The 120198-nt window shown below is 40.1% G+C and overlaps 5 protein-coding genes and 2 long non-coding RNA genes across 19 annotated transcripts; 4 read left to right on the top strand and 3 right to left on the bottom strand.

The window, feature by feature from the left end:
* Positions 1-2161: 2161 nt before the first annotated feature.
* On the top strand, positions 2162-54634 carry rbm20 (RNA binding motif protein 20). Of its 10 annotated transcripts, none has more exons than XM_037109113.1 (18): positions 2177-2287; positions 3054-3094; positions 4317-4469; positions 4885-4950; positions 25081-25202; positions 36505-37552; positions 38046-38110; positions 38450-38559; positions 39463-39563; positions 45265-45411; positions 46696-46827; positions 46907-46986; positions 47710-48424; positions 48508-48594; positions 48740-49337; positions 49953-50018; positions 51484-51605; positions 53598-54634. In XM_037109113.1, the coding sequence occupies exons 5-18, from the start codon at positions 25186-25188 to the stop codon at positions 53664-53666; spliced, it is 3357 nt and encodes a 1118-aa protein (XP_036965008.1). In that variant the 5' UTR covers positions 2177-2287; positions 3054-3094; positions 4317-4469; positions 4885-4950; positions 25081-25185; the 3' UTR covers positions 53667-54634. The 10 variants fall into 10 exon arrangements, 9 of the variants coding, with proteins under 9 accessions (XP_036964999.1, XP_036965031.1, XP_036965040.1 ...); XM_037109128.1 differs by lacking the exon at positions 3054-3094 and adding an exon at positions 2731-2836 and having other exon boundaries at positions 2191-2287; XM_037109104.1 differs by lacking the exon at positions 3054-3094 and having other exon boundaries at positions 2162-2287.
* On the bottom strand, positions 49130-51462 carry LOC119025534. Its single transcript, XR_005076842.1, has 3 exons — positions 50415-51462; positions 49702-49744; positions 49130-49267 (listed from the first exon to the last, which is right to left on the bottom strand). It is a non-coding gene; the product is annotated as an uncharacterized LOC119025534 (long non-coding RNA).
* A 1243-nt stretch (positions 54635-55877) lies between the features above and the next one.
* Positions 55878-64551, top strand: pdcd4b (programmed cell death 4b). Its single transcript, XM_037092881.1, has 12 exons — positions 55878-56000; positions 56458-56557; positions 56918-57235; positions 59609-59703; positions 59855-59968; positions 60082-60303; positions 62137-62234; positions 62752-62866; positions 63080-63187; positions 63326-63436; positions 63554-63693; positions 63812-64551. Exons 2-12 carry the CDS (start codon positions 56515-56517, stop codon positions 63870-63872), a joined length of 1425 nt encoding a protein of 474 aa, XP_036948776.1. The 5' UTR covers positions 55878-56000; positions 56458-56514; the 3' UTR covers positions 63873-64551.
* Positions 64454-66557, bottom strand: bbip1 (BBSome interacting protein 1). Its single transcript, XM_037092897.1, has 3 exons — positions 66013-66557; positions 65853-65917; positions 64454-65180 (listed from the first exon to the last, which is right to left on the bottom strand). The coding sequence occupies exons 1-3, from the start codon at positions 66066-66068 to the stop codon at positions 65023-65025; spliced, it is 279 nt and encodes a 92-aa protein (XP_036948792.1). The 5' UTR covers positions 66069-66557; the 3' UTR covers positions 64454-65022.
* Positions 66558-68588: 2031 nt separating this feature from the next.
* On the top strand, positions 68589-81831 carry shoc2 (SHOC2 leucine rich repeat scaffold protein). Of its 3 annotated transcripts, none has more exons than XM_037092850.1 (9): positions 68589-68702; positions 73374-74448; positions 74888-75025; positions 75187-75317; positions 75596-75784; positions 76560-76682; positions 77176-77313; positions 78105-78222; positions 79653-81831. In XM_037092850.1, the coding sequence occupies exons 2-9, from the start codon at positions 73746-73748 to the stop codon at positions 79859-79861; spliced, it is 1749 nt and encodes a 582-aa protein (XP_036948745.1). In that variant the 5' UTR covers positions 68589-68702; positions 73374-73745; the 3' UTR covers positions 79862-81831. The 3 variants fall into 3 exon arrangements, with proteins under 3 accessions (XP_036948745.1, XP_036948762.1, XP_036948753.1); XM_037092867.1 differs by lacking the exon at positions 68589-68702 and adding an exon at positions 68723-68836; XM_037092858.1 differs by lacking the exon at positions 68589-68702 and adding an exon at positions 69045-69183.
* Positions 81832-83194: 1363 nt separating this feature from the next.
* On the bottom strand, positions 83195-86422 carry LOC119016721. The gene is made up of 3 exons (XR_005074245.1): positions 86184-86422; positions 85348-86082; positions 83195-84954 (listed from the first exon to the last, which is right to left on the bottom strand). It is a non-coding gene; the product is annotated as an uncharacterized LOC119016721 (long non-coding RNA).
* Positions 86423-91109: 4687 nt separating this feature from the next.
* On the top strand, positions 91110-94080 carry adra2a (adrenoceptor alpha 2A). Of its 2 annotated transcripts, XM_037114795.1 has the most exons (3): positions 91110-91128; positions 91446-91868; positions 92038-94080. In XM_037114795.1, exon 3 carries the CDS (start codon positions 92195-92197, stop codon positions 93461-93463), a length of 1269 nt encoding a protein of 422 aa, XP_036970690.1. In that variant the 5' UTR covers positions 91110-91128; positions 91446-91868; positions 92038-92194; the 3' UTR covers positions 93464-94080. The 2 variants fall into 2 exon arrangements, with proteins under 2 accessions (XP_036970690.1, XP_036970683.1); XM_037114788.1 differs by lacking the exon at positions 91110-91128 and having other exon boundaries at positions 91346-91868.
* The last annotated feature ends 26118 nt before the right edge of the window (positions 94081-120198 follow it).

Genomic DNA, 120198 nt, shown 5'->3' with positions numbered 1-120198 from the left:
AGAGATTTTTAGATATAAGCTATGGACAGAAAAGTTACTGACTGATTCTATTTTTTATGATGAGATCTATACATACAGTGGAGTTGTGGTTATATCAGAGGTGTGTTGGGAATGTAATGATCTGAAGCCTTTTTAGACGTTTGAATTAATTAGAGTGAGTATTAGTGTTCACTTTTTTCACCCACCCAGAAAAACCTCAAAAACTACCAACATAAAGACTCGATGTGTGATAATGCTCCACATTATATAGAGTATATATCTCCGTACAACAGTAAGTGACATTTGACTTCATTTGTCTGTTTGCACCTTACATGTGTTCCTATGCCCTGCACATCATACCCGTATCATCTGCAGCTGATGTTTTTCTAACCTAGCAGCCATCTGGCCAAAAACAATGCCAGTGACCCTGGTGCGACACTGACAGCTCACCTCATCCCTCACCTCATCCCGCGGCTGCCAACAGGGAGCAGATTCGTTGCTCTGGCTTCCAGATATTAACAATCCTGCACGCTATATTTCACCAAGCCGGCTGACAGATGATGAGGATCAAGGGGAGCCACGCTTCACATCGCCACTGCCATAGTCTCCAAACTCTCTGCGTAACAATGTCCCTGATCCATTTAGGTCAAACTGCCTCCTCTCCTTTCTCCTGAATGTTAAATGCTTACATAATGTGAAGACATGTTTAGTGGAACACAGCACCAGTTGAGTACAAATTTCCAAAAGTCTGGTGGATGCTGTTTTTTAAAAGGAGGAATGCATTTTCCTCTAAATCTGTAGTGTAATTATGAATTATAATTTGCACCATCTGTAATATATCCCAAAATTCGTCAACCAATGCTTGAAATCTGTCAATTTAAGTTCAGTTCAACCTTTGTTTTTTTCTTCTCTTCTCTTCTTTTCTTTTCTCTTCTCTTCTCTTCTCTTCTCTTCTCTTCTCTTCTCTTCTCTTCTCTTCTCTTCTCTTCTCTTCTCTTCTATGTAGTATTTCCACTACCACCTAATCCAGCCCCCCACCCCCCTCCCTTGGCATCCCCTCGTCCCTCCACGCTCTGACAATAAACACCATATCTTTTTAACTGACCGCCTGCCTCTCTGCCCTCTGGTTTCAGAATATGGACTACAGTAATGAACAGATAAGACCAGCTCTCATAATCAAGCTCCTTATCATAAAAAAAGGCATAAAGCTGTCCTGGTTTTTACAGTCAACAAGTTAATTTGTTGTCTAACAGGTGCTTATTAACTGCGGTGAAGAGTGGGAGGAGGAGGAGGAGGAGGAGGAGGAGGAGGGTGTCCTGTGAACAGACTAGCTCTGTCCTTGCACTTCAGGGTGGTCCATTTGCCGTGCAGGCCTGACTCAGTATCTCTCTGCGTTGCTCCAAAGGCATCCCCATATCTGTCTGTTGTTATCTGCCTGTCAAATGATCAGCCTGTCTGTCGCCTGTCTTCTTGTCCCACTGCCTAACACAGCATCACAGACACGTGATTCTGTTCTGTGTAAAAGTTCCCCATGTAAACAGGGTACCGACCCAAAGCCTGAGCTGAAGCCTGGATGTGGCGGTGAGGGATGAGTTGCAGGCTGCACAGCGGAGGATCACTAATGAGTGTTTTGGTTTTATGGGTATTTTTTTTTTGCTCTGGGGAAAAATAATCTCATTCATTAAGTTAATTCTCAGTGAGCACGGCCGAACACCCACAGTTTCTCTGACTGATGGAGTTAAACTCTGGGCTGCCGTAGCAGTATGTGTGTGTATGTTCAGCCGATGGGGATTAGAGACCACTGTGTGTGTCATACACTGTGGAGGCCGAGTGTGAATGCGCTATGACTGTTGAACTCCCTGCTTTGATCTCTCTCACACACTTTAATAGACTCTGATAGAATTGTGGGTTTACACAAATCCAGTGAATAGTCTTATCATCCAGATAATTAGAAATGAGTTAAATGAGAAGCACTTATAACTTGACAATATATTTGAGTAATTAATGGTGAGTTGCCATTATAATTTAATACACGTTTGTGGATAAGAGAAACCAAAACATAAAACCTTGTAAATGTCCTCCATGCTTTTAGCTTGTATCATGTAATGTGTTAAAAAATGAAATAAAGCAGGGACAACTAAAAACCTGCTGTCACGGAAGTATCCCCCATTTCCGAGTTCCTGTGAACGCATCATGCGTCGGTGGCACAGAGTGCTTCACTGTCAAAGGTTAAACTCCAGTTATCAAAATTACTTAAGTGACAGTCTGGTAGAGTGACCCCTTCATTGTGGTCCCCTACATGATTTAAGTGAGTTTATTTTGTTTTATTTAATTTATTTTATCAGCACTTTTACCAGTAGTTAGTTAGCTAGGTTAAAGTTAACTGGCAATATAAAGCTGCCTACCATGGTAACGCTCAGACAGTAGCTAGCTAACATTAGCTCAGTTCCCATCAAACAGCTTGCATGATATTATTTACGTTATTTACTTAACATTTACGTTTCATGTAACTAACTAGCTAGTTAGCTACTCAGTAAAGTCTGAAATCTAAAATCCTAAAAGTGAGTTAACATGAGAAGCTCCTTTTATTGCATCAGACAATCAAATGTAAAGCATCATGAAAAGCAACTGCTGTCATCCCAAGGAAAAGACAGAGACCAAGAAATAAATTCAATGTTAAGAAATTAAGTTCTCATTCTTAGATACACATTTAAATGATTTGACCTTAGTGCTTCACTCATGCATTGTTAGGCATGTTGCTCTGTATCCTGTGGTCCACACCTGCCACAGAACATTGGTCCCCAGCCAGGAGGAGACCATTAAGAGACGAAATAACTCATGCCAGGAAGAAGTACAGGTGCTACCAATAACTTTAATGGTGTCTGTTTTATGAGAGTGTCTCAGCCATGACAGCCAGCCAGCATGCACCATTTCCACTGCTGTGAAACCAAAGCAGGGAAATCTAATTCAGCCATTATTCAGTTAATTACTTACACCTGTGTGTTTTTACTATTATAAATCAAATAACCTCCACTGGAAAATGCCTACCACTATTGCAACCAACTTGTTTACAGGAGTAAAGAGGAAAAACAGCTTGACAGCTTCTTCTGAGGAGGTAGGGGAGATAAAACGCCTAATGTGTATTTTAATAGCCAAACAGTAAACCTTTATACCACTTCGGTTGTGTTAGACTAAACGGTGTGGAGTTTGACGGTAGAACAGGTCTTTGTTGTTTGTATTTAACGTGTGCTTTTATCTGTGCGGTTCGTTAGCTAGTTAGCCTAGTAGCCTGTAACTGTCTACGTAAATACTAGCTAAATAAAGGATTAGTGCTAGCCTAGTGTAAAATCCCTGTGATGTAATAGAAAAAATAACCATCATGTTGCGCTGAAGCAAACTTGACGGTAATAAATTAAAGCTGCTGTAAATGTTTTTTTGTTTTTTTGTTTTTTTTTTAGAGTAAGTCTTCCTTGTCCCCCTGCTAATGCAGTAAAAGAGAAGAGAGTAAGTTAGCTTAAACACAGCAGCTTTAAGTGAAAAGCAGGGGCCTTTTCTCATAAATGGACATACAATTGGATTTATTTTTGCAGCGAGTGATGTAGCCCCCTGCTGGCCATTAGAAAAAAAAATGCAGGTCAAAGGCACATCTGCATTGGCTTCATTTATTAGATTACGAGGCTCCGTCCTTATTCATACAGTGAAAATGTAATTTGTAAAATATTGGCAGAATTTGAGGGTAGCTCCAAAAACACAAGGGCAGCAAATCATGTCATGACGTGGCCCAGCTCAAGTGGGTTTGGCTGCCTAGCATTTCTTTTTCTTTAAGGAAAACAGAAGGAAGAGTGTTTAATATCTTGACATTTTGCTTCTTTAATGGTACTAGCTGACCTTCAAGATTTTGCTGGCTGGTAAGGGACCTAGTTAGCCAGATAAGTCATAGATAGTTAGCTATTTATCAAGACTAAGCATATAAGCCCATACAACCTGCACCAGGCATTTACATCTGCAGCTTCTGACAGATTCTCCACTTTTTTGAGTTTAATATAACTTACTGGGTAAGTTTGTAGCTTGTCTTAATAACCTTTTAAGGTTATGCTAGCTACTCAGTTAGCAAGTTACTTATTAAGCCATATGTAACTATAGCTGATTAAAAAAAGTATTTAGGTAAACTTTTTAGCGTCCAAGATGAATGTGATTTCTCAGCATTTTATCAGCAATTAGCTTCAGTTACATTTTATGAATATTCCTGTAACGAATGTTGATTTAACGATAAAGAGTAGATTTCTAATTGAAAAACAATATTAGTGTTGACTCCAGGGGTCTTCATGTTTTTTTAGCTGACACCAATCTACATGACAGGCAGACAGGCTTTAACCCCTGTTGGCCTGCTGTTGAGCTGCAGGAGGCCCTGGCTTAGACAACATGGAACCAAAGGTCACTGGCCGATCTGACCCCTTATTTCACTACATGACCCAAGCTGATGGCCTGAGGTAAATAGTGATATGCTTGAGGCAGATCAGTATTGTCTTTGGATTTTTCAACTTGCTGAAAATTACCGTGATTTGCTGTAAAATGTTATGAATAACAGGACAGTTTTGAAGTGGTAATCTTTAAGATTCAGTATGCTGTTTCTATTATTCTGTAGTTCTAAGCTGTTGTGGTGACTTAGCTGACTCTGTGGCTCCTTGTTCTTACTGAGGCTTGAGTCCCAGCCTGGGGCCCTTTGCTGCATGTCACCCACCCATCCTGTTTCCTGTCATATCATAGCTGTACTATCAATAAAAGCCATACGAAGGCCAAAAGAAAAAAAAAAAACTAAAAAAAATAGCTTGAGTAATGTTTAAGTCAAGTAATCGTACCTTTGTTTTCAGAATAAGGTTTTGAAACTCTTTTCATCCTTGACAGGAACCTTGACTGAAAAAGCTCCTGGCTCGCTTCTGTCTATCAAAGGATTTTGATGGCAGTTTTAAGGTATGTGTGAAGTTGTAAATTCACAGTTTGAGTTATATTACCCAGTAGGAGTTGGACTACCAATATAAGAGCAAGAATCTACACAATCTTATTTACAAGACTTGACACTTAGTTGTTTGCAAGTTAGTGTAGGGCCTTTTCAAGTCTGTAAAATGTGCATGTGTTAACAAACTCTCGTCAGTCTGAGCTGTTTAAAGCTTCTCAGGTTTGGGACTCAACCCGTTTAAACAGGATCTGATGCAGGTTCCACAGCTGCTGTTAGTGTTGTTCAGGACTATAAAACTTTAACTGTTTATACACCATGTTCTTTTTTCTCTTTGTCCTCCATAAAGCCAGTAACATTATTGGGAAATGGTGATTCTGTATGCAATGGCAAGGCTGCGTCACTGTGTAATTTTAGTACAACAATTAAAAAATGCAACTGCTGTCATGAACAGTGGAATTTACAAGCTGTTGTCGTCAGTGATTGCTGGTGCCTCATGCCTTTTTTAAGCTCGTTTTATGAGGTCATATGTTCTCTAGATCCTTGGCCAAATGCTGATAGCGGGTCATAACTTCTTCTGAAGTCTGGGTTAGCCACGAGGGCACCAATGTTAGTCCTGCAAATGACAATTGCCAAAGTGTTTTTATGTTGTGATTGAGATTAAAATTGGAATATAGGTCTGTCTCTGTCTCTGTGGCTGTGGTTGGACAGTTCTTTAAGTCGATTAAATAGCCCACATATGATATAAGAGAGGTGAAGCTGTGTAAGTCGAGCCGCTTCAGGACTTGCAGTGACTATACATGCCTTTACTTTAACAAGATAGCAAGAATCCAAAGAATTTTCTTGGTATGGGCATTGATGGCAAGTTTTAGTTTTATGTGAGTGTGTAAGTTCTCTGTCAAAGACTATCCCATCCTGCAAAGTATACAATTCTGTAAGAATTTGTAAATTACATTAAAATGAAATAAAGGACAGTGTATTCTTATTGGAATAAAAATGTTCATTTGAAAAGATATAATTCATAAATAGCTTCAACCCAAAATAAGATACACACTGTGTATTGTGTATGTGTGCAGTAGTGCTCTCCAGCGTGCCCATTCATGTGTGCACACAATAAAAGGGGCCTACTGAAATGGATACCGTCTTCTCATGCAATAGCCATAACCACATTTGACCTTCAGTGTGTATGTGTGTATGTATGTCACATGTGTTCATGAATGAATTTGTGAGTCTCGGCTTGTCACATACTGTAGCCTGCTCAGTTCTGAACATAGAGGTCTCACTCTAATGAGGCTAAAGGTAGAATATTAGAATGGCTTTAATTAACAAACTAAGCCTGCTTAATGGCTTCACACATGTCAGCTTAAACCCTCTACAAAATAAACATTCCCATCTTCATGGGAATGCTCAGCTCCAAAGTGGCATTCTCAGCTGCACTTCTGGAAAACTGATCGCATGGAAAGGGAGTTGCCTCTTACTTAGCACAGTCTTACTTTGGCATTTGGCAAACGGTGTGGATTGTTATGGTTGTCGCTGTTTCACTGAATTATTGTGTCACAGAATATAATGGTGTCACTGATACAGAGAAATTGTGGTATCATTACATTTTTTCATCCAACAAGATTAGCGCGAGGGATAAACCATCTCGCTGTTCCCTTTGTCACTGTAATACTAGAGAGACTCTAAATGCCTCTTAATTTCCTAATGATGACTTTATGCATCTCAAGATTTTCTATATTCCTTTAAATCCACACATACCAGTTTGGACAATCTGTGGGATAAAGCACAAACACACACGCTACATCTGGCCTGATATCTTAAAACCCTGCTATGATAGTTTTGCCAAAATATTTTCTATCACACATAACTTTACAATATATTAGAAGGCGTGAAAAACATCATATACACGTATTCTGTAGCACTTCAAGAATAGTACTGGTAATTCTTCAAAAATAAAACTTCCATCCCATAAACTCCCATCGCATATAGAGTTAACGATTTCAACTGTAAAAAACACAATCCAACTCAAGACTAAACCATTTTCTCAATGTACACACTAATTAGACTGAAATAAGTTAAACACATTTACACACATTGTTGTAACTGATACCTTTACTGATGAATAAAGAACAGGAGTAGTAAGAGGCAGCCACTTGTTTGATTCAGGCAAATCCTTTTGGCACTGAGAGCTGTACCTTTAAGACCTGACATTCTCTAAATGCTAAAGTTGTGTAGTAGTTCTTTGCAAGGTTTCTTGCTGTCTGTCTTTATCATCAAAAAGGACTTTTTCTCACTCATCTTTTCTACCACAGCTGGCTATACTGACTATGGCAGATCACTTCTCAGCATGTACTCAGTTCACATGACTGTGCTAATGTTAGCTGGTGAGGCTGCAGTGGTGAATTAGGGAAATGTGATTTGATGGCACAGTTTAAGAGTAGTGAGAGGGCTTTACAGATTTTCAGATAGACTACAAATACCATCATGAAAAGAACTAGACAGCAAGTTTACATAGACTGCACACAGATGGACACACACACACACACATACATAGATTCATGCAGATGTAGGACTGTAAAGTTCTGTCATGTGGGTGTCACTGTGGTATTTTTCTAGGATTAGAGTAGCACCAATGATGTTTGATTTGTGCATGTAGGTTTAGTTTTCCAAAACTTATTTTCCATTCCCTAAAAAGTTGGTGCGGCAGTGTAGTGGCTCATACTCATACTCAAAAGGATGATCTACCATATATGACAACATATGACTGCATTAAACACTTTCACTATAAGTCCCTTCCATTGTTTAGTCGTACCCCAACATCCTATTTAAACTGGATTTATATCTGACTAAAACAGGAAAATACAACCTGCTGTTACCTTTTCATGTCCGTCTCCTGATTGTTGTTGCGTTTTCTGGTAAGGCCCTTTTGTAAAGCCTTTCCTGAATAAGGTAAATTAAAGTGAAGTGAACTGTTATACTATAAGAAACATCCTTTCAGAACATCTGTGGATGCAACTGTTATGTTGTGGATGTGGAGTTTGATGGTTTTGGAAGATCGCAGGAGATCCACTGTACAAACAGTTTAATTGTAATACACCTCTGTTACTGCCAGGCTCAACCCTGAGTCATTCAGGCATGCACCATTATAGAAACCACTTCATGCTACAGTGGTATCTGCTTTCTCACAGGGCCAAAAATAAGTGCAGGGATTGTTATGTAGAGTGGTCACATGAATATATGTTCTTGCTTGCACACACACAATGCATAGCAAGAGTTTTCTGGTGGTTGTCAACAAGGAATCTTTGAATTTTGTCATTCATAATGTAAGCAGAAAATGTGACAATTACCATGATTTATAATTCACATCCTTGTACACAGATGGAAAGGAGGCAGTATGCTTTTGCCTACATCAGTTGAGTCTTCGACTAATACATATTATCGTTCTAAAGAAGACAGTAACTCTGAAATATACGACACACATTTGAGAAAGACCATAAACGTGTCTTCAGACAGAATGTACAGCAATTTTTTGCCTTGCCATATTTGCTTGAAGTTGTCCATTGGACTGTTTTTTGCAGTCTGTTTTTTTTTCTTTAGATAGCAAAAGTATCAGCAAATGCTGTAAGCTGTAAGCTAGTTTGCAATGTACACACACCAAACAGTGTGTGTCTGTGTGTGTGTGTGTTTATGTGGCAGTGCAGACTGTTACTGAACTCAGATTCTTTGGATTTTCCTCAAGTCTATCTTTTTTTCCCTCTCGTCTCTGTACATTTGTGAAGTTAACTTATAAAGCCCCAAGATAAGTCCAGATGTCTGATTACACCTTAATAATGCTTGAGATATTTGATCCAAGGCTAGCTGTTGCATTTTGGAAATCTTAAAGTCAACAATTCTTTTTAAGGAAATATCTAGTTTCAAATTATTATGTTTATACATGGAGACTAGGTTTACGTTTAAGGAAATTTGAACTCAGATTTCCAGATTGATCCTTACAAAATATTCCAGTTTGCGAGTCATAACATAGATTCCCCTGCCGAATGACAGTTACCCAACCTAAACAATTAAATGAATAGATATGTCATTTAAAATCCAACCAGGCAACACTTGAAGCCAGACCCTGTTTCTTATTTTTGAGGTGTGGCGTTGTCAAGGATTGCTGATGTGCTCTCACTCAGTACTATTCTCCCCCTAATCATGATTTATTACTAAACATGCCCTACCTTTTGGCTCACAGATGTGAAACTTCAGACTGCCAGGCCATTACAAAATGTGAATAATCTGACACCGTGTTCCAGGGCTGGAGACTGGATCCCTCCAATGATTCAGCAGCTAAATTGATCCCGACACCTACTGAGTGACTGATGGCATTCCCAGAACCCCAGTGCATCCCTTCATTGGCCAGACTATGCGATGGTGTGTGTGTGTCTGTGGGTGTGTGTTTGTGTGGGACTGCAGAGGTGATAATCAGCAGTGGCAGGAGGGACTTTCTTGTCCCTGTTGTTGTGCCGCGTGGAGCTGTCCCGGTCAGGGACTCCCAGTTGGTCCCTGCAACTCACCCCCCTTCTGCTATCCCCTGAGCCCACCTCGTCTGTTATTCCCTCTTAAACTTCACTCAGTCAACCTCCTGTTTCTCTCTGAAGAGGCTCTGCTCTACTTTTCCCATCTTTTGACACTGGCAAGAAGACAAGAATTGAAGGAAAGTCTTGCAAGGGCATAGAGCGTGGTTTATAGGGAAAAAGACTTAGAGAGAAAAGGCTAAAGGGAGCTTAGTTGCCTTTGCCGTTGTCGATCAGGAGTGGCTGAGTTGAAGAGCCCCTGTTGAAGTGCTTAGTTGCCATCTTTTGCCGCCTGCTGGCCTTTCTGTCAACTGTCTATGCAGTTAGGGGAGAGAACAACAGAGCAGGCTAAAGAAAGTTGACTCATCACGGTTCGCTGTCTTCGGAGTGTGGCAGTTATTTTTGAGGAGGGTGTTAAGGGAGGTTAGGGGTGTTAAGACTGCAGGTGGTGCTAGGGAGTTTGTTTTGCCATTTATCAAGCTTGGGATCGGACAAGTAGCACTGAGAGTGTCAAGAAAGGCAACACAAAAATGCTGGGAAAAGGACAAAGTGGTGGATATCCTCCCGAGACAACGAATGAACTCTTGCAGAGGTAAGAGGAAATAATGCCCACCACAAAATCAGAAGGTGTATAAGATACAGACACGTGTGCTCACGTGGCAGCATGAAAAATTCGATTGAACCACGGGGATCTGAGTGAAGGCATTCATGAATACACTGTAATTTCCAAAAGAAGCTCTGTTGGTCAGAAGTATCTCTGGAAGATTAATTATATTTGTGAATGTCCACCTTCATGAAATCTCCCACAGTGTGTCTGGTAAAAAATGTTGTTAATATAACTAGTATCTGCAGTCTGTCTCAAAACTAAGTATTTCCTAATTCTTATGAAGCATATATTATAGATACAATAGAATACCTTCTTGAAATGAAACTGTAAATATAAAGGACAGTATGAACAAGTAGTGTTAAACTTAGATGATTAGATAGACATAATAAATTCTCCCTATCTACCTGTCCATTCTGTGACCTAATATTCAGTAGTTTGTCTTATTGAAGTAGCCTTATATTTCTTTTTTAAAAAGAAAAAAACACATAAATGTCAAATTATATGTAACACAAAGATGTGTGTGTCTAAGTAAAAACTGACCTGAGTACATCTATATAAAGGTGAGAGTAGATCGAGATCATTTGATTTGAATCTTTTACAATTAATTTTCCTTGTTACCTAAAAAATGCGAATAGGTTGTAAATAAAGAGAATGTAAACTGGCTGTAAACTATTATTTAAAACACCTCATGTAGGGTTAGGGTAAGAATTGGAAAAGATGTGTTGAATCTATACTTAATTAACTATTATATGCATTGTTTACATCAAGGAGAATACAGCATCGTTTTTAACACTTAACATATAAGGGTTTAAAAATGTTTAATGGTCATATATTCAATATAATTAACTGCACTGTCATTTACTGCTGTGTTGTCTTTATCTTTATTCTTTATTTCTTTATATAACTACCAAATTCCCGTTGAACATAGCATACCTCATCTTTAAGACTTAACACGACACTTGAAAACATGCTTATTTGGAATTGGGAAATTATGACGTATTATAAATTAAAACAAAAATGCATCTGGGGAAGGCATTAAGTCAGACCACTTGCTGTGAAAACATGCCGAGGGACTACATTTAGTCCATTGGCATATACGCTATATAGCACTGAGGTTATAAGAGACAGCTAAACCAAAGTCCGTTGCTTTGGAGCATTACATTTTAAGTTAGGAGTGAATGGTCCTTTTTAAAAACTTTAAGTGATTAGTATTTTTGTCCACATTTGCAAACAGTGGTGGTGACAACCATGTTGTTTGTATTAAGGATTATATATCAGATTGTTACATTTATAAAGTGTTGTCCACAGCAGCCTTAGTGTGCACTGGATGCTACTGGAAACTGGCTTTAATGGTCAAAGAGTTTTCATGGACCCAGTCATGATAATGAAAAGGAGCATGGAATGAAATTGTGTGTATTTTGTGTAAATGTGTTGGTTGCAACATTAAGTACAAGTCCAACACTCCATACATGGATTTTAGGTCTGCAGTTTATTTTAGATCATCAGCGAATTAAGGATGTGCTGCCCCACATGATATCCTGCTGGGTTGTGTAAGATTATGTGTTAGCAAATAAGAATACTTCTGAGAAATATTTTTGTATAATGGTCTGGTAACAGAAAACTTCTTAAAACCATAAACACTCTGGGTTGCATATTTATAACATTATAATTGCAGATACTGTATGTTACCATTGTATTTGATGGAATGATACCATAGTGTATATTGCAATAATTTATAGTTACACTCAAATTGATAGATGTGGCCTACAATATAGTTAACATATATTTTTTTTACACTACTTGTTTACAGCTTTCCCAGTACTTGTTGGTTACAAAATGGTTAAGTATTGGAAAACCTCATGTTTCAAAATTGATAAATGCAGCTGAGCCTCATGCAACATTGCACAAAATTGAAATATTAAAACGTTCTTTGAAAATTGAGGATGCTTTAAGTATTGTAGGTAGGCAAAAAAGTAAATCACAAAATAATAAATGACAACAAATTGACCAGAAAGTTGTAACATTATGAAGACAAATTAAGATATAATAAAACCAATGCGAGTCAAATTAAACATGCCCATACAGAGTAGGAATAGTGCACATAAACATAAAGACCAATAGCAGTTCTTCATATGGACCAGGTTCAAGGGGGATAAGATATGCGATGTGAGATAGTTATGGAATAAGTGAATGGGGGCAACTTGCTGACCAGCTGTCTCCATCTTAATGTTTTTTTTAACACTAACACACTTTTTTTAACAACTTCTTATGGTTTTCTTTAATCCCCTCTAAATGTCCACTTTGAAGAAAAATTACAAACAACCTCATAAACATATAGTTGATAGGAGTGAATAACATGGACCTTGTTTGGTTTGAGTTCTGATTATAATGCAGTAATAGTCATCAATATACTCCTGACAGCAACTACAACTACAACTCTTCCTTAGAGAAGGTAGGATGCTTTTGTCATTGCTTTAGCAAGTCCCTGAGTACAGCTGAAGGACCCAGGTGGCCAGAGTCATGGTTGAGGATACACTCGCTTCTCTTTGGTTGATGATGAGTACTCTGCGATGGATTGTGCCTCAAGAGAATTGTTAAGAGAACAGAGATTAGTTAAGCATGGTTAACATGTTTTTCCCTATCTTTTTCACATTATCATTCATCCTTTCCCTGTTTTCCCAATTTCACTTTCCTCATCTAACCGCTCCTTCCCACCTGCTGGCTCTATATCACTCTGACAGCATGTGACAGAAGGGAAAGTTGTCTAAGCAAATTTTACCTTGTGCCACAGTCCATGTTGCTCCTCTCAGTACACTGACGTGTGAAAATGCCACAGGAAAGGTAAATATCACTGGGTTGTGTTTTTTTGTCATTCATTCTGCTTTATTGGGTGTCATGGTTTATGCGTTTATCAGTTAGATTTTTTTTCTTGTACTGTGGTGCCAGCAAAATGCATTTCACGGCCTGACCTGCCGGCACCAGATGGTTTTTATATTGCTTTCCTGACACTCAGTGGTGTAAAGGGTACCTTTTGCTGTAAAGCAGTATAAAATAAATCCTTCAGATGTTATGTTGCCCTTTCTCTTTGTAGTTAGTTATAAAACCCGCTAGTTAGTTGACATGGGTCCTGTGTTTGTAATTTTAACACATTTAGAACAGAGTAACAAGTAATGATGGCGTAATGGACACACACATATATATATATTTTCAAATTCTTTTAAAAATATTTGTTTTTCATTTAAATTTGGCTTAATACCGTTGGTATTGTCACTGATTTAATGGAAAACATGCATTTATTTTTTCTGCAATTATCGTATTGTACATTAATGCCATTAATGTTTATTAGTTGAAACCTGCACTTTGCTTTGTTGTAATGAAAGAAGATTTTTCTGTCTAGAACAGGAGTTTTGATTTTACGTTGTTTTTACTAGTTCCATAACTGATCTATAATTAGCCCATCTATCTCCGTCTGACTGATATGTGGTTGAATCTTTAGAATGTTACAAAAACAACAAGTAACCTTACTGGTGAAGGGAGAGTTTTAGTCCTGTCCCACTGAGCATGATTAACAAGAACTAATCTGGCGGGCTTTCCTCCACCTCATGTAACTTGTCTCAACGCTTGTCTGGACTTAGATGTGACGATTGATTAGGGAGCTGGCTTTACTGCTCTGTGACATAGGGGAAATCTGTGGCATTTGTTTGAACAAGGCTAAGCAAAATCTGATGGACACAAATGATTTTTCTTTAAATCCTGCAACTCAGATGTGGTTCACAGTTCAACCATACAGGTTAGGTGGTGATAGGAAGAGGAAAGGAAGTGTTTATACAGTGGCCAGTGTTGCCTCCGTCAAACTGTTTTTTGAAATGCTAAATAGGTTATACTCTTTATGGTTGTTATTATTAACATAAAAGCCTCACTGGCCCAGGGTTAGATGTTATCTGTTCTTTAGCAACAGTTCCTATCAATAGGCTACATCTTATATGGATTCAGTAGGTGTTTCTCTTCCTTTGCTTACAGGAATTATAAATTTATTGCTCCACCTTCTGTAGTCTTACTACCATCTCCCTTCCCACCACCACCTTAAGCATGTGTTCATTGCTGTGTTGACACGTGGCAACAACTGTGGCTAATCTTGATGTTAAATGGCTGACAGTTGCATGGCACCAGGCAGGGGCCTCCTAACCCTCATAGTTACTATTGCCATTATAAAAAAAAACACATCCAAGATATCAGCCTAAATCACAAGGAAGAAGAATGCCCAGTTCCCTCCAACTTAAAGATAGTAAACCTTTATTTATCCAAAAGTAATTCTAATGGCAGTATCAAAAATGTCACAAGAGAAGGGGAACATTAAAAGTCACAAAGCAACATAATCTTGCCACACAGCTCTCAAACATACTTTTAACTTTTTACTTGGGTTGGTTTGCAGTCTGTAAAATATGTTCACATGTTCACAAAACACATGTATACAAATTATACCCAGTATTTATGGAAACGCTTCAGTGCAAAAGTGTGTATTCATTTATAAATTGCTAATTTTGGCTACTTCAGCTTTAAAGGTTCTGTAACTCTTCTGCTTAGATTGTTGTATTGGTTTGAGTTAGTTTGTGGCATTATTGCACACATCAAAAAATTGTGTTAAGTCAAATTTTTATTTGTCATTTGGCTGTCTTTTACTGTTATACCAGAGTTTGTGCAAGCTGCTGATGTCTGATTTCATCAATAAAATTGTCACCAAATATCCACCAGTACTGTAGAGTTGATACAGTCTGTGGTTCTCATGCTGAAGCCTACAGTATTATGCCCTGGTGGGAAAGGGTTTACAGGCGATGAGTTGGTAGACTTAGCAGGGCTAACTATCTGGAACAAAGGGAGTGGGCAGAGTTAAAGAGGCTTAAATGTCTTTATAAACTGTACGGACATTAAAAGATAGCAATGAGAAAAGATAGTTGTCAAATATTTCCATCTGTATATATTTACCAATGAGATTTGCACATAACTTGGACAGGCTTGAGTGGGATACGCCAGTTAATCCTGAAATCATCACAGTTTCAGAGTTTGGGTCTGGTGCCGGTATAAATGTATCTGTAATGTGACTAGTGGTTTCAAGTGATTGTCTTTTTACGTGATACAGAAAAATGTCAATCAGTTAATGAAATGAGAGGCTGGCATATCATTTCTGGTTTCATGCTTAATTAAATTTGTCTGGAGTCATCAGTAGCAGAAGCAAACTGACATACAATAAAACATAAGACTGGTCCAATACTATAATGGTAGTGAACTAGAACTTCAACTAGTGTACAGAATTGTCATATTCTATCAACTTCTCATTGCTATGTAACCTACACACTTTGCTCTTCAAACTGCATTAATTGTAATATAGTTCTGTTGTGTGACTGGCTACCACAGAACAAACCAGAATGTTACAGTTTTGTCAGTACAGGGTTCCAAATAGTCAATATTTTATGATAAAATCTTAATATAACAATGGTGAATTATACTTACATTACATTGCACTGAATTGATTTTTCGGTACAGATGTGACATTTGAATAAAACACATGACTGTAATAGTTTATATCTACTTTCACACCAAAAAGTTACAATCATGCAGACAAAGCGTTAACTTTGAGAGACATTTACTCTCTGGATTATTAAGCAGGAGTTGACATTAGCTCTAACTACAGGAGACAATGAATCAATCAGACCTTTGGGATTAACTCTTCATCACTACTCTCCCAGTCCCTAATGCTTAAATATATGACCTGGCAGAGTTTAAAGGTCTCAGTGTGAACACAGTCTAAATTTAAAAGGTTGTTCATATGAAACTAATGAAGTGCACAGCCCCCCAGGAAATATAAGGTGCAGGCTGCAAGTGTCATATTAACATGAGACAAATATGAAAGTGTTTATTGTTAGATTAGATTGAAGATCTGAAACTTGTGTATCTGTCTTTATGTGTATGTATAGGGACTGTTAGTTTTTTTCATTTCATGTGTTTGGGTTTTAAATGTGCTTAAATGAACATATCTATACATTTTACACATTAATTTTATTCAATCGAAATTTACAGAACAGCACAATTACTAGGGATGTTTTTACCAATTATAGGGTATAATGTTTTTTAGTAACTTACTGTACAGTAAACATTCTCTATGTCTAGAAATAATATGACATTGTAACTCACATTTCTTTGCTTTTGTATTGCAAAGACATCCCCTTGGATGCTTAACAGTATTATGTTCAGAAAGAAAATGCTGGAAATGGCAGACAGAAATGACAACAATTTTCTCCACATCCAAACCATATGGCAGAGGCATTCCTCATGCCGCATACACATTATTTTGTATCATTGTATTAATATTAACCAGAAGCCAGTCATTCGACTAAAGGATGACTGACAGATCATATTGAACAAGTTCCCCCTTGTGACAATCAAATCTTGAATATATTCCAATATCTTGAAAATTCTGTGCTGAAACTGGACCGTCAGTGCAAATGCAAGATTTACTCCACTGTGCTGCTGTGAGGATTGCATGAACAAAATAGCCAAAATAGCAGTTGTACATTATCAAATTGTTGGAATGTATTACTGTATATAAATGAAAATGTATAATTTGCCTGAGATCATAATCTGAATTAAAGGTTTGTACATACGGATTTTTTGTTCTGTGAGTCGAGAGCAGTTATCCCATTCTTCTGTACCACCTCCTTTTCTTGTTTCTTATATTTATTCATTTGTAAAAATCTGGCAAATGATTTAGTGAGACCTAAAAATTGTATGTCCACAAATTTAAGCAAAGAATGTTTTTTTGGAAGGGAAGTTTAGGAGGGGTGGATGTTGTCCACCAAGACAAGACAATTTGGGAAAGACTGTAATATAATGAATAATTGACCACTATTTAGTGTATTATATCTTGTGTCTTCCAGTATAAATCATAAATCAATCATTCATCAAATCTGAAATACAGCAACCATTAGCCAAGGTCACACATCATACACAGAGTTCACTGAACCGCCTCAGCTACAAATTTTGAGAATGTACTGAAAGCATGTTGCCCTGCAGTTTTACCAGGAGATTAGGGGTGTCTAAGTGACACATACACCCACCTCCTGTTTTAAGTCCCACGCAGCCGCTCTACTCTGCTCTGCTGTGTTAGGCCGGCACCAACAGCTGAGACCAGGGGAGATTGTAGCACGTGCGCTCACCCCAAAGGCATTTTGCTTTCGTCCACATGAAGTGAGGGCCAGAGAACAGGAAATCAAATTTACTGTACCTCCGCCACACACAGGTGCAGCACACAGACAGACACACACACACAGACACAAACACACAGACATGTTTACGCGCACGCGTGCAACCACACACACGAACACACGCACTTAGTTGATTAACTTCTCTCAGTGATTCAAAGGAACTGTATTATATTGAAAGACTCTGTCTCACATAGTCATTCTCTATTGTGTGTGCATAACACATTCAAGTATTTCTATACCGACTTGTTTGTTGTTTCGGTAGTAAAGAAACATGTGTAGGTTTTAAAACAAGCATCCAGAGATCCAGATTTATGAGTCTGGAGTCAGCAGTGTCTAACAAGGTCACAGATGTTACTTTGTAATAAAGGAAGATCATTACAATCAGTAGTTTTTTACAATCAAATTACCTTTTTATTTGTTGTCGCCAAATTATTACACTATCTGTATGAGACTCTAAAAAACAAGTCAGAGAGGCGACATAAGCACTGTTCACACTTCTATATGCTTTTAATCATATGTGGCATTGAGTGGCAGCTCGAAGGGCCTGGTGATTTGTGGTTGTATTATGATACAGTTGGTCATGTAATAGGGTTGGCTCATGTTGCTTTTTGACCCGTTCCTATTTGTTTTCTCTCATCTGAGGCAAGAGTGAAAAGCTGAGGCAATGGACTATAGCGGCTGTTCTCAGTCTGGCACATTCAGAACATATGCTATCTGGAGGGTACCAGGTGGGCAGTGTATAAATTATCAGACTTGCCATTCCTATCCAGCCAAACCTCCATCCCTCCCCATCTTCTTTTACCAGCAGGTGTATTTGGAATACTGGGTATTCAGATTTGTCTTCAGAGTTGGAAGTTAATATAAAGCTGTGCAACTCAACAATTGTTATTTTCAAATAGGATCTACAGCATTGCTAATAGATAGAAATGTCTGATATTCACTGTGGAATATTGGGACTCGATTGTTATACCAGCCCCTGCCAACTGAGGAAGCAGGTGAACAGGACCACTGATATTATGTTGAGTTGTTGACAGTTGAGAATGCCTTGTTGCCTTGCGACTGGTGTCAAAATAAATGAAGGCTATTGATACTAATGTGCTATGGTAGATAAAAATGTCAGAATATGTTTTTTTTTCCTTTACAGTTAAGCAAAATAATCATCAGCAACACACAAATACAGTGAGGCGGCTGTGGAGTAATTTAGGACAAAAAGCCCGTGTCTTTGTCTTTGGATCTTACACTTTCTGCCAGCGTTAGCCCTTTAACCTTATGTTAACTGACACTGACTCTATTGTGCTGGATTACAAAGTCGACATGGGATCAAATGTGTCAATGCTCTCCCATTTTCCAACTCCACTGTCTGCATTATAGCGAGTCATAAGCAAATCCATCTCATTCATCTTCTTTACTTCCACTTAAAACAAACTTTATTTTGTCTTTGCTTAGATGCATTTAAATGGGGACAGGTTTTTTTTTACATGAATGTTCAACTGTTAATTCTTGACCTTTGAGACAACTGCTGGCTGAGATGATCAAAAGACTTTATTTGATTGCTTGTTATATCTGTCAGATGTTACAAAGGCCCTACCAATGATTTATTTTCGGTTTATGTATCCATCATTTTGCAGTCTAAGTTAAATGAATAGAACCATTACTGCCATTATTTTAATATACATTCCCCTTGCATGCTTTAAACCGAAGGTATTAATATACAACTATAACCCCTTTCATTCAAAAAAATCCAGCAAAACCCAAAACATCTGGATTTTGTATTAAATGTGGGCGCAGTTGTCATCAACTCCCACGTCAAATGACTCAGCAGTAGTCACAGGTGATTGTCGGCTCCATCTGAGCAGCTGTCATGGAGACACTACACTGAGGTTGGTGGCCACCATAACTTTTGCCACTTGTCAGTCACAATGACCTGTATAAAAGTTAAGGACACTGGCTTGTTAGAAAGAGAGATATTTTCATAGTAAAAACAGTACCATAGTCGGTGGGTTCTGTGTAACTATCCAAACCTTTTCAGCGGTCTGATCAGTAGTCAGATCTGCGCATATGCAACTCTCAACAGAGATGAAAATGAAGCAAGGTGCCTCAGTCCTTAGCTCCAGCCCTCATCAGCTCCAGAAAATAATATTTGTCTAATTCAGAATGCTATTGATTTTTTTTTCCTTTTAAGTTTAATGTCTTCCGGATGAAGTCTGATGAGGCATATGATCTGATGCCTTCTACTGTTCTGTTGTTCCAGAGTCTTTGTGATGATGAACGTGATACACACACAAAAAAGGAAAACGAAAAGAAAGAAAAAACAGAAATGCGAACTCATCTACTGTTAATGGAAAAGATGTAAATCGCCTGTTTTTCATATTAAGTTTTACGCATGTTAAAAAAACATACATTTTGGTGTAAAAGGTTGAATTTTTGAGCTTACCTTTTAAATTGTGTGATGATAGTGGCTTTTAGCTAGATATACAAAGTACACATTTGACTTGTGTAGTAGTGTTTCTGTGGAAAATTATTGATGATGCTGTCCACACTGTCTTTCAGTTGCTTTGGTGAGTGCATAGTTTTATATTGCAATTTGTGTCTCATGGGTACTGTAAAGAGTACTACTTGTGCAATAAAGGAACTCTGTTTTGCAGAAACACTGTAGCTATAGTTACACATTAACTTAACCACTCTTTCCTATTTAGCACTTTAGCTGCAGATTTTACACCAGTGGGATCCACAAAACTTTGGAACAGAGTTACATTTAGGGATTAGATTTAAATGGGCTAAGCATGGTGGCAATAAGAAGAGTGACTCTCATGAGACTTCATCGCCACCAGTGAGAACCACTCAATCTGTCATCAATCCCACTTTGTATTATCTTTCCTGTAATCAAAAACCATGGCACTTTGCCAAACTCTCTGCACCATAATAGTAAATGAATTTAGGGTAGTCGTTTATGAATATGTTCCAAAGTCAATAACTGAGTTAATTTCACAGAGAATGTCTGCAAGGTTGATTAGCATCTATATCACATGTTTTAGCAACTACATCAAAAAAAGATTCCAGGTTTTCAGAAGAAATTGGGAAGCAGGATATTAGAGAATGTGTTAATGTGTTGTGCAATAACGTGGTGAACAGGCATTTGCATGCAGTTGGTCAGCAATCAGAGGTGCCCCATTAACATAACTGAATGGCATATTTAAAGAGCATTAAAAGCAATGCTCTATAAATTCCCTGTAGTGATATATGACTCTGCAACTTGAAGAGTTTTATTTTTCTCTTTTTGGTCAGAGCAGTTAGGCTGACGACTTAGCTCAGTGATAGGAATGGCTCTGTAGTGGGAGAGTGCAGAGTATTTTTATACTGTGTCGGGGTTTTACAAATAGCTTACTTGTCTCTCCTGGCTTTTCTCATATAGGGAAATTCACTTATTAGATTTACTCATTTGAAGAGTAAAGAGTTGCACTGATGGAGCCTGCAGAAATCCAGCTGAAATGTTTTAACCGTATCAGTCCTAGTGAAGCGCATTCCTATCCACCATTAAAATGAGGTTTATAAGGAGGTGAATGTTGATTCCAGCAACATTACCTGGGAGGCTATGTGCCTTTGCACTCTGATGCAGGAGCATAAATCTGCCTTTTTCTACAATCACCCCTTGATTTCAAGCGTCTGATCTGTGATGAAGCTCAACCTCTTAAATTTAAGTGCCATTGTGTGTCAATGTGTGGAGCAGCAAAAGTTCAAAATGTAGTATATTTTGGGTGTAGTGGTGAGTCATGTAAAGATTTATGGGTTTGGAGTGAGTCACAGCAAAAACCTTACATGACACCAAAATAGTTACTTTGGAAACTAGGTCAGGCCATGCATCATCATTGCGTGGATGTAACATGTTTGAAGCGCAGAGAAATATGGTGGGTGTTGGGATTATTATTTAAAAAAGCTCTAAGCGCTTTAGCTTTAATAACTCTGTTATAATTGTTCATTAATCTTGCAGGTTAATGGCAAATGAGTGAATGAAAGCCAAATAATCCTCTCCATTCTATCATTACACTTGACTCGTCACTGTTTTGTAACTCATTACAGTTCCTTTATTCTTTGACACGTTCTTTTTTCCACCAATTTAGACTTTTTCTCTTTTAAATGTTTGTGCCTCAACCTGGAATTAGAGTTTACATTTGAATTCTTAAACTCCACATTTCCAACATTAGCTCATATTGCTGGCTCGAAGGTAGAATAAATCTTAAGTCAACCTCCACTTTCCTGGCTTTTGTTATTAGTCTCACCGCTGCTGCAGTCAGGATCAGGTATGGATGAAGAGTTGTGTGTGTGTTTGCATGACTAAAGAGAGTAAGAAAATAGGATGTAAGAGAGGCTGAAACAGAACAAATTTAAATAGGCAGAGAGACGCTAAGAGAGCGAGTTGTAGATGCATACACAGAAAGAGAAAATGATAGAGCAGTGTTGTAATGCCTGGCAGTGGGGGATAGATTAGAAATCAGGCATGCTAATTGGCCACCTAAAATACCCTGTGTGACGAGGGAGGAGGCCTAGAGGGTCTCTGTTTGTCAGCACAAGGTCAAAAACCATACCAAGAGCTTCCTGTTGATTAACCTCCCAGGTAAACAATTGCCCCTCAGGGAGGTGGGAGGGCACATGTGGCAGCTTATGAGCTGCCTTTTGAGATTGTTGTTATTAAGTAATTTTGCTATAATTGCACTGCTGATGTAAATCTGTTCTTCCTTTTTTTATCGGACTAACATGTACTGTCATAGCTGAAACTTGTAGAGTGAGAGTGTGCTGTGCAAATTAAATAAATAAAATTGCTTACATGTTTGCGTGTGTGGGTCTCAGATGCAGCTGTCAGTGACCCATCATTTGAAGGTAGCTCAGCAGTAACCTTTCTGCCTCATTGGAGTGTGGATATTTCCCCTTGGAGACAGTAAAGTGAAGATAAAAACTTCTCCATCTCAGATTGGCTATGTTAAAAGGTATTATCTTGCACAGGCGTTAATAATACCTCCTCATATGATTCCCTTGCATTTTCTGAACAAATAAGTCAATCCTACCATGTCATTTATTCTTCAGTTGTGACACGCTTGGACTGGCAGGTTTCCCCCAGTGTCAGATACTGTGTTGAAAAAAACATAATTTAAGTTTAGTTTCAAGTTATACACGAATGAAACTCAAGCAAGATCTTGATATTGTATATTTGTGACCATTGAAATATAAAACACAAAATGAAAAGTGGGTTAGGGCTTATTTTGTTGTTTCTATTTTATGAGAGTGTATTATTTCAGTGACCAGGCTGCGTAGAGAAATCCCTCGATGGTCATTACTTCAGGGCATAGCCAACCCATTCTGTCCACTGGCTTTTAGAGGGATTTCTCACTTACACTGGGGTTTTGCTGGGCAACTTTCTCTTTTTCTTTTTCCCTCTTTTGTTCATGTGTCAGTTTGGGGATTCTGCAGAGCAGCTGTTTGAAAAGTTGCTGAGTTCAGTCACTTTCATTGTTTGCGTAATTTGTACTAATGGCTATTTGAGCAGCCTGTGATGCCAGCAGCTTCCTGGGATGAGACATGTTGAGCCATATGGCAGCACTGCCCTTCCTGTCACTGTCAGACCTGTATTGTGTCCACCACGTGTCTGCGTGTGTGTGATTGGCTGTTTTCCCCTAAATGTTTGATCCATCTGTTCTCTTCACTTTAAGCAAGATTGCCTTGTGGTGTGTCTGTTGATTTATTTCTAAAATGTGATGGCATGATACTGTGATTCAACATTTCAGGAGCCTCGAGACAACCATATGAATCCATTTTCATTTAATTTCAACTCAAGATGGCTGAACTATACTCATTATTTGTGTGGAATCCATCTTAGTTAAACAGTGGTCAGTGCTGTAATTTCAGCAGAAATGAACAGATTATCAAGTACAAGCATCAGCATTCTATTATTTACTCCAGTCCTCATAACCTTTTGACCATGTCAGTTCTTAAATGTGGCTTAAATGTGACAAATATTGAACTTGGTTATGGGAGTCAACGATAGGCCATACCATTATTTATAATGTCCTTATCTGTCTCTGTCTTAGTTTAGACATTCTGCATGCGACTGCTACTAACCAAGGAAGAAACATGAACATAGCGGAGAAAGTCCAGCCTGTATGTCATTTCTAAAGCAGAAGCTCAGTGCCAATCATATACAAATTAAACAAAATATACTAGAGGTATACTACAGTAAATTGTTTAACTTTTGTGAAACTTTGAAAACTGATTTAACACATGTAGCTTAAAAAAATCTGATAGTTTCACAATTTGAAATATTAATCCTACTTGCGCACTTTTCTTCATCCCCTTGCAATTTTCTTTGAAAATACCCACAGAATTGTCATTATGTTTGAATATGGCTTTTGTCCTCCTAACTGTGCTTTCAATCAAGTTCCTCTCCCTCTGAACATAATTAAAATAAGATATTAGATGATTTGTTCCACCCAGGAAGTCATTCCAGAGGTGAACATACTAAAATGCAATTTCCTGCATCAGGTAGTGAGAGTATGAGTACGTTATATTTTAATTATTATACATTACATATTATACATTTTATGATTGCTCTTAAAAGGGAGGATATTACACTGAATGAACAGTATTATTTGTCATCTTTTGTTTCCTGAACAGTAGTTTTGACCCACAGGGCTTCCCTTGGCAAGCATGTTCAACCACCTGTCGCAGTCATGCTGGGCTTGGACCGCTTGTTTCCTCTCAATAATTTTTTTATTTTTTATTATCACTAATCCTATATTTGATTTATCTTTAAACCTTAATGCTAGCTGTTCAAAAGGAATGAAGTAGTTTTGAGTGATGGGAGGTGAGAAGGGTACTGTTATGCCATTGGCTAGGAGGTCAGCTAGTGGGATGACGTAACTGGGTTTCATTGGTATTTGTAAGCATGACAGCAGTGACAGATGGTAAAATGCAATACTTGCTTTGGACAGAAATGGATCAGAGTGGGAGTGAGGTAAGAACTTGGGAGAGAGGGTGATATGAAATGAAAGAAGGAGGGAGCGAGGGATTGAAGGAGGGGTTTTGGGAATCATTGCTACGTCACCTTGTACACCAATATAGCTCTGATGTTGCTGACCACTGTCAGGGAAGACTCTAGTTAGGTGTTTGTGACTGTAACCTGTAGCTACTCATCAGAAGAACAAATAATGCCTGTGAAAAATGTAACGTGAGATTTCATGTTTATAACGGGAACTGCAGAATTTCATAAATGAAAATTGAACAACACAGCAGCAGCCAGTGAAAAAGAAATGTACTGTCTACACCCGGGCAGCAGCTATAAATAACTATTTCAGAGCAGCAGGAAAAATGGCTGGCCAGGCTCAGTTATCAGAGCCAACACAATCTTCCTCTCACCTCATGTTACTTCACCTCAGAGTTTTGTGATTGTTTCTGTGGTTGAATCCCTACCTGGGAAATATTTCTCTAATAGACACGACCTTAAATTCTGCATTTTTTCTTTTTTTAATCTAATATGGGCTTCCAATTTCCATATTTCCAATTTCTGTAATTCTGCCCTGTGCTCACTTAATTCTCCTTCATTTGTTTGACTGACCTGAGGATTAAGAAACAAGGACTATTTTTTGTCACCCTTCAGGCTACTGTATCAGGATCTATAGCTGCTGTAAGGTTAGACTGTCCCTTCAGCCTGTGCTCCATACTTCTTTTTGTCGGCAGCAACTTTTACAAGCCAGCAAGATCTCTGATGTCACTCTGTCCAAGCAAGCTGTTCGGAGACTTAGTCACCTGGCCCACAGCTCTCAGCACCCAGTTTGACACTCAATGTCAGTGGATCCCAGGTAACTGAAGGGCTTTTCTTAGCACTTGTCAGCACTCTCACATCAAAACTGACCACAAAACATCTGATTGGCCAGAAATAAGGGGCAAGTGTTGATAATCTGTCAGAAAAGTGGTGTTGTTGGAATTTATGGTTTACTTTGGAAAAGTGCACTGTGAACATATTTTTTTAAAATACATAAATTGTGTTTTACGACATTGTTAAACATTCTTCAGGTTTGTTTTTGTTTTTTAGAAGTTTGTCATCAAGCTTCAAGTGATACTTTATTGCATGGTAAATGCCCTTAACAGATGTTATCCTGAAGTTCTCATATGAACATTATATCAAACAAGGACTAAAGGCTAATTGCAGTTTTCCTGCTGCGGGACTTTTTATTGGAATGCTCTTAAAGTTCCACACTTGGAAAGCAGCTGTCAAGTCAGAAGGTTCCTTTTGACCTGTATGTTTCTCTTTGACCCCAGTATCCTGTGTTACACTTCCCTAATGGTTGAAACGCAATCACCTACAGCTACCACGTGTATATGAGAGACAAGTGGAGAAGAATGTTTCTCCAGCGTAACCCTCTTAGAGTTTCGTTGCGTGTATTTGGGTTTGTGCGTGACTAAGTCAGCAACGTAATGTCAAGCCTGTGACCCTATGGGCTTATTTGATAGCGTTTAGGCCACATGCAATTCTAGTTACCTCACAAAGTTTTGTTTCCTTTTGATATCACATCATAAAACCATTTAACTGATCCCCAACATAAATCTAACCATTTTACAAGCATCATCTGAGAAACTTGGTATGAATCAAAGTGATGCTTCACTGTGGACGCGCTGGCCTTGTGGTGGTCGTGAGGGGCCAGACCCGATGTCTCTGTGGCCAAGATATCTCAACCATTGCTAGGGTGCCATAAATCAGGAACCACCCCCCTTTACAACTGTGCCAAATGTGGAGCACAGCAAGTTGACCCTGCATCCTCACTCATACCTCGCCCCATGAAACCGTCTCTCATGGCATGATGGTGGCTATATGTTGACTATGCAGGCTGTGGATACGTGTCTGATTTGTTGAAAAGTTAAATTAAGGCTCTGGCATGTCAGTAACTGTCTGCCATATTGGGAAGAGTAAGGTTGCATGTTACCCTCTTGATCAGCATCTTGAGTCACATATTCTGAAGTTCATGTGTCTGCGCATTTGTTGTGAGCCTGTGTATATGGCTGTGAAACAGTCTTTTAGCCAACTGTGTATAAGGCGTTGGAAAAAGATTATTGTAAGCACTTAAATCTTATTCCAAAGCTGACCTTACCAAAGTGGCATTGTGTTTTAAGTCACAGTTTGTAAGTAACTGCCTGCAAATGTAAACATTGTGACTCTCATTCTTGCCTGCTGAAAAGGAACTGTTGATGAAATTGATTACAGTGCCCTCCTATGGCAGGCTGACGCACCCCTGCCAGACCTCCAGGGGCCAGTTATGGCAATATGTGGCACCACCTAGTGGGCCATGGGAAGAGTGGTTTTTGAGCCCGATGTGTGTAGGTTTGTGCCTTTTTTTCCCATGACAGGCCTTTCCATGATCATATACTCCTTCCTGTTCTACTCCACAGTGGCAGGAAAAAACATATTTGCTAAACAACAATTACAAATAAACAAAGTGGAATTTAAAATATGATACAATTTCTTAAGCATCATAGAATGTAATCAGCAAGGAGTTGAAGGTTTTAGTTAAATACAAGTGACTAAGGTGTGATACTGATTTTAATTTCAGAAAAGTTCTGAAAATATATCCTGGCATGTATAGTTATACATTAATCATTATCATACATTGGTCATACAAAGTTATACGTGTGTACTAGTATAAAATAGACTGTGTTATTGACAGAGATGGTATGGGTCGGATTAATGTAACCCTACCATTGCAATAGTGATATAAATAGTAATAGTGATAAGAATGTACTGTATTGTTTGATATTATCATATAGCATTTATGGTATTGGCACTGGATGAAAAGTGGCTTGTTCTCTCTTTGCTCTCTGGGTGTGATGCTAACAGATGGAGTGACTGTAAATCTGTCAGGGTGTTACCTCCCTGGGAGTTGAATACTTGTCCGCTTAGGTAAAGTGCTCATTTACAGCTGTTAAAAATCTGCAGATGGAGTTCTATAGAAGAAGGCAGATAGGAAAAGTAACTGCTACAGTAGATGAAATAAGAGGCCTACATGAAGCATTGTGCTGGAAAATGTATTTTTAATTTGACACCAGTCAATTTTACAGTGCACATTTATCAGACTATACCAAATGTTATACATAATTCTGAATAAGGTTGTTCGTCAAAATAAATACTGTACCATGCCAAAGTAACACAGTCAGCCAACATAGGAATACAATGAAAAAAGTGTCCAGCACTCTCATATTATTGCTTCCTTTAATTGAGTGATTAAGTGAAAATAAACAGCTATAAACAACACCCAAAGTAAATGGAATATCGAAAACAATTATGTTTGTATGTTATGTTGCAATTGTATCATAATTAATTAGAAATAATTGGTATTCACCAAGAAAGTACATTATTTCTTCTTTCAACACCTTTCATTCATTTATTTTCTACAAATATAAAGAAGATATCCTTTCAATTGAAAAAGATCATTCAATTTCCTCTCATTCACACAATGAAGGCACAATGAGTAGAATTCACTCTGCAGGCTGCAGTGTGTTGAAGCTTGCCACACCTTTAAGGAGAAAACAGAAATTAGGGATGGATCATTCACAATTAGTTATTTTAATCAAGTCATAAATCTCTGCATATATCATTATATCAAAATAGCGTATATATCATTGTGTGTTATTAGAAATGTGGTTGTGCTTATAACATGTGATATTCAAGATGATCCTCTGACCTTAATGACCATTTTTTAATTTTACTCAACATTCTTATGAAAATGAGTCATACTTTGTTTAATAACTCATATGAAGAGAACCTTTTTTATTGACTTCCTTATGATTGACCAATAAAACATATCTTATAATTAAACTTAAAATTATACAAAAATGTGGTTTGGGTTTATTTGCTTTGCTAGTTAACAGGTAAACCTTAAATATTTTGTTTCATTTGTAAAATGTCCCCAAAACATCTCATAAGTTAAGTCAAGCTTCTTGATACTTGATACTAAAAGCAGAGCAAAAGTCTAAAATGCAGATAAAACCTTGCCCAGTAAAATAGAATTAAACAATAAACTAATTATTTCAGATTCAGTTTTTACTGTAGTTGCTCAAAAAGAGTAATGCCAGTATGTCTAAATCTGTATCAGCCATCAAGGAACTCTTTGTCTTTACGGTTTTAATTTTAAAATTGAGAGAGAGTTTTTTTCAAAGCGCAGAGAAGCCACTCGTACACTATAAACACTTCCACAGTTCTATAAAAATCCATTGGTTGAGGTCTTGTCACTGTCTAGTTGGGTGTTACATAAATTAATGTGAAGATTGCTTTTTTGCTCTGTGTCTGCCGATCACTCAGGAAAAAATGTAAATCTCTGCCAAGAAGGCATCCATGAAAACCGCTTTGCCTCACAAATTGGGCTGTATCTGTGAGTGGCATATCATTTGGTGTTTTTAAAAAAGTGTGTGTATTTCACACCACTTTGAGAGAAGGGACAGAATATTTCATTTGATACATTACATGCAGTATGTGGCGAGATCTGATGGATGTGGTTGTAGGTCAGCAGTAATCAGACATTTTGCTGTTTTCTACTTTGAGCCTGACTGCCAGCTGTCCATTAAGCTTTGGATTGGACGAACTGCTGCTTCTGTGGATGCAGCAGCTTCAATGCATGACTGCACGACACTACCCCAAGGCCTCCTCTGTAAATACTTTCCTCCCTGTTGGTCTACTCCCGTCCCCACACACATGCTAACCACTTGTGACTTTTAATCACATGTGTCTCCTCTGCCTGTCCAGTGTTCAGTAACACAACGAAACAGCGTCTCTCACACAGGGTGAAGACCACTGGCAGTGATGTTATGCTAATGTACATGTGCTAGCATTAGTCGTCATGTTAGAGGGTAGAGACATACGTCAGTCTCAGCTGCTGAGCAGAGGTCAGGCTATAGACAAGCAGTGCAGAGTTTAGTATCAGAGGTGCAACTTGGACCTCCGCTGCCTGTCTTTTTAAGGTTAGTATGTTTCTTTAATATCTCCAGGTGAACATCTTAGCGTAAGCCTGTTGTGGTGTCGTGAAAGTGGTGGTAATTTCGTCAGCTATACTGTCTACTGTGTTGGGGAGCCATGTTGAGGCAGGATTTATAGCTGTCTGTGGTGCAGCTGCAGTGTGTTTGGACGTTGTAGGATATTCTGCTGGACGTCTCATTGGAGTCAGTGGAGGGCTATTCTGTAGTGGGACTGCACTTGAATCCTTCCTGTAATTTGTTACTTCCTCCGTGAATCTGTGGACTGATTGGGCCCATGTGGCATTTTGTTATGACTATTTAGCTGTCTTTGATCTTTTGAAAGTGTGTGTGGTTTTGTTGGGGTTTTTTTTGGTCACAGAGACAATAGTAAAATTGCTATCAAAACTTGATAAAAGTCTGCTGTGCATACATTTGTTGAAATTTGTAAAGAGTATTTTTAAGCTTTCAGATCAGCTGAAATGTTTCACAATATTAGTGCATATTTAATATTAAAATTAAAAGCTTTAGATATATTATAGGAAACTATTTTCATTTAGTATCTTTACATGTCAGCTTCTTATCATTGGAATTTTTAAACTGTATTAAATCTTAGATGATTTTTTTTGCAAACTAATCAAAGATTTAGTTATTGTCATTTGATGCCAGTAAATGTTTATGTTCAAATGGTACATTCAGTCTTTTGTTCATTGTATAATTTAAACATTTTTTTAGGAGTTGTGTTACTCATTGTGAACATACTTAGAGCCTTTAATATAATTTAAGTTAGTACCTACTATGTATTCTTAATTAGAGTTGTTTTTATCATTTCATAATATGCAAACAAAGATAAACATCATGATGTGATGTTATGCTTGTAAGATATGTGTTATGCAGGAAAAGAAGGGATACAACGACTATCACATTTTCTTCCTAGTCTGTGTACCTGGGTCTTGGCACTGAGCAACAGAATCAGTAAGAGGTGATTTAAATATCACAGCCATTTTTGATGTATAATCAATTTGCATAACAAATTCCCAAATTTAAATTGTATGTTTTCACAACTTGGTCACTAGACAGTTCCAATGCACAAGCTTACACATTCTCACTTAGCAGCAGCAAATATTTTCAGTTTCCCATGCTCTTTTAGTAGATACTTTTGAAGAAAAAGTAAGAAACTATTTTTCTGGACTGGCACAATTAGTGAAAGAAAAGTCACATTACTGAGCCAAAATGGGTGACTCTAATGTGAAAAGTCAATAACAATACAATTTCACTAATGTCCTAGCGTTTAGTTTTTAGATTAAAGTCATAATACAGTAAAGTGGACACATGCACATTATTGTTTATGACAGCTCTATAATTTCACCAAACATTTTATGGTTTAAGCTTTGTTTTTATTAAATATGCTCTATGGCTGATATGACTTGACCTGTATATCTTTCTATCTAAGCTATTTGAGCTGTAGGTTAAAGCATTGTGAAGCGGGAATAGGGTTGCAGTGGTATACTGGTATCAAGTTATACCACAGGAAATTGATGGTTATTAAACGATGGCCATTTGTGTGCCTACAGTATTGAATTATGCAATTGTAATGTTATTTTAAAAATGTATGTTTTTGTCACATTTTATGTCTGTCAGAACATAATAGTTACATAAATGATAATAATAATAATAATAATAATAATAATAATAATAATAATAATAATAATAATAATAATAATAATATAATGCATGCATAATACCATGAAATTGTGATAATTCTTGGCTCTTTAAATATTGTGCTGTTGCAAACCTTGCTGTGAAAATCAGTGCTTAGAACACAAATCAAACGCAATTGACTTGCAGTTGTCACAAATTGTACTTTACTTTGTTGTCATACATTCTCTAGAAATGTTATTTTTTTCTGTCATCAAACCTGATTTATATGATTTGTGTGCTTTTTTGATTTTTAATTGTGAAACAGAAACAGAAATACTTTGAGTCACATAAATTTGCAGATTTGTTATAAAGACTTAAATACTGTGTTGGCAAAGAAGCATTGCTATGACATGGCTTTGACTTTGAGAGGCTATGTTTCAGCTATGAAAGGTTAACAGTAACAAATGCAATGCAAATATGGAATGCCATGCAGTCTGGCATATTTGAAAAAGCTCTTTGTGATGTAAATATATAAATGAATGTAGTGGGATTGAAATAATGGGAACATACACCCTCCAAGGTCTCTAGTACAAGTTAGAGATCTGTTGAATTGGATATTTGGTATATTGTTATATGTGATGAGTTTATACAGACATTTAAGTCTTTGTGTGCCCTCTTTCTTCTGTATGGAAGTAAAAGTATGTATTTTATGTGCTCTGATTTACACCAAGGGGGATGTGTGGGAGTAGTGTGGCTCTGTGAGTCTTTCAAAACAAGATGATAAAATCATGGTGAGACATTTTGAGACTTTTCTTCATAATTCAATTAGCGAGCCTTTGTGTCTTGTCATCTTTATCTATAATCCACTGTCTTACTTCCCTTCCACACCTGGTTGCAGTTTATTTGACGTTTACTTTCCCTCTTTTCATCACAAGATTGGTCTGAAGTGTCTAGCACACTGTGCCAGCTGCCCCGGAGTCCATATTAGTCTATTAAGGACACTGTGTGTCGGGACGGCAGAGGCAGCTCTAGTATTTATAGCTTTGAGTCATAAGCTGGAATGGTGTAAGTGTATATCTACATCAGCATGCCTGTTCACCTTAGTGTGTGTATAGTCGGCAGTGAAACTAGGGATTGTTAATTGTCTAAAGTTAGTCACTTATCATAATTTAATTTGGGAACTCCTTAGACCATGGTACATGACATAAACAGTTTGTGCATGTTTTTGATACTGCATGAACCAGAAATATTCCAAACCTAATCCATGAAAAAAAAAAACCATTGATACCACTGTTTGGTATAAACCTTTTATTAACAAAATTACAAAGTGCTTTACTTGGAAAAATGCAGGCAAAATGATCAGATTTTAAGTCTAACATGTTTATTAGGTGTGTCAGACTTCTGCTGAGAACAAGAACTTAAAGTCTGAACTGGTGAGCAGTCTGAATCCCTGTCTCTTTCAAAGTTGAATAAATATTATGGTAATGCCCATAATACAGTGTATGACTGGTAAATAGAACAAGTATGCTGAAAGTAAAGGTATATCAAGCGATATAGACTTGTGAGCAGGTAATCCATTATCAGATGACTTTTTATTAATTTTGGATTATGAGTGTTATTATTTTCCAGCCATTACACCACATTGTGAAGTTTTACATTACCTGCATTAAAAAAATCTTTAAAAATTTAACATAAATTCTGAAGTCTGCTAAGTCAGGAACTTATATTGTCCTTTGAGTTTTCTATTTCTGTTTCAGGGCTGTGATCTTAGGACCATATGTCCACAGCAGGTTAGCTTACTCTCAGCAGGACAATGAATTATGGTTGTGATATGATAAGTTTATGATGTGGCAATGTAATTGCAAGACCACATCACATCTACAGAAGCCAGTACGAGGACAGTCCTAGAGGTGATAATCCTCCACAAGATTCAGTTGCATAGATTCATATTTGAAAATGTGTCTAAACTTTTTTTATATTCAAGGACAGCCACTACCTATTTTATAACCCATCTCTCAACATGTGCTCAACTGTTTAAGAACAGTCTTGGTAAACATGATCACAAGTAACTATAATTCCATCCCACTGGTGTTTCTGCATGCAAAACTTCACGGCTGATATATCTTTGTCTTGAACAAATTGTGATTTCGTCACGTCTAATCCAATTGGTCTGTCACCTGTCTGGGGGCTTGGGAGCAGTGGCTAGATAGGCCAGTGTCAAGTGCTTAACATAGATGATGTGATGAATAGCTGAGTAGACTAAGTTTAGACAGCATGTGAGAGCATTCATCAGAAATTGAAAGGAACAGACCAGTCAAACAGGGTCATAGCACCAATGGGAGGTTCTGAGTGGTTAAATTATAGCACTTTGTGTTTAAGGAAGCTGTTGTACAGTCAGTATTGTATAGAAGTAAAAAAATGTGCACTTAGACTACCAACCTCTTGATATTTTATCCATGCTCTATACAGCTGTCCCTCTTTTATTTCAACTACTATCTCTTTATTCAAAAATGTTACATTATGTTACACGACCTGGTCCGTAATAGAGGGACTGTTACCTCCCTGTGGAAGACGAAATCCACAATCTTCCATGTGTTGGTGAGAACTAATTGAAATCATTTTTGAACTACAAAAGACTGCTGAGCTTCAAAAATTATTCTTTTTATATCATGTCACAGTGTTGTGAGTAAACAGCTATCTCGCTGGCTGAATGAAGGTAGCCTCTTTGATGATATATTAATCATAGTGATCAAATTACACGCTTAAAGTAGTAAGAACATAGATTGTATGACATGAAAGTTATTACCCACTAATTTGCTTTGCATTGCCTTGTAATACACTATATTACCAAAAGTATTCGCTCACCTGCCTTTACTCATTCTATGAACTGAAGTGCCATCCCATTCCTAACTCATAGAATTCAATATGATGTCGGTCCACCTTTTGCAGCTATTACAGCTTCAACTCTTCTGGGAAGACTGTCCACAAGGTTGAGGAGAGTGTTTATAGGAATTTTTGACCATTCTTCCAAAAGCGCATTGGTGAGGTCACACACTGATGTTGGTCGAGAAGGCCTGGCTCTCAGTCTCCGCTCTAATTCATCCCAAAGGTGTTCTATCGGGTTCAGGTCAGGACTCTGTGCAGGCCAGTCAAGTTCATCCACACCAGACTCTGTCATCCACGTCTTTATGGACCTTGCTTTGTGCACTGGTGCACAGTCATGTTGGAAGAGGAAGGGGCCCGCTCCAAACTGTTCCCACAAGGTTGGGAGCATGGAATTGTCCAAAATGTTTTGGTATCCTGAAGCATTCAATGTTCCTTTCACTGGAACTAAGGGGCCAAGCCCAGCTCCTGAAAAACAACCCCATACCATAATTCCTCCTCCACCAAATTTCACAGTTGGCACAATGCAATCTGAAATGTACCGTTCTCCTGGCAACCTCCAAACCCAGACTCGTCCATCAGATTGCCAGATGGAAAAGCGTGATTCATCACTCCAGAGAACGCGTCTCCACTGCTCTAGAGGCCAGTGACGGCGTGCTTTACACCATTGCATCCGACGCCTTGCATTGCACTTGGTGATGTGTGGCTTGGCTGCAGCTGCTCGGCCATGGAAACCCATTCCATGAAGCTCTCTGCGTACTGTACTTGGGCTAATCTGAAGGTCACATGAAGTTTGTAGCTCTCTAGCAATTGACTGTGCAGAAAGTCGGCGACCTCTTTGCACTATGCGCTTCAGCATCCGCTGACCCCTCTCCGTCACTTTACGTGGCCTACCACTTCGTGGCTTAGTTGCTGTTGTTCCCAAACGCTTCCATTTTGTTATAATAGAGCTGACAGTTGACTGTGGAATATTTAGGAGCGAGGAAATTTCACGACTGGATTTGTTGCACAAGTGGCATCCTATGACAGTTCCACGCTGGAATTCACTGAGCTCCTGAGAGCGGCCCATTCTTTCACAAATGTCTTGTTTCACAGTCTGCATGCCTGAGTGCTTGAATTTATACACCTGGGGCCAGGCCAAGTGATTAGAACACCTGATTCTGATCATTTGAATGGGTGAGCGAATACTTTTGGTAATATAGTGTATGTTAGCCCTGGTTTGAACAGATTATATATCAGCAATATTGGTAGCGAGAGGAATGAGACTGAATAGTGGAGCAGAGACAGCCAGCCATGTTAAACGTGCCACTCTAGTGATACAAGGTAGTTGTTCTAGGGAGGCTGCCCATTTACATCGATTGTCTGAGAGGAGAATTTAAGAATGAGTTGTCTCTCCAGATGTTCACTGACTTAATAGGTGAGTTTTTTTGCCAGTAAAGTGGACTAACATATTGTAGCTAATGGGAAATGTAGTAACATCTGTGCACACTGCAAGTTGCATCAATTAACACTGGCTCCATTTATAAGCTGACAAAATCATCTTTCCAAACTCCTGTCATCAGGCATACAAGCAAAGGAAAATGCATTTTCTGAAAATAAAGAAAGTCATTGTTAGGTTAGAGAACAACTTCATCAGTAGTGAACTGCTGTGTAATACCTCTTGGCAGGGATTATTTCCTTTGGTTTATCCTAAACCCAGCAGCTCTGACAGACAGTTGATGGCTGTGCCCAACTGCCGGCCATCTGCTGGTCGATCACTTGTAAGACTCGCCTTGTTTGCTGATGCTAGCTGTGAGGAACACAATTGTGTGAATATGGAGAGCAGGAGAAAAGCACTGTACTGAGTACTGGGTAAATGTCTTTGTGTTACCCAGTAATTAGTTTTTTTGTCTTCGTAGTTTCTTAGTTAATGAAAGTAGTGAATGTAACATTGCTGCTGGTGGTTACTAGTTAGGCTCATGTGAATGTTCATTAACTCTATTGAACTGAATAAAAGTGATCATTGGTAGGTAGTTTGTAATAGTATATAATTTGCATTGTCTATACTGTATTTGCATAAAACATAAATACTTGTTCTAGGCAGTCAACCAACGTAACTAGAGCGTAAATAGAACAGAGTGAACAAAATCGCATAGGGGCATTTATTGTTTTAAGTGATTCCATATCCTGTTAACCAGTAGTTAATTTTGAAAGACAAATGTCTTTGCTGTTACTTGCTGATTCTCAAAAGAGACATGCATGGCTTGCATTGTAGTGTTGGCACCACTTCACTTCCACCTCAGTTCCACTGGTTCCTACTGGCATTATCTCTACATTAATCCAGTTTAGCTTGGCTGGATTCTTGCAAATGTGGCTGTATATTAAACTTGAGTGATAATGGTTTCTGGGCTGGTAACTCAGAACGTCTGAGTTGCAGACTAGATCTGCATTACCATTTGTAATGAGGATTAAAGAGAAGCCACATAATTTAAAACAATCAGTTCAAGACAGCTAGTCTGAGCCCCACTTTAGGAGCATGCATGTGATCAGAGACAGAAACATTAGTGGCCAATTTCTCAGCTATTGTGTTACATCTTATAAAGTCAGTCTGTTTGTCCTTCGAGATTTATACGAAATGTGATGTCTTCTTTCTCTTTATAGCATCAGTGCGGTGCCTGTCGACAGCAGTGATAAGAAGGGCCTACAGGTGGGGGGCCAGCTGCAAGGTGTTGTGCAGGCGGGGCCTCACCAGCAGAACCAGCAGCTCCTCCTGACTCCAGCAAGCCTCCAGCTCGCACAGCTCCAGGCCCAGCTTACCCTCCATCGCCTCAAGCTGGCTCAAGGGGGCAATACAGCCACTGCCGCCACTGTTCTCAATCAGGTTCTTTCCAATGTCGCGATGTCCCAACCCCTGTTCAATCAGCTGAGGACTTCGACTATGGTTGGGAACCCCCAGAGTACATTCCCCACAGGAGTGCTAGGGTTTCCCTCTGCTAATTCAGCCTTGGGGGCCTTGGTGGGTGGGGGATTCAACCAAAACCCAGGGAATGTGAGACTGAACCATCCTGGTGGAGGTGGAACACTGGGCCAACAGGGTGCAGAGTATGGTAAAAAGTCAGGGTCAGTGTACCCCTCCGATACTGACAGGCGTCTTCAGTACAACTTAGTTGGGGGTACATCTCCAGCATCAGGAACTGCTGGTGATGGTCAGTACTCAGCGATTAACTCTCAGGTAAAAAACATGAACAATGTTGGTTTTCAGAGAGATTTCTATGGGCATGATATGTTGGGGCAACAAACTGGGTTTAGTGTCAATGAGCAGAACATGAATGTTTATAACTCCACTGGGCATAAGGAGCAATGGAAAGACCCCGCTAACCCGAGTCATACTGGACAGATGGATATGGTTTCTAATGCTGCCAGTGTGTGGACAGCAGCTGGGAAGCCAATTCGGTCCAGAACAGAGCTGTATAACCCAGAGGAGCCCACCCCTGACCCCAAATTCAATCCCAGTAGTGGGATTTCCTCTTTTGGTTCAAGTGGCACGCAGGGGTTTGGGGGTTACCAGGCCCTGCGTGGAAGTGAAGAAGCTCTATCTTCAGGTACCAGGACACTTCAGCCTTACCAAGTCAGTGATTACCACGCTGTCACACCCACTCAACTGCCACACCAATGTAGCATCTGTGACAAGAAAGTCTACAACCTTAAGGTCAGTGAACTCATAAATCCTAAGCATAGATTGCATGTATGTTGATGTGTGAGGAGTTACTTGTAATTGTCACTGTGGCTGTAGAAGACCTGAACATTAAGAAAATTGTTCACCTGCATATGTAACATTTGTCTGTCCACACTTTAATTAATGGATGGTGGGAAGTTTAACAAGCCATCCAATTCTCAAGTATTTTGTCTTTAAATAAAACAGGGGTGAGTGATGCTTAAAATATATCCCAGACCCTAGAATTTGGGTTTTGGCTTTGGATGAGATAATGGGTATTTCAGATGTATTTAAAATGTTTTGAGTTGATGGGCAACTGCAAACTAACTTGTTTCTTTACTGCTCTCAGTCATTATCTTATACAAGGCGTATGATGGGAGAGCAAGCAGTGAGCTTCTGATATGAACAAGCCATTTGATTCTATGTTTGGATGGTGTATGTGTGTCTGTGTGTGTGTGTGTGTGTGTTTATATGTGTTTGTTTTTAGGACTGGGACCAGCATGTGAAGGGAAAACTACATCTGCAGAACCGAATGTTGTACACAAATGAAAGGTGGGTTATTTGGGACTTAAATTGACTTGACAGAGTTTAAAGTAGGTTGTAATTGTCGTTTTACTACTGAAGTACAGTTACAAGTCTCATGCTCAAAGCTCATGACTTCTCATGGTTAAGTCTGTTTTTTGTTGATTTTCAAATAATTTTAGGTCAAAATGTTTGTTTGTATTGGCCAGTTCAGAGAAAATATCTCTCTTTTAGAAACATTTTGTTTTCCTTTTCCTCACTCTATATACAGCTGTCTTAATGTTTCTATGAATATGAGCTCTGTCACAAGATATGCGTGAGCCAGGCAGGGGAGAGGCAGCTATAATCAGCCTTCAATGATTGTTGCAGCTCCACAGCGGTATCAGCTGGAGCTGTTCACTACGGTGTCGGCAGGCCTTCTGATGGAGGTCTGAACACAGGAGGGACGAACTCCATGGTGTACTCTGCTCAGAGTCAAGGTAGGATAACCCATTAGCCACCACAGGTGTCCTTGTTTGCTAGCATTATAATGAGTGATGTTTTTCTCGTTGTTTGAATATGTGAAGCAGAGTGATAGATGGAGGTCAGGGACTATTTTTAGTTACATGAGGGTATGAGGCAGCGTGTTTTTATAACTTGACAGTGTACTTAGATGCATTGATGTATGCTGTTTGAATAAAGTGACTTGAAATCCAAAATATGGTGGACGAGAGCACTAATCCAAATCTTAGTTTACTTGTTGGGGGTTTAAGACTCTTTGTGCGCATATTGTAAGAGTAAACCCACAAAGTTGATACACAACAAATTGAGCACCTGTTCTCTCGGTGCATGTCATTTGTCGCACCAAGAAAGCGAGGAATATATTAAACTTGCCATGATCCAGCACTACTTCACAACATCATCAAACTATGTTTTCATTGTTTTTATTGAGTGACCCTCGGCAGCAGATATGACACAGATTTTTGGGGGTTGCACTTAATAGCTATACATGATACAGAAAAATGATGTCATCTTTTCAGCTACTAAATAGACAGCTGTTGTAGAAAGCCAGCACCTTGGGCCATTGTAAAGAAATCCTGAAGCCAAATCATTATAATTACAGCACATTCAGCATATTCTATGTTCAGGAAATCTTTGCTGGAACAAACAGTAGAGTATGACCACTCTTGGTGTAAGTTTTAAGCACTGATGCATGTTTGTGCTGCATCTATAATTCCAACATTGTGTTTTCAAATGCATAATTATACAACAGATAAACTACAAAAAGTGAAAAACCCAGTAATGATTTTGAATGATACAGATTTTAGGTAACATTTAGAACATTTAACCATTAAGTAATGCGTGAATACATTTTAAATCCAAATTTCAAATTGTTTCCACAGATGCATCCTCAGGAGCCAATGCACCATACTTACCAGCTCCAGCCATGAAGACTTATCCCATATCAGACACAGGATTTGCCCCACACCAGCCAGAGTCAAAGGTCAGACAAATGTATGGATGTTTTCTCAGGATTTACCATTAGCATATCTAGTAATGAAGCGGTCCATCCTGGACTGATGATATTACATAACAGGAATCTGGCTATACCTTGATTAGTATTGTAGTATTTGACTATTATCAGTAACTGACAATAATAGACTTAGATGGTGCTGGCCAGTTTCATTGGTGTTCTTAAGTGCAGACTATGTTTTTCAGGCTGATGATATGGTATTATACTTGTCTAATTACACTTGCATGTCTTCATATTTTCCTATAAGTTCTTGGACAAAAGAAAAGACGTGAGATGTAGCAAGAGAAATGGCAAATCAGTGTCCAACATTTGATTTAGAAATGAATACCAAAATGCAATGAACTATAAAAACAAAAACAAAAATAGTTGAATACTAAATTGATAATGATTAAGATTAAATTATTAAAATTAAAAAATGAATGAGTTGCTCTGCTTTTCTCAAGGGTTCTCCAATTATCATATTTATGTTTTCTTTTCGTTATTTACGTGTAAATGTCCAGCTCAAATACACAGTTCTCATCTTCACAGATTTTGTTGCTTAGCAGCAGGAGAAAGTGTACAAGGTGCGTAATGAGTTGGCCCTTAATGCATTACGTATTGTGAATGGACCCATATCCCCTTGTTGACAGCTGCTGGAGCCTGACAGTGGGCTTTGTCTGGACTCGACTACTCGTTTCCACTCAACTGTATAGCCTGGCAATTACAATGCTGGCTAGAAACTATGTGTTTTTTTATGATCTTATTTTCTTAATGATTGCCCAACTTCTTGAAACTGTTGCATTTATGAAATGCAGATATTTAACCAAATAGCTTCTCTGTTGAGGAAGACTTTTGTTTAGCATGTCTCATATTATCCAACACATGTCCATATTCACAAGTTCCTCCTACTATAAAAATGTCTTTAAACAGACTCAACTCAGCCCTGCCATTAATTGTGTGCCTTTCAGAACAGAAACTGTTTCATGTTAACTGCAGCAGCTGTCTACACAAGCTCTGCAGAGCCCCATGCTCCAACTATATTGCACACACGTCCTGTAACTGCAGAGCTAACTGAAAGTGTTTATTGAGCAGCAGAAATCTTTTTTACTTGGATTTGAATAGGCTGCTAACAGGGTAAAACGAAATCGATGGTAATAGTAGGACAACAACAACATTTATTGGGACAATAGAAATTACAAGCATCATCTAGACAGGAGCATATTTGTCAATGATTAAACAATTATTTGTTAAGTTCTGTTAATTGTATTAAAACAGGCAATAATAAAAGCTACATTTATTTTGCTGTGTTCCTTGAAACACATCTGTAACTACTTGTTGCTATAGTCAGTGTGCCTGTTCAATAGTGCTGGACATTGACTGGTTGACTAGGGTTGAAAAACAGCAGCTGTTGATGGTTGTCCATCGTGAAAGTAGGTCTCTTGAAAATCACATTGCGGATGATGAGCGAGGTGAAAATTTGCTCCGGCAAACCACGGGAAACTCTAATCTGTTGGCCAGCGAGCAGCTTTCAACAGTTAGCGGGCATCAGTATGCATTCAATGCTGGAACAGATACCTGTACGTGAACACACACTGTACACACTGTACAGTCTTGTACAGTGTGTATATATTACGGTGCTGCAGTTTTCTTAACTTCTTGAATCAAACCTTACCATGCATTTTAAAGGTGTCCCATGAATACATTAAATGCTTGTACCAGCTTTTTAATGAAGGCACAGTATATCACACTCAAAATAATTGCAAGATTATGTTAATTGAAAAACGTAATCTTTCATCTGTCAACTTATAGACAATTGTCCTGTAATTCAGCCAGATCTATTTTGGCATGTTTGGACATTTTAGGAGCAGAAATAGAAAATAGTGTGCACTTTATATAGTGTAACTAGACTAGACTAGACAGAATGTATACAGATAAACAATAATGAAAGCTCAAAGGATAGTGAAAAATACATTATTTAGTGAAGAGCAAGATTAAAAAATAATTTACAGGACAAGTTAGCCTCCTTAAAGAAATGATTCAGATTCTCAGACCATGTTGTTTAAACTACGTCCCTTTCACTATAAAACTTTATTGTGTCCGCCATTTGCTCTTTTTTTTTCATTGACAGGGGACCCTATCTAACAGGAGCCAGGACTCTGTGATCTGAAAGTCATATGTGTCACTGGTTGGTTATTGACAACATGATTTATTGTATCAGCGGGAAAATATTTACAGGCTGTGCTACATGAGCTAATGTTAGTTGTCATAAACACACACCTGTCTAAGCAGAACAGGTGGGGTTTTACTGTTCTTAAGTCCCTGTTTTGAACAGAGAGCCACACAAATCTACTATACTGCCACATGGGATGATAATTTGTGATCTAGAAATCAAACTCTGAGAAAACCCTCTTTGTGAAGTGAAATCCAAGATACATTTCTCTTAGCTAAATTTTTTGTTCAAAATGAAGTAAAGCAATCGTTACAATCTATTTGATAAGCCGCGCACCCACATTTGCGTAACCACGCAGATACAAGCACACATGCATGCTTGCACATACATAGCCCTCCTGTTGTCCAGAAGCCCAGCTTGAAGTAACACAGTAGCTTCATGTGATAACATAACTCAAATGGAGATAAACACAGGATTACAGCTAACTGCTGTTAGGAGCACAGACCTTAAGACCCCCGGGTCACACCCCCAGGCGATGGTATAAAGTTTCAGACTGTTGAGAGACTGTTAAAACGATCTGAGGGATCAGCGTGCGAGCACTCTGCATCGGAACGTGGAGAGAAACTGTGAAACCTGACTGACCATCTCCCTGGATCTTCCAACATGGGTCCTGCTTTGCACAAATAAACAGACATGTCCTTAAGAGAGATTCCAGCCTGTGTCAGTCAGCATGCTGTCAGTGAGAAACAGCAAATCGACGTGTGAAATGGTTGTTATCTTTTACACCATTCTGCTCCTAACTAGGTCATAGCATTGAGAGTGTGAAGTTTTGAGCTACAGAAAGTAACGCTGAACACACCGTGGCAGATGAAACCAGTACCTCTGTTGACTGTTGGAAAGGGTGCAAAATGTTTGAGTAGTCGATTTATGAATGAATATGGGAAGAAACATTTTATTTTAGGATTAACTTCAATAAATTCACAGGGGTTTAGTTATACAATAATATTCTCCATCATAGCTAATTACCAGCTCAATAAAAAAGAAAAAAATACACATTTTTGGCTCAGTCCAAGGAAAAGTAGCTTCAGAATGACAAAGTATTTCCTGTAATGTATTTCTGTACGTAGTTGTGTTTTTTAAATTAATTATTAGAATAAAGCTGTAGTGAATGTGAGTGCCAAATCTTTTGTGCGACTGACAAAACTGTGGCATTGTTAAGCTGAGATACAGTTGTAACTGAAGATGTAACTTTTTATCAAAGTTTGTTGTCTGTTTTTGTTGAAAAAAAAAAAATAGTTGAAAGTCTTATGTGCCAAACTTAAGGAGGCCCTGGCAGTGTGTGCAGGGCCTCCTTGTGAGTATGCAATAACATGACAACACTCTGCGCCTCTGGTTTGCGGTCAGCAGAAATTGCTACTGTTTAAATCCTCAGCCAACCTTGACAGTGATATCAATGCTGTGGTCAAACTGTCTGGGCAGTCAGACACAGACAACATTTTACAGGTCAGACATTAGTGAGTGCAGTGAACAAGACTCTTGTTCTCTCTAATATTCCAAGGACATAAACTCCACTCTATTCCTGGATGTGTTTATTGAGGCAACCTGCATTGACCTTTATGTATTCTGATGAACGCTGTGGCTGTGGCACTGGCACTGAATGGAGCTGTTAATAGACTCTTATATCTGAAGCTGTTGATGTCAACTTGCCGGCCAGAAATCATTAAGTTGTGTCATAGAAATTCAGTTATTAATCATCCAGATCATCTTTTAATTGTGGTTGTATGAACAGTTATGCGGCCTTTCCGCGACTTGTGAATAGATAAAGTCTGACATTTAAAAAAGTTGTATGATGCTCCAAAATTGCTGTTTTAAAGGAAAGTACGAGTCTTCAGTTGATGAACTACTTTATCTTTATTGTTATCAGTCAGGTTTTTGTGAGATATAACCATTTGTTATTTATGGAATATTTCGGATTGGTACTTCATGTATGTTATGATTACTGATACACTTGCCTCTGATTGTGTTTCACCATGCATAGTTAAGTGACTTTGAGACTGTAAAAGTTTCCTCGTGCCTTTATTCATGCTACACACGATGGCTATTGGACCCGATGTGAAGTATATGTTAGGGTAGAGTTTTCCCTGAACAAATTCCCTGTAAAAACAGAGACCCTGGCTGCTGGTCCGAGTTGGAATTAGGACTCCAGTCTATCCCACACATGGAACTGTCTGTCATGTCTATCAGCCAGAGAAGCAGGAAGAGGAGGAGGGGCACTGTAAAAACTGCAGCTGCAGCACAATAGTTGCAGAAATAAGACTCCCTGATATGACAAGCTGAATTTACTACTGTGCCACAGTGATATTAAAAGAGGTGTCAAACGGTATGTCCAGTGGCTGGTTTGATGATGAATATAGATAAACACATTAAACTTGAAAGGGGTTCTTGCCTTTGTGTTTTTAAAGGTGTCATATGCAGGAGGTAAACTGTTCAGTAGCACAATTAACCTAAACAACAACATGCAGAGCCCCTTCTCTGGGGAAGTTATGCAGTTCTTAAGATGATCACATAGATAGAGCTTGAAAGAGAAAGAATGGATTAGTAATAAGACATCTGACAGAGAAACAAAAGGAGAAAAAAGTCCTCATCTGCCTTGCAAATAAAGCTATAAAAGTTAACATTGATAATCATAATAAAGCAGTAGATTCAGAAATAGTAATAATACAATATGTAGAACCAAAACAGATTGAATTACGAACACCTTCACTGTGTTGTCTCTATGCAGCCCACTGTGTGTGTCCATGAAGAAAAGTATAATAAACCGGTCATCTACCAGCTTTACTTAAGATGAAAAGGGGGATAGACAAAGAGATATGCCTGGCAGCCTAGAGGGATTTGTGGCAAATGTGGCAAATGTCTGGGGACAGTCAGCTGACAAGTCTGTAAATCCAAACAAGAAAACTTTCATTATCACCACTGCACTACTGCCAAGGAACTATTAATAGATGCAATGAGGTGGGCTGTATCAAGGAGGGAAAATGACATGACATCCTGTGTGATAGTGTTACACTGATGTTAGACAGACTAGCCTCACATATTGTTAAAAGATCACACACACACTTTATCTAGTGTGTCACCCATTTACAAATAGACAAGGAGACAGTCTGGTTTGAGAAGTTAGCTTACGAACTGCAACTAGAGTCCCTGACCAATGACAGCTGGGTTAAAATGTCCTGTCTTCATTATAAGATTGGCAGGTTTTGCCGCTACAGTTAATAATAATGTAAAACTGGATGACTTGTCCAGTAAACACTGGTCATGTTGTCAATGTCATTTTACTCTGAAGGAGGACAAAGTTTCTTGATTTAGTGGAAATTGAAAGTTTAAATATTGATAGAGTGGTATGAAGGGTGGTACAAAATTCGAAACAGATACTCAGTAGATTTTTGACACTGATCCATGCAATATTACAACACTTTACAACCCTCACAGTTGCTCAGAGTTTGTAGTTTTTGTTATCTGCAGACATTTCCACCGAGAAAGGCAACAGCAGGGCGAGTCGTTCACATCTGCAACCTCCCTGAAGGCAGCTGCACAGAGAATGATGTCATCAACCTGGGACTACCATTTGGCAAAGTTACCAACTACATCCTCATGCGCTCAACCCATCAGGTAACATAACATTATTATTTATCAATTATTATGACTCAAGTTTATTGATAAATATTTTAATTTTCTAATGTGTATCTTGGATATTGTGTCACCAAATGTTAAAAGTAAAAGTAAAATATTGTGTTAAAATACTTATACTAAAATAATTATTTGGCAATAAATCAGTATAAGTATATATATATATATATATATATATATATATATATATATATATATATATATATATATATATATATATATATATATATATATATATATATAAAATCAAAAGTACAAGTAAACATAGATCATACATATATTTACATGTGTAGTTTTCTGTCAGTTGCCTTATTTTTGGGTGAGATAATTTGCATTTTTCAGATAAGTAGAAGCAGTGTTTTCTCATACGATTACTGATAATATAAATTAATAAGGTCCTACTTTGGCACTGATGCACCATGTAATCTGCAAATTAACTTGCAACTAAAGTCATGTAGTCATGTAGTAAAGTAAAAGCATAAACATTTATTTATCTATTCCACACCCCTCAAAATTGTACCTAAGTAAAGTTCTTAAGTAAATGTTCTTATTTGCATTCTTTCACTGTGTATATTGAGTACATTAGTCAGAGTTAGACAAATTAAAAAAAAAAAAACAAACACTGTAAGTGTCCAGGGTAACATTGATCTTCTTTATTTTGGCAAAGCACAGCTGCTTGTCAGACCTACAGTAGGTCTATGGCCTTTAACTGCATACTGCCTTGGTTCAAACTCAAAATAATCTAAGAAGTATTGCTGTGTGTGTGTTTACAGAGATCTCTGTTCTAATGAGCTCCTGATGATCATGTGAATATTTGGCTTGAAAGAAATTGGCCAAGAAGCAAATCACCAAATCATCTGTGTGCATTTCTGTGATTATCAACAGATTTTCTGTGCTGCAGCTGTTATGTGATATTATGTACGTTGTCATAACTTACTGGCTGTTTAACTACTAGTACATGACAGCTCACTCAGGCTCCCAGGTTTCAGTTATCAAACTCAACTGCAACATTAAAATCACCCCTATCAAATTTAAAGCATTCACACCAGAATCATGGTATTGGTTACAGGGACTAAAGCAACGGTTCTTGTGATTTATTATGGTCATGAAATGTGAGCACTTGTGATGATGATTTTCAAAGATTTGCCTGCATCCCAGTCTGACATATGACATGTGAAATATGTTTTTGCAGATGTCCTGAAAGAAACACCATATAACTGTCAGAAGGGGACTATTGTTTACCGCAACTCTGTGTTCTCCCATTAGGCATTTCTGGAGATGGCATATGTTGAAGCAGCTCAGGCCATGGTTCAATACTACCAACTCACTCCAGCTATGATTACCAATCAGAAGCTTCTTATACGAATGTCTAAGAGGTACAAGGAGCTTCAACTCAAGGTACGACTGCAGATCAAAGTAAACAGCAATTAAAGGCTGTAATTACCAGTTACCAAACTTGAATTTCTTTTCTGTGTAGAAACCAGGTAAAGATGTTCAGTCCATCATCCAGGATATCAGCTGTCAGCGGGAGCGGGATGAGATGCAAGAACATGAACAGTAAAGAAGCTCTTCATTCTCCTTTTAGTCTCAAATCCGTCTTCTTGTGTGGTCAGGTTCTATGGGTCAAAAGGAACTGAGGAAAGCAAAAAGGAAATTCAGTGAGGAGTAAATATTACTAATGATAATGCCTAAAGCTTTCCCAAGGGAACTGTTATTTTTTGTTGATTCTGGCATCTCCTGTGGATGAAACAGTTCAAGCACTGTCACCTCCTACGGTAAAGATCTTGATCTGGCCTGCATATGCATTTGCTTTGAAAGAAAGAGGAAATGCATTTTTAATACCGTATTTATTTTTTAATTACAGGTGATGTGTTAATTTATCTATTTGTGACAATGTAAAATTAACTGTAATATAACGATGGTGCAACAATTACAACTTAACTTAATGCCATGCTGTACCACCAGACCAAAGACCCCTCAATTCATCCTCAGCAATCTGCCATAAAAGAGTCTTAATTTTATGACTTATCTAACCTTGATAAGTCGGACTCCGACCCAATGACAGCCAGTAACAATAACTATAATAATTACACAAAAAGAACCAATCTTCTCATTGATTGTCCAATTTGCCTTTAAAGGTCATAGCGAGATATCAGTATTAAATAGAGACTGTTTCATGACTAGTTAAAATTTTCTTGTAGTACACAAATCAGTGTTAGATTTCAGAAGTTTTTGCTTTAGAAAATGTTTCCATCTAAACTAGCTATCATATCCCTCCAGCTACATGCCAGAGAGAGCACGCTCCCGCAGCCCTATCAGCCGCTCTCTAAGTCCTCATTCCCACAGCCCCAGTTTTACATCATGCAGCTCTGCCCACAGCCCCCAGGGGGCATCATGTAGAGGTCCAGAGAGAGGCAACAATGGCATGGGCCCCCGCAGGGGCTCTTGGGATTGGTCATCACATTTACGGAGAAGTGAAGACGAAAGGGAGAGGGATGACCCATGGAGAAACGGGGGCAGCGTGGATGACGATCGGCCTAATGGACGGGCAGCTGACCGTCGGAAGGGTTACCAGAAACCCTTGGATCATATTAGCTCAAGATCTGCAGATGAACGAGGAGGAGGAGGTGGAGGTGGAGGTGGTGAAGGGATAAGAGCCAACAGAGACTGGCACCCACGAGGCAGCCCTCAAGGCATGTCCTTCAACTCTTACAGGAACATGGAGGATGACTTCTACATGAAGGAACAGATGTACAAGTCTGACAAGCCGCCCAGACCTCCATACCAAAGGCATGATGCAAAGTCAAAGAGAAGGGATGGTGGTGACTACCACAGCAGATCAAGGCATTCAGAGTTTGAGATGACTGAGGAGCCACTTCGCAGAACCCTGGAAGACAAGAGACAGATGTCACCAGACAGGGGCAGGAGCAAGAAGACAAACCGGAGGCACACCACTGCAGAAAAACATGACAGGGAAAATGCTGCTGACAACTCTGTGAGTAACTCATGTAAATGTGCATTATTCCTCTATACCTGCTTTACGTATCCATCTAGTTGCTAAGTAATTTCTTTTCCCAGGATCGCCAGTCAAAAGAAAAGTCTGTGTCACCTCATCGAAGCAGCAAGCCAAAAGAGGCAACCAAATGTAGTCAAGATAGAGACACTGTAAGTAAGCATTTTGATTGTTATTATACATTTAAACCCCTTCAGGTCCTTATTTAAGTCCACAGGTTCACTGTTGAAGTGGCAGGGTACTGCTAATGTACTTCGAAAATAGTATTTATAACTTTTTTCTTGAACCATTTTGTAGGTGAAGGAGTGGGAAAGTGGAGACGACACTGATGAAGAGTGTTGGTATCCTAAGAACATGGAGGAACTGGTCACTGTTGATGAAGTGGGCGGAGAGGATGATTCCATTATTGAGCCAGATCTTCCTGAGCTGGAAAAGTTTGTGTCTTGCCCCAAAGAGTCTTCAGAAGAAGAAGTTGTTGAGGAGCATAAAGTACCAGCTTCTTCCTCCTCCTCGGAGCTGCAAGAGACATCTAACGAGAAGTCTAAACAGGAAAAGTTCTGTGAGGATGTTGGACACCAAGCAGAAACATCTGTAACTGTGAAACCAGAGACTGTTTTGACTACAATGAATCCTGAAGACCAGAAACTCCAATCACCTCAGTGTCCAGTGGCTCCTGCGCTACCATTACCTAACCTTAGTGATTTCCCAAATGAGGAGTTCAAGGCTGCACTGGAGGAGACATGTTTAGAGGACAATGCAACCAAAAGCGGGTCATCAGAGGAGTCAATGGAAAATACCATTTGTGCATCGAAGGACAGCAAAACCCTGGAAGTGGGACAGGTCACAGAAACAATCAGTAATGGGGTGCGGCACAAGGATGACAGTCTTAAAAAAGGTGCAAATGTTTCCAATTCTTTATATCATATATATGTGTGTGTGTGTGTGTGTGTGTGTGTGTGTGTGTATATATATATATATATATATATATATATATGTATCCCCGCGACCCTGCAGAGGATTAAGCGGCGTACATATAATGTACAGATAATGGATGGATGGATATATATATATATATATATATATATATATATATAGCATCCTAATGGTCTATTCCAATACGATATATTAGACTATTAACCAATTAGTCGTTTGTAAAAACATGTGTAGCTATTTTGATAATCTGTTAATTCTATTATTTATGTTTCTACCAAAAAGACATTCTAAAGTTCAAAGAGGAAGTTGATATATTTCATATTTACAGTCGTTATAGTACCAGATATCATCTGTGTTTCCCTTGTTGAGCTATGTTGGAGGATAGTAAGAAAACAAAGGGTGAATTTTGAACACAAACAGAGTGGAAGATTAACTAACTCTGACTTATTCAGACTACTGAAGCCTCATTTAAGTTTCAGCTGAATTAGATAGATCTTGTGAGAATGAAAGCAATGAAGGCATATGTAGTAAGTTTTTGCTTATCCTGCCTTTCTCATAATTTCTGCATCTTTTTCAGAGATTGAGGCCCCCTCGCCATCTCATGAGCAAGACAAAGCTGTCGGTGAACACAGCATTCCTTTGGGTAAGCGTCTAAATTATAATTTTCACTATGACTAACTTGAAATGTTTTACAATGCACTGAGAATAAATCAAGATTTAGGATCTCAGATATAGTTCATATAATTCTCATTTTGACAGCAAATTTCAGGTTGATATTTCAGGTAAATATTCAACTGCAACAATAATGATTAAAACTAATGATGAAACTATCAGATTTCTCTGGCTGGATAATAACCTGTCCATGAGCCCTTGAACTGGTCTATATTTAATCGTCGCCACAGATACAGGTTCATGGAGTCTTGAGCCTGCGATCTTAGTCCTAAAGATAAAGTGTTGTCATGCACACCATTAATAAGTGCACTGACAACCTGTTGCATTAGCACTCTAATTGACTGGAATTGCTTTGCCACTTGCTGACCTATTTCGATGAGCAGGTTGTGAAATGTTCCCCTGGGAGATGAGTATTTATATTGTCATTAGGGCTAGAATGACACGGCTGAGCACATGGCTGGTGTTGGACCTGCTGCATGGAGACTGACATAAGCTGTGGTGCACTATAACAACATTAGACCACGGTGCAGACACGAGAGTGTGGCTATTTCTGTTGTATGATGCCTGCAAAATGTGTGTGTGTGTGTGTGTGTGTGTGTGTGTGTGTGTGTGTGTGTGTGTGTGTTTGTCTGTGTCCAGAAGGCTCTGTATCCATTGATAGCATGGCTGAGGCTAATATAAGATTGATGACTCATCTGGTTGTTGTTGTTGCCATTTAGTTATTTTTTTTACATTCTGGAATGAGAACACTAAAAGCCGGATTCTTGTTGTTGTGTACCCTTGTATTCATTTGAACTAGAATAACATGCACTTTTTGCAATTTTGTGTTATCAAATTGCAGTTGTATTAAAATGCAGTGGAAAATAAAGTGGAAGAACAGTGTCCCATCCTTTATTATTCATTATGCATAGAAGAAAATTAAATTGTGGTGATTTTAGACCATTTTTAAGTGGAGATTACATTTCATGTATTCATCATTTCTAAATGTTTTTGTGTACAAAATTGAATTTGTTTGAATTTTTGTCAGTGATTTATGTTGTCCCTTTTCTCATTCTGATATATTTTTCTTTGGTTTAAAACACTTTTGTTAGTGCAGTGAGGGGTGCACCTGTAGAGGTTACAGTATTTGTCATGGAGGCATTGTGATGAAGGCATTGTTTGGTTTCTGTCATTGTTGAAAGAAAATATTGAAATTGAGAAAAATGTAAATAAGTAGTAAAACAAATTTATACAGCACATAGATTAATTTATCGAATAAATATTTTTACTTTTAGAATTTAGATTAATTTACAAATGCTTCATTATTTTCATGTGTAGCTTGTAATTCACTGGATTGCAGTACTGCCTCAAGTACTGCCTCAAAATCTGAGAACCTTCATCTGTCGGATGCTGATTTGTTGGGCTTAGTTCTAATCATTATGTTCACTGTCTAATAGGAGTTGAGTTCATCGTGCCGCGGACCGGCTTCTACTGTAAACTGTGCGGACTGTTCTATACCAATGAAGACACTGCAAAGACCACCCACTGCCGCAGCACTGTCCACTACAGGAACCTACAGGTAGACACTGCACCGTAACACACACAGTTTTCAGCTGATGTTGATGATGATGAATTCAAATGACAAAATGGAATTATACATTTCCTTCTTTTTTGTATTCTTCCCTCCCTGAATTCCTAATTATATGATTACGCTAACCCTCACTAAGGGCAGTGTGTACTGTACGTACACGTACAACATGTCTGCCTGTGCGTTTGCTTTGATGCTAGCCTACATGCTTCACTATACTACTGGTGTGGTCCACGGTCATTGTGGTCTGGTAGAAACATTTTATACACCACCTGTTGCTGGTTTGAGTAATGTCGTCATAGAGATCATACATGATTTTCTCTGCCTTTCTTCTTATGTTCATCTGATATGGGAGATCACGTTTTTTTCTAAACAGGACCCCAAAATACCGTGAAACTTTACGACCTTTTTGTTAACTACATGAGGGTCAATTTAGTGTACAAACATTAAACTGACTTTTATTCACAAAGCACACCTGCTCTTGGTACATTTTGGTTGTTTAGTTGTTTTACATTTTGTATTTAAACTTTTTTCCTGCTAGATTGTAATTTGGCAGTATGCAAAAAAAGTACAAAAAAACAATTTATATATACCTATATTATTAATATTCATTTTGATAGTTTATAAAAATTCTTGTCGTTTGAAGGAATACACCAAAAACCCACTGTTTATGTTTTTTATCACATCTTTATGATTTCAATGAATTTAAATGACATTTTGACATTTTTAGATATTTTATGAACTAAGCTGCCTGTAGTGGGGCTCGATGGCCAGAGTTGGCCTTCTAGAGGACAATTTAAGCCATAATCTAAATATCTGTTTATGCTGTTCATTTTTAAAATTTTTATAATGCTAATAATGATGTAATAATGCTCTTTAAATATCTAGGATCCCTAATTGTAAATTCATTTTCTTGATTCGTTTGCCCCTGCCCATGTCACGTTTCATCTGGCCCACTAAAAAAAAACTTTTGGGCTCCAGTGGACTAAGCAGTTAATTGAAATAATCAACAGATCAGTCAAAAACACAGGAATGTGATCAGATGGTAAAAAACAAACTCAGACAAAAGCAAAAATGTATACGAACACACTCACACATACATATACATACACACACAAATATAGGCTTTGCATGTAAACTTGCAACTGTATTAGGTTTCTCATTATTGACCATTCAGTGCCAAGTCGTCTTGCATTTCTCTCGTCCCCGACAGCACAGCTGAGGCAAGGCGGAGGAGCAGCAATTCCCTAACATGGATTACATTCCAGGAAGAAAAAACCTGTTTTAAACAGTTGTGCTGTCTGTCAAAGCTGTACGTGTATATGTGTGTATGTGTGTGTGGGTTGCTGTGTGTGTGTAGATGGGTGTGTGGTTAATATTTTTTATTAGTTTTATTCTTTTTTGACCGCAGATCTACTTTCATCTGTATAGTCTAACTTCAGCACAGTGTCTCAGTACGGTAACTGCTGTACTAAATAAAAAGATATGGAAGAAAGAAAGACAACCCCCGACTGTGAGAGGCTTCCATTCTCATATACAGTATTTGAGTCAACTAAAGTGGCACAATTTTACCAACATGACTCTCTGAACTTAATGCTGACAATTTTCTGACTGAAGCTGATAGTTCTTAGCTGCTGATATCGATTCATTATTAAATCATTTGTTAATTACAATGTGTCACATAATAATCATCTTGGATGTTAATTATCATCTTAAAAATCCTTTAATATTCTTGAGGTGGATGTGTTGGTGGCATTGTTATAGAGATCTGGATCTGAAAAATATTACCTTGTGTTAACAAAAAATGCTTTTCATGCAGTCAAATCATAGCTCACATACAATTTCATATACACACACTCTCTCTCTCACACACACACACACGCACGCACACACACACACACACACACACACACACACACAAATATATACATATATATATATATATATATATATATCTTATTCCTTTCTTCCATTTGTCCACAGAAGTACCTGTCCCAGCTGGCAGAGGAGAGTCTGTTGGGGACCCTTGCTGAACCTTCAGCTGCACAGTGACAGCAGCTTGACCTGTAGAGCGAACAACAGAGGAGAGAGTCATGTATATGTGATGTTGGTGCATGGCTACAGTTATGTGACACATGGAAGCTAGTGAATATAAACAGTTGTACTGGTTTTGATATTTTGGTAGAAGGGATTCTTGGATGTCTTTAACGGACAACCTTAGCCATAGTTGCTCTTGTACAGACCGGCAGCGTTATGTATAGCCAAGCTAACATATTTAATTTAATTTTTTGGTTTTTAAATTTTCTTACAATTTAGTTAACTGGATTGTGTGTGATAACATGTATTTGTTTATGTTTTTGGAATTGGAATGTATTTACAATTATTTCCAAGTATTGAGAAGCCAAACTTTATCAGTATGTGCTTTTGTCTGTCCATTAGCTGAGTTTAAATCAATTATACTTGTCCTAACAAGAATAATACATTTAAAGCTGCAAAATGACTTGAAATATGTGCTAAGGAATGTTTTTACTCAGTTAAAGAACTGAGACTGATTCTCAGGTTTGTTGTATTTGTTTAACAGATTTTGGTGTATAACTCAGAACACAACATTTACATTTTTATTTATACTTGGGGCTTTAAAGGCACTTGCTGTTTTTCTTTAATCTTGTGCCAATAAGAGCACTACAGTATGTTTGTCAGGTTAAGATGTACATCATTTGGATTAATAATGATGCAACTATGCAAAAAATGTTTGCATTTTATGTTGGATTTAATTCATAAGACAATCAAAGTCATATTTACCAACATATGCGATGCCTTAAATTTTGAAGACCTTAAACCGGACCACATGTTTAACTTAACATGCAATGTTTCATGTAACAGTGACTTGTTCAAAAGGATTATTAAGACAGAACTTGTTTTTGTATACTGTGAATACTGTGACTTCAACAATAGTCCTTTTATTTTATTTTCATAAGTTTTTTGATGCAGCAAAACTTGAATAAAGATTTTAAAGTTGTTTCAAAGGGTACTTTGTTTTTCAAAAGAATATTATGTCAAACATGTGGCATATACTATGTGGTGTAATGTAGTACAGTCATGAAAACAACCCATGGACAGGGTACAGTACACCATCCATCCATCGCTTTTCTGCACCATGACTTGAGAGCAAGAGTTGTAAAAGGGCTCCACCAAGTGTCGAGGCAAATAAACATCCAGGTGCAAAAAGTAAATCAGATACATGCATTTGTTAAACTTGGTTTGGATATATAACATTTATCCTGTCCCAAATTGTTGGGATTTTTTTTTGTAAAAATAAATGAATAAATAAAAATAAATGTTTCACTGTCATGTATTTTGTAGCTAAGTAACATAGGAGGTTCATACAACATTATATTAAGTGAACTTCCTGTTCAGGATGATTAACATGCTTTGGCCAGGAGAGCAATCAGTTAATCAGTCATTTTAATCAATATCATCATCACCATCATCATGAATTAACCAGAATGTTGTAGGTGATATCAAGAGCTGAAACTGCCAGAATGAAAAATAAACAGAGAAATAATTAAATGGTCATTAAATAAATTATTATGCCAATAGATGCACCACGATAATATTAACAATAATGGAGACAATAATAGATATATTAAATGTGACATGAATTGATATCTATGTTTTACTTGGCCTGTTTTCAATTTTATTTAACATATTTATTTATTTTAATATCTTTATAATTTTCCACATTGTATTTCCCCCCTTATTACTTCTACCAACTTTTTTCAGTATTTTCTTTTTAAGTGTCTTTATCATGAATGTATTATGGATCTGGTCACCAGGCTGTTGTTCGGCCTTTGCCTCCAGTTTTTGTGGCCAGTTGCAGTACTAAAATGAAACCTTCAACTTTGGCACAAAAGGCCATATAAAATTAATCCAGAAATAAAATCTAAAATTAATCAAGGAATTCATTGATTAATTTAAAAGAAAATAAATAGATGAATTAATACAAAAGTAAATAAATACAGGGGAATAAATGCCTATTGAGCTCAACTTCTGGTGCATGTAAAGAGCCAGTTGTTTATTTAGTTGAGTCAGTTCTAGTTCTGCACAGGCTGACGTGATGTACAGGCCAGAGAGGTGCTGTTCTCCCGCATCACAGGTAGGGGCAGCACCCTACCAGCCGCACAGACCACACAGAACATGCGAGAAGAAAATCCCGTGTTGGATTTTCATTGGCCCGTTGTATTTAAAAGCCCACACCCCAACAGCCAATCACATGAGGAAAACGCACACCTACGCGCCTGCGTTGCTGGGTAGATAAAACAAAAACAACAGGATCCGTGTTCAGAGTTTGAAGCTCGGACACAACAGACGGCCAGTGATTTCACTGTGAGTTATTTAGTCGATAAAGCGAAAGAAATGCATATTTTCCATCCCAGCGTTAAGGATTTAATGATTTTTGTCGAAGTACCTTAAAGATATTCACTGTGCGAGCGGACTGCAGTTTAGATTAAATATTTTACTGACTTTTGGTCCTTAATAACAGATAAAAGGCGAATGAGCGATGCATAATAATCTCTAACGAGCAGTAAACTGCAGGTTTTCAGAGTATGTATGTAGTAGTTGTTGTTTAACGGTGCAGTTAGCGGCTCTGCAGTTTGGTCTTTTGACGCAGCTATTACCTCTGACAGTAAACAGTCAAGCTAGCGCAGCGTTAGCCATTGTTTACCAACAGAGTGACTTTGAATGAGAAGGGGGAGGGGAGCCTGTGGCTGTGCAGCATGTCCGGGCTTGTTATTAAAGCACGTCTGCGTATTACATTTCTGTTTCCTTTTCAACATTGCAGGTATCATTTGGAAAATTATCGTTTTTGCACGCTGCAAAATCTCCTCTGTTGTAAAACATGGCAACTGACTGCGCGGCCTGGCTGAACGCGAACCCCGTCGGTAAGTGTGAGCCAGTCACCGAGGGTTGATGCTCCATCAGCTGTGTCTGATGTGGGGCATTGGGACTTTTTCATGCGGAAGTGGTTGATTGCTTATATCTTGCACTGCCTGCAGTGTTTGGGGTTGTTGAATTTGCCATCGATTTCAGTCTGCTGCTCAACCTACATATTGTGGCCGACCTCAAACAGCTATTGTCTATAGTAACATAATCTGGCAAAAAACATCTTTCCCCAAGTTCATTGTATTTGCACATAAACACATAATAATGTATGTATCAACTGTAGGCTCTCTGATCTGTCTTGCACACAATAGCTTCTTACTCCTAAACTCTCCCCTGTTTTTCCGCTTGTAATGCAACAGAGGCCGAGGACCTGAGTGACTCCTTTGCATCTGGAGAAGAAGACAATGGTGGATCAGTTATCAACAACAAAAACATCAACAATGAGATCAATGGCAACTGGGTGTCCTCATCCAGCAACAGTATCCACGAAGCGCGTCTCAAGGCGAAGGCCAAGCGGAGGCTGAGAAAGAATTCCTCCAGGGACTCTGGCAGGGGAGACTCTCTCAGTGATAACGGGGATGCAGTCAGAGGAACCACGGTGGCACCCACTAGCCCCAAGAGCAAGCTGCTGGACAGAAAGTCTCGACTGGGCAAGGGAAGAGGTCTGCCAAAGAAGGGTAAGATGAAATATTTCATAATTTAAGCATTTGTTTCTGAAGATGGGAGTATGATAATGTTACGTTGTCATGCACAGTGTGATACCAAATGTCTTAGTTTCACAGGATAACCATTTGCCTGTGGTTGACACAGGTGAATAAAAGTTCAAATCAAAGAGCCCCTGCTGTTTCAGAGCTACAAAGGGAAAGCCTTCTTCACTGTGACCTGCTGCTATCATCACCTGGTGGCTTTCCTTTTAGGAGCCATAAACCAATTGACATGTACACAAATGGCTAGTTGATCTTGAGCAGGTCACGTCCACTTAAAAGCGCCCTTTTTTTTTGTCTTGCCATCTGGCCAGCCGAGCTTTTCTGTAAATTTCCATTTGAGGCTAGACAGTAATCTCGGCAACATTTGTGTACAGTATACCAAAGTTGCTTTTGTGCTAATGCAGTGGATGGGGCGAGCATATTTCTCCCTTTGGACTGTCATTAGTGTCTACAGAGGCTGCTTGCTGTTATTGTGAGGGAAAATTATGTAGAGTTAAAAGTTAATACAGTCAGTGCAGCATTTGTTAGTCCTGTGTGTCAGTTTGATTTGTTTTTGTATCACTGAAGTGAGACGATCTTGTGTGCCAGGGCACAGTGACAAGCATAGATATATACTAACTGATTATGTGTGGTGTTGTTGCATAATGGCTCACTGCGGTTCCTTATCCAATTTATATATCAAACCAAAGATAACTACTCTGCCCTGCTGTCTCCTTGTCCTTAACTGTATCTAATAAGTCACTACAACACATCACACACATATAAGTAGATTAGAAAAGTATCTACATCTTCTGTTGTCTCTCACAGCGAAACCTCATTCAGTGATGTAAGCACACAGCGACTACATGCATGTCCCAGCAGACTGCATCGCAGTTCAGCCACTTTGCTCTTCCCATAGGCAGCTGAACTGGAGCAAGTGTAGTTTCTCTCGGCACAGTGTCAGTCTGTTTTTCTGGTTACGTAACAGAAGTGCCACGCCACTGGAGCCCTGTTATTTGAGCTCTGAGTTCTGCTGCATTAAAAGTTCATGCATTGCAGTTCTAAAAGACGAATGCAGTGGATGCACAGAACCTTTGGTTAGAGCAAAGTAGTGCGGACCATGTTCACTTAAGTGGGACATGTTCGCACAGCGCTAAATATAGTGGCATGTCATCTGCCACATACTGGGTGGGACTAATGGAGGTTTCAAAGCATGTGACACAAGCTGCTTGGTCCTGGGCTTCTTAAACTGTCTGCAATCTGTTGGTGCTGACCTCAGACGCAGCAGATGTTTGTTTGTGTAACATGTACAAAGGCGTCACCTCTCCAAATAGGGGGATTATATCACAGCATGTTTGGTTGTGGGGTTGAAGAATTTATCTTGGGAATTAGTATAGCTTATACTCACTGATAATGATCCATATGACATTAGTAATGTTATTGCAACGACTGTAGTGTTATCTTTGTTGATCAGTGGACAAATACTTCTCTAACTTGTGTTATGAACTGTAACTGAGAGACGTGCCGTGTGAGAAGAGTGCGTAAGATGGTGGTTGGTTGAGCCGTTCATTTGGATGCAGACATCCTACAGTAAGTGGAGCATCACCTGTGGATATCCATTGTGTGGTTCTGATCCATTTCAGCACCTGTCTGCTTACTCTGTGTGAAGTTAAAGGCCCACTGGTTGGCGATTTTTCCAAATGACAGTTTTAACACTTTTGTCTTCTTGAAAATGAATTTGTGAGACTTGACTCAACATGGCCTGTGATGAATATATCATGTGCTTTTGAAAATAATCTGGATATCAGATTATGTTTGGAGCTCAGGAAAGCAAAATAACTGGAATGGCACTGACTCCCTCACAGCATGAGGCTGGTCATGCTCTTAGCGAGTGAATTCAGTAAATTTGTCTAGGATTTGTCTGGAACCAGTTAAATTTTATAGTGGACATGGTGGAGACCCTAAATTCCTTGTTACAAAAACACTTGAGATTAAATTCAATTAAGTTTCGGTGTCTACGTATTTTAAGAAATGAAGTGCTCCCATTGGAGCACTTGCCACTCCACCTTCTTATTGATAATGCTGTGAAGTTGTTTTTCAGGCGTCATATTTCAGGGACAACATGTTGAGAGATCCTCAAGCTCTTTAATCTCCTCATGCTACTTAACTTCCTTTCCATATTCAATTATGAACACTTCTTCTTCTTCTTCTTCTTTTTTCTTTTTTTTACAAAACTTGTTAACCACTATATGTTTGTCAGTGAGTCTTTTGAATATGATACTCCTCATGGCTTTGCTTTTTACCATATCCCCTATTATGATATCAGATTTCATGTCTAACATCGTCACTGACCTCTGTCTGCAGGTGGGGCTGGAGGGAAAGGTGTGTGGGGCCGATCTGGCGAAGTTTATGAACCAGAGCAAGTAGACGAGAAAGACCCCAACTATGACGAAGCTCAGGTACTGACCATGGTGTTGATATTGTATATGTAGCATGATCACTTGTAAAATCGAAAGGAATCCCATGCACAACCCTGCTGTTAATATTCCTCAAGTTTAGGTTATAATGTGTGTGTTGTCTGAGACCTGGAATGTGATGTGTGTTTCGCAGGAAAACTGTGTGTATGAAACTGTGGTTCCTCCGCTGGATGAGAGGGACTTTGAGAAGACTGTCACCCCCATAGTGCAAGAGTACTTCGAACACGCAGACACAAATGAAGTAGCGGTAAGTGTACAGGAAACAACCTGTCAGTGAACTAGTGCTCTGAAAATAACAACAGTTGCCACTGAGCACAACCTTAAAGCTCGTTCCAAGTTAACGTCTCTCTCCACATTCAGGAGCTGCTTGCAGAACTGAACCTGGGCCCCATGAAGAGTGAGGTTCCCTCGTTGGCTGTGTCGCTGGCCCTGGAGGCCAAAGCCAGCCAGCGGGAGCTCACCTCCAGGCTGCTGGCAGACCTGTGTGGGTCCATTCTGTCCTGTGGCGACATGGAAAGCTCCTTCGACAAACTACTCCAGGAGCTGCCGGACCTGGTCCTGGATACACCTGGAGCCCCGCAGGTGAGCCTGCTAGAACACCATGGATGTATTAGGGAGAATCTGGATATAACAGTTTGATTTCTGGGATATAATATTACGCAGATCTTCTACATAGCTTCTGCATTGTTCTGCCTATAGAGGATTTGCAGCAGAGGCTTCCCGCAGCCAAGCTAGCTAACTTCTGTTTTAGCCCTTCGCTAACTTAAATGGAAATAAAATGGTTTAATCGTTCGGCTCTTATAGTCTTTCCAAATGGATCAAACTCTGGCAGTGCTACAAATAATTTCACCAGAAAATGTAACCACTGCTTCTTTCAGCTGCTTCTTTCACAATGTTTGCTTATAGGAAACAGTGTGCATCATGTGACATTGTAATTATATGGTCTAGCTGCTATTTACAATTGACTTAAAAGCCCACCACAGTTCCTGGTGGGTGGGTGTACACCTATAACAGTGGTACTCATACAGCCTTTGTCCACAAGTGCCACCAGAATAAACAAAAACTGAAAAGTTTATTGTAACAGCTTTAATTTTTTGTGACATCTTGGATATTTCAACAGACCAGTAGAACGGACTCATACCTGCAAACAAATGAGGCATTCTGTTTGAATTTCAATCAGTCTGTGGTGGAGCACAATGGAACAACAGTGTGGTTTGACATGTTGATGTGTGGGAGAGAGCTAGTGTGTGGTGTGTGTATATTTGAGCTCTCTCCTTTTCAGCCTGCACAGACATGAGATCTCTGGCCATTGTCTCTCTGTGCTGGCAAAATGCAAGCTCAGCGAAGGACGCTCAAAGGGTTATTGGTCTCCTCCCCCACACCCCTCCTCTCACTGTCTCATTTAGGCGTCCTGGTCATTTCTGCCCCACTCTCACAGTTCTCTGTGGATTTAATGGCGCATTATGACTCTGCACTGTCTCGCTGTACGCCTTTCACTCTTTTCTGACTTTCTGAAACACACAGACACTCACACAGACTGCACACTCCTCTCTTTCTCCTCATGTGCCGGCCAGTCTGGCCTCTGCCACAGTGCGATGAGACGGAGCTGCCTTTCGTCTGAACAGGAACAATGACGAGTGATGAGCGCAGGCTTTGTGGAGGCAAGAAGAGCAATGCAAGCTCTTTTTGTTTCCCTGAATCATGTGCTCTTCTCACTACTGTAAACAAACACACACACATACACACACACACACAGACACGTGCCACTGAGGCCACTGTCAGTCATCTGTAATGTCGGTGTTGCTGTCAGGCATCCAGTTCTTCAAACATAAAGAATTTTGTTAGGTGTAAAAGCATTGTTGCAGGTCTTTGGTAGTTCACTTGATTTGCTGTTTGTTCCTCTTGCGAATATACTCGGACTTTCAAAAAGGAGTGGTTGATTTAATTTTATGTATTCTCATTCAACCATTTTTGCTGCAGAAGGAAATTGGGTCTAACTGTAATAGAATTTAAAGAAACAAAACAAAAAACAACAGCCTTAACATCGCTCTATAGAAATGGCTTTGGTCTGTCGTTTCCATATAGAAAAAACAAAATAATTCCCAGGTGAAAGCAAATAAAACGCCAAAAATCTATAAAAATGCCAGTGGCTTTCTGAAAAAACTGTTCATCCCTTACAGCATTCCTCAAATGCTCCTGCACAGAAAGAAGTTCTGTGTTTTGACTGTGAGTCATTCATGAACATGAGGTCCTTAACGTTTGGCTTCATCCTTGGTTGACTTCCCTGTTCTGATTAGAATATCATGTCTGAGAATACACGTTTCTATCAATATGTGGTATATCTGTTTGACATTGTGCTTTGCATTTTGTTTGTGGTTGTTAAGATTTTTTTCCTCTTTTGTGTTTATTTTTCAGTTGGTGGGCCAGTTCATTGCACGTGCTGTTAGTGACCAAATACTGTCAAAGAGCTACATCGAGGGCTACAAAGGCAGAGTTGACTGTGAATATGCAAGGTATGTTTGTTTGTTTTGTGGTTTCATCTTCCTGTTTGATGATATTATCGTTCAGGTCTTAAAAGATAATATCAGGCTGTGAGTGTTTACAAGTGAGATCGACTGCTGAAGATCAGAGGGTATTCAGTCAACAATATCACACAAGAGCTTTGTCATATCTGTAATAGTCATATAATTAAATATAGCATAGGTAAGAAGGTAAGAAAGAGCAGGACACCTTAACCTGTGTTTGAGTTTGGTGACCATGCATGTAAACAGGAATAGAAATGTACTATGGAAGGTAAAGATAACAGAATTAAGATATGTTTAAGTAATTTTAGTCTGCATATAAGACTAATTCCACTTTCAGTTAATACAGTAGAATATCCATAAAACTGGTGTAACAAATATGTGCAACACTGGACTTACTGGCATATTAGAGGAGGTGCCGTGTGATCACTTGCAAGTCATGGAAAAGGGGAGAAGGGACAGTGACAACACACAAACCTTTCAATTAATTTATTTTTTAATCTTCCAGGGCAGCACTAGATCGGGCAGCAGTGCTGCTGAAGATGAATCTGGGTGGCCTACGCATTGACAACCAGTGGGGGTCAGGCGGGGGCCAGAGACCTGTGACACAGCTCATTAAAGAGGTAAAGAGATGTGACGGCAAAGTTGGTTCACTAAAATCATAATTGGTCATGGCTTTAATGAAAACAGTTCACCTGCTTTTTTCTAAAAAGAAAACTGACGATACAAACGATATAACATGAACATAATTTTGCAGTGTTTATGTCAACAACTCTCTGTGACTGTCAGAGAAAAATCTACCAAAGGTTATTAACAGCGATTTCCTTTCCTGTCAGATGAACCTGCTGCTGAAGGAGTACATCCTGTCTGGAGACAGCAAGGAGGCTGAGAGATGCCTGAAGGATCTCGAGGTTCCACATTTCCACCACGAGTTTGTCTATGAGGTAAACCCTTTGCTTTAGTTTGGAGCAGAATGTCCCAGCTCGGTCTCATCTGAAATAAGTAGATACATTTAGACGTGTGTTTTCACTGCTTCTAGGTTTTGTGTATTGATACAAAGCTGTGAATATGTCTGTCCTCAGGCTATAGTGATGGTGCTCGAGTCCAAAGGAGAGAAAACGTTCAAAATGGTTTTGCAGCTACTCAAGTCCCTATCCAGTTCCTCTGTCATCACTGTGGACCAAATGAAAAGGGTACGGTGCCACCTGGTGTTTGAATTGTGCACTGCACGTCACAATTTTTTTCATCATTGGTTTGCAAACTTTTCCAAGATGCCATTTCATATAAAATGTTCTTTTTTTCCTGCATAGGGGTATGAAAGAGTTTATATGGACATTGCTGAAATCAACATTGATGTCCCTCGTGCGTACTTCATCCTAGAGCAGACTGTTGATAAAAGCTTCAGCATGGGAATCATTGATGTGAAGTTAAGAGACCTTTGTCCCTGTCGGTAAGTGTACACAACGCACTTTCACACACCTCATGCTTCTTCTGAGGGAGATGTGTTTCTTTGCTTTTTGGTTGTTTGTTTTTTAATTAGTTTGCTGATGTGTTGTGTCTCTCGTCAGGGGCCGGAAGAGATTCGTCAGCGAGGGAGATGGTGGTGTTATCAAAATTGAAAGCTACTGAGGAGCGCTTTTTATGTGCCAGATGTCCTGAAAAGAAGAGGATAAAGCTACTTTTTTACTTGCATATTTTTCAAAATAGTTGGGTACATTTTCTTTCCCTTTGAACAGTTATAAGAATGTACATAACTGAAATTGAGGTGAGGTATATAAAAAAAAAAAAAACAAGCAGAACTGCACTTTTGATTGAAACTGAAGTAGATCACTTTCTCCAAGGTGTCTCAATATAAACATTTACATAAGCTAACCCTTAAAGTGCCACACCTCTCAGTGTCAGTCATTCCATGTTGTTTTGTACAGTATTTGCTTGATTTCACTGCCACTCCTTTTGTGTTTTCTAGAAAGCAGTGTTTGTACAGAGGTGACTGGTTTGTGTCAAGAGCTTTATAAAGGGGTATTAAAAAATAAATAAATAAAGGGGAGCATGTTGGTAAAAATGCAATACTGGCTCCCTAACTAGCTGCTGTTTCTATGCTGTGCTTGACTTTCTTTTTACCCTTTAAATTACACAAAGATGTCATTATTGAAGGTGTCAAGACATGAGTACAGTGCAAAAACAAATACCAGTCGGGTAACTTCGCAAAATGGTGTTTAGAGTGTTTATTTTTATATCTGGGGGGATACTGGTGTTTCAATGTACCACGTATTGCTCCTTGTTTGTTCATTAAATCACTATAAAATAATCCAAGACTGTTTTTCTCAATGTCACAATATTAAAATTCAGTGCTGACTACATGTCACTCCATCCAACTTAAGTCTGTCACCTGACACATTAATTTGCCTTCATTTACTTGCAAGATGTTGACAGCTTGCAAGATGTTGACAGCCATTTTCCTGTACGCATTACAGCCAAATTACAAGTGCAATGACACAAATAAAAAAATTCAAAGTCTTAGTGGCCGACCATACAGGAAACATTGGCAGGCAAGAGATCTAATCCATACTACTGACAAGCGTACATCAATCATCAATGACTAGTTAACAGCAAGACTTATGAGTCGACTGTTTTAGCTCATGTGCCCACAACCACGCCACTTCTTTTGCCTTTCTGCTTCTTGAAGTCACTGGGTTTGTGCCACCCCATCGGAAGGAATTTTTAGCCAGTTTGACTTGTCCTGCTGCAACGAATCTTCCATGAAGCCTTCATTGGGCGCCTACTGCAGCTGCTCCCTCCCAGCCAGTTCCTGCTGTTTGACAGCCTCTTGAGCCTCCATCTGCATCTTCTCCAGCTTCTCCAGGGTGACCGATTTGAGTGGGAGCAGCTTTGGCTTACACAGAATCATGGTTGGGACATCTTCCATGGATAGCTGCCCTGTGGATGTTGTGAAAAAACAACAGCTCCAAGATGAATTCTCAGATTTGATAAACTAATCTTGTTATAAATGCAGAGATGATGGGAATAAAAAAGACTTGGCTGGGTTGTGTCTGTATTTTACAAATGCCTCTTGCACACTAGCAGTGAAGAATATTCTACCTACAAATAAGTAATGTGATTGTAGGAACATCTGCAGTATAATATTGCTGTTCTGGTAGCCTGCAGCCCCCTAGGATTGGAAGGGTGTCCCAAGTGTTACATCTTTAAGCTCTCAATGCAATTGCTCACCACTGTGTTTTTTTGTTTTTTTTTCAAATCCCTGTTGCACTGGTGGTCAGTTTTCACCAACGCATCAAACATCTGGATATTTCAAACATCTGGTGCTCTGCCCCTAAGCAGCTTTTACACATTAATACGCATTGCACTTCTAACAGCATTGATATACTGTCAAACAGCTATGGTACTGAGCCATATTATATAACTGCTGGTACAGTAACAATGACAATGGTGTAAAAGAGACTGTAAAGAGGGAGTACACAGCACAGCACACCCACTGACTAATTTTGCGAGCTTCTGCACATTTCTAAACAGTTCACATGTTGTATCGAGCCCCACAAACAATCTTTTGTTTGTGACTGCTGCCGTCCAAACAGCGGCTGTGGTACAAACCTTGTTTAGGCAGAACTTCTCGGAATACCGACTTGACTTCTGGCATTTTGTCTTCTGATTGCTCGCTGAAAGGTAAATCAGTAGATTTGTTTATTGCATTTAACACAGATTTTATCTGACATGGATTTGTTTTTGGCATTACAGGGAGTGTACTGAATACCCGTGACTGCAAAAGGAGAAGCCAAAGATTTTAGAAATGTGACACCGTGGGGTCATCAAGATAGCTGCTAAGGCTGCTGGGTATTTTTCAGTTATAATGAATGGCGCTCTGACTCAGGAGTCCTGTTGTAAATTGAGAGAGATTGAGTTCTGGCAAGGCCGAGGCATGAGCTTATTTTGAACTTTAGCATTATCAAATGCACAGAGGTCGTATTCAGGCGAATCGGCACCACAGAAGGTAGTAAGATCTCATTTTAAATTTAGTCCGCATCATCAGACACACGTCAGTCTGTGTCGGAAACGGTGACATCAGGAACAAAACATAGGACCGTCTTTAAGCCCCGCGTAAAGTTACTGAGTCATTGGTGTAACTTAACAGATTTGGAATAGAAATCGGAGCCCGTAATTTATAACAGCAAGGTAGAGCTGGAGGTAATGCTAGCCAGGTTTAGCCTTGCACGTAATTAGTTAGCTAAACGGCAAAACATAGGCCAAGCTAAAGTAACGGTAGCTTTCATTTAGCGATCTACTTTTTCAAATACGTTCACTAATGCTGATAACGTAAAACTACATTATATTTCTATGGTCGCATATGAACAAAAATCAAAAACACTATCTCTGAATGTAATTGTTGATAATCCTACCTCCAGCACGATTACAGCCGTTGTCAAGCCAACACTTCCGCAAGAATCACGTGACTTCTTCTTCGCTTAATTTCTCAGGCACAGTGTCTTACTGACAGCTACAGGTGGCTCTCAGAACAACACAGCTAAATAAACTCATGGCCATCTTTGCCTGTTTTTTGCACTTTAAATTTGTTTAATCAATAGTTTTGTACAGTTATTGTAGAGATATGTTTTTATGTCTTTAATTAAATAAAGCATATACAACAATAGTACAAAAGTACACAGCCCTGCACTGTTCATAGGTGCTTGTTGGGCTTTAACATGTGGGGTTTTATCTGTCAAGTCTAGACAGTGACTGACTACAGTCACTCTCATCGATGAATTCTCTATTATCTAAGTGTCTTTGTCAATTTACTTTTGGTTATTGTATAGGGCTTTATAATCACCCAGTGGTACAAAATAAGTAAATTTAATCAATGTGCAATTGTACTGTACAATTTTAAGTTACTTGAACTTTACTTAGTTTTTCCATTTTATGCTGTTTTTGCTTCAAGTCCTCAACATTTTCACAAATATTCCGCTGTTGAAGTCAATATTTTTCATAGACGTTCATTTACTTGTTACATCACAGAAAGATATAATCAAATGATCAAATATGATTCACTGAAAAAGCTGACACTACCCAACACCGTAATACATAGTCTAAATTAGCTCCTGCTCCACCAACTGCAACATGGAAATGCTACTGATATGTTATGCATCAATGATAATCATCCAGTAATACAGTAAAGGATCTATAAACCTATGAATAAGCCCCATTTACTTTTTGCTTTGATACTTGACGCCTATTTTGCACTTCCACTTAAAGTCCCCTTCCACTCAAAAAAAAATAAATAAATAAAAATGTTTTGCTCAATTTTCACTTCAGTTGGATTTTTGGGCTTCATTGTATTGGATGATTGATGTATGTGCAGGGATTGACACTAGACAGCTGTTTACACATCTACTGAATGAGTAAAGTTTATCTGCTTCTCTTATCAGCTTTCTCTGTGAATGCCATGACTCAGTGGAATGCTCTGCAAGATGACATGAAGAACTGTAACTTTATCAGCAGCTTTTAAAACAAGCTAAAAAATCTGCCGAAAGACAGTCAATACTGTCTGATATCACTGTGTTAAACCTGAATAGTGTGTGTGTGTGTGTGTGTGTGTGTGTGTGTGTGTGTGTGTGTGTGTGTGTGTGTGTGTGTGTGTGTGATGTGCTACTCTGTGTCACTGTGTTATGTTTATTATAGCTTTTATTTTTTCAGTGATGTTTTATAACAATGTGAACTTTCAATTATGACCTGCCAAGGGACCACACATGTTAATCAGCTGTAAAATAACTCCGGAGCAATGCATCAAATGGCATCATTTATACTGAATATTGTATACAAATAAAACAAATACTGCTTAATCTATGCTCCTCTTAAATCTGAGTTTTATGAGCATGATTTTGGGGCAATAAAAGGCTTATTTTGGAGCCATTCATGGTGTAATATTCCATTTGCCCAGGTGTGGAGAGGAAACTTTCTCTCACTGAGGTCACTGAGGATGGACTTTTCAGTGAAGTAGGTGTCCAAAACTTACAGATATGAAATGAAAAATATTTGCATGTTCAGATATTCTGGATTTTTTTAAAATGAGGAAAGGGTAGATGTAGATTCTAAACAGGGTGACTGAAATTGTTTGAGGGGGAAATCACTGCAAACACAAATGACTACGTATTCCAAGGAGATTCAAAATCTGGTAAGGCTTCAAGTAAAATTTAGAATGTGGGATTTTTCTGCCTATAATGGAGTGTTATTATCAGTATAATACACAAAACGGGCCCTTTACTTGCAAGTTATGTATGTAAATGAAGCCAATGTTTATCCAGGAATATGTGATTGTATTTCAAAGTCTCGTGATAACATTGGTTAGGCGTGCGAATGACGCAGTTTGGTGGCAGGGGAGGGAGGGGAGCAGAGCAGCAGTGTAGGAAAAGAGGAGGAAGCAGCAAGGATGGCGGAGTCACACCTCTGAAGGTAAAACAGTTATATTATCACATTAACAGTGGAGGTTTTCACCAACACAGCACGGTTACGCGGGGCTCCAGAGACAATATACTCGCCAGGCTCTTGTTGCGGCGTGTGTGACGCCAAAGTGTCATTTTGCGGTGGTGAGTAGGAACGGACTCTTTTGTTCAGCTTCGGAATGGCCGCTGTTTTTCACAGTGTTTTCTTTTTTTCCTCGGCTAATATTCAGTACGGGAACGGCGCTTAGACATTGTGTGAGCAGTGAGTCCACACCTTATGTGTCTTCGGCGGCCGCTCTGCTGGGCTAACAACTGCCTCCACCGGCTGTTGTCTCCGGGTGTCTGCTGCCCGACTGCGCTCAGCTGGCTGCAGCAGAGGTTTCCCCTCTCGGTCGAACTCACGGCGGACGGGTCGGTCCGCGTCCGACAGCCGCTCTGCTCGGGCCTACACACACAGTTAGCGCTGCCTGAGATGAAGCTAACTGCTGGATGTGAGTAGATATATCAGGGGAAACCTCGACACCACCTGCACCCTTTAATACGCGTAGCAATAGACGTTTGTTTTATCGTCTCGTCCTGGCCGTGCTGTTTCTCTTCCTCGTTTGACTCAGAGGATCGCTCGCCAAAATACTGTTAGCTGCTCGGCTAACTTGCTCGCTCGCTGACGTTAGCGAGCTAGCAGTCTGGCACAACTGACGTTTGCTTTGCTGTTGACGTTTAGCTTAGCTGGTTTGATTTCCTGCCTTGTTGTCAGTCGTTTTAGTAGGCTCAGCCCGTGTGTTTTTCCCTTTTTGAAGATCGGTCGCTCGAGATACATAATGGCAATGTCTTCTTTCAGTCAGTTTCAAGGCTGGCTCTGTTAACATTAAACATTTCCAGCTTACGTGAGTTGGCTAACCATAGTTAGTTAGCTAGTTAATATGAGGTTAACAGTCACAACGTAACGTGTAGCACGATTACTATCCGCTCAAAGGATTTTTTTCTCGCTGCAATTGCCCTGCTGTGGCACCAACCCAGGAATGCTTTCCTTAGGTGTTCATATTTTGTAAATGAATTAATGTCGAAAGGCGACTTGACTCCCCGACCTGGTGCCGTTTTGTCGGTAATCTGTTTCCAAGGATTTGTCATTGGCACACGTAGCTACCAAGCTAGCGGCGCCCTGTGGAGTGCTGTGTAGCAGCAATACCTATCTTTAGCTGATAGCTGCCACCTCACCTCTGTTTTACTGTTTGCCCCACATTATTACAAGGATAAGCATTTAAATTGCAAGGCCAGGTCTGTAACTAAGCACACTTGGATGCTAGTACACTGTCAGGCAATAATGCAGCAGTTAGCTTTCAGATATTCTCTGACTTTGTAACGTCATGACAATGTTTATTTGCTTCACACATACGTTTTATTGTTATTCTCCAATTAGCTAACATAAATGTATTCCCTGTTTAACCCAAATGCACTGTAATGCATACACAAGCAGGAGGGTAGAAGCTGGCTTGCTATGCTTAGGCCTAAATGCACTGACATCATAAGATGGGCTCAAGATATCCTTAATGGAAACTTCATTAGTTTCTATGTGGGTTGTTAGTGCCATGAAGTCCAAGTGTTTAATAGCACTTGCTAGTAGTGTTGCGTTAGTGTTGATGGATATGCATTAGCTGTTCTCCAAAGCTGTATGACTTGAACTTCATTTTTACATCAACTAAATAGGAAGTGCTACATTAATGGGATTGTAAAAATGCTTGTAAGTTTTATAAGTCCAGATCACTTTCCTATTAGATTAACATTATCCAGTGGTTTTTTCTTTTACACCACAGGGGAACCTTGCACAATGACTCCACACCCACACCTGATTGTCAACAGTTGAGAACAGAGCACCTATGAATAGGGCAGTTTTCGGATCAAAACACATTGAAATATATGGCCTCACAGCAATTTGACCATATTCCTGCACATTAGTTGGGGGGGGTCTTAATGTCTAGACTGTTTAGTCTGTCAACCATGACATTCAGGCACAACAAGTGGGCACTGCCTGAAACCTTGCCAGGGATGGAAAAGTGTAACTGAATATCATGAAGCCCTGGTTCTGTGGTTTTCTAACAGAGCTATTAAACAGTGATTCTTGTCTCCCTTCCCTTCCTCTGAAGTCAGCTCCTTTGGTCACCTGAATATTGAATTGATGTGCTGTTTTGCACATATGCCTCTATGCAAGCATTTGAAAGATGCAACTAAGAGTATGCCCGCTTTGGTTTGGTTAATATTGCTATGAGATAAAATAGTAAATTTTAAAAAATGAACTTGCACAATTTGATGCAAAACTTTTCCTTTGCTTTCATTCTGTCTAGTAATGCGTCCATGCAGAAAACATAAAGTCTTGAAAAACAGAGATAGATCTGTACAGATAATATTCATGTGTAGTTTGTTATAAACAGAATAATGTACCAGGGCAGGGACACGGAGAGAACAACCATAAAAGGAAGTGGCTTGCACAGTTTGGATTAGAGGCCCCAGAAATTGAGCTGGCCTGGCTATTCTCATTTTGTGTTAATAATTATTTGTACACAGGTATGCCCATTACAGCTAGTTTTAGATGCACCCCCTTATCTATGACAGACTGAGAGAGCAATGAATACCTTTTTTTTTTATTTACAGAACACACTGTCAAGCATTCTATCGTGGAAGGGTTTCTGCCATTGACCCAACATTTCTTTTACCCAAAAGGTCATATGACCTGTTGTTGTGGGGCCTTCATGCTTTGAAGGCCACTTCTAAAGATTACTCTCAGCAGTCCTAACCTTTTCACTTAGCTCTGATCCGGAGCCAAACCTGCCTCTCTTTTTGCCACGGCTTAGCTTGTACAAGTGCAGGATAGCTTTGTACACTCGCAGAGGTACAACAGCAACAGAGACTAAACAGAGACAGGCCGCCAGGGACAATCTGGCTCAGTTTGATGCAAAGGGTTGTGTGTTTCGTCTGGATGTCATTGAGATGTAAATATTCAATGTGGTTGTGCTGTTGCAGACTTTATAGGGGACAGATAAATAGCTGAATGCATGTTTAGGTGGGGCTGTAGGCTTACAGTAATGTCAACACCCGCTGGGCCCTGTTTGTTTAGTAGGAGTAAGGTGGTGTGAGGTTATGCTTAGTAAATTCAACAGATTTGCTTTAACTGGCACAGCACTCTCAATACGACATAACTCCTGGTACTGACTGACAACCAACCAAACCTGTTGAAGTGTTCTTTTTGTCTCATGTGTAACAAAGAGTACTTTCATGGAATTAGGGTTAGTTTTTATTTAAAATTATACATAATGCAGGCTGCATTGGACACCAAGCGTGCAGTTTGCACATGTAGTAATTAATTTACATTGTAATTTATTAAATATGTTTGCAGTGATCTGATAGTTGCATATAGTATTATGCATCTGTTGAGAGAGCAGTGTTGGTGTGGATTTGTCGAGGTAGAATGGCTTAGACAGTCGCTCTGTCTTTGCAGCATGTTGCAAAAACGTCTTCAGCTGAGAGCTATAAGTTATGGGTGTGGTTCACCTGCAAAATGTCACAGAAATGGGTGCAAAACAAGGAAATTGCCAGAGGTATGTCCCTCCATGCATCAGTTGCTGCCACATGTTGTCAATCTTGAGTTTTTGACACTGTGTTGCATTGGATTTTACAAACTCCCATTTAAAGCTGTGCAGTACAATTTTTTTGACTACACACACACTGATTACCGGAGGAAACGAACAACGGCTCAGAAATGAATCTGCTCAACATAGCCAACACTGTTCACAAAAAGTTGCCTGGAGTTTTGAGGCAGATGATTGATAGTAATGAAAAAAATACATTACTGATCGGCCAGTAATCTGAATATGTGTCAGAAAACCCCACTTTTTGCCGTGATTTCTCCAATGTGGTTATCAAACACTTCTGACAGAGATAACAGAGGCGGGATATTTTACAGTTTGATGATAAACTTTATAGTCCATATGGGCAGGTAACTGAAAACAGATACGATGATGTGACAGGAGATTATATCGGTGGCAACAAGTCACTTTATTCACCAAACATTCCTAACAGGTCAGAGCCATGCAGAATAGATGTAGCTTAATTAACAGACACATAGGTAGATCTATTTAAGACAGCATGCTTGACATTAAGCAGAACAATCAACATTCACACTGTAACCCAATGTCATCTAGGGGGTAAGGCTTTGCCATTTAGTAAAAAAAGTTGTCTTGAACTATTAACCATTTTCAAAATAGAAATATGGCCAAGGAGCTGCAATTTGGACCCTAGCAAAAATGTTTTTTTATTATATTTTTTTCAGTGACATGACATGCAAAAATGACCCCCCTCCCCAAATTATGACTGATTCTGGAAAGTCTCTAATGTCTTAACATATTATTCAGCCCTAGTACACACACATCAAATCCCATTATTGTTACACTTAAAGTTGATGATTTTAAAAAACTCATATTTCATGCACTTGCATACTTGGTCAGATTGATGAGAATATGGAGCTGAAATTGAAAATGTCTGCTTTGGAATAGGTTGGACTGATCTTTGTCTGATTGCTCAAGCAGAGCACTCAGTTGTTCAAATTTGAAATGCTAAGAATGTCTCTTAAGTGTCAAAATACAACATTAAATGTGACCAAAATGTATTTTTCTTTTCTTGTCCCAAACAGCAAGTCTTGGAGGGATTTAAAAAAAAAAAAACTTGATGACCTTTGCAGTCTGAAAGAACTTCTATCCGAAGGTCCTGGGATTGTATGCAGTTCAAACACTTAAGCATGTGGCCCATGGGTGCCACAATCCAGCTACTTCAAAGGATTTTTTCTCCCATGGCATTTTAACAAAGGAACAAAGTTTCAGTAATATCCAAAAAACCTTTGGATCACAAGGCCTTTATTTCAAGGATAATCAAAAATGTGTGGGCCTGCACAGGGATGTTTTCCTTAAAAGCCTTCTTGGCTGTCTGTGTCCCTTTTTTCCCGAACAAGTAACCTGACAAGAGAGACTCCCATGAGCAACTCTGCAGGAGGCCCGATAACGTCGACATGAGTAGTACTTTAGGCAAAGAAAAAGATTCGAAAGAAAAGGACCCCAAAGGTGGTCCTGCGGGGAAAGAAAGGGAAAAGGAGGCCAAGGCTCTAGCCGGCTTAGTCAAGGATGGTGGCAAAGAAACGAAGACCAAAGGGAAAGATGCCAAAGAAGGAAAGAAGGACACCAGCAGCTCAACACCGGGTGTTGCCTTCTCCGTTGACAATACGATAAAGCGGCCAAACCCTGCACCAGGTACGCGCAAGAAGTCCAGCAATGCCGAGGTGATCAAAGAGCTTAACAAGTGCCGGGAGGAGAACTCAATGAGACTAGATTTATCTAAACGGTCCATTCACATGCTGCCCACCTCCATTAAGGAGTTGACGCAGCTGGCTGAACTCTACTTATACAGCAACAAGCTGCAGAGCCTGCCGGCCGAGGTGGGTTGCCTGTCAGGCCTGGTCACCTTGGCCCTGAGTGAGAACTCCCTGACCAGTTTGCCTGACTCCTTGGACTCCCTTAAGAAGCTTCGAATGCTCGACCTCCGGCACAACAAGCTGAGAGAGATACCACCTGTTGTCTACCGGTTGACTTCACTTACCACGCTGTACCTGCGCTTCAACCGCATCACAACAGTGGAGAAGGACATCCGAAACCTATCCAAGCTCACCATGCTCAGCATCCGTGAGAACAAGATTAAACAGCTGCCCGCAGAGATAGGTGAGCAGAAACCTTTGTGGGATGTTGTCAGCTACCTTTGCGTTTATGGCATTAAGCTTGGGTTTATTTCCATCCAGAGTGCCCGTATTTTACACACCTGATTCTGTTCAGTACATCATTCTCACAATGTGCTTGGCCCATAATGGGTGGCAAATAATAGGTGTGGTGAGTACACACACTTCGTCAACTCCATCAGTAACACAGATCTAGCTGTTCAAACTCACATGTGAATGAATGATTAAATGAATGAGTTCATGTGCTAATTATCATGTAAGAGAGAATTCTGTATATTAAACTGGGTTAGTTGTCCTTCTGCATGAATTCTACTCTGACTGTAAAAAGAGGGAATGAGACAAATGAGTGGATATCTTCAGGTCACTGAGAGTGCATTCATCTTGAAATGGCTAAATATCTGAATTTGGTGTTCAACTTTCTGCAGGGGAGCTGTGCAGCCTCATTACTCTGGATGTTGCCCACAACCAGTTGGAGCACCTACCGAAGGAGATTGGCAATTGCACACAGATAACAAACCTCGACTTGCAGCACAATGAGCTCTTAGACCTCCCAGAGACTATAGGTAATTTTTATTTTACGATTGAAAAGCAACACTTCTTGTGTCTTTGTTAACGTAGTATTTGCCTTTTGTTTTCTTCTGTGACTGCTATTGCAATAGATCTGATAAAGGTTTCAAAGGTAAAAGAATTTTACTTAACATACATTATCCTTTTGTTGTTTCAGGCAATCTGGCAAGCATAAATCGCTTAGGTCTGAGATACAACAGATTGTCAGCCATTCCCAGATCATTAGCTAAATGTCGAGAACTGGAGGAGTTAAACCTTGAAAACAACAACATTTCAGTGTTGCCAGAGGTAAGTAGAATCACAAATAGAATTTCATTTTAAATATAACTGCTCCATTAGAACAAATAATGATAATAATCACGCTAACATTAACATCAACCATTTCCTGTAAACAAATTCATTGTGGAGCCTTGAGCCTGAGGAACCCGTGCTGTAGAATCAACATTCATTTAAAATACCTGCTGAATTCTTGTCTGTGTCTAAAGGCTACTAGTGAATCCAGAGTAAATATCACAGCCTGTAGTGAGTCCTGATCCTATGGTTTCTGTCATGTCTGCCATCATCAGGGCCTACTATCAAGTTTGGTCAACCTGACCAGTCTAACACTGGCAAGGAACTGCTTCCAGTCGTACCCTGTGGGCGGACCATCCCAGTTTTCCACCATCTACTCCCTCAACATGGAGCACAACCGCATCAACAAGATCCCCTTTGGTATCTTCTCCAGGGCCAAAGTGTTAAGCAAGCTTAACATGAAGGTATTTTTGCACGTTCGCCTGTGAATGTAGTTTGACAAATTCTTAAGTCAAGTTCTGTTTAACTCATGAATCAAAACAGTTGTAGGTCTTTTTGCTGTATTATTTAAGTCAGGTTCATCACATCATCACATGACATTTATCTGTAATTAATACCCCTTTTTGACTTAAAAAGCATAGTTGTTACTAGTACATTTACAGTAGTTCTGGTCCATTCACGCTTTTCATTTTCCTGAAAGCCATTAGGGTTTGCACACTGACAGGACCCAGAAAACTGAAGCAGCTAAATGGAATTAATATTGTCTTTTTATTTACACCTGTGCTTTTCCTGCTGTGAGATGTCAAAACATATTCAGTAAATATTGAATATTGATGATAATAACAGAATGTTACTGTTTTGTCCTAATTTTCTTTCACATGATAACACAGAAGCTTTAAGTTGGCTAGTAAGTTGTTGAAAAATCACCTTTGCTCTCATTTATTTCAGCTGTTGTTCAGAACTAATTTTGTCTGAATGGCATCACTGTTGAATCACTGTTGAAGACCCTTGATCATATATCCCCTTAGTCAGACATATACAACCCTTAATGTGTTCTATACCCACACTGAATGTAGTTTTAGATTTGAATCTCCACTGGAAACATTTTATGCTGGCGCCAGGTAACATAGCTGGCATAGTGCATCGCTTTTCTCAGCCGCTCGAACAACACTGTCCTTGTGTTAAGCCTCTGAATTGTCACTTATCTTGCTAATAAAGGTATGCTATTGTCTTCTTCAGGACAACCAGTTAACATCTCTGCCACTGGACTTTGGCACATGGACTAGCATGGTTGAGCTGAACCTGGCCACCAATCAGCTGACAAAGATCCCAGAGGATGTCTGTGGTTTAGTCTCTCTGGAGGTGAGACTTGCATACAAACATTTTTGGAATTTTAGCCCATCAGTGACAAATCCCGTGACAAAACATATAAGTTGTTCATTTGTTGCAACCATTAATTAGGGATGGGGTTGGAGTCATAATGTCCAAACATTACAACCTTACTTATCTTATGGGCAAGTCTTTGAGGGCAATGGCTAGTGTAATTATCATAGATAGCAGCAAGTCTTACTCATGGTAAGTGTATGTGTGTCTGTCTGTTTGAACTGTCTGTGTCATGTCATTTTTTGCCATGATCTGCAATCATGGCAAAAAGAAAACACACTTTTTTCTCAAGATGACAACACAGCAGATACAGCATAATTTACTTAAATCCAAATTTCCCAACTCCATTGTGGAGTATTTGACATCTTTAGAGAAAGTTGTGATAATTGTGCACCAAGAGTGAACACTGTGTTGCTTGTGAAATGATGACAGATGTTTGGATCTGTTTCTAACTGAAAAACGTCTTTTACAGGTTTTAATATTGTCCAATAATCTTCTCAAGAAGTTACCACATGGTATTGGAAATCTGAGAAAGCTACGGGAGCTCGACTTGGAGGAGAACAAGTTGGAATGTCTACCTAATGAAATTGCTTATCTTAAAGATTTACAGGTACATTTTCAACAAAGGCAGTTCTCTGTTATACTTTAGACTCTCTGTTATTGGTTGTTACACAGACTTGTCATGTCTGGTTTGTATCTGTTGCAATGGAAAATGGCAACAACTACTAGAGATACACTTTACATAATGATTTTATCCAGAAATTGTTCTTACTGCCCTTGTGTCATTTGATGATGCTCATTTTCAGTTTATGGTTTAAGAGGCATATATAAGGATTAAAAAAAGAAAAAAAAAAAACACGTATAGGTTTGCTGACTCCTGTAGTTGCTATCATAAAAGACACAGCCCCCGATGGCGATGCTTGTGCCTAATGTTGCTTTAAATAAAGGTCCATCTTTGCATTTTATATATTTTTGATTATTTTCTTGCTATAATAACAGGCTGATGAGTTGAACCAGCAAGTAATGTGAACCTGAATCAGTAAGCATCATCAGATGCTTGTCATTAGCGTAATCATAAAAGTCAGCCCTAGATTAGTGGGTTGAAAGATACTCTAAGTGATGTTGTGTTGTTAAAACAAACAAAAGAAATGTAAAGCTCTGTCCTTCAATATTTTGAAATCCCTGTTCTCAGAAACAGGTAATGGACTTAATAATCAACATGAGGAATTAACAATGGTAGCATATATAACTAGCTGTTACATGCCTTGATCGTAATGACAACCAGACAGATATTTGAATTTCCATGGTATGTTTAGGAATTTAATTTAAGGTTTTGTATTTATACTATGTGTGTCTTTAAACAACTTTTATAAACTTCCTGTGTTCCTCCTCTCTCAATAGAAATTGGTGTTGACAAATAATCAGCTGACAACGTTACCCAGGGGCATCGGCCACCTCACCAACCTGACTCATCTTGGTTTGGGGGAGAACCTGCTGCAACACCTTCCGGAGGAGATTGGTAAGTATTCCACATCACAGCAGATCGTTTTGAAAACGGTCTTGAATTTTGCAACTTATTCTGTCAAACGTAATTCATTCTTAAAATGACCTTAAACTTATAAACAACAGTAATACAAGTTACACTTGCATTTAAAAGCTCACTATTTTGAATCTAAAATGGAAATGATTTAAGACACATTTTTACAATGTGTTGTAAGAGATGCACATTGTATATCTATATGCATTTAACTAGTCTTTTAGAATTGGAAAAGTTGTCTAATCTCTGATATGTTCAATTGTTTATTTTCAAGAGTGCAGTCAAGGAAATTTGATGCGCTGGTGCCACTCTCATTTCACAAATTAGTTGTAGCATTTTTTAATTCAAATCTGAACATTGTTTCCATTATAAAAGCTAAACTTAACCATTAGGATTTAAGAGCTTAACTGTCCAACATGGCGAGACAGGCTACTGCTGTGGTTAAGAGTTAAGCCAGAGATTAAAATGGGTGGAGAAGGAGGCTAAAGGTGGGTGTATTTTTAGAGTATTCAGACTGGACCCAGAATTGAACTATACCTGTGCCTTGGAGGTATTTAGATTTCCATTTAGTAGCCACTGCATCCCAACACATTGTTAGTATGTCAGTATAGCATGCATACACATCATCACTAATAGTTTGTCATTTAAAAGTATCTGGTGTAACAGAGCCTTGAGGAGGAAGCATTAAGGAGTTCCCCTTGTGTGGTACTGAGGTTTAGCTCCTTTTACAAAGTCATCCTCACCACAGTACATCTGGTTTTACACCACATCATGTCTTTCCAGGTGTAATACATGTAATGAACTTGGTAATTCACCATCATTAGATACAGTTATTCTGTAGACATAGACTTAATCACCAACTATTTTGATAGTGGATTAAATTTTAAGTCATTTTCTAATCAAAGATACCAAACGTTCTGTGAGAATGTTCTGCTTTTCTTTGTAAGATATGATTGTACATTGGATAATTTTGTTCTTTGGACTGCTCGTCAGGGAAAGAACAAGGAATTAGAAGATGTCACTTTTTTGACATTTCTTACAGTAAACTGTCAGATCCAGAGAGAGGCAGCTCTGCCCCTGGATACTTTTTGTAAGTTTTCTAACCCTAACCCTAACCTTTTTTAAGCAGAAGGGAATACCACAACCCTTTTTCTCCATTTTCTCTGGTCACGTAGCACCAATTTAAAACAAATATTTTCATCTTTCTGCTGCATAGACTGGGTCAGCCCTCCAGTGGTGAAATACTTATTTAACTGCTGTTTCATTTATATTGTAACATCCTCAAAGCTCAATTATTTTATTATTATTGTGAGGGGCAGTTTTTATTCCGGAGTGTAATACTTTATTGCCCAGAGGCTGTTTATTTCAGACCCTGCTTTTCTAAGCTGACTGTATCTGACGTCTGCCCTTAGGTACACTGGAGAACCTGGAGGAACTGTACCTCAACGACAACCCCAACCTGCACAGCCTCCCGTTCGAGCTGGCCCTCTGCAGCAAGCTGTCCATCATGAGCATTGAGAACTGTCCCCTCAGCCACCTGCCGCCACAGATTGTCGCAGGAGGCCCCTCCTTCATTATCCAGTTCCTCAAGATGCAGGGACCGTACCGTGCCATGGTCTGAGCCAAGAGCAGCTCAATCCCAGTCCTACTTAACTCCAAACCCTCCACTTGCTCTGCACCCGCTCGCCTGCCCGCCCCCATTACGTGTATCATACACTGTAAAGAAAACAGACTTGCCACAATCAGTGTCGGGGGCAAATACAAGGAGGAAGGAGGAGAAAATGTCTCTTTCACCGCCCTTGGGCAGAAACAAGGCGTTTCTTTGGAGACTTGAATTCTGTCTTACTCCAGAGTTTATCACGGTCATTTCAGGACCCCAGCCACCCCCCTCATCTTTCATTCCCAATCATACAAGAGGAAATATTTCCATCTCTTTGCCAAAACTGAAGATATATAAAGTTATATATATTGAGTAACTGTGAGCTAAGTGGCAAGTCTTTTAACCATATAAACCGTGCTCCCATTGCCAATGTATTTACAGTAATTACAAGCATCTATTATGTGAGCAAGGATACAATTGTATGCAAAAACAAACAAAAAAAAGTCTTTGGAACTTCACATTTACTGCTGCTGCCGTAATTTTAACTTTGTCATCCTGTTTTATTTTCTTTTGATATGCCCTCTTTTTTTACACCACCTTCACTCAAGATAACTTATGTTAATTGCTTCTTGACCACAGAGAACAAAGGTCTAATGATGGCGTGTTTATAATTTCTTTTTTGTATATTTTTTTTTATCTTTTAGGTTTTAAAAAAAAAACTGTGCCTATGTTTAGAGTGATCCAGTGGTTCATTTCTAAACACGATTGTCCATGAGAATACAAAGATATAAATTATTTCTATAATTCTTTTTTTTTTTAATTACTGCTGTTTTTACTATAGTTTTTCTTTTTTTTTTTTTTTAGTGCTGTTGCATTAATCTGTCCAAGCAAGTGATATCAGTCATTGGAGGTCTTTTTAACAAAAAGCAGCAGTAGTTGTTAAACATTGAGCTAGTAATGTAAACATGTGAGAAATCCCAATCATACATGCTTGGAAAACTAAAAAGCAAGTTGGACTTTTCTCTGAAAGGGGAGGTGCTGCGACCCCCATCTGTAACGCTTTTGTGTGACAAAAAGGTATTGGAAAAAAGTCAGACATGCATAGGTGATGGGATAAATGATGGAGATGTTTTTTATACATGTATACAAATCCTGGTTGTTGCCTTGAGTGCAATTTTTAGTTATGTTTACTTATTTGAAATTATCTTCAGTGTTGGGCTGCAGAGCTGTCATTCAATTAATCATCGACCAACATATCAAGCGTTTCTAAAAAGACGTTATCTGGGTCTCTGGAGCAAGTGATGAGTGTATCAGAGCTTCAAAAGAGGTTTGATAATAAAACATTGACAGGTAACACTTCCTTTTTGTTAATATCCTTTATTTTCTGTGTTTTTTTGTTTTTTTTTGTTTTTTTTAACAGGGTCTCCTCAGAATCGTACCTACATGGTGGGAAATGTTCCCTTTGATTTAGATTTGTAATTTAATCCTTTTTTTTTGTCCCACACTGTCCCAGCAATGCTGCTGCTCTTATGCACTTTTTAAAAACACATTGGCATCCTCGATCTTAAGAAAAAACACACAGTAGCCTCTCATTAATTATTTTGAATGGGGGCATTTTGTTTCATAAAGAAGTATTTTATCTGTTAAACAAACGGTTTATCATGTAAATTTGTATCAATTAAATATAAATGTTGAATTTTAGAATATACTAGTAACTTTGTTTGGGGAAGTTTTATCCTGTCAATCTTTAAATGAACTTGCTCTCTTGAACTGTTAAAGGGTCTGTGTGGCTTTGAGATGTTTTAAGATTCCCATATCCTGCTTTCTTAATCGCAATAGAAATGGCTTATTGCAGTTCAGACCAGGATTGTTTATTTTAAATCAATTTACATTGAGTGTTTTCTTTTCTTTTTTTTTCCAAAATGATGAAATGTGTATTCAGTTAGTATTATTTCAAGTGACTGTACATTAAAAATCCCAACGAAAGGTAATCAAACCAAACATTTTTTTTTTTTCTTAAAAAAAATGTGTTGCATCCCAGCTCTATATTCAATCATGATTCTGTTTTGTATTGAAACGTGTGGGTCTACTTTTTTTTGCAGCAGCAGCAGCTTGGTGTGTTTCAGTGCGCTGTGGTTCGGCCTTCTTGTGTAGGAGGCCGGAGTGATGAGATTGCCACAGCTCATCTGGGGGTGGGGGGGGGGGGAAACGATGTACCGCTGCTTCTAATTTACCAGCAGAACCTGTTGCTGCTTTTTCGTGGACTGAAACATATGCTGTACAAGACAAGGGGCGGGGGCGGGGGGGGGGAGGGTAGGTGGTGGGAAAAGATCCACTCCCAACACTGATACAGACTTCACTTGGAAACCTGACGAGGGACAAATCCGCTGACCTTTTCGACTTGGCGTCAGGCCCGGTGGGTTTTCTCACAGATCAAATCGTTTGGACACAACGATGAGACAACACAACAAGGTGCATATTTGAGCTTAACGCAGTTACAGTACAAGACTGTCGGAAAAAGACAAAAAAAAATTGTAAAAAGGGCTTTCTGTGTTCACGCTCAACAACACACCGGAGGCATTGCATTCCTGGGTTTTATATAAAAGCTTTGGAAGTTTCTTTTTTTTTGTGTGTATTTACTTTTAGCTGTAAACAATTGTGTGGAAAAATGCCTTCAACGAGTACTCAAAAGTGAGATGTGCATTAGGTATGCAGCGGGAGTGCTGTGACCCATTTTTACATTCAGTCTCTCTGTTTTTACTTTTTTCATGTGCCATTTTGCAAGCTTGAGAATGCCTGTGTATGAAGACGCAGAGGATTTTGGGAGGTGGTGGGGAGGGGGTGGGGGGTCGGTCAGAAAACTGAACCGGGCTGATCGACCGGAGAGCATTTATCAGATCCTGGAATGTAGTTTTCACGCGTGTGGAGGAGGCTGGAGATCACCGAGCGGCCCATTCAGTTTGAGGTGTGACTGGGGGGATCAAAGTAATGACGATGTACTGCAAACTGGTGCATCCAAAATAATCGGAGTATAATTGGTGTTTATTTTTCTATCGTCTGTGATTTTAGTCACAGTAGTCAAAGTCATTTTGCTCATTTTGCTCTTTTTTAAACATTTTTCTTTCTTCTTTTAGATCATACAACTTGTCTCTTTTCTTGCCTGGTTATTTTGTACAGGAAACAAGCATGTTGAACAGATTTGACATGATTTGTCTGGGTCAGAATTGGGCGTTTTTGCATAGAGGACTTCGATTTAGTGGCTAATTTGTGTATCTGCAAATGCTCCCTTTTTTGTATATTGCAAAGGGTATCGAAGCATTGTGTGGCAATGCTTATCCTACTTAATCTACATTGACAAGCAGCCTTAATGGTCTTTTTTTATGTGTTTGTTTGGCTATTCCTTGTGTCTATGGCCACTGACTGTACTTGATGACAAGCAACTGGTCATTACGATGTAAATTTGGGTCTAGTTTCTTTGTCTTATTTTTTCCTTTTACTCTGTACAGTAATCTGACGTTACAGTAGACTCAGTATTACAAATCTGTAATGTGATGAGAGTTTTACAAAAAGACAAAGAGTGCAATGGAAAATAATGCCATTATGCTACCAAGTGGATGTGCATTAGCTTGCGTCTCACTTGTCTTTGGCATTAAAGGGGAATTCCACCAAAAACTGGCTTGCTTTTTTTTTTATTTTGGCTATTCCAACAGAGGATCATTGTTTTGTTTTTCACCTGTTGTTTTCCACAAATCATATCAGGTCAGAATCGAGATTTCAAGATGAGAGGAAACACATTTATGACACATCATTTTTAATAGTCTGATATAGTTAAAATTGTTATATATTTATTTTATTTATTTTTTTTTTTTACCACGTTTGTATCAGGAATTATCCACTTTGGATAGAGGGAATGAAAGTCACATTTTCAGAAAAGGGCCGATGTTGATGGATCACATGTTCTTCATCCTCATAGAACATCACCGCATAAATGTCCGCTTTTTGTAATCAAACCAAGTCCATTTTGGTGGAATGGCCCTTTAATGTGAAGCCGCCAGCTTTTTCTCCTGAAACCCTGAATCCCACAGACACACACACAGACCCGCGCTCTAGTATCTCCATACATTTACTTGACTGCCTTATGCGCACCAAGCAGAACCTTTATGACCGTTTGATTCCATCAACAAAGACAGATAATCACTTTTTCTTCTCTAATGTCAGTAAAGGGGTCTGGGTCCACAGATTGAGCAGGAGCTGAGAGCAAAAAGGTTTTGGGTCAGTTGTCTCACGACTGGATGAGCAGATGCGGACATGACTACCTCTATGTGAGTCTTCATTGCTAACCACAGTGACCAAGATCCAGTCTGAGGTGTTTCTACCTGTGTACATACAAAGCCGCGTGTTGGCAGCAGGAACTTGGAATTGGACCAGCAATTCAGCATCGATTTGTTTTTACCAAGCAACCTCCCGTCGTTTCTTTTTGGTTTCACGCCTGTTACTAAGTATTATTTGGCAAATGACAAAGAGGAAAAATACACTGACTCGTCTGCTTGGTTGTAAATGACAAACTTAATCAATGCCGCCCCATTGTAAGACAGTTATCCTGAAACCGACTAGTTGCAGAGTACTACTTTGCAAATGAGTGAAAATGACCATGTTCGGTGATGTTCTGTATGTACATACATCTTTTTAACTGTAATAAACCGATAAATATTTACAAATTTATCATGTGTTGCGTGCATGTATGTCACCAAGGTCGACTGAAACACAGAACATATTCAACAACAGGGTTTGTTCTGTTGAAGTTAACGGGTTCCTCATTTTTCATACTCGCTGAAGGAGAAGTGAAGCACATCTCTATTATAGAAGCACATCTCCACCAGTTAAAGAAAACATGACACAAAATATTTCCATGGTATGCGATTAAAAAAACCTCAAAATTATGAGAAGAAGGTGAAAATTGTGCGATAAAAAGTCCCAACTATGTGACAAAACATCAAATGTGAGATTAAAAAGGCTGAAGAGGTTTGGTTTTGTTGAAGTTATCAGGTGGCTCCCGTTTAAAACACATCTTACTGATACGGAGGCCCATTTCCACCAGGAAAGGAAAAATGGATCTAAAGGGTAAATAGAAAAAATAAAGAGACACAATTAGGAGATTTAACAGACATTATTATAAGATTAAAAGAAATGATGGTATTTTACAAAGATGGACACAACAGGGGCATTCCTTAACGTAGGACGTGAGTGTTTGATATTTAAAATAAGATACAGGCTGAGAAATATGAGATATTGTTCTCTCACTTTATAGTAAAATTAAATAAGTGCACACTTTTATAGATTAGACTTGACAGTGTATTGCTCGACTTGTTACACAACAAGAAAAAAAAATGTACAGTGAACACATTTATTAGTATCAATCGATTTGCACTTGTCACTTCACTGACAGGTTGCATCACATTGTCATCAGTGCCATAATCTTGCTGAAGTGCAGAAGCTGATCCACTTACTGTGACTGTCAACACTTGCGGACGTTCCCATCTTATTAATGATGTTGGTCTTGTTTGTGCTGCAGCGTGCATTCACCATCAGCTAAATCAGAGTCAGGGGCAAAAACTGGCAAAATTACAGAAGCTGATCATCTGAACATGCCTCCAAAGATATACACTATTGTTGTTTGAAAAGGGTTAGGGTTAGAACATTTCGTGCAGAAAACAAACTTACAAATTCTCCTGAGAATCATATGTGGAAGCAAACAGACTGGCCCTCTCCTGTCTTTGTGTGTTTCATATCCACTGTGTCATGTGAATACACAACTTTTGTTGCCTTTCCAAGGTTTCAGGTGTCGTTTCATTGTCACCCCCTTTATTCCTAAAATCTGTTCTTTTATTTGGGGAGCTGAGGGTGATCTCAGGTGTTATTTTTCATGTATCAGAGCATTTGAAATAAAGAGCCGAAGGCCACAGTTACATACATCTCATTGTCCTGAGCTGTCTCTGCTCCAGTGCAACACCGCCCCCTGCTGGCGAATTCAAGGCTCGATATTATCACAGGGCTGAGGCTGCCCGTGTGTCTCTAATACTGACCGTGAAGTCTGATGATGATGATGATGATGATGATGATGATGATGAGAGCTATAAATCCCCATCTCACAGTGGCCTCTGTCAGGCGGATGAACACGTGGTCTGGTGTTCGTCATGAGGACCTGTGGATCATCTCTCCTCCTCGCCAAAATGGGCTCTTACCTGTGGGGGGGAAAAAACAAAACAAAACAAAGGTAAGTGAGAGAGAAAAGGGAAACCCTGAGCGCACAGACAACGACTGTACATGAAATCCAGCTGCTCACCCACTGAGTTGTCCTCGTCTCTGTGAACATCCTGCTCCTCCGCCTGAAACGAGGCTCTTGCAGGAGACGACAGGTGTCACTGTATCCTTGCGCTTCGCCTGCGCCCTCATGCATCAACAAGACCGCTGTTTACCGCCAAACACATCCGTTCAGTTTTTCAGGCTTTTCAGGCTGACATGAGCTGTCTCCCTCTGTGTCTAAGTGTGTATGTGTGTGTGTGTGTGTGTGTGTGTGTGTGTGTGTGTCTCACAGGTGGGCGCTCTGAATATTCACTTGCCTCCGAGTTAAAAGCCCAGCTCTCTCTCTCGCTCACACAAACACACACACACACACACACACACACACACACACACACACACACACACACACACACACACACACTGAGCACGGATGGTAATCATCATCATCATTATCAGAACCATCAGCTTACAAATGAAGATAAAGTAATCCAGGACGTTCTGCAGAGAGTAAAGTTAGGCCAGGGTCCTCATCTTCTTCTGAGTCTTCTTCGTCCTGCTCAGTAGGGGAGAACAGTTGCCCCCCCCCCCTTCCCCCGACGTCATTCAGCGCAGTCACGCTCAGGTGTGTGTCCTGGAACTCACAGTGCAGCTCATTTTACATAAAAACAAACAGTCCTGTCTCAGTAACAGTGGCGGATGTTTGAGGGGCCGGGGCCAACAAGGGGGAGCGGGCACCACATGTACGCTGTGAGGGAGCAGCCTGCAGACCGCGCTTGACTGCATTCCGTCTGCTGGAAGGACACCCAAAAGGGCACTTTCACAAGGTTTTTTTTTTCTTTTTCTTTTTTTAACGTGGTCGGTGATCGTCCCCCCTTGACTCCACCAGTAGTCACTGAGATCATCATCTTATTTTATTTTTTTTGTTCCCAACATTGAATTATTTGGTTTCAGGTAAAAATAAGAGCTCATGGGTTATTTTATGGGCTGTCATTTCATCATGTTTTTAGTATTGGAAAAATATTTACATTAGCTCAATTAAAGTTGGAAATAAGTCATAGGGATTTTTGAATGGGTTTACGGGTCGTTTAAAAGATTTTCATGTTTTGTTTTGTTTTTTCATGAGTATGAAAAGGTGGTTGCTAAGAAGTGGCTAAATGAGGCTGCAGAGGGTATTTTCCTTATGATTATTTCTAAATGACAGTTTTTGCAGGGATCATCCTGGAAGTCATTTGGAATTTAAAGACATAACATTTCCACATTTCCACATTTAACAATGTCCTAGCAAGTGGAGTTGTCCCACTATAAGGTTTGATTTGGCTTACCAGATTGTTCTCGTGAAATAATTGACTAATTAATACAAAGAACATGTTAATATGAGTTTCTGTTTATGCTCTTTTACTTTTGTGAGGTAAGTTGCTCCTTAAATATTTCGGATCCCTATTGATTATTTTTGTTTTATTCTGAGCACAGCAGGCAGAACGACACTTTTTGCAGGAAGTAATTTAATTCAGGGAACTCAGATCCTGAGAAGCAATTAAAATATAACAGAGATTATTCTTAAGTCATAATCACAACAGAGACAACAATTTAGATCAGACTCTGAAAACAGAGTATTTTTTTCCCTTGGGGCCTCTGTAGAGTACGATTTTATATCTTAATACAACACGTGCTTTTGGCCCGGGGTCAACCGTAACATTTTAATTTTGTTCCAAGGGAGAAAGTTTGGGCACCCGTGGTCTAAATACTGCTAGATCTAAAAATGTTCAAACCCAGAGGAATCTGTAGTTTTTGATGATGTTGGCCACGTGTTGTTGTAACCTCAGGGGGCGAGTCAAACCGTGAGGAAGGAAGATGACAAACAAGACTAAGAGTAACGTGAATAAAACTTGAAATCGTTCCCTCGTCTGTGATCGTTTCGGTCACGCCTCTGTGCGGGGGCATGATCCCACGCTACGTTCTCTTTTGTTTTGCTTTCCTTAAGAGGCCTTCAGTGGCAGAAATTACATCATGTGCATTTAAGAGACAGGTTATCAAACTGAAGTAGCAACTGCCTTCAACAACTTCTGAAAAACAAGGTGTTTTTTTACTCTTCATCATATTTGTATTTGTATAACCAATGAGATAGCAGCTGCGTTCTTACAGTGCAACAGAAGAAATATAAAACATAAATTGGATAGAAACATGAAAGACATATTCAAGGCCAGACAGACAAAAATTGTATAAAGTAAACACGGATATGCTCAGCTTGTAAAAATGTAATGGAATCAACGTCATTACAGAACTGGAGAGCACTTTGAGCCCGTGCTCCCACCGTGAGTCATGTACCAAACGTGACCACGTCCAGCACAGACTGGCGAGGAGGAGGAGGAGGAGGAGGAGGAGGAAGAGGAGGAGTGTACGCCGTGTCCCCACAGTTCCTCCAAACAGCTCCCTGAGTGATCCTCGGTCTACCAGAACACAAGCAGGGCGTCCGATTGTGTAAATGAGAGAGTCACTGCTGGTTAAAAAAAAAAAGTTCCAGAAAAACTATGGGAACTTGAGAAAATGATGAAATCTGAAGAAATGCCTCTGTTTTTTTGTTAATTTGCTGACAGGATACAAAAGAACCAACAGTGTCCCCCAGCCGCGAAAAAACAGGGAAATAAACGAGTGCACGAGGCTTTGTGGCTGTGATAAAACAGAGCCTGTTCACAAGATAACACTTGTGTGAATGCAAAAAAAAAAAAAAAAAAAAAAATGTAGGATTGTTTTAGCAACACCTACCAACAGAGGTGAGGAACTCTCCCTCTCACTCTCACAGGTTGAGTTCTCGAATGGTTTAATCAAACGTAATCCAGTTATCATAATATCTTGTTTTTAAAGGGTCGACATACACGCAGTAACCGTCGCATGTCCTCCATCACCGACCACACCTTGCTCATGTGCAGAGAGTAAACAAGATGGAGCTTGTTTTTCGGGTGCATGATGTGCGTTTGACAGCTACACACAGGCTGGTGTGATCTGGTCAAACAGCGCTGTCCAAACGACTGTCAGGCGAGGTCAAACATTTGCATTGTTCCAAATGTGACTTCAGCAGACACGCATTGGGCTGTTTGGCTGTTTGCAGAGAAGACACGCGTTGCTTCATGAAGATGTGTTTCTAGAATCAAAATGATGCAGCGTTTTTTTTTTTAAATTATCGTCGCTCTCAAGGACACAAACCCCACCGTGCTTTAGAAAATGGTGAACCCAGCTTGGTAATGCACAGGGAGAAGACGTTTGAATAATTCAGAGTGTCAAAACTAAATGAGTCTGGACTTAACGTGACTGCATCTGTATTCATAAAGTGATCAGGTCGATCCTGATGGGTGCATTAATGAGTGGGTGACATGCACTGCCATGAGCTTTAGTGATCTTGACATGTGGTCGAGATTAACTCCTTCATTGTGCTCCTCCTCCAGGATGTGCCTGTTTGTGTTTGAGAGGGCATGTGAGGGTGTGTTTCTGTCAGGGTTGGGATATTTATTCATGTGTGGTTTATGCGATGTTATCAAAATATGTCAGTAGAAATTGATATTAAAAAAGCTCCTCAGCGAATCCTCTCCCTGCTCATTAAACTTGCACCGTTTGTGCAGTTTGAAGGCCACTGATTGACATAATACACATGGAGGGGTTGAGCTCCAAGACTCCCCAACAAGAGGAGATCCTTTAGGATGAATAACTGTCTGCCACTGCTCCCCTGTCATATCTGTAAACACTAAAACACCCTGTCAGACGTTTCCTTGGGGCAAACCTTCACCAAACAGGTCCGTGAATCACTCTGCGCCTGACAAAGTATGAGCACTCCCACATGAAGTGAAAAAGGTGGTTAAATAAATTGAGTTTGGACGAAGTCATAAAATCTCTCTGTTGAGATCCACGTGGTGTGGCTCTGGATGCTGCTAAGCAACGGAGTCTAGCAGCTGCACTGCAAAAAATATCCTAAATATTAGGCCTGGTCTTAAATGTTTTTTGAATTGTGAAGGCGAGCCTTTTTGTTTTTCAGCTCAGGGTCAGGACTCTTCTTGTCTCAAAGAGCACATTAAGTGATGCTGAACCTTCATCTCGTGCATGTGTTGTTATTTCAACCACTTAAGGTAAACTGAAGGTGAAGATATAAAGACGTTACCTTCCTGAGGACCAGGGCCAGACTGAATAGACTAGGTCACACCAAGCCTGTTGTAGTTTGTTGGGGGCCCCTACACACACATTTGTATGATAGGTAAAGGAACATATTGACTTAATTGCTACATGCTACATGATTATGCTCATATATCTATGGTAGCTCATCTATTTATATCTCAGTATTCATTTGGTTAGTTATGTATTGACACAGGAACATTTTAGCACTGTATTATACATTTAATGCATGCATTTGTTATTTAAAAATATGTGTATTGAATTGTATATTAAATGGAAAACTTACATCTACAGACACAGAAATACAGTAAGAACATTATTTCATGTTTTTTGTTTTAGATATATTTATATGATAAATATATAATGTAAACAGTTGATGTTGATGTCTTTGTCTAACCCTCTTAACCCTCATGTGCCTTTGATTGATTTGTTTCTTTATCACACTTTTATTTCTTTTATTCAATTTTGAGCATATTTTTGCCACACTGGAACTGCAATTCAGTTTGTATGTTTTTATATTCTACTTTGACATTATTTTCCCTTTTCTGTCTTGTTTTCAACTTCATTTCTTCATGTCATGTGAATTGCCTCCCTGTTTAAAAGGCACTGTTTTAGAGAAAGAAAATTCAAAGTCAGAATTATTTTTGACATTAGTACTTAAGATTTATAATGCTTTTTAAAAAAATGAATAGGCTAATCAAACAAACTGAGAAATATTTATTTATTTTCTACAGGCGTGAATAAACAAGCTGTTCTCTGAGGAAAATAAGGTCTCCAGAATGTGTGTGAAGCTAGAAAGGTGGCAGGGTCCGCCACATATAAACAAGGTAAAACAGCACGATATTGTTTTGGTTTATTCAGTCATGAAAACATGGATAGATCGTTTATTTAGTGTGTTTAGGCATTTAAAAAAACACACATAGCACCTTAAACTCTCCTTTTATCATTCGCGCGCATGTGGCTGTATCCATGCTGTGCTTTTATACCATCTCATGACTTGACTTGAATCCTCTCACTAAGTCATGTCAGGGATGTTAAACGCACACAGCGCCGACAGCTCTCCGTGTGTGTCTGAACACTACATCGTGTCTAACACCTTCGCTGCTGGCTCTCCGCTGCTGTCATTCCTCCACTCTGCTCCCAGCCTCCATCCGGCGGTAATGGTGTGTGTTGTCACATGTCCTCCGGTGTTGACACTCCGTGGACGCACAGTGACCCGGTGAGCGCGCGGTGACACTTTTTGCAGCGTGCGGGCTATAAAGAGAGGGAGTGGCGCTCCGGTCCACACTGAGGAGAGAGGCTCCACACGCAGACAGACAGCAGCACGGCAGCGCCCGGGATAACATGATTAGCGCTCTATTAGGTCCGCTACCGAGCACCGCTGGATGCAGCACAGGGATCATTGCGTGTGGAGAGAGAGGAGACACAGAGGGAGCACTTCATCCGCCTCATGGATCCTCTTTGTTGCCTATTGATCTGCTTAAAGAAGTTACCCACTGACCGGTTCCTTTTTAACGCCCGTGCGTCTCTGGCACCGGAGAGCTTGTGTCAGCGCGCTGCCTCTCAGGTAAGATTATCTCTCACTTTTCTCACCCCCTTTTCTCCATTCTCATTCAAGGAAAAGAGCTGATGTGATTCTTAACATTATTGTAATACTAGTTTTTTGTTGTTGTTGTTATAGTCGATTGAGAAATATAAAAAGCATCTGATTTGTCCTCTTGTTGGCTCATTTTCAGACGAACTGACGTTTAAAAAAGGATGAGAGAGATAAGTCTTCAGAGGAGTGGTGCTTCTTTTCTCCGTCCTGCTGTGAGCTGCTAGCTCTGTCGCTCCTGGTGATGATTTTTGTTAACCTCAGGTGAGCTCTCGCAGGCAGTGGGCCGATCTGCTCCGATGGGGTTCGAAAATGAAACCAACCAGACCCTTCCAGGTGAGGCCCCGTACAGCCTCAAGATCTCGCTGCCGCTCACCGTGCTGGTGGCCATCATGATCCTGCTCACGGTGTTCGGCAACGTGCTGGTGGTCATCGCCGTGTTCACGAGCCGGGCCCTGAGGGCTCCGCAGAACTTGTTCCTGGTGTCTCTGGCGTCGGCGGACATTCTGGTGGCCACCCTCGTGATGCCGTTCTCCTTGGCCAACGAGCTCATGGGATCCTGGTACTTTGGCGAGGTGTGGTGCGAGATATATCTGGCGCTCGACGTGCTTTTCTGCACCGCCTCCATTGCTCACCTCTGTGCCATCAGCTTGGACCGCTACTGGTCCATCACTCAGGCCATAGAGTACAACTTGAAGAGGACGCCGCGACGCATCAAGTGCATCATCTTCATTGTCTGGGTCATCGCGGCGGTTATCTCCTTCCCACCTCTGATCACCATGGAGAAAGAAAACAGCAAGGAGGCACGTGTGTGTAAGATCAATAATGAAAAGTGGTACGTCATCTCCTCCTGCATCGGCTCCTTCTTCCTCCCCTGCGTCATCATGGTTCTAGTCTACGTGCGGATCTACCAGATCGCCAAAAAGAGGACGCGGGCGCCACCGGGAGACAGGAAGCGGAAGGAGATGCAGAAGCTGGCCACCAACGTTGTTGCTAACACCAAGCAGAATGGCGCGGCCGCGGGCAACGCCGAGGACCGCCTCTGCCACGAGAAGCTGAACGGTGAGCGGGACATCGAGCTGAAGGAGGGCGTGGGAGGAGAAGGTGGAGTAGATGAGGAGAAGGGTGAGGAGAACGGGGTGGACCTGGAAGAGTCGTCCTCCTCTGACCACAAGGTTACCAACCCCTGCTCGATCAAAAAGAAGGCGTCCAAGGGGAAAACCAAACTGAGCCAAATCAAACCGGGGGACAATGACGTCCAAAAGCGGGTGCCGAGCACCAAGGGCAGCCGCTGGAAGGGCCGCCAGAACCGAGAGAAGCGCTTCACCTTCGTCCTGGCTGTGGTCATTGGGGTGTTTGTCATCTGCTGGTTTCCATTTTTCTTCACGTACATGCTGATGACGCTGTGCGAGTCCTGCTCGGTGCCCGACACCCTCTTCAAGTTCTTCTTCTGGTTCGGCTATTGCAACAGCGCACTGAACCCCATCATTTACACCATCTTCAACAACGACTTCAGGAGGTCGTTCAAAAAGATACTGTGCAGGAGGGACACTAGAAGATATGTATGATGGACTCCGTCTCTGTGTAGATACTTTTTTTTTTTTACTTTATTGTACATAGATTATACAAGTGCATCATTGATCATAGTGCATGGGTCACTGGCTTGTGAGCGCTCTCGGTGTTACTGCCTGGATGAGCTTTGCGTGCAGATTCATCCGCCACTCGATCACACAGAGGGAGGTCTAAGCAGAACGCCGCGGTGAAGCCATGGTTATATCGTAAATGTTTTTTTTATTTTTTATAAAAGAAACAGTGAAGTCGTGACATGTGCTGTACCTTCCGACAATATGTTGTACAGAGTGACCTGTGTGTATATCTGTCTTGACTTTTGTTGTCATTGATACAATGTTGTGCCATTTCGTACAGTGTAATTACGACATTGGTCAGGTTGATGATGATGATGATGGTGGTGACGACAAAGTATGGGAGAGATGCTGGCTCCTTAAAGAATAAAACCCATTTCCTGAACGGGTCTCAAGGCAAGTTGAAGCATTGTGCTGGTCACCTGATCTCAATTTGTGTGTTGACACACACGCACATGGTCACACACTCACATAAGAAAAGGGTTAAAGGCAGCAGTCTGAATTTGCTCTCACTTGCTGTTAAAGAGAGAGTTCCCACATTGAGGACCTCTGGTCTGTGTGAGGGTGGGACGGGGAGGGTAAACCCGCGAATCCTCTCGTGTCGGCTCTTCAGCTGCACTCCAACAGAAAGGTACAAATCCTCCATTCTGTTGAATCTGACCTTTGCAAGAGATTAGCAAGCAGCTCAACTCTTAATGAGCCTGAGTGGAATATGTGTAAATGTGCTTTGGTCCTTGGATTAATCGTCTGTGTGATTAGATGGAGGTCTTTTGTCTAAGATGTCAGATGCCGAAAATTAAATTCTTCCAAGTGTGCGTTTGCTCAGGCTTCAGATCTCAGAGTCAGTTTATGAATCAGCTCGTGGATGATGAATACAGATGTAATGCGAGGCAAGGGAGGTGGAGAAGTAACGGTTCATTGCCGCCTTGTGTTACTGCGGTATGCTTCATTAAGTAAAGACATGGAGCCCGTCAAACCAGAACCTGATTGACTGGTCTCGCTCTCTTGCTTTACTCTGGGAGAATGTGTGAATAAAACAAAGGGGAACTATCATCTGTGCAGCGAATACAAAGAATATAGCTTTCCCCAGTGGTCGTGGCGGCGGTGGGGTGTGTGAGTGTAAGTAAATGCACGCCTTTTGACAGTCAGGAAGGCGTTCACACAGCACCATCCTCAGAAAGCTAAATGGTTCTTTTGGGAATTTTTCTCTGGCGGCATGTCCAGCACCTAGGCCAGCGTGTGTGTGCATGCTCGTATTGAGCTAGCGGAGTGTTTCCCTGCACGTTTACAAAATGCGTGAGTCTGTGAGAAAGACAGTGTATGTGTGTGTGTGTGTGTGTGTGTGTGAGTGCGTGTGTGTGTGTGTGTGTGTGTGAGAATGCAGCACATGGAAACACATGGGGTGAGTTCCCACAGGAGTTTAAAGTCACGATGACACTCCATGTTCGGTTTGGTGTACAATTTTTGTGGGCTATTTGCAGATTCCAGAAGAGATAACCCAAACATTTGGATGCCAGCTTTAACAGAGAGAAAGGTGTCAGGAAAAATAATCCTCATTCAGAAAAAAAGAGACCCTCTCAGAAAGCTAAGGGGAATTCATTTAGGGGAAACGGCCTTTAAATCTCTTATGACGCTGACAAAACTGAGGGTTAACATTTTTTCAAATATGTCATAATGTCATACTCTCATGCCCTTATTTACACTGTGCTGGTCACTGCAATCTTGCTTCCTTTTCATTCTTCAAGTGAAAAGATGTCTTCAGTGTGTTGTAACAGGGCGAATGGTGTCTCTGTCACTCTGCCCCCCATCACTCGTTTCTGCACTATGTAATTTCAGTGAGAGGATGGGATCACAGCGTTACGTACAGTAGTCAGCGCCAACATTAATCCTGACAAATCATCGCCAATTTCTACGTAATGTTGCTTTCAAAACCACTTTTGCAAGGAAAAAAAAAACCACATTCTTCCCTTACATATCAAAAGTTTGATAGAAACATTGGTTTGGTTTTCGCAGAAATGTGAACAGGGGAATAGTGATGCACAGAGGGAGTGTCACGCATAAAGAGCAGTAACTTTGGAAGGTAACTCAGACTTTTGAAGACTCATTTTGGGTCTGAATGCATTTTTGCACAGAATGAGGATCATGGATTTTGTTCCCCTTCACCATTAACATGTTTGTGGTTTGATTTGACACTTGTGAACATGTTCTATAACACTGCGCCGCAGCACAGGGGGGTCAGTTGACATTCAGTGATAAATATGTGTATGTTTGTCTTGTCCTGCCCTCCTCTCCCTCGCTGCCTGCTTCTCTTTACCTCACACATCAACAAGCAGCAGTGATATCATTAAGCGGATGTGCTTGCTGACAGCCTATTGGAAGAAGCCAGCTGTTGAAGTCAGCAGACCCCTCTCCACACACACACACACACACACACACACACACACACACACACACACACACACACACACACACACACACACTCTTTCAAAGACACACACAGACACTTAGCCTCTGGGAATCGGGGCATGGATCATCAGGTTAGAGTGCATATCCGTCTCCAAAAGACTAAGCATGGCGGCTAAGTGCAGCTACCATTCAAAGAGACAGGGATAGAAAATTCACACAGGACAAACAATCATCTGCAGTAGGAGGATTTGAGTGAAGTTGCATTTGATTCAGCTTCACTCTCATTCTAGATGACAGTGTGAGTGTGTGTGTGTGTGTGTGTTAGGGGTAGTTTTATTGGAGGAGGGGTTTGTAGGTGGCTGGGGTGAAAAGGTCACGATGACAGTGTATGCTGACTGAAGCACCCACATGCTACATCTTTTATTTTTTCCCAGTGTGACATCCGCCCATCCGAGGTGGCTGTGGTACACTTGATTATTCACAGTGTTACCGATGACTCACTGTTTTTGCCGCTTACTTTTGTTCGCTTGTCCTTAATGCAGCAATCTGAGAGGAGTTCTGTATTTATCATCTAAATGATACTTTACACCACCAAGAACCGTTTATTGGAGCAGGATCATCTTTTCAGCAGCTGGCTCATAGTCGGCTGTCAGCTCCTCTTTGAGAGGGGACAGAGGTGTCATCTAAAATAGAGTCTCATTAACGGCCGGCTGATTAGCTGTCAGGCCTCTGGGTCTGAATGGAGACACAAAACAAAGCTGGGAAGCGGATATTTCCCTGGAAAATAATTTGCCTAGACAAATCTATTTTCCACGAGCTCATTATGATCGAGAGCAATCAGTTCCCATCGTCCCAGAGACCACACAGCATCGTGCGATGTGATTATTAGACCCGCGAGGTAATTCGGTCAGGCTAGGGAACGGAGACGGCACGAGGTTTGACGTTTCCTTGCATAAAGAAAAACATTTGAAAGGATGGAACAGCAGGGGGCCCATTTCCTAAAAGGCCATATCCAAAGCTGAAGCTTGTTTTATTTTCACAGGGATCAAGGACAGTTTTAGTGATGTTAACATCAAACGGCACTCTGAAGAATCAAGGATCGCAACTCGCCATTCATTTTTAATTAACTGATTCATTATTTGGTCTATACAACATCATAAAACGATGAAAAGGCCAATTAAAAATGTTCAAAGCTGAAGATGTCTTTAAATCAGTTGTTTGGCTCCAATCAATCTGCCAAAACACATAAATGTTTAATTTAAAGTTATTCTGAAAATGAGAAAGACGATTCTGACATTTGAGGAGCTGGAATGTTTGATGTTAATCTTGCAAATACAATTTAAAAGTTACCTTAAGTTACCTGATTGAATTGGTCTGTATGTTATGAAAAACGTACACATATAAAGGTATAGAATGCACAATACAGTTAAAAGGGGAGTATGTATTCGCATGTACATACATGTACACACACATCCATTCATATACAGTACGTCTACACAATCAGTGTGAATGTATGTATGTAAAATATCAAGTATCCATACATATTGATATTGAATATTTGAAAAGGATTTGTTTCTAATTTGCTGCTGTATTGATGCACCAGTACTAGCTGTGTTTTAATGGCCCAGCACCTCCTGAAGTAAATCTACTTAGATGCAACAGTTTTTTTTAACACACAGCGAACAAGCCCTGTTATATTTGTCTTTTATATAAATCTTCCCCATCAACTTCCCCCATGATATCAAACATGATGCTGAATATTGATTTTTTTTCAAGTTATTGTATTGAAGTTAGAAATTCTAGTACACTGACAACTCTAGTATGTAGATACACATGTGCAGCTTCACATTGTTACACATCTTTGAAAACATGATATCTCCAGACGTCTCTAATTTCAGCTTGGTGACAATGCATTTGTCAGATAATAAAGCAGGTGGTTTATAAAGCTTCTGTCAGTGTCATACCTTGGGTTGATTGCTGGGTGCTGTTTTTGTTAACTATTGCTTGGCAAAATGCTATAGAGACATGAAATATGGCCGTGGACGCGAGCTGCAACTTAATTTCTTCATTCGATACTATATACAATAATAATGATACAATATTATTAATACAATACTATTACAGCACCTCTGCTGTACCAATGACTCACTGAACATGCGCACCCATCCATTGCTGACAGCAGCATGGTATCTAGGAGCTGTGACTGGTGCAGTCGGGTTCAAGGAGCCTGAAGGTTCCATTCCTGGAGCGGTCTGGTTTAGTTGAGAGATGCTGGAGGGCGGAGGAGCAATCCCGAACCTGGCATCCGAGTTTTTCCCAAGACTTTGGCCTCCTAAAAAACGTATTCAGAAAGGTTTGTTTTAACATATTGCCATTTTTTGTTAAATCTCTAAGCCTGTGCTGGCTATATAGATTACCTGATGCTGTGTTCAGACCAAATACGGCGCAAATTATTCGAGCAGCTAGGTTACTTACAAAGTCAATGATGCAATTAAACGCAAGCTTGCAGGAGCTGCTGTGGAGGGAAGTGAGCTACAAAGTAAGACTACCAGGTAAGTTTTGGAGATACGTGTGAGCACAGCACAGCACATCATGGCTCTTATCGATCCAAACGCCATTCGGGGAACAAGCATTTTAGAATTTGGTTGCTTGTCTCCTGGCTGACAGACCTGATGAAGCATCATTTCAAGCTTTTTACAAGACGGCATTATGATGTTGTTAATTCGGCGTCCTTCTGATCCATTTATTGCAGTTGGATCACAGAGAAACATCTTGTGGCGTGAGACCAGTTTTATTTGCGTTCCTTGCGAGAGTAGAGAGTAGAGAGTAGAGAGTAGACGCGATTAAAAATGTATCGATCAAACTTGTGCAAGTAACCCACCGCAAATATTTTCTTTGTGTTTGGTCTGAATGCGTCATTGATGATCTGCCAACTTATTAGCGTGATGGAGCCCACACCACACTCAATTGAACTTTGAACTTTCATTACAAGTGACGTGAAGCCAATAATTTTAACAGTGCAAAAAGTGTTGGAAATTAAATGAAGACAAATTGCTGCTAATTCACATCTCCTGATATTTTTGCTGGGTGTGCCACATATGAATTCAAATCAGAGGCAGATCCAGGTGCACACATGGAAAAGTAGTTTATCTGAAAAATGTCAAAGTCACCAGATTTGGAAATACATGGTTTTCATTGGACAGCGGTGATAATGCATTCTAGTTCATAATATCAAAACATGAAATCAACAGAATATCTATTAGATTTGAAAAAGATTAGATTTGAAAAACAGCTCTTGAATCATTTTCTGTCTATTTCTTACTGATTAGCTGATGTATACGCTTCATAAATGCATACTGACCCCAGCAGAGCTTCCTCATAAAGAGCCAATCACCCTGATGGACACATAATACACATTGTCGCACATCAGTCACGAGTCCAGCACCGTCATACATCCGAGTGGTGTTTTGGCACAATGCTGGTTAAAGAGTATTTTGTGAGAGTGTTTAACAGAGGTGGAAGATTAAATAAACAACCGGCACAATTCACAGCCCGAGCTCGCTGTAATTATCGCAGATAAAAGCAACAAAGAGCTGAGCGCTCTCTCTCTCTCTCTCTCTCTCTCGCCATTATTCAGACTCTTTGTGCCGGAGCTCCTCGACTCTCCACGAGTGACGGACAGTACAGAGGAATATCTGTTCAGTGACACGGGGACAGCAGAGCCGCTGTGAAGCAGAGGGGGCAGTTGAAGTGGGCTGCTGTAGTGTCTGTAATGACTGTCTAGTGTGCACTGATGGACAGGCCAGTGGGCGTCTTAAAAAGATTATACCTGAGCACTCTGCTGTTTCATCGTTGCAGCTCTTAATGACGCTGACTTAATGAAAGCAGCTGGTTGGCGAACAGCAGCGTGTTGTGTTTGTCATGCATTTGTTTGCGTGAGTGTCTTATAAAGAGGCAGGGAGAGAAAAATAATCTGTTCGTGATGTTTGTCTTAAAGTTTGTTTTCTCAAATGCCAAGTGAGCAGTTTTAGTTTGAGTAACAGTGTATATACAGCTGCTCAGAGAGTGTTTCCGTGAATTGATCACTGACCAAGAGACCACTGAAGGAATGTGTATAAACCTTTTTGAGACAACTCAGCACAATAATGGACTCAAAGGGACAACTTCACTTTTGAATGTGTCAGAAACTTGTTTCTTCAATAGAGAACCTGATGTGGAGGCCAAGCAGCATCCCCCAGGGCTGAGAAATGAAGCCAACGCTGAAGTGCCAGCACTGCATTTCTTAAAATGAACTATTGAGATTAGATCTAAAAGCAATTCGATCCCTAAGCAGCCCAACTGTCACGATTTTCGCATGAGCCTCCCACCCTTTCACCTGCTGTGCTCCTGATTGGCTGGATTTCAAAGTGATAAGAATCAAATGGCTGTTTGGCAGTTTCTGTGTGGGATGTGTTGGTTGGCAACTGAACCCAGAGCTCAACGCACACACTAAACGAAACAGACCCCAAGATATACGCTTCCAAGTTTGACTAAACTTTTCTGGGCCTTTTCAGACACGCGTGTGCCCCATGTCTCCTGATGTGGGGCACACAGTCTTCTAACAATGAGGAATATGCCTCCTGTCTCACTTGCTGGTCCTCTTGTCTCCACTGGATAGACTATAGTCCTGCATCAGTCCTGCATCGTTTTCCTGGTAATGATAGCTCCTGAACACACACACACACACACACACACACACACACACACACACACACACACACACACACACACACACACACACACACGCTCTGTTACAATGTTTGTACTTTAAAGTGTTTAAGTTTAGATGTGAATTTGAAGGGACAATGTGTAAGAATTTAAGTTGAAAACAAAAAAAAAAAGAAAAACAGTCAACAGAATGTGAATAAATAGCAGTTTTGACAATATGATCTATGTATTGTGTTGCAGAGATATCCACTGAAGTTAGCATGCTGACCAGTTAGCTCTGACTGTCCCGGTTCTGTAAACACTCCCCTTATCCCTGAGATCCCAGTCCAAACCACAAGCTGCATGGAAAACTGAGCTAACTAGTTAAAGGGATATAGTTTAATCCGTGGTGTAACACACGGTGACACCGAGTATGATCCCGCCTTGAGAGATCAAGTTTGCAGACCACTAGCTTACATAGTTTTAGCAACCTCAGAAATGGCCGCATGATAACAATACATTGCAGCATATGCATCCAGCAAGAAACCACCATCAAAAAGCTACAAATAATGCTCAGAACAGCACCAAACTTCAGCAACAGTACAAATAGGGTCCCAGCACATAGTTTGAGGCATCATACGTCTGCAAGTTTACCTGTATTGCTATTGTAAAGAGAACACAGCTCACCACTCTCCTGCAGCAGCTTGCTCGTCGTGGGGAAGCCCTGCGAGTCGATTACCGAGTTAGAAATGCTCAATTCTGTTCTTTTCCCTGTCCGCTCTCGATAATAACTGTTATAATAAACTGGCAGGCAAGACACACATGAAGTTTAATTGCATTTCCATGGAGTAATAATCATACACTTTCATCCTTGAGCTGCAGAACTCTACTGCACTCATTAATCGACTAATGGAGGCGATGGGCGAAGTAGGGGACTATTTACTGATGTCCCCCAAGACCTTCCTTTTCTTTTACAGTCTAAGTTGGCAGGTAAAATAGCCTCCCATGAAAACAGCCTGGTACAAGACATGGTCTTGGCTTTAGAGCTAATTTTCCCATTCAACTGTACAGGGATGATTTTTTTGATATACCTCACTCATCTGAATCACATTCAGTCGCAAATCTATGCATATTTCAGGACGTGGGCGCAGCTGGTTATGGCTAGCTGCTAGCTAGTTTTCAACAACCAGGCTTTAGTTAGGCCGCCTCTGCTTCACCACTCTCCACCTCTTTGTAGAATCATCCGGGAGTTAACTGGAGCCACCCACACTGAGCTTCACAGCAGCTCTTCAGAAACATGTGTTTGACATCATGGACATCACTCCCATGTTTTGTACAGTCTGTGGTGAAATAGTCACATCATCCTTTATTATTTCTGATCATTAGTTAACAAAAATGCATAATTTCCTGTGCAGCGCTGCATCTTGAAACCTTAATATGCCTTCCATCCTGCCTCATGCCTTAGTTGATCTAAAGGGTGGGCAACTCAAATATGTGAAGAAACCCTTTGAAACCCTTTGAGGCGAATTCAGTAAACTGCACACATTAAACAACCTGAGTGCACTGTGGTGTTTCACAGCAAACATTCAACCTGCTAAAGATCTCTTAGCTGACTCACTAAAGTACTGAAGAGAAGATTATGCTTCATTCATATGTTCTTTGTTGTGACCAGAAACACCTCTATAAATAACACCGACGTTTGCTAGAATTGTTGTTAGTGTTGCTGCCAGACATTCGAAACCCATTGAAAGAGAATTTACAGGCTCAAAACCTAAACCAACCTCTCTGAGCTAAAACTGTGCAGTCACTGTGGTAGCCAAGGTAATTCTGTCCTCCACACCAACCAAAACTCTGACATATCCTTGGACTCTCTGCTCGCAAACTACAAGTCTACATCATGTTCACCCCACCACCCATGGGGGGTGTAAGAACAGCAATCAGCTGTCAGCAGAATGGACAGTGTGTACTGTGACGGACGTAAGTAATAACACCTCTAATACTTGGAAGCTGTTAGTTAACAGTGTTTATCGTCATCTGCCTCTGCTGCATCCTTGCATAGGCTAAGCTGGCAGCAGCTACAAACAGCTCTCGACCACAGTTGCTGTCACTGAGGGTGGAGACTTGGGGATGTGCATTTTTGTATGTGGGGACTAGATAAAATGGGATTTTAAGATAGCCTTTAAATGTAATCTTTACATTTAAATATTCATGACTAAATAAGTCTTTAAAGATAAGCTATACAGATCAAAATCACCCTTATGTGTCATTCAATAAAACATAACTTCAAAAACTCAGCAAGTCAGAAATGTATATGTGTGAGAAGTGTGAAATATAATCTGCAGTGGCCTCCAAATATGAGCAAACAGCCCACCGATTGTCATCATTCTGATTCAAATGTTTCTAAACCCTTTACGTACATGGTGACATCAGACATTTCAAGTGGAACAATTCTTGCATAGTTTGAGTCCATCACTTACAGTTAGCAAGTCATTAAGTAAAGGGTTTCAGGGTCTTTCAGATGGGGCCTGAAAAAACATACAAAACTTACCTTGTGAAGCTGTAAAGGAGCAGAAAAAAAACGAGATCAGTCGAGTAAAAAAGTTACCATAGCAACAATGGGAAGTGTTTTGTTCATTGTGAGCTGTTCGTGTGGATACCTTAGATCTCAAGAGTGCAGTAGCCTCTCACTGATGACATCTTGGTATCTATCCTTGGCCAAAAAGTCAGGTCAAGTCAAATCACACATCAGCATTGCATACAAGAGACACCACTGTTTGGCTCAACAGGTGCGGTCACATATAGAGAAAGTGTTTTTTCAAGTTTCTCTTGTCGAGTTTTCATTAAATCTGTAGTTGCTAGTTCTTCCTTCCTTCCTTCCTTCCTTCCTTCCTTCCTTCCTTCCTTCCTTCCTTCCTTCCTCTGTTCTCACCATCACTCTAACAGACGGCTGCCTCACTGTTTTCTGCTCTGCTCTTTATCTGGGATCTGGAATTGACTGACAACCTCCTAACATGACATAGCATTATAAATTATACATTTAATTTCATTTCATAAGCACAAGAGTATTCACAACAGTGTCTGCTTAATATGAATTATTCAGGACCGTGGTGTTTAATGTGCAGGTTAAACTTTTCCGTGGAACTAAAAGGGTGGCTGGAAGCCTGCAAATTATAGAAGAGAACTACATTATAGGTAATTATCAGCGGCATGAAAAACCGTAATGCGTGTCAGTGAGCATGAATCCAAATGACGCAGAATATGATCTAATATGTGGGAGTTATCATGATATGGATCCCATTTGTTTCATGGGAGATGGGTGGATGAAAATGTTAGTGGAAATGTAATAATGACAGAGAAGGAAGAAGCAGGGAGAGAGGCAAAAAGGTAGCAGGTAAACTCCCGGGATGATTTGATATTGTGAAAACAAACAGCTAATTGGGAGCGGAGCCAAAGGTTCACGAGCAGCAGGATTGTGTTATGTGTCTGGGACGGAGCGGGTGAAAGACACACCGAGAAATACAGAGAGAGAGAGAGAGAGCGAGGTGAGTACTCGAGCCACTTTGGCGGGAACACAAAGTCCATCTCATCTATATGCTAAAGCCCTCGGCTCTATTTACATGACAAGACGTTGAAACCTCTACAAGCTCTGCCCCGCTAATTCCTCCATATATCACAGAGGACCCAAACTGTGCTCTGACTGTCATGTTCTGATGCAGCAGTCCCCTTTTCGTCAAAGTTGATGTGATTTTCCTCTCTTCCCATCGATGAGAATAATCCTATTTCCCTGAGACAAAGGCTCATCTTTCATATCAGTGCTAGTGGTAAATTAGTCTGAGGCCCAGGCATGGAAAATGGACATGATAGCCCATATTTATGGCTGAATTGGGTTATGTGGCTGGCAAACACAGATGGAAGAAAAACCACCGGCATCCTATCTGGAACGTTCCCAGCAAGCAGCAGACATGTAGTGTGTACATTAAACAGTGGAGCGGCTGGGAGAATATGGGTTTGGAACCCCTGGGACATTGTGCACAATTGAAAAAGTCATTACAGAAACAGCTGCATGCAGTAATGTGTCGAAATAGAGCGCCGGCAAATCTGCGCTTTCTCACTTTCACCGGCTGCCTCCATTCATTTCCTTCAGCACAATATTGGGGTGCCTCCTGTTGTGTTTTCTAAAAATTCAACAATGTCCCGCAGCATGGCCTCTCCCGGCGAGCGTTTGCCCACAAATTGAGTTTAATGCTCCCCTGAGAGCGTGCTTTTGTAAATATTTGAGCACTGCAACATGAAACATAATTGCTCAAGAGAATTGAGGTGTGGGACAAATACTCCTTTGTTGGATCAAGGGGAAAGTGGCGGCTGCGGCTGGACTTTGCCACCATGTCGGCATTGTTCCTTCAAATAAAGTGATAACGCGGGCTTGTTACACCACATTAGACTGTATTATATCGTGCAAATAATAGGCTATTACTTGTGAAAAAGAGGATATGGCCCAACAGTCCTTCTTGGTAGTGCTGCTTTAGAGAGAGAGAGAGCCCACTATTGCACAACATACTTACATCCTCAAACAGCAGCGTTCACACGGTCACATCTGAGAGGTTCTCTTCTGTGAAGCCTCTGCTCACTGATCTCTGCTCAGGTTGTGCTCGGCACAAACCCTTTTAAACGATGCCAATGAATTCAGAGCATCCCTTCCCAACAAAGGTCAGACTCGAAATGGCTCTCCGAGGAAGTCTGTGGGGAGCCACATTATTTGCTCTCAGTTACACTGGGCACTGTTAATCAATACAGCACAGCGTCTTGGTGTGTGTTTGTCTATCCAGCCACATGTGGGTGTGTGTTAACTTGACGGTGTAGGAGTTCGACTACCACACATTTTGATCTTAGTAGTAAGAGAAAGAGAAGATTTGCTGTCTGCTCCGCTGTACAGTATCTCCCCTTTAACCTCCCCTCCATCTGCCTCTTCCCTTTCGCATCCCGCGAGGAAACTCCAAAATACCGAGCATATATGAACATATATACGTGGCAAAGTTCTGCTTTCAATTTATTTCATTCTTTCATTCTTCAATATATGGCACCTTTCAGCGGGGGAGTTGGAGGTGGGCTGAAAAAGATATGCAAAATGAGAAAAATGAGACAGAAAGAGACGGCTACACACGGGCGGCAGAGAGACGGCAGCGGGGAGAGGGCCTGGCTGTGAATACTGATGGGATAATCATTTGTGTTTCAATTGTGCATAAAAAAGCGAGTCAGCATTGGAGGAAAAAAAGAAAAAAAAAACAGAAGAAGAAAAAAAAGCGGGAGCCGAGCCTCTGCCGCGGCTTCTCACTCTTTCCTCGTCACGTTTTTTCGGGTCTTTGTTTGCTCCTCGGGGAGTAGCTCCGGCCGTGGGGGAGTTATCAGAAACGAATACAGACATCAATCTACCAGAACGTGCTGGAGAAATAGCAACACATCAAACTTGTACTCTCTGTTCTTGGTTGGGCATTGTTCAAGAATTACACAAAGTTATGCCTCCCATATTAAGCATGCATGGGAAACAGTTCACAACCCTCGTTCCTGTTTCATAAAGCGTGTCACAATCTCACTATAGGCCAGCCTGGAGAGGTCGATCCAGCCCAGCGAGCGGATGTTTACGTTCTGGCTATCAGTCATTCATGTTCATCATTAACATCTTGACAGCTAAAAAAAATCCATTTCTTATGACTTAATGCCTCCACGAAAATTTGTTTCTGTCAATAACTCTGCTGTCAAAATAGATTGTGATCGAGCAGGTGGCAAACAGTCCTGAACACTTAGCACCCCGCTGAGTTATGATCATAGCTGACTCCTCCTGTGTGTGTGTGTGTGTGTGTGTGTGTGTGTGTGTGTGTGTGTGTGTGTGTGTGCGCGGTGCCTCCTGCCCTCATCACATGGAGTCTGTCCAGGGTTCCACAGTAGTCAGTTCTCACAGGATTTCAGCCCTCCCGTGGGAATTAAACGATAAACAGCCAAGCTTATTCTGGAACTGCCCCCCACCCCCCACTCCCTCTCCTCTCCTCTCCTCATCTTATCTTTTGTCTCACTCCTCATCTCATCTCCTCTCTTTTACTTTTCCTCTTCCTTTCTCCTTTCATTTGCTCTTGCTTTCCTCCTCCAGACACATCCTTCTTTTTTCTTTCCATCTTATCTTCTGTCCTCCCTTCCTTTTTTCTCCTCTCCCCCTTTCTTCTCCTCTATCCTCTTTTCCCATCCTCTTTTCATTTCCTCCCTCCAATCACATTCCCTCTTTTTCTCTCTCCTCTCCCTTTCTCTTTTCTGTCCTTTCCTTTTGTTTCCCTTCCTTTCCTAATCTCCTCTCCTTTATTTTTTACCAGTTCTTCTTTCCTTTCATTTACCTGTCATACTATCTTCTTCTCATATGTCCTCCTCTCCTTCTCACTCCCTCCTTCCTCTCCTTTTCTTTCTTTCTTTCCTCTCTATAGTTCCCCGCTTTCTTTTTATTTCCTTTCCTTTCCTTTCCTTTCCTTTCCTTTCCTTTCCTTTCCTTTCCTTTCCTTTCCTTTCCTTTCCTTTCCTGTCATTACTCACTCTCTTCATCCTCTCTCCCTCCCCCTCCTTTCCTCCTCTTGCATCTCCTGACCTTTCCTCCCCAGCGACCGTTTGACTAAGTGGGAACTTGTAGCAAAAATATGAAAACAACAAGGCAGACACAAGGCAGAGGGATGTTACTGCTGCCTGCAGATAAGAGACAAACCGCCTGTGATTTGGCTGTGAGTTGGTCCTCATCACACACAACACACCCACCCACACGCACACACTGTACATATGGCAGCAGACACATAATCGCTGCTATGTTTCGGTGGACAGAAATTATAGCATTACCGGAGGGGGATTCAATTGCGGGGACTTCGTGCATAATTCCAGGGGCCTCCCAAAGGTGCTGCATCCGCACTCCCATTACACTGTTATTTTACTGGGACACGATGAACTTGCCGTTCTGATGTGACACTGGGGAGACGCAACACAAACAGGAACATTCACAAACAGTGCAATTAATAGCCCATTGCAGGCCTTCACCAAAGTAAATCTGTGGCAGTGGAAAGATAATCGCAATGATGTTGACTCCGGCATTAGAACGGCTCGAAGACAGGGAGGGAGCAGAAAACTAATCTGTTTCTGGTTGTTTGGAGAAGACGTGACGGGCAAAAACAAAGGGAGAGGGTAGAAACGAGGTAGTTTGGGGAAAGGTGGAGGTCTCTTCTTTTGACACAGTCTGCGGCAATATTTGATTGGACAGAGAGGTTTAAGTGTTTACTCAGAGGATGTCGGTCTGTCATAAAACAAAGGTAATTGACTGAGCGAGTGTAGCCGAGCCCCACCACTGACAGTAACAGAAATGTGTACTGTAACGTGTGTGTGCGTGTGTTTGTGCTCTCTCCTCCGTACTGCAGGTGAGTCTTACGCCAAATCAAAAAGCATCCTGCAAAAACTGTTGAAAAGTCAGTTAATTCATTCAAGTCAGGTTTATCAATATGGAGTCAAATCAATCTCCTGAGGCCCGTACCATGAGGCAAGTTCAACATACCCAAGATATTTTTCTATCATCTGCTTTCTCTGTCTCTAATAACTGAGCTAATCACGTGAAGCGGTCACAAGAAGCTGGCTTTTGATTCAATAAGGCAACCCAGGTTCTCACACACATAGCAGTGGAGGTGTCTGCAGCATCTGACCAATCACAAAATCAGCAAAATGTCATGAACGTGCTTAGATATACTCTTATGATTTATGTATGACAGTTTTAGTCTTATTCCTTCAGCGGTGTCAAATAGAAGCAAAATAGAAGATGAATATAATTTCTTTACATAAATTACATTATTAAAAGAGCTACTTTCATATCATCCATGTCAGTTTCTATCCATCTCTGCTGTGAGATGATATCAGTGTAAAAAGCACAATGAAATGGCTTTGACGCTGCTTGCAGCCAAGTTACCTTGCTACCCATAAATCCTACTTTGTAGTACAGACACACTCTTTGATTTACAGAGATCCAGCATTCCCCGATGAGCACTTGGCGAATGCTGGGAACACTGGCGACAGTGACGAAGAAAAACTGCCTTCTACCTGGCATAAACCTCAGAGCAGACCTGGGCTCTGCGTGGACAGTCATCGGCGTTGACCAGCTGGGTCGGACCTGGACAGACTGAGAGAGAGAGAGAGAGAGAGAGAGAGAGAGAGAGAGAGAGAGAGAGAGAGAGAGAGAGAGAGAGAAAGGGAGAGAGGGACACAGAGATGCACGGCGCTAACAGCAACATTTATAATAACTGCTATAATAACAGAAACATGATTTATATTAGTTTCTTCTACAAATATAAATGTATTTGTAAATATAGATATAAATACAGACAGGGTGGAGTGTGCACACTCACAGATTAGTATCGCCAAATGAAATGCATGGAACACCAAGATGGATACAAAGGGCTGAAATGATTATAAGGAACCTTTAAGTGCTCATGAAACAGTCTCGTGATTCCTCTGATGATTATAAATGACCTGCAACAGCAAACGAGACCATCAGTGAAAAGACCTCTATGGAACAATATAAATAGCTCAAACACTATAATAATTTAAAATACTACTGTGAATGTTGCCTGCATTCTACAGCTCACGATATTCCCTGGTTCCTCACTGGGGTCTGTAAAACAAGCTTTTGGCACGTTGCATTGATGTTAATGTCAAACTAACTAACTGGAGGAGAACTCTGACTTCACATCAAGTATTCACTGAGCCGGTGCAACAGACTGCTCTCTTTTGTCTGCGGTGAGCAGCTTGAAGCTGATGGACGGGCTCTCCGCAGGGCTGTTCAGCGGCTGCAGCTCCACCTTTTAATCTATTGATGTCTGGAGACTGCAGTCAGTGGCTGTCTTTTTTGCCTGGTAAACCACAAAATACTCATAATAGTTAGTCACCTTTTTTTTCATTTACAACATTGTATTTAGCGTGGTTAATATATCACTTCATAAAAAACACACTGGCTGAATTTCACAGCTTGGATGACTATTATTCAGGATGTGTATGGATGAACTGACCTGCTTCTCTGACTCCAGGTTGAGATCGTCTATTTTTGGCTGAGGAACTGAGGGAGAATTGGGCGCCAAAGGCTCAATAGGTTCACCCGATTTGTAGCCGATTTAAGGCCACAGCCATTGGAGATCTTTTTGTCTGTTGAGAACAACATAGATGTCACTTACATTTTCCTGATGTGCTTTAAGACGTTTTATTTAGAATAAAACAACTCTTTTAAATGGACCTTGGTTTAAGCATGTTATTCTCATGTTGTATGACACTTAAGAGGGAGGTTTTTAGAGAGGAATCTGGAAGTTAACACCGGCAGACCAAACACTAGTGTCCTTGGTTGAGCCGGTCCAGGAGGAGGAGTTGGCCTGGGAAACGACACCTCAACACAGTTACTAATCAGATGGATAGCTCTCAGCTCAGTGGCTGTGTGTGTGTCCATAGATCTGACAGAAGCTGTTGGGCTCTTCTCTCCGTCTGCCACCTGACTGCCAAGAAGCACTCAGCTCCAGAAGGAGTCGTCCTCCTCATCCAAACCACCAGGACTCCTCTAGTTCGGGTTGAAGTCCTCCACATTTGAATGAGGAGCGTCTACAGAGGGCTGAGGTTAGAGATCAGTAATGTTGGTTACTTACATCACCATCACTGGACCTGTACTGGGTCCACTCCCAAAATCAATGCAACATGGTTGATGTTTCTTAATTACAGTAACTTCAGGAAAAAAAAAAACAAGACACAACAACAGGGGCAGCTGTAGCTCAGCAAGTAGAGCAGGTCAGCTAGTGATTGGACGGTCGCTGGTTCAAGTCCCAGCTCTGAGCTGAGCTGAGCTGCATGTCGAAGTGTCCTTGAGCAAGATACTGAACCCCAAATTGCTCCTGATGTGCAGCCTCTGTCATCAGAGAGGGCCCTACGATGAGCTGGTGACTTGTCCAGGGAGGACCCTGCCCTCACCCAGAGACAACTGGGATTGGCTCTAGCAAAAAAACCCAAAGCAGTTACAGACATCTACATGAAATGACTACAACAACAATGGAAACAAGTGTGAGTGTGTGCTTGCTTCTATTTTGTCTTCATGTCATGAGGCTTATTTTTGTACCCAAATCTCCTAGATTTTCCATTTTTCTCTCATTATTACCCTGGTTTTAATCGCCTTTCTTCAGATGGGTTAAGGTTTTTAATTGAATTCTGCAGAGCGCTTCTTGCCTAATTTTATTAGTGCTTTTACACTTCCATGAGCCTGTGAAATAAAGTAAGTGTGTCAGTTTGTCAAGAAAATCACTGAGGTAATGAATTGAGTATTCCTGTTGTGTGAACTTTCATGCTTCAAGATGAGATACAGGAGTAACAATCACCAGCAGAACAATGTCAATAGAGCTGGTGATGGATAGATAAAAGGCAGCAGCGACACAGACGTTCACAGCTGAAGGGCAACTTTTATACTCTCCACTGCCTCTGTGCTGCTTTTGACAATGAGCTGAATGCATTTCTTCTGCTAAACAATAACATCATCTCTTACGTACTTTAAAAAGAAATGTTTTCACTGTGGATTAAAAGGCTCAGTTTGCAGTATAACAGTTTGTCACTGAGACAATGTGCTGCCACAGAAGAGACATTAAAAGTCCCTGTTGATGCAAAAGTTAAGGCGTCCTCCTGCATTCTTCACGGCAGAGTTGGTCTGGACTGTGAAAAGTAATGGGCCTTTATGGTGTGATTCAGTTTGACTCGGCATGTCAGCACAGCAGGCCAGGGATTTACATTTCCATGACAACTGGGTTAACTGCTTGATGGTCTTTAATGACCGGTTATGTTGAGTAGGGGTCAAGGAAGATGCTGTAAATCTTCATACCTATTGTCACCTACAAAGTTTAGCTAATTTGGAGATGAATTCCATTAAACACATTTCCTACAAATCCTTTACAATAAACATCCCATGACTTGTTATTAAAAGCTTTTATTGTGAAGCAGCACAATCGGGATATGCTGGGTTTCCGAAGTGTTCTGAAAAACAGAGCGGGTAAACATGAGCTACCAGCTATGAGCCAGGCTGAAATAAAGGTGCTGGCAATACGTAAGGAGGCATCAGCTAATTTCAATGTTAATGTTAATATTTTGTTAACCCTCTGCAATCAGTGAGAGGCGTAAGGTAGTTCAGATGAGTGGCTCTCAAGAAAGGTGCAGTGACTTAATTTAAACATCACGTGACACACTGTGGCCTGAAAATACTTTTCATAAGCTTACATTGTGACCGACATGTCTCTCGAACGGTGGCTGGTCCTTTTAAGCATCACAACCCCTGTGAAATGACTTGTTTGACTGTCATGATTGGATCCATTAAGTCCAGGGAACTTGGGAAAGTACAGAAGAGCAGCAAGATTAAATCATTTCATCTCTATTCAAGTTAGAAAGGCTGAACTGGAAGTTAGCCGGCACATTGCTTTATTGACATTTTTTAGTCGGGTTTAGTGCCCTCTTGAGTGGTCTGATAACACAATTGGTTTGTGACAATACATTCTCTGCTCAGTGATATGTGTCTGTAATATGACATGAACTTGTACAATGGCTTAGCAGCCCATACTAACAGAATTGAGTCTTTATTTGTATTAATGGTAGTGATTTGTTGGCGATGGTTATAATGTTTTTAGGCCACAAACTCACAGTTGTTTTGTGCGAGCCAAACCCTGGGGTCTGTTCCGTTTCGACATTATCGTTAAACACTGTCTGCTCTGCGCTGTGAATCCACATTACAGCCCCCACCTATCTGCCCTCTTCTGTTTTCCTCCCAAAGATGAGTAAATATCTAATTTACAGAAATGGTTTCATCATATGATGCTTTGGCCCCTGCAATATCCGCTTGCCACTTGATGCATTGTGTTTCATTCATTCCTCCCAATGGGAGATTTTTTTTATACAGCTTAGTGTTTGCTCCTTGCATTAGCAGCTTCCCCCCGCCGCCTATCTGCTCAACTTCCCCAAAGTGCACAGAGGTGATACTAATAAAACACCTTGTTATGTAAAATAGCCACATGAATCACTCACAGGCTTTACTCCTCAATGGAAATTTTGTCATGACGCACAGAGTTTGAGGGAGAGCTGATCCTCCCACAGCTTTGCACGGATTGTTTTCTTTGTTTTTCATAAGATGACGTTCTATCCATCGTTTGTGGTGTTTTTCAGACACAAAAATGAAAACACAGAGCAGCAAATAAAAGCAGTAGTATCACTTCATAGTGTTAACATTGTGTTATTTTTTAGCAACAGCTTGAAGACAGATTACAGCTATTTGTTTATATGTCTTTTTTTTTTTGCTGAATTGCTCAAATATTTGTGAAGAGGTATAAAGAATGCACAGCGTCCAATATGCTTTCTATGTAACTCCTTTTCTTTGTAAAAATGAAACAGATTTTTCTGTTGTCCCCACACAGCACACAATCTAAACAATACTTAAATCAGTATTCAGGGTTCAGTGTTTGTTGTCGAAGCGTTTTCCTGCAGCGACTCAGCAACATATTTAGAGAAAGTGTTGTTGTTTTTGGACAATTAAATGAGGTCTGCAAGAGAAGATTAACACAATTAATTACCGAGCTGATTGTGTATTGTGTCGTATCAATTTCCAGCCTTTGTTTAAGCAGGCACATTGGCAAAGGACACCTTGTTATGTAGATAATCAGCCCCACACATTCATAGTTTTATAGCTGCCAGTCTATGACACTGTTGTTTACTGGCAGCTGCAGATACCGGGAGCATCAGTGATTCACCTTTTCCCAGCTTCAGTGTGCAGTATGAACAGTACCAAATGTAATGAAACATATTAACATCATTATAAAGATTAGTTTGAGGTGTATGATGAATTTCAAACACATTTTGCTGCTGCAGGTGACTCACTAGGATGACGTCATGCTGGCGTCGTCACACTGGGATGTATCCAGTAAAATTGTAATGTTGTTTAATGGTATGATGACAAACAGAAAAGATCAGGCTATTCCCTGTGACTTCTCTCGAGATTCACCATTTCCCTAATAATATTCAGGTACAGCAGCTGAACCAGCTTTAGTTCTGAGGCTTGATCTCCTGGACCGACTGCAAACCTCCTCCTTAGACGAAATGTATAGTGCCTCATCCATAAGCACCTTTTTAATGAGCTGAAACATCTGTGTCGTGTTGGAAGCTGGCAGGTTTTGTTAGAGGACTCCAACAGTAGCTAAACTAACAGTGGGCGCTGTTGCACTCTGTTAGCGGAGCGGAGAGAGCCTCTGAGACGTGGCACTCGAGAACGTGTATTAATTCACATCCTTTGGACTGTCATGGACAAACCGACCCGAGTCCTTCAGGGAGAGAGCCGCGGTCCAGCAGCATTATACAACTTCAACAAATCATCTACAGGCTTGTGTAGGCAGCCAAGAGAGACGGGGAAGGTCCCATTTTTCATGTCACGGTACAATCCGCTCACATATAGCCAATAAAAAAATCTGGTAAATATTTGTGAATTGCTACAGATTGTTACATAGAGCCCCAACACTGTTAAGTATGTAGACGATGTCACTATGTGAGGCCGTTTGCCTATGATCAGTCTAGGAGATCATGTTGAACCTATCATATGTTGAATGTGATTCCAATTCCAATAAACTAAAGTTAATAATCGAAGAAACTAAACATAGTCCAGTTCAATGAGCCAATGGTGAGATGCAACCTAACTATGTTTAGCTGGTTCATTTTCTGGCCAAAATGATTAGGTTATGTGAATCCTGCTGGGTTTAGTTAACCACATCGAACGTTACAGTGTCACAACGTATTCCAAGGTTCAAGGTGATTTATTTGTCATTATTCAAGACAGGTGTGCATAATGAATTTAATTAATGTTTGCAACTCCTTCATGCTACACAAACATAGAACGTATATACAGTTATTTAGGCCATAAACATAAATCTCTTAACATGTATACACCCAGGAAACAGACTGAAGAGCAGTTTTTACATTTGCATTGGGTGGATGTATACAGCAGCAACAAGAGGCATCTTTACCTTAAAAATTTGGCATCAGGGAAACACTGTTGATTAACTTCGACTGTGTTTAAGCACCAAGCATCCGTGACGTAAACACCTAGTCCAGATGAGTGGCTCGAGAGAGCAGGATGAGGAGAGGTTGCGTGCAAGACAAGTGCTTTGAGACTTTTTTATCTTCCAGATTTACACAGACTTCCCTCATGGAGTTGTTGACCGTACTATGACTGAGCCATAAATACAAGTTTGGAGAAATTCAGCCACCCCAGACAGTCACCAGAACTTTGCCTATTGTCCCCAGAACCAGATGATGTAGTTTTTCATGGGGCTGTGGCATATATGTTAAAAGCTCCACATTCTGGTGGTATCTCATCAAAACTGGTGAATACTGTGTCTGAAATTAGCCAGCACGGCTAAACCTCAAAAATCCCCCCCCCAAAAAATACATGATCGCAGTGCCTTCAGTTCATATGTGTCAGAAAGAGGATACACCAAACATCTCAAACTGGAGTGTAAGATTGAGGCTAAACAAACCTCTCTGTCAGGATTACAATGGAAATGAACTGAGGACAGTGTTTGTGTGCTGGTGGTTATGAAGAGCAAGAAGTGATATTGTAGGTTTTGTTTGAACACCCTAGATTCGCCTTTATGGCTCGCTGGAGAACACGCGTTAGACTTTGGTCAGAGGTAGATCATCTCTGTATCGCAAATAAATGAAGAACCACAGGGTGGGGATCGATAAATAAAGCATTAACGCAGTGGGACAGTAAAGAACGGCAGCAGGGGTGTACTGACAGTAAAATACATCAGGATCACTCGGCTATTCACGATAATTCATGTCAGTGTGTTTTTTTACACACACACGCCTTTATCGGAACAAGACATGTCCCAGGTAGAAAATAATAAATGAGTGAGGGTAGATAACAATGGAATTTTCATTTCTGGGTGAACTACATTGGACAACCACACTGACCTATGAAGAGTTTTGAGACACAATCAGTGTGTGTTTTCGTTCACAATTTAAGTGTGTGTTACATTTTTTTTTTGTGTTTAAATCATTTTTATATCACTAAGTTTGGCATTTGAATTTGAAGTACTGTCTGTGCATCATATTTGCATGTCATTTAGGTATTACAGTCATTAAGGTGTGTTTTTAGCTAAAAAAGGTTATATTAAGTAAAAAACATAATTCTTAGTGGGATATAAAACTAGTAATTCATACTTTTCCTGCAAAGTGGAGACACTGCTCTTTCATTATAATTCATTAATAACCTCAAAAAGGTTTAAAAGCAAGTAATTTCTCTCCTGTTACACATGTTGGCATGGTGCTGCAACCCCCCCAAAACTAAGTGGTAAAAACCTTGTAGCTACACTGGACAGATGCTACGCTTACATTGTCACTTTACTGAAACCAAAGGGCAGTGAAAAGCCTTTTCCCCACAATGTGACAAATGTCTGCTGAAGAAAAATGACCCACAAAAGTTCGAAATGTCAAGAAAACAAAACAAACAGTCACTTAAAGACAACGCACTGAGCTGGTTGTATGAAACCCTTTTGGCTGTTTCCTTTATTTTCTGGTCACCTCAGTGTTAATAAACTTTGTGTGACCTGAGGGGCCTTGACATACAGTAAGCGACAAATGCATTCTTTTCCATCATCTTTTTAACACTGTGTACCACATTATAGCTGACAGGTTCTCGTGTCAGACACAACACGTCGATATTATGGCTGCTGCGTAGGAGACTTTAAATGTCACAGTAAAAATTCAGCCATACATCAATGTGGGCAGGGAGCTGTTTTCTCTGCTCGGGAGAAAAGAGCAGTGGGAGATGAGAGGCCTTCACCTGATGGACAGCGACAGACGCCCTCTTAAGAACGGGTGAAGTTAATGCTCCTGAACATTGTCTGTGCTGTTCGTGTGCCTCGCAGCCAAAAGTAAAGTTTTCTCTGAGCCACTGAGGAGACATTTAAAGAGGGCCAAACCTAATAAAGCCAGAGCAGTGAGGACTGCCATTTGTCAGCTGCAGAGTGTTTCATTACCACAGGATGGTTTATCTGCCCTCAGCATCACTTATATGCATGTGAGCTAAACCTGCCAGAGGACACATAAGGAGGAATGGAGATGAATATTCAAAGGAACAGAGAGAGGAAGCCTTTTATTGACGCATCAAGTCTTTTCTGGGAATGTCTGTCATTATTCAGAGTTAGAAATGAATCCATAATGCTTTGACTTTAAGCGTTGCAGGGTTTTATTGTGTTTGAATAATGGCCTCTGGAACCGCCAGATGATTTGGCACATATGAGAGCGCACTTGTTATTGGAGTTCTTTGAAAACTGAGCCTTCATTTGATATAAAAAAGCTGGACGAGAGCTTCTCTGATACGAATTATAACAACAAAGTTTACAAAGTTCCTGTTCTTCTCTCTAACTTTTGTCGTCCATCAGCAGTTTTGTGACAGCTTGATTTCCTGTTTTGCATAACAAGCTTTTTATTCACTGGTTCGCCTCACTTTTTGAAGCTTGCTGGGAGACGATGATGCCTCAGGGTTGACTTGTATCCGTTCAGATGCGTCTTGTTGTGATTCTGTCTCTTCCGCTGCCTCCTCACTCTGGCAGCCTCAGCACTGGGAATTTCTGGAAAGCAACCTCTTTCTTTGCACATTGATTTTCTGCAGCAGCTTGTGGGCTAATTGCCCTTATCAAAATCATGACCTGCTAAATGATGGCTGTCTTTAATTGCCAGCAGCCACTGACATTTAGTACAATTAATTAATGCAAGGACAACAGGGAGTTGGTATCTGCTCTGCTTGGCTAAGATGGCAGATTATGTTATGTAATACAGCCAGGGGAGACCTCAGAGAGCAGATAGAGTTGGCAGGTGATATCTCACTATCAGAGAAGCTGCGCTGAAGCATCGGAGATGCTCAATTAAAAGCTCATTGGTTGGAAGTAAAGGTGATGTGGGAGGATTTGCTATAGTAGAAAATGCTGCCAACAGTAGTAGCCCAATGATTTCCATTTGACGGTTGGCTAAACCCCTCCAGTGAACAGCAAATGTCTAATCGAAGCTCACTGCAACCAGCAGGCCAACAAAGCACATTTGGATGTGGTTTCTGAGTTGTGCTCCAAAATGATAATATGCTTTTATGTGCACATTGTAGATGATGAAGGAGACTTTGCTGCAGAGATCCAGGACCAAACCACCAACCTTCTGACTGATGGACAGTCTGTGAGTGAAGGCTAATGCAGTCTAGCATACTGTTATATGGATATACGAACAATAAAACATAAATGTTTAAATCTAAAAAATGTAAATCTGTCATCCAACGTTACTGTTAAAGACTACAGCTAGATTGGAAAGCTTGACAGCAGGCACAGCAAGGTTTTACTCCTGAGATCAGCAACATGACAAGTGACTGATAAGAAACGGTGCAGTCATCAGAGAAAATACTCACAACTCATTCTCAAGCAGATTATTCCTCTGACCTGAAACTGATCACAGGTTAGAGGCTAAAGAGATACGTGAGGGAAAGAAATGAAAAACAGCTGAAGAGTGGAAGCAGGGAAAACTCATTTTTATCAGTGCCAGAGCGATTCATATTGGTTACGTGAGAGAACAGATATGAGTGAATAGATATGATTCACTGGGGAAATTAATTTGACTGTTCCACCTTAACGTTACAACCACGGCTCCGACAGTGATGTTCTGTAAAAAGTCTGTTCAGGAGCGGAGGAAAAAACTTCCCCTTTACCGAAAAAGCAGCTGAGAACCCAGAAAAATCAAATTAAGTAACTGTATAGTGTTGAACAGGTGTAATTAGAGATTAATGCCCCACCATGTTCATGTTTGTTTCACTGTGTTCTGGCTATGTTTGCTCCTGCTGCTCTCCATCTGTCATAAACAAACATTTTTTCCCCTCAGGTGGAAGTTGCCTCTCAGGTTATTTGCATTTATGGTAGCTGTCTTCTGCTGCTCCTTTAATTCTACTTTTTCTTGTGCTACCGCTCACATTTGTGCAGCTGTTCTCGTTTTCACCAGTTTTTAGCCTTATTGCTTCATCTGCTGCTCCGCTCTCCCCTCCCCCCGTTGCTGAGTGTTTTATTAGTCTTTTATTTGAATCCCAACATCCTTCCCCACTATGAAGAGGCTCGTTCACCTCCCCGGGCCATCTTCGTCATCAAAAACCCCCCAAAAAACAATTTGTTTTTTAATCTCCTTGGCTGTGTGTTTGAAGATTTTTAAATGTCTGACAATGAAAACAAATGCACATCTGCCACTTTTCTCCAGACAGTTGCTATTACCCTGCAAAAATGCGCTGTCAGGGCTTCTTTGGCACTGCTCGAAGCCACATATTCAACCTAGACGCTGTTCTACTCTGTCTGCCAAATTCTGCCCAGATGCTGTCAAAGTCTGATTGCCAGCTGAAAGATGTAATCACAGGCCGTGCTGCATCTCGTATTTCTCTGAGCTCCTGTTGTCTTGCACCGCTAACCACGGCAGATGCAGCGTGTCTCGCAGCTATTCCACAGGAGAACAAGACAATCTTGGTTTGAATGTTTTACAAACCCCCCCCTCTCATTTCTTAAATCATTGGCTACAAAAGCATGTCTTGTCACTACTGAAAAGACGACAAACAGGTGAACAGTTTGAGTTTTGCAAAAAAGAAAAATAATCCCCATGGTGCACAACATAATACAGCAAGCAAGGTAAGGAGTTGATCCCCAGAGATAGATACATCTAGATAGTTGCAGGGCACAATTCTTTCAGATCAATACAGCAAACAACAATAAAACAGCATGCTGTGTGTAGCAAGTAAAAGAGTTGAACTCTTATAAATTCCAAGAAAACAGCCAGACAGCATCTCAACAAAAAATAAGCCTAAAAGTGCTAAACCCTGCCAGCTGCTTCGAGAGAGTTGAGGTGACAAAAGAATTGAAATGGTTTATCACCTCTGAATGAATGCACCTAATACATTTCATAATAATCTGCCAAATAGACAATGCTATATTTGGTCAAATCTGCACCAATAAGTTGTTTAATGTTGACAATGGATCAAAGTATGTGTTTAATACCTGACTTTTATGGTGGTGGAGTTTCAGCTGTGTTTGTTGTGAAAAAACAACAAAAAAGCAATTAACTAACCAAGGGATTTTTTTTGCAATGAATGTCACAGGACAAAACTGCAACATATGTTTGCATTACTATCATTTATTTTGGTGATTCTGGTGAATAACAAGGCAGCTTAATGTAATTTACACAAAAAAGAGTTTTGATCAAGATACTAATATATCATATGTTGAACCAGCCAGACTGACCAAACAGTTAAAATGTCTTGTCTTTTAGACAAAAATATCATCCATGACAGAACCAAAAAACAATGTCCGGTGATGTCGGACGCTTTTACGGGCAGTAAAATATCACCTGACCCTGATGAGTCTTTTAGCCTCTTTTGTTTTAATGACCCACAACTTTACTGTTTTGGTTACTGATTGCCTCACCAGCTTTGCAGA

The sequence above is a fragment of the Acanthopagrus latus genome, chromosome 1, assembly GCF_904848185.1.
Source record: "Acanthopagrus latus isolate v.2019 chromosome 1, fAcaLat1.1, whole genome shotgun sequence".
In the NCBI taxonomy this organism is placed as follows: Eukaryota; Metazoa; Chordata; class Actinopteri; order Spariformes; family Sparidae; genus Acanthopagrus; species Acanthopagrus latus.
The sequence above is the reverse complement of the archived record's forward strand: the minus strand, read 5'-3'. Positions and strand labels throughout refer to the sequence as shown.

Bases quoted from the DNA above. Each gene is read 5' to 3' on its own strand.
- rbm20 (XM_037109099.1), top strand. From the start codon at position 10,020: ATGCTGGGAAAAGGACAAAGTGGTGGATATCCTCCCGAGACAACGAAT. The intron at 46,828-46,906 runs GTACGACTGCAG...TTTTCTGTGTAG, and splicing joins ACAAGGAGCTTCAACTCAAG to AAACCAGGTAAAGATGTTCA. The intron at 51,606-53,597 runs GTAGACACTGCA...ATTTGTCCACAG, and splicing joins TCCACTACAGGAACCTACAG to AAGTACCTGTCCCAGCTGGC.
- pdcd4b (XM_037092881.1), top strand. From the start codon at position 56,515: ATGGCAACTGACTGCGCGGCCTGGCTGAACGCGAACCCCGTCG. The intron at 56,558-56,917 runs GTAAGTGTGAGC...GTAATGCAACAG, and splicing joins GCTGAACGCGAACCCCGTCG to AGGCCGAGGACCTGAGTGAC. The intron at 60,304-62,136 runs GTGAGCCTGCTA...TTTATTTTTCAG, and splicing joins ATACACCTGGAGCCCCGCAG to TTGGTGGGCCAGTTCATTGC.
- bbip1 (XM_037092897.1), bottom strand. From the start codon at position 66,068: ATGACCCCACGGTGTCACATTTCTAAAATCTTTGGCTTCTCCTTTTGC. The intron at 65,918-66,012 runs GTATTCAGTACA...TTTACCTTTCAG, and splicing joins TTCTCCTTTTGCAGTCACGG to CGAGCAATCAGAAGACAAAA. The intron at 65,181-65,852 runs GTTTGTACCACA...CAACATCCACAG, and splicing joins AGAAGTTCTGCCTAAACAAG to GGCAGCTATCCATGGAAGAT.
- shoc2 (XM_037092850.1), top strand. From the start codon at position 73,746: ATGAGTAGTACTTTAGGCAAAGAAAAAGATTCGAAAGAAAAGGACCCC. The intron at 75,785-76,559 runs GTATTTTTGCAC...TGTCTTCTTCAG, and splicing joins TAAGCAAGCTTAACATGAAG to GACAACCAGTTAACATCTCT. The intron at 78,223-79,652 runs GTAAGTATTCCA...GTCTGCCCTTAG, and splicing joins ACACCTTCCGGAGGAGATTG to GTACACTGGAGAACCTGGAG.
- adra2a (XM_037114795.1), top strand. From the start codon at position 92,195: ATGGGGTTCGAAAATGAAACCAACCAGACCCTTCCAGGTGAGGCCCCG.